Genomic DNA, 131,560 nt, shown 5'->3' with positions numbered 1-131,560 from the left:
TATGAAAACTTAAGAAACACCTATTACCACGTTTTCTCCACATACCTGCCCAAACAGCGAGTTCAAGCCAGTTCTCCCCCATCCACTTATTAAGTTTAATCAACTGAGCTCCCAGATTGTCTCCTTAAAGCACATTTCTGCCCATTTTAAATGGTTCTCAGGGCTCACTCATAACTCTCTTCAGATACCAGAACTAGAGCCAAGTTTAAATGTTTAACACTGCTGCTATCCCTACGAATACAACACTGCCTTTCTGGTCCATATCCCTCCCTCCCCTCACCAGCATCTTCTACCAGCTCACCATGTTAAATAGCATAAAACAGAGATAGATGCTGTCAAGACTCTACCAGAAACAAACCTTCTCAGAAGGATGATTATCATTCGGACACATATAATCAGTGTGATGAGCGCTCATTTGTTTGGGTATTATTTTTTTTTTTTTTCCATCATTCCAGGTTTTCTAGTCACCCAACTGATGTTATGGTGAATCTTAAAGGTGCCTAAATACGCGGCATTCATACTATTTGCCAAAGTTGTGATCTCACTAAAGATTTATAAGGCTTGTCAGACATGATCTGTTTTCCATAAAACCACCAAAATTCATAAAAAGCTCAAGCAGCATAATGGAACTACTAACCTATGCAGATCCTTCCACACTTTTACATATAGATTATTTGGCCTTGTTGATTTAAAATACCTAACTTGAATTTACTATGACATTTAGCAAGAGAATGCTAGATGTCTGCTTCCCTTGTAAGTAATGACAACAAAAAAAAAAGAACCACATTATTATTTCGTAATGAAAACTCCCCATATTTAGAACAAGTTATTTTGACATAAAACCAGCTTGTTAGTGCTGTCAAAGTACAGATGGCCAGAAATACAAATAGTAAGGGCGATCTTATCCATTAAAACATTTTTTTTCCATTGATTTCAACTTTGCTGGGACTCGAATGGTCATATCTCTATCAGAGATTCAATCACTATATTCATATTGGCCTTCACTTGATAAAATATTTATACATGCTTTCAAGCCTATTGACTTAATTCTCTTTTGAACATGGGCTACAAAAAGGAAACTTCTTTGACTAAATGGTACTGTACCCTTTCTAGTGTCAGGAAACTTCTGCACGCACAAAAAAACACAGTTGTAAAAGATCGGGAAGAGTGCTATGAATTAAATCGAATTGCACAGAGATGCCAGTTCCCATTGAAGAGGGAGTTTCTGAAGGTCTCCACTAGGAAGAATAGTCCCCAAGATTGAAGTCTTGGCCCATGGATCTTCATTACACTGCGCCAAGGGGAGCCAGGATTTTACCTTAAATGCTTATTCCATTTTCTTAATCACTCTTGAAAAAGAAATGTTGTGTATGGATGTGACTTCTATTTAGGTCATTTTTCTAGTACCGAGCAAGAAACAATTCTAATAATAAGCAGATCGTTAAGACAAAGTCACGTGTTTCTCTTTCTGAAACGCTGATTTACCCTAGTACAAGACAGAGCATGTTACTCATTGTGGAGGACAATTAAGTCGCAGAAACATTCACTGCTCCCTGGGAACAATTGGCACCATTATGTGATCAACAAATCTATGTCTTATGCGCATTCCCCACCACCAGCCTTTTTTTCCTTCAGTCATCTAATATAACCATGGGGAATGGGGGTGGGGGGGAAGCTTAGATTGTGAAGTTTGCCACTACCTCCTGTTTTTTCCTCAAATATTAGGATAAAGTACATATCCTAAAATCACAAGACTAATATAAGAACTATGAAATTCTAGAATAATACTTAGTTCTTTCTCATATGCCTTTTGATTTGTTTCTAACATCCAAGATTAGCATTTACAAGATTTTCTTCAGAAACATGAAGGGTAGAGATGTACTTCAAGAAGAAAAACAAAGCTGAGATATTCACAAGAACTCCCAAGCCCCGTATCTGGCATTCAAACGAAAGATAAAACCCTCCAAATACTAGAAGATTCTGAAACATCATCAGACAAGTTGACAAGGTAGATGTGTGGATTGGGGGTGGGGGGGTGTCTCCCACTGAACTGTTCCAAAAATTATGGAATTTTATATAAATTGCATTAAAAATTAAAAATACCCTCTAAGTTTAACTTGAGCACTCTGTTTTAACAAAAAGACATGGGTCAAGGTACCTAATTTTTTTTTTCCACTTTTTTTTTTCCATTTGGAGTGGGACAAAGACTGCAAAAACTGCATTCTAATAAAAGTTTTGGTTTTGAACAACCTCAAAGCTGAGAGTTACCTTGGGCTTACTATTTTGCGAGCCCATTTCCAAATATTTTCTTTAGAACAGCAACAAGACTGTATCTTGCTTATCTACGTTTGATTGCTTGACATAATCCTGATCAAATTGTTCTGAAAACACGAAAGAGTTAAAAATTATGCTTACTTTCTGTATCAAACAAAAGTAATCAGAATATATTCTTTTTTTCCTTCCCTTGCTTAGCAGAAAAATGCATGGTATTTAGAAGGAACAACACCTGAGTATCTATGCAAGCATGGATATATCTGTATTTTTTGGTTTGTTTTGGTTTTTTTGTTTGTTTGTTTGTTTGTTTTTTAAACTTCTGTTCACATCCTTTTTCTGTTTCTTTTTTCCCTATTCACAGCACAGGCTCAGCACCTTTGTTGCTGGCTTTGTGCACCTACAAAACTGAGCTATTGATCCCAGCAGTCTGACATGCTTTCTGGAAGCTGAGGTTCAAGCATGAATATACAGAGATCTCGGGAAGGTTAGAGCAGATTTTATAGCATATATGAAATTGGCAAAAGTCAAGTTTAATTTGAACCTAGTGAGCCGAGTACACCCGCCTTTCAGTCTTGGTGTTCAGGTTAATTACCATAATGCTTGCAATGTCTTTGTCACTCTTTCCCACTTCACCTTTCAACACAGGCATGAAATCATCTTCCCTGAAATTTCAATTGGAAAATGAATGCCATAGGTTTCCAAAAGTTAACTCACCTCGGGCCATTTTACTTTAATACAGACTAGTTAATTAACATGCTGTGACATACATTGGTTTACACACAGTCATCGTTCCACGTTTTGCTCTATTTTTCCACTCCTTCTTTCCCCAGTTTGAGAAATACACCCCAGGTCACGTCGTCGCCCTCAGACTCTTAGCAGGACAGGAGTCAGAGACGTGCAGTAGGTATTGGTGTAACAGGTGCCACTACTAATTGCATACATATAATTTTGTAGCAATTACAGTGATGGCAGGAGTGCCAAAACTGATTCCAGGGAGCTTTTTTCCTCATTTATAAGTAGTAAACATCCACTATTTTAATTAACACCATAAGCCAAATAAATTAATTGCTTCTTTAATATGTAGAACCATCAACTACTCTATACAACAGAGTGGCAAAATGGAATAACTTATCTGTAAGTAAAAAAAAAAAAGAAAACATTTTTTGTCTATTATAAAACATACTATAGTATAGGCATTTCTTTCGCGGGGGGGGGGGGGGGGGGGGGAAGCACCTTTAGATTATTTAAAACACTGCATTTTAAACCAGGAGAACAACTGCATTTAATTTTTTAAAAGATAACATGAAACTTAGTTCATATAAGCACATACTGATTTTCTTCCAGACTCAAAAGCGTTGAGTTGATTACATATAACTAGAAGTGGAAACACATCCCACAGCAAATATTTTATTTATAAAGAGGAAAGAAAGAGGCCCCCATTATAGACCCCAAAGGAGTACCTGCGAGACCAATCACAGAACACCGTCCCTTTATGTTAATCGCTGTAGAAACATAGGACAAAAAAAAACTCTGTCCAAACCCAAAGCATCAGTAGGAAGACCCCAGAAAGACCGCTTGAGCGAGGTAGTTATGCTGAAAAAATTTCACAGATCATGGAGCAAGCCTTAGCATGGTTTGGGAATTTACTAGCTTTACAAGTAAATTAAGCTTTAAATATTTTAACACTACTTTTACCTATTTGTAGCTTCACAGTCTAAAATTTGTAACTCGGGCTACAGCAAAAAGGCCTGTTTAGAAAAGACAAACCAAAGACAGCATTCCTCATAGAAAAGATGAAAAGCACTGAAGCCTGAATTTCCAATAACTAGAACTAGTGCGAATCAGACTAGCATCAGCAACTACAAAATTAAAAACATGGGCTACAACTCAGATTTAGCCCCTCCAGAGATGTAAAACAAAAAATACCCACCTGACACATTTCTTAAGCAACAGAAAGCAATTTGTATGCTATGTCTACGTGTGCAAGTCTCTATATTACCGTTAGACTACGGAAGGGCTCTGTCCTGAAGCCGTGGTTCTCCAGCACCAAACTGAAATTCATGCTGAGCGCCTGCCCATGGGACCAGGCTCTTCAACATCCCTTGGCTCCTGGTTGATGGCTGGGAATTAACACCACTGGAAACTAAAATTCAAAATTTCCTACAGGGATGTACTTTAAGCCTGGTTTTCAGCCTGGTTTGAACTTGATTTATATACGTATTTTAATATACATTTAATTCTTTGGCCAGTTTTAACCAAATCACGTTCTTATGTGTTTAATGAGTATCAGAAACTTCATGCTGCAGGGGAGGTGGGGGGAAAGGGGGTATATTGTCCCCAGCAAAGGAAAAACTGAAGCACCCACTCAGCAGTTACCTCAGCATTGCCTCAACTACAAACCAGTCAATGCTTTTTCCCTGATGGCAGTTTATAAACACAGGTGGGGGCAGGAAGTCCCCGCTCTGTGGGGTGGCTTAGGTGACAGCAGGAGGGACAAAACGTGGAGGTCAGAGAGGGGAGAGGGAGGAAGAGAAGCTGTGGTTATTACAGTGGGAACGAGACGTGGGGGCAGAGGGTACAGATCTGTGGGACATTTAACACACTGCTCCCACTATTCATATAGGTATAGACATACTTTTTTTTAAGGTTCCATCTGGAAAATCTGACACGGGATTTGCAAAGTTCCTGCCTTGCCTCCTGATCGAAAGGACAGCGTAGAAGCTCGAAGCCTGGAAATTCCTGTTAGACCTGTAAAACTCCAGAATCCAGTGATAAGTGAGCTAATCGGGAAGCAACACTTTTGCCATTTAGAAAACTCTTCATTTCTGAAAAGTTTTTGTCCCAGTTTGGGAAGCTTCCTAGATGCCTTAGATCCCCTCACTCCATGACAGCCTAATCAAGCAGTGTGCTGATAAGCAAAGGAATCGGGCAGGGGACAGATTGATACCTAAACCAAAGGTGCCACAGGCACAACACATCTTCCAATGAACCAGCGTTTTCCAACGACAATGCTAGAAAGCCTCTGACCAGCTGTACTGAAAACTCAGGAGCCACAGTTCCTGTCAAACAGTACCACAGTGCCCCTCCTCATCAATTAATTTCCTTAACAGGCAACGCACCAGGAGAACAAGGAGGCTGTTTGAAGGGCTCTTGGTGTGGACAAAGGAAGGCTTGTGAACTTACCCAGAAATGTCACACGGCCACGCCGGAAGATAAATGTGACAAGGATGTTCTGGTCAGAATAATGCTCAAAACAGTTTGCAGTCTGGTTTTATCTGGTCGTTGCTGAACGGAACAGGAGCTGAGCAGTTCAGTGGCATAAAAGAGTGTATACACTACTCACATCGTTTATCCTGACAAAGACTAAAAAGTGTGATAGCAGGCTGATCTGCCACAGACCAACACCTTATCGGGAGAAAACCACCACCCATCGGGACCTTGATGGTGACTTGGCTGCAGGAACCACCAAGGCCACGGCCAAGGATGCTGGTCAATATTGGGTCGCTATTTTTTGTGTTACTCCTGTCTACAGGCAACTTTTGTCTCATCTCTTACGTACAGCGTGAACTATTTGGAGTTGGCATCTTGTTACTGTTCTCAACTTGTACCATACTTAAAACGGGGACTGGGCCCACCACTTTGTGTTACAAATAGCATCAGCACCACACCAGAGAAAAAAAAAAAAAAAAAAAACAACACGAAAACACAAAAGTCAAAACTGAGCTCTACCACATGCACCGAATTCGTCAAGTTTAATCCCATGGAATGGAGGTAAGGTAAAGCCTTTCAAGTGATGAAAGACGCATTCATATTTAGGCTAGAGTCTACAGCCATCAAGGAGCTAATCACACAACTGACATAAATCCTAGTCTAGACAAAGCTTTGTACACTGAAAGGGGTAAAAATACAGTGCAATGGCATGGACGACAGCTTCATAGCCTTCTCTAATGAAGGTTGAGATCATTTCAGCTAAGGCTAGAGAAGATTTTAAGCGCTAGAGATTCATGCTGTCTTAACATTTTACTGTGCCTTTTAAGCACACAGTCTAAGTTCAAAGCCCCTCAGAGATGCATCTACCAAACCCACACCAGTTATTTACAAAGGTACTTTTCCATATTCGGGTCCCAAATGATGCCAGCATTTGTTAGCTACTGCACAACAGTGAGAACATGATGGTCCTCAACCCCGTTTTCTAGAAGTCCTTCACGACCTCACGCACCACGTCAGTCCTTTGATTGTTGCTCCCTCTGACCATTTTAACCAATCTGCACATCCTGTGATGCCTCACATGGAAAATAACAGAAGCAGTGTTAGACTACATGAGAAGAGGGAGAGTAAGAGATTAAGAGACAGGGAAAGAATGAGCATACAGCCAAGGCACTGCGTGCCCCACACAGTCACTGCCAGGAAGCCAGAGACTCTGAAATCTTCAGCCAGGGTTAAACGAGCATCCTGAAAAATTACTTTAAAAAACACACACATCTATACAAAATAGTAATTTTTTTAAAAGTCATCGTTCACTGAAAGGCAAGGATGTGCAGCAATAACTTGTTCTCAGTGCTAACCATGGTTAAAGAAATCTTCAGAAACTGGGGACTAACGAGGTAAGGCAGTATAAATGCAAACCGCCGAGAAGCGAGAAATGCAGAGTTAAAGACTGCTTTGTGAAGAGATGGATGCCTTAAATCCCTCCTGCTCGATGCGAAGCTGGAATAAATCTAAACTTCTATTGCTGTTGTTACACAGGCTGCCTAGCAATTATTTCTGGCCTGCGGAATAGACCATTTCTGCCACAATAAGAGGAGGACGGAGCAGGAGGCAGCACGGTGAGTCCAGCCCCAAGCTCCCCAGCTGCCTGGCAAGCTGGGTCCAGCTGTATCCACCAGCAGAGGGAATAACAAGAAGAGGATGGCGAGGGGGAACAAGGTGGGGTGTATCTTCCAAAAAGCAAACAGGATATGTTTTAGCGGGAAGTTATGCTCTGAGGGCTGGCTATCATGTGTCAGGTGCTGTGATTTTTTTCTCCCTGCCTCACAGCTTTCCTACTCCTCAGCATGTCTATTACCCTTCTGCAACTTCTGCTGCCACAGAACCAGTCTTGCTGTGGTAAGTATCTTGGCAGAACTTCACATGCAAGGAAAACATCCTTTCTGGCAGGCACAAGCCCCTGCAACATCATGAGATCAAGTACAGCAAGGGCCAGATCAAATCTGAGGTTTTCTAATACCGATTTTGGGCAAAGCCTCTACCCACTATACAAAACTAACTCTTCCAGCTCAGGATGTGTCAGGGTGGGGTTGCTCTGAAGCACAACTATATTCGCTATAATTCCAGATCAGATGCCGGTGTACTAAAATAAAAATGACTTTGAACTTTTAAATTAGCTTCTTCCACAGATTTATTTTTTGTATTGATTCAACACCGATACTAGTATCGCTGCAGTAAGAGAAGGCAGGTTACATTATTCTAACTGTGCAAATACAGTTCAAACTGTTTGTCTCTGGGAAATGTTTTCTGTGCACTTTTAAGTATGGAGAGTCAAAATGACAGGAACACACCTGGATTTGCATCCAGCGGGAAAGTACCAACTAGGCTGCTGCTATATGTGCTGAGGAGCCCTTGAAACGAAAACAAACCAACCGCAAATCACACTAATGGGAAGGCTGTCACTTCTGGATTCAACCATAGAAATGAAATATAATAGGGGAAAAGAAATATTGGCTTTATTCCCAGACACAAAAAGTAAATCATCTGCAGAGAGAATGACATTCCTCTCTTCCCCTTCGTCTCAAACCAGATATCAGATCTATGGAAGTGAGTTTATAGAAACTTTCCCACCTTTTGACAATCCAACTTAAAAAAAAAAAGATAGAAAAGGGGAAAAAAAAACCCCAACCAATCAACAACAAAACAAAATAGCTGTATATGCTTTGGAGATTATGCATATTTATTAAATACGTGATAAAATTATGTACAAAATTTCAAGGCTTCCTGAAGTTAAACAACAAAATATGTAATCTCAACAACACCAGGAACCTCAGTTCAGCTGTAAATTTCCACAGGTTCCTTGGTGAAACTGGGGAGGGGGTCCACATGGAAGGTATTTAAATATATATATAAAGGTCTAAGAACTGAAATATTCTCAGTTTTCTGACCTGGTATCTCAAGCTGGACACCTAGAAAATATTAAGTCTCATTACCCCTTAAGTCTCTCACCCTGGGCTCAGCGGCTCCTCGGGAAGCACAGTCCCCCCACGCTATCCCCCTGGCTGACCCAGGTTGCAGCAGCCAAGGCAAAGAGTTGCCCCCTCTCAGATTTTAAAGGACCAGAACATATTAAGTGGCAAAACCCTAGTAATAGTATACAGCACAAATATCACATAATTGGGTTTTTTTAAGCTTTGGTTTTTTATCATCTAATCCCAGGCTTGAGCCCATGTTCTGCGAAGCCTAGGAAGAATCGGGCACTTGAACAACACATATTTGCAAGTGTCCGTTCCTATTTAGACACCAAAACGAATGACCTCAAATTAGAAGCGGGGATGTTTTGAAATATGCGTTTCTAATCCAGGTCTGCTCAAATGGGATGTGGGACTTCCCTAAAAGCTTTGCTACCAAGTGGCAGCTGAGCAGTGGAAAACCCAGCTTTCACACATTCGCTACCTCTGTGGTCAGAAAAGAATAGCTGTGTACTCAGCACTCAACAGCCTTCTGAAGAATATATTCCAGTCCTCCAGAGCTCTGGTATCTGGCAAATTTTCAATATCGCATACTTGCTGACTATCCTAGTGTGCTCCAGGATAATGCCGAATTATGAACCCAGACCTCTGCACAAAGTGTTCCCGTATTCTTTTCAAAAGACTTCCCTCCTCCACCCAGAAAGTTAAAGAAGCGATTCAAGCCCCGCTGTGGAAATACCAAGTTTGCGTTTTAGCTAAGAGGAGTGCAAAGCAGGGAGAACAGAGGTTTTCAGAGAAAGAAGGAACGAGCAAGCAGCCCTGATGAGAAGTTAGAGCAGGGAGAGTGCTGAGGCCACGTGGAAAAAACCTGTGCCTCTCATCCTTCCCGTGTAAAGAATTGAGAGCAAAACGCACAGGAAACAACAGCGCTCAGGTCAGAGATGAGCAAGAGAAGCATGACTCTGGAGGAAGCAAAAGAACTCGAGGTAAGGAAGTATGTGACAACTAGGTTAAAAAAATAGATTAAGAAAAACAAAACAACCCAGATGGACATTTGATGCAGTGCTGCCTCTTACAGGCTGAGTGGTACTTGCTATGCCCTAAATTGCAATCTCAAGCCATTAATGGCTTGGGATGAACACAGCGGATATTTTTATATTTTTTTTTAATCACAAAATATACCTGGTAGCCACCAGCTAGCTGGGCTGGCCCATTCTTATCTGGCATCTCTGCACAAGAGATAATTTGAAGGATGCGGTGGGTGGTTAAGTCAAGACCGTGAGCAAGAAAAGGTTTTCCTAAGGAAATTATTACACTGAAAGGAAGAGGGGGGCAGCCCTCCACAAGCCCACCCACCCCCACCCCCAGCCCTTGCAGGCCAGATGGTGCAAGGAAGAGAGGCACCGCACAGAGCCAGCCTCAGGTGCCTGCGGCCAGCGTGTGACAGAGCCGTGTCTTGCACAGCATCAGGCCATTCACGCAGGACAAAAGGGTGCCATTCTGCAGGGTAAATATACAGGTGGTCTCTTCAGTTCAAGGTTGAGCCATGGTAATTCCGCTGTTACTGCTCACGCCGCACCTGATTACCGGAGAAACCAGTTTCCATTCCTGTCTGTCCAGCATCTTTTATGATTATTGTGAAGGCACAAAGGTAATCTTAAAGAAAAATCAAACACCCCTTTCTGCTTATCTTCTGTGACTTGCTTTGGAATAAAGATATTTGGCAAAATCTTCAAGCTTAGCAATTTAAGTTAAGCACTTAATTCCAAGTTTAGAGACTTAAATACAGATAACCACACACCTACCTCACTGCTGAGCATTTATAAAAGAGCTTTAATTTTAATGAAAACAAAGCCCTGGGAGTTGAAGACACTGAGAAGTACAGCTTAAGACAATAGTAGACTCCGAGGCTGAACAAAACCAACCCTCTCTTGCTTTATATATAGCTGACTGGTTAGCAATTCCAGCCAAACATTTTCTCAAGTTTCCATGATGAGTCATACCAAACATTGGTTAGCTTCATGGCAACAAGTTTGTATGCAAGTAATGGAAGGTAAAAATAAAATAATTTTAAAAATGCAAATCTGCAGATTTATGTAAGATCTGTATCTGCGCTTAATATTAACTAGACATGGCAGATTTTATGCCACATTAGAGAGCATACCTAAACAAGCAGAACTGAGGTTTATTTCATGTATAGTTGTGTTCAGGTTCAGATACACGATAGGTTATTAGCAATTTTTAGGAATAAGTTCACTTACTAGAAATCAAACCCTAATATCAATGCAGCTAACAAAGAACCAAAGCAAGCAAACATACAAGCAAGACTGTAGTATTCTATTAGGAATTTCTATTAGGGGACTGGAACACCTCTCTTATGAAGAAAGGCTGAGGGATTTGGGTCTCTTCAGTCTGGAAAAAAGATGGCTGAGGGGGGACCTTATCAACACTTATAAATACTTAAAGGGTGGGCGTCAGGAGGATGGGGCCAGACTCTTTTCAGTGGTGCCCAGCGACAGGACAAGAGGTAACGGGCACAAACTTGAGCATAGGAAGTTCCACCTCAACAAGAGGAGGAACTTCTTTACTTTGAGGGTGGCAGAGCACTGGCACAGGCTGCCCAGAGAGGTGGTGGAGTCTCTGTCTCTGGAGACATTCAAAACCCGCCTGGACGCGTTCCTGTGCAACCTGCTCTGGGTGACCCTGCTCTGGCAGGGGGGTTGGACTAGATGATCTCCAGAGGTCCCTTCCATCCCTATGATTCTATGAAAGCGATATATTGATTGGCATTTCTTGAAGTTCTGGGGCCATCAGTAGACTAGAGTCACATGTCTATTTAGAGACACACCTCACAGTCTACCTCTGCCTACTGGCATTTGAAGACTGGTTGTTAAACGCTCTACTCTGTTCCCTGAGATGCTCTAGGAGGTCCACTATTTGTATTTTGTTGTGGGCTTGGTTTTTTTTCTAGATATATATTATCCAGGTTTGAGCCTGCTTTACTTCAGTCCCCTATCCTCCATGTAGTCTGGAGAGACCACCCCTCCTTCCTACAGAAGCCTTCACAGGCTTTATTAAGTAACTATAATCTTTTGGGAAAATAAGAATACTTAGTCTAGTCCTGAGAAAGCATGCCTTCAGGTATCTCAAAAGATTTCTGAAGAGCGCATACTTTCCCCCTAGTTTAATTATGCTGATTATTAAACAGTTTTCCTCTTCAGTTTGGAGTCAAAATAAATTGCCTTTGAAAGAGACTTCCCCAGACTCAGGTCTTCCTTACATGCTTTGGCTGTAGAGCACTCATCTTGAGACTCCTTAAAAAGATTACAACTTTTTTTGGAAATATTCATTGCTTACGCTAAGAACTAGGCTCTCTTTCAGTGATTTGGAGAATAAACTTACTTGATCTTTCACACCTCCATACCACAAGATTCATTCTAAAGAACACCAACAGTGCTTTAAAGCCTGAAAGCCACAAGACTGCTTGATCAACTGCAAAACTGAAGTCACCCGTTATCCTGACATAAGGCCACGAGTTGCTCACACAGGAGAAAAATTGGTATTATTTATTATCTCAAAAGAGTCAACCAAAGCTATAGATCCAACACAGGTTTTGAGCAGTAACATCTGATATTATGGCTATGCACAGTACCAATATAATTTCAAATTTAGTAATGAGCTGAATAAGATAACATCTTAAATGAAAATCAAAGGATCTTAATTATGTCAGTGCAAAAATAATCAAAATAATACGATGATGCTTACTTAACACCTCTTTACCTTCTCAGGTGGAGATTCATTTCAGAAAGTATTACATAAACAAGACTTAAAATTTAGAGATTCTAACCCTGCCCCCTTGAGAAGTATGCAGAATATCAAAAAATGCACATATCAAGCCCCGTTTCTAAGGAGGCTTTCAGTTCTTATTTCATGACTTGGTAGGTACGGAAGAGATGCTTTTCAGTTATGCTCAATCTTGATCCTTGTTTTCATCCACCAGTTTCATCCGAGGTTTCATCAAAGGAGGTTGTGGCACTGGCTAAGAGAAGCTACAGTCGGTATCAGTCAGCAAAGTTAAGTTCACCTATGAGCTGATCAGGTAATCATAAGACCTGTGGTTTTGCTCCACTATAAGAAAGTTTCACAAGTTACATCTACATAAGCAGAGTAATAACTATACCTTTAAAGAAAGTTTTTCAGTTTAACATAACACAAGCTGAAGTCAAGATGGGAAGAAATACAACGCTGTGGCATTAAAAACATACCTTACTCTCTGAAAACCTAGCCTGCCTATGGAAACAGGCCTTCCAGAGTGACAACACAGGGCTTGTGCTGGCCCAGATTTCTTCAGGAGGGATTAATTAATCATGATTTAATTGATGATGATTTGAGGAGCAGCTGGAGAAACATGTGCCCATCATTTCAAGGCAGCGTGATTCATAGGAAGAAATGTGGGAGAATAGTTGTAAGATATAAAAAATAGCGCTGCTTTACCCGCCATGTATTGTCTTTGACGAGAGGACACTCCCCAGCCCATAACAGTATCATATGGAAAAGGGAAAGCGTGTTCAGCAAGCTGTTCATACTGAAAATCTTGCTTTGCTTTTGTATTTAATGTAAATATTAGCCCTGTTTGGGCACTCACTGAAAGACCAGGCAATGAGCTCAAATTCGGTGTGACCTCCATCTTCTAAATTGAATCGCAACATCCAGAGTTTCCCCATCATGGCTTTTGCCTCTCTTTTACCTGTTCTAAAGAGCAGGACCCAGTATACAAAGTATACCTTTCCCACGCTATTTCTTAAACGCTAATATTCATTTCAAGAAAGACGGAAGTTGTTTCCACTTTACAATGCTTGCGACGCGTGGGCAGATTGTAGCAGCCATATTTCTTACTCCTCTTGAAGATACAGATTGGTTTGTCTCAAGCAGGTCTTGATCATCTACGTTTCTCTGTTTCCATTGCTGAAATAAATAAATAAATGTCCAAGTAAGCACAGGCACCAAAATAATCCAAGCAGATAAATTTCAACTCCCAAGAACACATCTATCACCTGTACAAAGCAACAGCTTCCCAACTGGTTCACGTTTGACAACAGCAATTGAGAGCAGTCAAACACTCTGAACTGCTGAGGATGGCGAGGATATCCATCGTGTCATGCTTTTCCGTAGCAGCTGTAGCAAAATAAACTACGTAACATCTTGCATATGCCAGCTGGATGCCTGCCCACAATATGTTGCCTTCTGCTCTCACAAAATTTAATTTAAAAAAAAAAAAGAAAAAGGCAACACTGCATGACATTGGCATTATTTTCCAAAGCCTGAGAAGATGCTCGTGTACCTCCTGGTAATTTCAGAAACAAACGCTCATCTGCCCTTTGGGTCCACTTAGAAGCACATCTGCACATTTCAGGTTCTTGTCAGTTGATTTTCAAGTGCAACATAATGTAAACTAGGTGACATGGTTAGATGCCTTCCTTACGTAAAAAGATAAGCTGCAACGCAACACCACATTGGCCATTAAAGTCCTATTAAGAGTTTTCATATGAATAATAATAATAGGCCTCCTGTGATACCAGCCAGGATGACCTATACAGTGTGGTATAGAGCAGCAGTTCCCCCCTGAGGACCTGGAACATTGTTCTAGGTCTATAGGGAAGATCTTGTGAAGTCAAAAAAAAGAGATGCTGATGGAAAGGGGAAGTGATTTTTCACAGGCTTTCCAAGCTATGAAGCAACCTGCAGTGTGATCAGTAGGAAATGACAGGCCTCATGACGACACTAAGAGTCTGTAAACAGAAATATTTGAGAAACCCTATTCTTGCTCATTTGATCATCTTGCAGAAACTCTTACAGTCAATGACTTCACTCAAATGGAAAAAATAAACAGTTTATTTTGAAATACAGTTCCATAACTCTTTTTCTCGGAGTCCTCAAATGACTTCTTCAGAGCTGACTGGTTCAAAGGAGCAGTATTCACCGCTCCTGCAACTTCTCCTATTCATAGAATCATAGAATCATAGAATCATAGAATCATAGGGTTGGAAGGGACCTCTGGAGATCATCTAGTCCAACCCCCCTGCCAGAGCAGGGTCACCTAGAGCAGGTTGCACAGGAATGCATCCAGGCGAGTTTTGAATGTCTCCAGAGTTGGAGACTCCACCACCTCTCTGGGCAGCCTGTTCCAGTGCTCTGCCACCCTCAGGGTAAAGAAGTTCCTCCTCATGTTTAGGTGGAATTTCCTATGCTCAAGTTTGTGCCCATTGCCTCTTGTCCTGTCCCCGGGCACCACTGAAAAGAGCCTGGCCCCATCGTCCTGACACCCACCCTTTAAGTATTTATAAGCGTTGATAAGGTCACCCCTCAGACGTCTTTTTTCCAGACTGAAGAGACCCAAATCCCTCAGCCTTTCTTCATAAGAGAGGTGTTCCAGTCCCCTAATCATCTTTGTAGCCCTCCGCTGCACCCTTTCCAGCAGTTCCCCGTCCCTCTTGAACCGGGGAGCCCAGAACTGGACACAGTACTCCAGGTGCGGCCTCACCAAGGCAGAGTAGAGGGGGAGGATGACCTCCCTTGACCTGCTGGCCACGCTCTTCTTGATGCACCCCAGGATGCCATTGGCCTTCTTGGCCACAAGGGCACATTGCTGGCTCATGGTCATCCTGTTGTCCACCAGGACTCCCAGGTCTCTTTCCACAGAGCTGCTCTCCAGCAGGTCAGCCCCCAACCTGTACTGGTGCATGGGGTTGTTCCTCCCCAGGTGCAGCACCCTACACTTGCCCTTGTTGAACTTCATAAGGTTTCTCTCTGCCCAGATCTCCAACCTGTCCAGGTCTCTCTGTATGGCGGCACAGCCTTCCGGTGTGTCAGCCACCCCACCCAGCTTGGTGTCATCAGCAAACTTTCTGAGGGTGCACTCTATCCCCTCATCCAGGTCATTGATGAATATGTTGAACAGGACTGGACCCAGTACTGACCCCTGGGGAACACCACTCGTCACTGGTCTCCAACTAGACTCTGTGCCCCTAATCACAACCCTCTGAGCTCTATCTTTCAACCAGTTTTCTATCCACCCCACTGTCCATTCATCTAACCCACACTTCCTAAGCTTCCCTATGAGGATGCTGTGGGAGACCGTGTCAAACGCCTTGCTTAAGTCAAGGTAGACCACATCTACCGCCCTCCCCTCATCTATCCATCTAGTCATGCCATCGTAGAAGGCTATCAGGTTAGTCAGACATGATTTCCCCTTGGTGAATCCATGCTGAGTACTTCTGATAGCTTTCCTTTCCTCCACGTGCCTTGAGATGACACCCAGAACGAGCTGTTCCATCATCTTTCCAGGGATGGAGGTGAGGCTGACCGGCCTGTAGTTCCCCGGCTCCTCCTTCTTGCCTTTCTTGAAGACTGGAGTGACATTGGCTTTCCTCCAGTCCCCAGGCACCTCGCCTGTTCTCCAGGACTTTTCAAAGATGATGGAGAGCGGCCCAGCAATGACTTCTGCCAGCTCCCTCAGCACTCTCGGGTGCATCCCATCAGGGCCCATGGACTTGTGAATATCTAGATGATCTAATTGGTCCCTCACTCGCTCCTCCTCAACCCAAGGGAAGTCTTCTTCTTTCCCTGTTACTTTATTCAATGCCTGGGACTCCTGAGGGCTGGGCCGAGCAGAAAAGACCGAAGCAAAGAAGGCATTCAGTAACTCTGCCTTCTCCACATCCTCCGTCACCATTCAACACTCTTTCCTCCTGAGTTGTCAAAATAGAATTAGAACAAGCTCAAGGGAGAAAAGGAAAAGAACCAAGAAAATAGGAGAAGAATTTGAGAACTGAATTGGAGTGAGGAGGGTCAGATAAGAAATAAGAGAGAGAAAAGAAATTGATAGAATGAGTTGAATGAAACTCAATCCCAGAAACAGCTTTTTTTGATCCACACACTCAGAGCTACGCATACTTGCTTTAATTACCAAAGAGTGGTTTGCAAGCTTAAAATCAAATCCATGTGTTTACAAAATAAAAAAGTTGAGATCAGTTCTGGAAAACAGAGTCAGCCTTATCTAGTCCATCATTAATTAAACCTGTGCTGGAATATCTATTTAGATCGGCTCCCTCAGCTGAGTGCTATTTCAGAATTAAAAAAGATTTAACTTCACCTGCAAGTGCTGTGCAGTTACCCAGAAATAAAACCCTCTCTCTTTCAGACAAGAGTGCTTAGGTAGGAGGTTACTTTGCAATAGCTGATCTAGAATAGCCACTAGGAAATCATGCTAATTTTCAGTGAGGTGAGAGTTTATGGAGCTTTTTTGTGTACTGTAACAGTTCCTCATACTAAACCTCTACTGCTATAAATGAAAGTCATCTTCTGGTATTTTTTATTATTTTCATGTATGGGGTTTTTTGCTGTTCTGGGTAGAATTTTTTTGTTCTTGGCACTTACGTAAAGGAAGCTACTTTCCTTCAAGAAGGCAGTGGGAAGAATCTCCTGGAAGCTACTTTCCTTTGAGAAGGTAGTGGGAAAAATCTGGAACACTTCTGCATAAGTGAAAAATCAGGGGAAAAATATCCCCACTTTCTCTGCTGTTAAACATTACTTTTCCTGTTTTCTTAAATTGAATGAAAGTTTAAAACCCCAGTATTTTAAAGCTCTGTCACATAACTCCAGTATTCCTGGTCAGGTGTGACAAATATTTATACATACAAAAGCATTTATAAACATGGTTAACTGAGATTCTGCCAGAGTGCTCAGACTGCTTTGCATTAGAAATTTAAATTGTAATATTCTTAATGTAACCATGAATCTCAGATTAAAAATAATGCCTTGACAATTTCCCAGTCAGACACCTAGCAGCACCAGGCATCTCCCTAACCCATGCTGTGTGGCTCTCCATGAGTTGGATCACGTGTGAGAGGGACACTGGAACTGCCAGGGAAATTTGGGGAAAACACCTGGAAATCCACCTCTGGCTGCCCCAGCAGAGCATCTTGGCATCCCTCCCATGGAGCGGGTGTGGGGGAAACCCGAGCGAATTTGCACCACAGGGAGCGGGATGCCAACACCTAGGAAAGTGCAGGAAGGAAGAATGTAGAGAAAGGAAGAAGCAGAGGGAGCACGGGGACCAACGGACCTGACAACAACGTTGGGAGCCCTACATGACAAAAGGTGAACCAAACACCTTCTCAGCAGTGCCACCGCTGACTCTCAATCCAAATCCCCCTGTGCTTTCCGTCTTGACTCGGTTAAACAAATAGATGTAGCCAACATGTGCAGCTCAAGCCAAGCAGATGCAGTAAACATGTTGACTCCCATGAAGAGACCCATGAAAGATTATGGAGTTCCTCATGGGAACGGCATAAAGACCAGAAATATTTTCAGAATTGGGATTGTAGCTAGTAATCATGTTTAAGAGACATTTGGACAATGCCCTTAATGCCATGCTTTAACTTTTGCTCAGCCCTGAAGTGGTCAGGCAGTTGGAATAGATGATCATTGTAGGTCCCCTCCAACTGAACTATTCTGTTCTGGTTTATTCTTTCTACTCTGTTCTAATCACTTCATCTTGAAGGGGAGGAAAAAAAAAAGCCTCTGGAAAGACGATTACATATATTAAATACAGGCAACTGTTAGCTCTTGGTAAAGCACTAGTTTGAGTAACCATGTCACTGGGGCCGCTGCACAGCACTGAGTAAACCACTTTCTGATCCATTCTGCTAATAGTCAGTTTGAGATACACACTAGTAGTTGATACATAGAAGAGTGTTTCCATTTTAACTGAAATACTATTAAATGTGAGTGGGTAGTTCCTCGTCACCCCTGCAGTGTAAAAGTGCTAGAGAGTAGCCCTCGGAAGAAATCACGGATGTTTAAAAAGCTGCATGTATATGACTTATTTCTTCCACTGGACATACAGATGAAAACCAGGCACAGCTTAGCGTGAAGTACAGAGTAAAAATGCAAAAGAGTGGACATCACCAGTTTACACCAGCCACTCACACAAGGGGAAGCTTTTCTGTTCAGAGCAACAACTTATTTTTTTCTAAATGGGACCTTGTCAGACTTCCAGTCAAGCGGTATGGTTTAGAGTCAGTTGCCTTTGGTGGACATTGGCACCTGCCCACCAGAATAATGAAAAAACACACTGTGGCCTTTGTTGTCTTGGCTGAGACACAGACCTCGAGCCATTTCACTCTTTTCTGATGCTGCCTGTATTTCTCTCTCAGGCACTTGAAAAGCCAGATTTTTTTTCCAGTCCGTTCCACAAAAGTCTTAGATGACCCTTGGTGGCCTGATTTTTAATCTGACGTATAGAAAGGTTTGCCCTAGGTCACCACAGGCGCTACAGTGCTATATTACAGCAAGGGTGATGTGACACACCATGGGTCCCTGTGCTCAAGAACCCACCCAACTGCATGCACCTCGACAGCAGCTGCAGCCTGTGGCCCCACTTCTGTCCTCTGGTCTTAAAATAACCTCACCTATACCGAGAGATCTGACGCACAGAGACATCAAAATCACAGTTAGATGAATCATACTTAGAGCTGTATACGTGTTACAGTCATGACTTCCAAAAAGGCATTTTGCAACCCTTCATAGTCACAGCATTTGTCACTGCCAACAGCCTATTGTTTATTAAAGTTTTGGGCTCCCATCCTACAGACACGAGACTGCTCACACACTGAAAGCCAGATACAAGTACTGCTATCTGCAGCATGAGGGTCTTAAACAGTAACTTCACCTGAAAAGGAGTTAAACTGTAGGCTACACATTCAACGGTGTCAAACTGCTTCTATGAAAAATTAAGGGACATCATCAAGACTATTTTTTTTATTCCGTGACAATTAAAAAAGCAGGTGTGGGGTTTTTTCCCTCATTACACTATGCCATTTTCCACATCCTTCCTTCCTGAAATGACCTACTTTCATCATTGGCAGTAGGTAAGAGAGAGTCTGAATTATTTGGAACTGATGCTTATACTTTGACTAAAAGTTTAAACTTAAACAACCAAGAACAAAATATTTTTGCTTTTTATCCCACGCATTTTATCTCAGAGTTTGAAAATGATAACTGATTATGAAACAATTTTATAAGAGTTCCTAAGTTCACATTGAGATTTTCCAGTTGCTCTCCTGACATTATCACATGGTACTCAAAGGTCTTATGCCAAACACTTGCAAGGATGTGCCTAAATCTCTTCCAATCTTCTTCAAATCTCATTTGAAAGAGATGAATTAAAAACACAGAAAACGAAGAGGTCTAGCTTCAGGTCTTCACTTCCAGCCACGCTTCCAGTTATAGAGGAAGACCTAATTTCTAGTGAAATCCTATGGGGCTTTGTAGATTCTTCAAAGCCTTTCTCTTGTGGCAGAAAGCAGACAAATTTCCAGGATGCACAGATTTACTCACAGCACGCAGTCTTCCAGAATTTATCTGTTATGGATACCAAACACCAAACACTTTTCCTCCAGCACTGGAAAAAGGCCAGTGCCTTTGACATAGTGTTATCAGGATGACTGATGCCATGAGTCATTTTTGCAATGGAATGAAAATCTTGACTCCCCAGCTCCAAGACCAGCCTCTCTCCCTCGCAGCCCCAGATGCGACAGGAGCCACTTACATATATCACGACTCTCTCCTATATATCACAACATTCCAACTTATTGCTGCATTTAAGAGAACCAAAGTAAGCACCTGTAAAGTTTGCTTGAAAAGGTTAGGCCAGAAGAAGTAAGGCACTTAACCTGAAGTTTCACGGATGAACTCGGGATGGATTTTTGAGAGGTAAGAGGAAATAGGAAGCCACAGGCCCTACACCGATGTCATCTCAGCGGTGTGGTTGTAGAACCCCCTCCTTCACCTGACGGCCGCATCCAGCACCACATAGTGTACCAGAGTCACCACTTACCAAGCAAAAAAAAATCTCGCTGAAGCTAAAAAGCAAGCAAAACAACCATTTTTGTTTTCTCTTTTGTGGCTGGCTTGTACAGTCAGAGATGTTATTTCTCTACAGAGAAGAAAATTGTTATTATTTTTCTCCTCTAATCCGCACTTCTCAAGAAACTCTGTTAATCCCCATCCTTCACTGGGGAAAGCATTGTACTTTATCTCTCTGCGGTTCGAATCGTTTATGCCTGGCTGTTTAAGGGAGCTGAAAGAAACATTTTAAAAGACCTGAAATTGTTTATGCAAAGAAGGCTAAAGGCATCGAGCTGGCTGACACTAGTCTTTCCGCATATTCGTAAAGGTAGAGATATGGGGAAAACGGGTCAAGGAGGCTGTGAACCTCAGTACTTCTGCAGTACTTACCAGTGGTTCCCACTGCTCTTTAATACAGTTCAAAGCGAAACCCCCCTCTCTCATTTGCCTCGCTGTATTAATCAAAGGATCAAGGTCCTTTGGATAGTACAGTCTGAGGGGAAAACCCTTCCCAGTGAGAAACAAACACTTTTTACTCTTCACTGTTGGCCCAAACAAGACATTTAGTTACACATTAAACTAGGAGAAAATAATTCAGCTTATCTGCATATGAAAACTAAGTCAGTGTCATGTCTAGACAATTAGAAAGGTAATTTTAACAGGCTTCTGGTAAACTCAGATTTCTTCTTATCAGGAATATCCCGAGTTTGCTCTTCTCTGTTGCAGTAGGACAAAATAACACTTTAACTACCCAGTACAATTTTATGTGCAGATAATAAATACTTCATGCAAAACATTTTGGTATTTTGGCGTATTATCCCATGTAAATACAAGGTTTTAAAATAATAAATTATTCTGAGCTACTTCTACAAGGGTCATGAATTTCCATTAGTGATTTCTATTATGCAGAAACTCAGCTGATTACTATCTCATTCCAACAGTCAGAGTAGTTCAGTTATGTTCAGAGAGATGCCTCTACCAGATCATCAGGCTACTGAAGACTGATACGTGAATGTCCTCTCTGGAGCCTTCATATGGAATGAAGAAAAGCCACATAAGCACATATTCTAAGCATTTTCATTCCATATTCTTGAGAATACTAAAAATGCACAAATGGGTTTCACTTCACAAATCACTCACAAATTAATTTGCCAGCTGAATGGGGAGGGTTTAGTTTTAAGTAAATAAAAACTCACAGGAGGTTTTGATGCAACAGGTCCATTTGTTGCCTCTGATCAAAAGGCTGCCAGCCATGAATTTTAATGGCAGTTGCTTTAACACAGTATAAGCATGGAAAGCTTAATAATACAAGGGTGGGAGTGGGGATATCCAAAGTTTTTCTTTTATCTTTAGAAAGTTAAGGAAAGCCATATTACTGATATTAACTAACAAGCATAAATTCTTAATGGCACAGTTATTAAAAACACCCCAAAAGCCACACAGGAAATCAGTCCCAGCTCAAGAGCGAGACACAGGACTTTCACTCCACAGTTTACAGTTACCACAAGAGTTTAGTCACGTGCATTTACTAATTTCAACCTTGCTGGATCTACATTGTTGTGGCCAGGCCAGCCTCCATCCCTCCAGTTCCCTTTACTGACTTCTAGAACAAACTAAAATGCTTGAGGTAGAGTTTCCTTCCAGTTAAGTGCCGTTCGCCCTCCTCTCTGGAATCAAGCCCCTTGAGAGACCCCAAACCAAGAGCAGCAGAAAACTTTGGATGGCATCGTTTAACACGCCACGGCTTCCCACTCTTCTGCTTTCAGAGACCCAGACCCTCAGGCCACTTGGATGCTTGGCTACAGCCAGGCACAATTCACAATCACCAACGCAGCAGCCAGTCACCCCTCACAAATCCTCCTTTTCCATTTCTACCCGTGGTGCAGTGGCAGCAGAGGCCTCTCGGTTCGGCTATGCTTGTGCGCTCGCAATCGTCTTTGAATTTTTCCTAGCTCTTTATTTTCCTGCCTTGCTTTCTAATGGAAATCTATTAATGTTTTGCAACCTGCTCTGGGAACAGCTACCCAATACAACATCTCCTCCACCGTATTAGCTCTGGAATGTGCTCTATGTTATCATTTATTTTGGCAACAATAACCGCAACGTGGTTGTATTTGCATTTCAGTAGGTCTTTTCTGTTCTTCTGTTCTGCTTGGGGGTTTTTTGACTCTCGATAACTGCTGAATTTCTAGTCACACTGTATTAAAGATAAATTAAGGTACAAGCTCTCAGTTTCATTCCTGAGCTAACAGGCTCAGAAATTGAGTGTTGAACTTCCCATAAAAATCAAAGGGAAATTCTTCACTGAAATTTAACATGTTTTGTCTCACAACTGGGGTGACCCGAAGGCACGCGCTCAACCAGTTACCATGGATTTGTTGGCAGGCTGGGACTTATCCCACCTGATTTTTCTAAATCGCATAGCTTGTAGCTTCACACAGACATATTTGAAAGATTAAAGCGGTTAAACTATGCCGTGAGTTTACCTTGCATGGGAAAACACCCATTGAAGCCGTGCCGATGCATTTAAGTGAAACTAAACCCATGCAAGAGCAGGCAAAGCATTGGCCCGCACTTCGCCCCAATCTATATCCATTTTTTTATTATTATTTGGGGGGGGGGACGCATCACACGGTTCTACATTATTTCCCCCGGAGGAGGGCAGCGGGACGCAGCAGCCCCACACCGCGTTGCCCCAGTGCGGGGAGGCGTGGGTAGGCCCGTGGCTAGAAGAACCGCCCGCCCGCACGGAGCTGGTTCCCCCCCGCAGGCCGTGGCTAGAAGAACCTCCCGGTGCTGGCCCCCGCATCAGCGACAGGGTGGGGGGGGTGGGGGGGGGGGGAGGGCGGGGAGGGCGGCTCCCGGGGCGGGGCGGCGGCAGGTGCGGGGCGGCAGCGGGAGGCGGCCATTGGGCTGGCGGCCCGGGGGGCGGCCCGGGGGCGGGACGGCGGGGCAGGGAGCCCCGGGAGAGCCCCGTGGAGAGCTGGATTTAAGGAGTGGCGCCGGGCAGAGGTTCTCCTGGCCGCGACCGTCCCTGCCGCCGCCCGCCGCCGTCATGCCCGTCAAAGGAGGCACCAAGTGCATCAAGTACCTGCTCTTCGGCTTCAACTTCATCTTCTGGGTGAGGGACCCGGCGGAGACACCCCAACCCCCCTGCGGCGGGGCTTTGCCCCTTCGCTCGCCGCCTGCCCGGGAGGGACCCCAGGGGAAAAGGGAGGGCACAAGGACAAAGTGCCTGGAGCGGTGTTTGTGTTTTGGGGTTTTTTTTCTTACTTTTTCCCCCCTCCTCCCCCGGCCCGGGAGGAGAGGGGTGGGTGCCGGGCGCCTCTGCGGGGTTTTTCCCCCGCCGTTCCCGGGGCGGGGGGAGGCGGCCCCGGGCGGGCACCTCTTCCCGCTCCTCCCCGCCGGGCCCGGTGCGGCCCTGGCCCCAGCGGCGCCCCCGGTTACCTGTTGCGGCGCTAAATGTGCTGCGCGCCATAGGCTGGGCGGGAGGTGTCTAAATACGATCTATACCCGGCTCGCCACTTCATTTTTATTGATTTTTGGGGTAGGTTAGCGTAAGGCAGGCCGTGTGCCCTGTCTGGTAACGTGGGGGGGGGAGGAATGCTAGGTGTGAAGGCGGCTTTCCTCCATCCCCCCCACCACCCCCCCGCCCTCCTTCAGCAGCACACACAACACTTGCCCAGAAGCTCTCTTCGCGGCTTGCACCTCTGGGTAGAGGGCTGTCACCGGGTGAGCTAATTCCTCCCAAGTTAGTGCTTGTGGTCGCCGCCGCAGTGTTCGGGAACTCGTCTTGGTGGGAGCCCCGGGTGGAGCTGTGGCTCCTGCCCTCGGGTCTGCTGGGCGGCGCCTGGGAGAGCAAAATCCTGAAATAGGGTGATGTGTAGGAGCAGGCCAGCGCAAGTGGAAATCGCCTCTCCAGCCCAGCTTCTGGCACCCCTGTCTCTTGTTTGCCAGGCAGGGCCAGAAAGCGTGGCTTGACTGCGAGGTTACAGCTGCTCCTCAAGCACTCAGGGCACGGACATCGGAATTTAGCATTGTCTGCCTTACGGAAAAGTACAGGCAGTACAACTGCCTGTGTGCCCAATGTAGAGATGTAAAGTGTGAGGCTAGAAAAAAAAAATGAATTCTCTCTTGGCTGTCTGCTACAGTGGAGAAATGCGTGTGTGACTCCCTTTTCTCCCTCTGATGTGGAGAAATTAAGCCGGAGCTGCAGAAAGAAACTGCTTCTGGAGGCAGTTAAGGTATTGCGTCAGGGATGACTGGAAGACGCTGTGCTGACAGATAAAATAACTTGTGATCCTCCCAACTCAAAAATGGGTTTCAGCAAAGTAAGAAAATGGAACTGGGCTGCAATTGAGGCAACTTGCACGGAGGAACTTTACAAGGGTGCAGGAAAGCATGTATTGACACCTGAGACTTGTGAGGAGGGAGGGGTGGGTGGCGTCGAGTCATATTTGGAGGGTAAGAAGAAAACATTGAACTACTCACTGGCTGAAACCTCTGGGTCAGGGAGGTGCTGAACCCCTTGTTGAAACAGGAGGAAAATATTCATGGTGTGCTCTGTGGTATTTTCTTTTTTAAAGCTATAGCACAAGAATGCTTGTTCTAGCAGAGGCATTGCCTCAAAGACATTCTTAATGCGAGCACCGCCATTTTGCTGTCTAGGGCCCAGGGCTGAGAATAGGGAGTGTCAACTCATTTAGCTCAGGAGGCATCTGTTGCTTGGAGGTTCTGTGGTAATAAAGCTCAGAAGCTTTACGTGCACCTTTAGGTGCCCTGGAAGCATGGATGCAGGCTTGACCTGCTGACAGGGTGGAGGGGAGGAGTGGTGTTGGGGAAGGGGGCTGTACCACCGGTAGGGCTGCTGCCGCCCTGAGGGGCCATGAGGGTGCAGCTCTTCCAGTGGCCTTGCCATCCCCTGGCTGTGCTCACTCATACCTGGCTTGGATGTAGGGAGGAGAAGAGCAAGAGTGAGAGAGAAGAGTTAAAGGGAGATGAATGCTTCTTCCTCCTGGGGTGTCCTGACAAGTGGCTGGAAGCCCCAGGAGGCAGCAGATGTGAGCAGCTGGGGTTAGCCAGGGGTGAGTGTGTTTGTAGGCCAGCTGGAGTGGTCCTTCACTCTTGGGGCTCACTGTGGGTGTCCGTGCCCTACCAAAACTGTCAAAGGGGAGCTTCAAGTATGATGTTAGTGAACCTCATGTCCTCTATGGAGGAATAAAGTAGCAATCTCAGGCTATTTTAGGCTGTTAGGCCTCAATGAACAGTGTAAAGAGAAGGTGTCTTGGGGCAGGGAGCACTAGAGGATGGGAACAACCCTAACAAGAAAGAAGGATTTAATGTTTCTTATGGCATTGGAGATGTGAAAAATGCATTAAGTAATGGAAGTAAATTGAGCAAAAACATTGTGCCTGAGTGCAGTTCTGTGCCTAAATTTGAAGGTGCAATCAGTGACTGGCTCTTGGCCCCCAAGAGCAGGAGCAAACTTTTTCTGGCTTCTGAGTGGGTGTGGGGTCCTGTTGCCCAAGTGCTACTTGGGAACGGTGACAATGATGTAGTTTGATTTAGTGCATCTGCTGGAGCAAGAGAAGCTAAAAGGTCCTGTAAAGCTGTGATCAAGTTCACACAGTGCTGCCTTTTCTGAAATAAGTTGTGTCAGAAGGACAGGTGAGGAATTGAAATGGTCTGCGGCAAACCTGCAGTATTTGTAGATGGCGTGTTAGGTGGCATGTATTTGCCTCCATCAGAGACTTGAGTGAGGGCAAGAGGAAGCAGGAAGAGCGAAACAGCTGGGTATAGGAGGCTATTAAAACAAAAAATTGGGAAACTTTTAAGAAGTTGAAGCTGTGTTCAAAGGGAGAAGATAAAGGTTCATAAATGCTGGCAGGTCAAATACAAAAAAACCCCAGAAGTATATATAGTAAGGCTAGCCAAAAGGGAGTTTTTTAGATACAACATGCAAAAAGCAAACCCACTTAATGTATCCCTCTTCAGATACATTGGGACCAGGGAGCTTCCCAGGGAGTCCTTGCAGTCAGTAATGAGTCCAGGTGCCAAAGTGTTTGGAGTGATGTTCTGTGGGACTTTCCCTTACTGGATGTGCATGGGAAAGAACCAGGGGACATTCTCTGCTCTAACCTGTCTTTGACTCTGAATCCCTCACAGGCTTGAATCAACTTCTGAGTGAAAAGGTGGTGAAACACAACCACCAAATGCTGATTAACAACTTGCTAGGGCCATACAACAGTTAACTTCGTAACTACAAATGTGTTGTGATTAGGTAAAACCTCCTGCTCACTGCCTACCTCAGTGCCAGAGGGCTGGAATGCAGTGAATTTGAGGTGGGTTTTTTATTTTTATGTCATTCTAGGTTACGTAGAGAGTGGCACGTGTGGTGCCTCTGGAATAGGCAGAGGAGAATATTCTTTAAAATTAATAAGTTGGTGTAGACATGGAGATGTGACATTGGGGAAGAGAGAATGGCTACTATAAGGGAAGACAGACTTCATGGAGCTGTTAACTTTGAAGCCTTCAGAAGCCTGAATCTTGGAGAGAGAGAGTGTGCTGGTTAGCATTAGTTCACTTCAGTGTCTCCTGGAAATCTCAAGGCTCTTAGGGAAACTAAGCAGTCCTGAGTAAGATCCTGGCAGGGATGAAATCGCTGATGGAGCGGAGGCAGGGCTGAGATGAGGTGGAGCTCTCTTGTGGTGGAGAGAACCAGCAGAGCTGGCATGCTGGAGCAAACTGTGTGGTGGTCAATACATTCCAACCTAATCTGGAAAAGCATGTGAGGTAACACTTTGTTGCTTGAGTAGCATCCATTGCTCATATTCAAAGTGATGAAGATGAGTGCATGCTGACATAGCAGGCTATGTGACAAAGCAGAGCAAGACACTCATGAAAGGCAGGCATCGAGTAACATCTGAGAGACAGGAGCAGGAAGCAGCCTGGAGTTGTGAACTAGTTGGCTCAGGGGCATCTGCTGCCAGAGAGATGAAATCTTGGGAGAAAAGGGTCTATAGTAGCTTTATGAAAGCATGAGGTGGGTGCTCAGCAGCAGCAGATGAAGAAAACAATCTTCAGAAGTGAAGGACCTGGAGAAGTGGAAAGATGGTGCTACTGCATAAATCTATGGTGTCTTGCAATGCTGTGGGCTGCTCTGGTCTCCCATTTACCTTGAGAGGAACATAGCGGAGCTTGAAAATCTTTGGGAAAAGAGGAGGATGGTTTCTGCTAGCAGGAACTGTTGAGTGAATTGGGATTCTTCAGCCTGGAAGCAGATGAGGGGGTGAAACATGCTAAAGGTCTGTAGGATCACAACTGGCCAGGTAGTAGGTAGGGCTTGACTGTATTGAAAGAGTCAGTGAGCAAGAACTGAGGGGCATTAAGTCTGAGAAGAGGAAGTTTCAGAAAAGGTTGTGGCCGTATGTACAGTGGTGGTGCTTTCTCCCCAGAAGGTGTTGTAGAGTATGCAGTTCAAGGGGTACCTAATGAATGCCGTGGTTGGCAGCCCTTGGTTAACTTTGCTTTTGCAAAGGTACCATCTGTGTCTTTGCATAACCTGTAAGTGCTCAACATGTTAAGTGGGAGGTCAGTCCTGGAAAATGCCACTGTGTGCCCTGTTCTGATACCCTCTTGAGGAGACCTCTTGCAGGATGCTGTGCTAGATTATGAGAGTAACAGGTCCGATGGCTTTTCAGGCATCTATCTCACTAGCATGATGCCCTCCAAAACTTTAGGGACTCTAGAGCTTTGGTTAAAACATGCTTGTGGCCTGAATGGCAGGCATGAGGATTTGTGGATGGTTGCTAGTAATGCTAGTCATGCCTCAGAAGTCTGGTTTAAGCATTGCACACATCTGTCTAACTTGTAGGGAATGTTTTTTACTGTTGTGTTTAAGTAAATGAGTAGTTAGGTGATCCAGTCCCCTCTCAGAGGAGTGGCTGCATCTTGCCTTCAGTTCAATTATCACTGCAAACACCAGATTCCTTGCTGCTGTTGTGCTTCTTTAGGTAGGGCTGGTCCAGTACCTAAAGGGGGCCTACAGGAAAGATGGGGAGGGACTCTTTATCAGGGAGTGTAGTGATAGGGCAAGGTGTAATGGTTTCAAACTGAAAGAGGGGAGATTTAGATTGGATATTATGAAGAAATTCTTTACTGTGAGGGTGGTGAGGCACTGGAACAGGTTGCCCAGGGAAGCTGTGGATGCCCCATCCCTGGAAGTGTTCAAGGCCAGGCTGGATGGGGCTTTGAGCAGCCTGGTCTTGTGGGAGGTGTCCCTGCCCATGGCAGGGGGGTTGGAACTAGGTGATCTTTAAGGTCTCTTCTACCCCAGACCACTCTCTGATTCTACTCCCACCTAGTTTTGCCTACAGGCCTTCCGTCTCAGGGTTACTGATGCTGGCCCTGGCACCTTTGGCCAGGTCTGTAATGAAAGCTGTACCGGTTCAGGTCTTTGCAAGTTTGGGGTTTGATTTGGGGTTGGTGAGGGAGGTGTTGAGGCTGACACAGAACTCGTATAAAGCTTTTTCTTCCAGGCTGGCTCAAACTTAGCAAGAGGTCAATGGAAACATCACATTATGCGCCTTAACACCTAAGTGGTCTCACTGAGGCTGTTTTTGAATAACCTTGGTGTAAGCATGTGCTTGATTACCTTGAGTTGTGTAATGAGTGACTACCTCTAGCTGAGCTCTTGTAACTTGCAGGGTGTGCTCAGGCTTGTTGGCCCCGGTGACAAAGTCTTTTCTTAGTAAAACTGTTGGCTGCTTTGAAGAGCCTGGTGCAGGTCGGGAAGCACCTGGCAAAGCCCTGCATACGGAGTGTGTTCCTGCATGTTCTCCCACTGCCTTCCTGATGCTGAACTGAAGCAAGGGCTTGCATTGTTGAATGTAAATGCTGAGTTTTTTCCCTCCTGAATTTTGTGGAATACAAAGATGTCTGCTGCTAATATTTATAATTTAATCTATTATCGGCAAAGAAGTGCTGTAGCACACAGTCAGAGTTCATGTTGAGTCTTTGAACAATTATTTCCTTGCGCCTTCACACTACCAGGCAACCCTCTTGCCCATGCTCTCCACTCTTCAGAATGTTTTGTGTTCTATAAACAAATGGATTTGGGAGTGCCTGCTAAAGTAAGATTAGGCCTGCGGGGCTCTTTCTCTGTAACTTAAAGATGCCTGTGACTTTGTTCTGAGCTGTAATCTCATCTGCTCCTGCTGCCAGGAACAGCCAGTAGCAATTGGGTGCTCTGGCTTCTGCAGAGGCTCTTCCCTGCCCAAGCGGAGAAGAGGACTCGAAGGATGGGCAGAGGAATACGTGCGCGTGTGTGTGTTTGTATGTATATATTCGCACACATACAAAAGGAACATAAATGAGTTGATTTTCCTTTCTGTAATCAACTGATACAGTTGCTGACTGCAGCGTATGAATCAAAATGCTGCTTGGCTTCAGCTCAATGTATTTTAACTGTAGGAAGTGCTGTGAAATCGGGAGTGGAGTTGGAGGGTGTTGCCTTGAGAAACCTGATGTGAAGCCACTTGTACTTACAGTTCTAGCAGTCCTAGCTCCCATTTGCGATTTAAATTGCAAATATAGTAGACTGGCTTCTGAATAGGAACTTGTATGAAATGGGCACTAGTCTTGGCGGTGGTTCAGGAATTCTGTAATGCTGCTCCTACTGTACTGGAGCACCATTTTATTGCAATAAATGCTGTGACATTAACTTTGCCCGCAACATTCTTGAAACTAGCTTAAGCAGAAAGAAAACACTTCCTTTCCCATCTACTTTTTTTTTTCCAAAGGAGTTTGGAAATAGCTGCAGTTTCTTACATAACTGCTAGCACTCATTGCACATCTGTTAGGAAAGCATTTTTTCCAGAAGTTTGAAAACCTGTGCTGTTGTGGATAACACTAATCCTGTAATTAAGGGTTTAGAGTGATGTTGTGCCCCATCTGTACTTACTGTTTATGGGGTTTTATTTATAGAGTACCAGCAAGTAACAGGACAGAAACAGAGAGTTCATTACTGCTTGTAATGTTCTCTATTTCTTTGCCTATGTGCTTTGCAACATCATAGATCTGGTTCTGGCTTTGTTAATCCACTGTCTTGCATGGCAAGGAAAAACTTAGTTGTCTGTTTTACGCAGAGGAAAGTGTGAGTCATATTTTTAACTAAAAGTTCTTATCTGTTTGAGGTGAAGGGAATATAGTGGCTTTTTCAGTGTACTCTTGTCATGTCTGGGTAAAACCTACATAAGGAATGGTCATGTAGAGCCTGACATACCTTCTTACTTCAAAGAAAGAAAAAGTTATTGTTAGATGCAATGCTGAGCTGACAACTCAGCAGTATTTATTTTTGACTGACTCTATCATATTTCCACTTTACTTACCCTCTGCTACAGGTAATGCCACAAACTTGATAGTTGCCTATAAGCTTGGCCTGAATGTACTAAAATAGCAGAACCCTTAGTTTCCTGTACAAAAGCTTTTTGTACAGGCTTTGATCCATGTATTGGGAGTTCTTGCAGTGGCTCGCTTCTTCCCTATCCCTGCCTCCATGCTGTAGAAGTGGAGGAAGGGCTGGCAGTAACCTGGTGATGGTAGGGATGTCCCCCTACCAAAGCTTTACCTGCCAGCTTTAAGGACTTGATAACTGCTTGGACCTCGAACCCCTTGAGAGGTGGTTCTGTCCCTGGAAAAATAACTCTGCAGTAAGTGGGGTGCTTGACTGGGGATTGTCCTTTTTTGAGATGGTTCAAGCTGACAAGGTCAGAAGGGACTGAACAAAATGGTCCATGTGAAACAGTGGTTAAACCTAAAATAAACTTTTCCAGCTTCCTGAAGTACTGCCATGCATTGTTGTATCATGGCATGTGTTAACAGAAATTGCAATTCCTAGTTGGAAAAGCTCGAGCTTCTAATGTGTGTTTACACTAGTATCATTAGATTTAATGATTCCCTGTGCTAACCTTCTGCTAGGAGGCAGTATCTGTGAAACCTCGGGTGTTAAAAGGAAAAAAAAAAAAAGAAAGAGTTCATTGGAGGTTGCTTGATAGCATGCCTCAGCACTGAATGTTCCAAGTTCATGCTGAAGTTAGCCAGGTTTGGGAGGGGAGGAAGGCAGAGTGTTCTGTATGGATCTGCCTCCAGGATAGACAGGGTGGTTTCTCATCTCAAGTACGTAGCAACTGCCCTCTGCAGTGGTACAGATCCTTTGTCAGTTATCTCTTGTCACAAGGAAGGCTAAAAGAAAGCAGGCTGTGAAAGATAAATACCGGGACACACCCTTAGCAAAACTGCGTGGTTTGCAAGGAGGAGACTGGAGCAGTGGAAAGGGCTGACTTTGGAGAAGGTGCTTGTCAGAGTGTGGGGCTGGATGGGTGGGAGGGGAGAAGTCCTGCACAGGAGGCTCGCTAGAGAAGACGCAGGGCTGGGTGACAAAGGAAGACAGACCAAAAAGGCTTTCCCCCCCTCCCCCGTTGCAACAGCTGTTTGTTGCAACAGAAAGATGCATGCAGAAGCAGAGCCTTTGAGGCAACGGGTGTGTGTTTGCATGTGATGCAAAAAAAAAAAAAATAAAAAATGACAAGAAGCCTTCATAAGATTAGAGGAAGAGTAACCAGAGATTTTTTTATCCTTGCTTGGTGTGTGTCCACTGCAGCTATAGGATAGACGTAAGTCAAGCAGAAGTAAACTAGGAGCTGTAAGATGCTTAGTAGTACAGGGGAAAGAGAAGGAAGCCTAGCTAGCTTGGGCTGGGATGTTTGTAGCACACGTGTGCCAGGACATGCTGGTACTGGAAAATTGCTGCCACAAACTTTTCCAATGCAGTGAGTGAGTAGTGCCTCTTTAACTCTGCATTTTGGTCAGATTGGTAAAAAAAACAACCTGTCTTCTGACTTCCCTTTCTTATACTTGTTACTACAGAAACGTATTTCTTACATGTTTCATAAGCACACAAACCTGCTCTTCTCATAGTTCTGTAGGTTTTTTGCACATACAAAGTGACTAGTTTCAGGAAAACAGTTTTGTTCTTTTTTTTCTGTTAAATTTCTTTTTTGGCGCTGGTTAGATTTACTTAGAAATACCCTGTATTACTCAGCTCCTGTGACAAAACGAGTCTGTTGGTCTCTGCTACATTGGGAGAACATGTAGATTAAAAACCCAGCAACCAGCTCTTCAGGGCATCTGCTTCCACGCAGCCTGGGAGGCTGCGGGGGCTTGCACCCCTGTCCCCGGGAGGGAAAAACACAGCTACCAAAACCATCCCAACATGGCTGCCAAAACCTTCTGGCATTGAATCGGTGGGCGGGGAGGCGGCTGCGTACCAGCCAGATTGGTCTGAGATGCTGCCAGGTCGGTGGGTGCCCGTGGGGCTGCGCTTTGCTCTTCCCCCAGGGCTGGTGATGGTGCCCTGGTCTCTCACTGTCTCGATGAAAACTTGAAGTTTCAAATTAGTTTCTTGCCTCCTGCTTTCAAACTGCCTTTTTTTAGTTCAGTGGTCACTGTGGGTAGGGAGAGTGCAAACTGAGAACACAAGTTTGCTTTTGTTAAACTGAGACAAAAAGTCACTTTTTCTTGCAAGGAGGAGCTGCTTTTTTTTTTTCCTGGTGCACCATGGAAAGAATTAACACTTCAATTTTAAAAATTTTTTTAGTGCTATGGAGTAGTTCACTGACATCAGGCAGTATCACTATTGTGTGATCACAGAAGTCTCTTGTGTCTCTGTGATAATAACGTTTTTCACACGGATGACTGCTTTCCCAAGGTGAAAACATGATGCTTATCCCTCCACCCAGCCAGAGCTAAGTCTGTTTTTCGTTTGTTTTTTTTTTTTTAAAGGAGACAATGTTAACCAACTGGTTTTTCTCAGAGATCATTAACTGAGCCTTCTGCTTTGCTTTGCTTGAACTTGTAGGGTTATCTACAAGGCTGTAGGATGGCTCAGAGTTTGTTCACAATTTGAATAGTCTGGCCTTTAAGCTCTGCTGGGGGGATCAGCTCTGAGTTTTAGTTTTACAGCCCTCTGCTGTGCCCTGCTCTGTTTGCAGCGCTGCCCTGAGCTCTCTGCTCGAACGCTGGCGCTTGTCAAGCCACAAGCGTAGGTGGGTGCAGACAGCCGGGTGTGCTTAGTCTCAGGGCTTTGTAATTCCCGAGTTCTCGCAAAACAAGAAGAGGCTGTTGGTTTCTTCTCCTAATGCTCCAGATCTGGATGCCTATCAAAGCTGAAGACTGTTTGAGACTTACTTTCCTGGGTCAACAAACAGAGTGGTATTAAATACTGGGTGACTTAACTGTAGGCTAGAAGCAGCGCATGAAGCTGTTTTCCATTGCTAAGCCCTTCTCGTTTTTTGAACCGAGGAACTGAAGTGAGGTGAGACTGCAGAGGCTTGTTGAAGTGACGCTGTGGCAGTGAGCGCAGGTAGAGCAGCAGCCCTTCCCTCTGTCGGTCCCCCGCTTGCACCTCTCCCTCCCCCTGGGCTGCTGCTGTGGCACAATAAATTGAAATAATAACGCTGCTGTGACATACTGCGTACTACCAAGGTTCTTCGGCATAACTTAAAATTAGTTTGTCAGCGTAGCCCTAACAAGGAAAGTGGTAGGGATGGCGCAGGCTTTGTTCTTGCTGTGTGCTTTGTGAGTAAGGCTGTGCCTACGCACCAGCAAAGTGCCTTTTGCATAGGTCTGGAAACCTCCGTTTGGGTTTGGCTCTTTATGCATTATGTATCACTTCATCTTTTTCCCAGCTGAAACCCTGCAGCTCTTCTTTGAGTCGGGTGCCTGCTATACGAGAAATGCTGGTTTTTTTTCTGGCACGGCTGGCTTCCTGTGTGAAATGACCCTCTGGCTTTTCTTCACTCCTACCCGAGTCCTTTAGCTCTGCAGTTGGGGTGCTTTCTGCTGAGAAGCTACAAGGGGTGTACCTTCCCTTAAACCCTCCCCTAGCTCCATCCTCTTTGTCCTGTGTAAATCTTCAAAGCGTTCCGTATTTTTTTATTTTTTTTTAATAGAAGAGCACACCTAGGAGGTTAGGAGAGACAGCCATGGCCGGCAGAGCTGTGGCAGCCCGCAGTGAGCACAAGTGCTCCTGTAGCAGGGAGAAGGGGCTCTCGGGCTCCCTGTGGGGAGAGCAGTGGGCAGTCGGGCCTGGTGCAGAAGGAGCCCACCCACGGGTGTTGTCTGTGGAAATGCCTTCCATATTCCTCCTGAAAATTAACGTTTTAAAGTAAACACTTTCCAGTTTCTTGGAGGCCGGTCAAGAATGTTGTTTCCTTTTAGAAGGAACTTCTTATCAGAGAGAAGGCTTTGTTTTTCCTCTTCATGCATGCTTAGCCTAACCAAAGCTCCAGATGTTCTAAGGTTATTGCTCACTCTTTAGTTTAAATTTTTCATGTCTGCTGCAATGTGTGGTATTTCTGTCCTCATCTCACTTTCGTAGAGGTCTTTTTGATAGTTAAATTACCTTCAAAGGAGAGAAGGAAGAGCTGAGAAGCACACTTTTTGGTTTCTTTTTCTTTTTTTGTGTGCAAATGACACCAGTTTTCTTTCTAAAGGAGGGAGGATTCAGTGTGTACAAAGCAAACTGTTAGCACTTGCCTTACCAGAGTGCAGTTCCCTCCTTCTTGCAACACATCTTGATGCCTTCTGCCAGATGTTTCATCCAGAAGCTAATTTATACACACAACAACTGGCTGGAAACACAGGCACCAATGTTAAGAGGAACCTGGAGGCACACAGGCAGAGATGATAATAAAATAAAACTAAATTTGATTGCACTGTTCCAGGTCAGCACTCAGCAACGTTGCTATTTCAGCAGCCTGTATTTTCCTATTCGTGTGGTAACTTATTGGATTGGTTTTATCGTCTTTTGCAAGAAACAACACTCTTTCTAAACTCTATATTGCAGTACGCTGAACTCTTACCAGTCTGTTTAATACGCTAGAACTTTTGTCTGGCCTTACAAGGTGTTTTGTCTTGCAATATGCTTGTCCTTCAGTGTGAAGATCTAAGATCACTAAGCCATACAATGTCACTGCAGTCATCCAGAATAAAAAATTGAGTGGAAGGGGTCAGTGGAAATACTGACACTTGGCACTTTGGTAAACCTTGGGTATTTTCAGTAAGGAACAAGAATGTCATTGTTCTCATGTGGCATTGTAGTTTAATATGTAAACGTATCTGTCGACAAGATGCCTCATGTCAGGAACTCAGTTTGTTCTTATTTTGGTATCCCTGTCCTTTTATGCTGATTCTTTGTCACCACCTCTTTAAAGAACAGAGCTGTATCCTGTGTTTACTTCTGGTGTTGTTACTGATGCAGGGGTGAATGTATTAAATGGTATTATTTAACCAGGCTTGCTTGTTCTTACAGCTTGCAGGGACAGCAGTTCTTGCAATTGGACTATGGCTTCGGTTTGATTCACAGACCAAAAGCATCTTTGAACTGGAATCCAACAACACGACATTTTACACAGGTAAGCGAGGAGATGGCTTGGGGTGATAGATCAGGCTTCTGCGCCCTGATTTCCTGGCTGCTAGAAACCATCTTCCTCAAAGGTTAAAGACAAAAACAGCCCGAGACAGCCTCGATGGGGCAGAGAGCGGCTTCCCCTGGCAGGTTCAGCGGCCCAGCCCCTGCTGTGAGCAGGCAGCAGCAGTGTCACACCATCAGTTTCTTGGATCTTTATGCATTGCGCTTAATCTTTTTTTCCCAGCTTAGACCCTGCGGTTCCTCTTTGGGCACTGTTGGGTAAGTGTTTTGTAGTCCCAGGGACTCCTGGTAGACGTGGAGCACACCTCTTCCTGATGTTTCTCACAGTGATTCAGTGAAGTTTCACTCTAAACTAAATGAGTAGTCACAGATGACATCAATAACTGTTTCATTTTTTTTCCCCAATGTGACAAACCTAAGCTACCCAAAACCACAACTCTATTGCCTCATCTCTCATAAAGAGCGTATGTACTGTTGTCTAACTCTTACAGCCCTATGTATGCTCGTTTATACTGGACATTATGGCAAGGATGCACAAATATCTTGGTCTATATTAGCAACTATTACAGGCAACCTAGATCAATGTAGCCTTAGCTAGGCCAGGTGGAAGTTATTCATAAATATTCTCTGGTCTTCCAGGATTCTAGTCTGGGCTTCCCACAGGCAAAGCCTGGGACAGCTTGATTCTAATTAGGGGATAAACACACATGGTTTTGGTTTGCTATTATGATGTCTTAGAGTTCCTAATGAAATCAGATTTTATCCAAACTGTAAGATTTTGATCTCTGCAGTCACTTTTAGGCTTGGACAGAGGGAACACATGCTTCTTTGGTTGTCATCTGTAGGGGCTCAGACCCTTTTTGAAACCAAGTAGCTGAGTTTGAAGACCTCAAACAATTGGGAACAAAGCAAATTCAAATACGTACCTTTCTTAACATACGTGTCTGTCATCTTGGATTTGGATAATCCTTATACATACATGTTTCACATCCCTGCAGCACCTAGATCTGCCATGTCCTGTGTGGCATCGGTCGTTAGCCATCCACAGTGTGGTTAGGTTGGTCTTTCTCTTGCCGAGGAAAGTGGCTCTTCTGCTGAGCTACTTGATCTCTCACAGCATCTGAACTGGTGTCTCAAGGGTCAGTACAGACCATGTAAGGCATATGCTGGTAGGTGCAGCTGAAGTGGACACCTTGTAGTACCAGGGTAGCCTATGCCTACAGGGAGTACTACTAGGAATGATGAATTAGGCTCGTTAGAGACTGTAGCCGAGCATATTGAAATAGTTGTGCAACTTCATGAAAGAGGCCACAGGCATGGGGACAGCTTATCTGTGAGAAATCTTGTATGCCACCCTTGATGTGCTGGTGTGGTAGCAAACTGGGTGTATCTTGCTGCTGCCACAAAGATTTCTAGATGCTTTTAACTGGGCCTTGGAAAGGGAACAGAAGTCTAAACTTAGCCATTGAGCTGAATATTTAACAAGTCTTATTTTGGGTAGTCTAAAACAACTCTTTCACCTCCTAAAACATAAAACTTTTATGTTTTGATACTTAAGTTACTGGCTGAATGCAGCAAAACAGAGAAGCAAACCTACTTGAAATCTCTGTAGGTTAGTTTTAAAAAGTTTAATAGGAATTACTGGGTTGACATGCTTTTCTGGGAGTAGTTACTGACTACAGTTTCCAATAGGAAGTTGAAAGAATGTGTTAATTGGCACCTAGTAACAAAGCAGGTTACCTCAAAAGCTTTCTATGCTACTGAAAATAAACTACTGAACTAAGAGGTTCTGATGGACTCTCTTTCAAAATGCAAAAAGTTTAAGCTAGGGTGAAAAAAAGTGGTGCGGGAATTTCCTGCTGATAAGAAATGTCAGACTTAATCACTTACATATGCTTAATCAAGTAGATGTTTATTTGGGCAGCTAATCCAATTCATTAATTAAATTAATTAAAATCCTAAGGTTTGCATCTAGGAAATAGCATTTGTGAATGCTTATGTATGGCTTTCTTTGAGTAGTATTGATTGAGTCTCTGAAGGCCAGAACTCTATTTTTGTCTCTCTTGATAAAAATGTCATACTAATGCTACATGCTTTATGCTGTTTCTTTGTCTCATGTTTCACCACCTCAATAACACTTTCCTGCCATCCTCTGGGAGTAGTTTTCCTCACTACCTCTTGCTGCTCTCACCAGCTAGCAGCTGTAATGCTTAAGCTGGCAGTTTGCAAGTTTAAAAGAAGAGGTTTGGGCATAATGGTGCCTTTTAGCCCAGAAACATGCTGCCCTCTATGCTCCAACACACTTACTACCTGAATTCTGGGCAGAACGGTCTACAGGCTCAGCCACTTGGTATGGTTTGAAGGTTTGCAAAAGCAGAAAAGGCTGAGTTTCTTGTAGTTAGAGAGGCTCTCACGTTAGGCAGCTGAAGTGTAGACTTGTACCACCATGACTGATGGAATAATTTGGTGTTTCCTCATGGAAAAACATTTAAAGCCTTATGACAGATTGTTATGATGTCTTTTAAATACCCATTCTGTTAGAGCTAGCATGCTTCAAGGACTCTCAGGTTGTGATAAATCACTAGTTCCACTTGTCTCTAACTGCAGCACACTCTTCATCTGAAGTTAAGTTGATAACTCTGGCTCTGAGCCAGTTTTAAAGTGTGTCTTACAGTTTGACTTAGATGGCTTTATCTTACCCGTTTTCTAAAACTTGTGGAACTGCAGTAGTGGTACACATTAATTGTTGTAAGTTGAAGTTTTTATTTATCAATGCACTTCCCCACAAGTTTTGAGATGTGTTTAATTTGAAAATTAAGCACAACCCTTTTTTTTTTTTTTGCTTGGAACACCTCACTAAAGAAACTTAAATTTTGGCAAAAGCTACAAGTGCTATTTGTGGAGCCACTAATTTCATACCTTGCTGCTGAGGTCTCAACTAGCCTGTATTACATGTGTCTGTTCTCCTCCCTAGGAGTTTACATCCTTATTGGAGCTGGTGCACTTATGATGCTGGTTGGTTTCTTGGGATGCTGTGGTGCGTTGCAGGAATCTCAATGTATGCTTGGCCTGGTAAGTGTTCAGAGTAGTGTTTAAATTTTTAGCAGCAAGATGAAAAAGGAAGGGAAACATTACTGTGAAGTTAAAGGGCAGCAGATGCTGATCGTTTTGGCTCCACAATGTTTAAACTCAGGGTCACCTACATAGTGCTAAAATGTTAAATATAGTTTCTATTTCTGGCCCTAAATTCAAATGTCTGTGTTGTATTTAAATACAGGATGACTTCAGGAGTTAGTGACACAGTCAGACATTGACATATCAAGGCTGGGAGTATGTGTGTACACAGAACTAAAATGTTGATAGAAGTAATGCTATCTACTAAACAGTTTGTCCTGAACTCTGAAGGCTGTGCAGTCTTTAATCTTTGAGACCAGAACTGTGGTATTTGATCCTTGAAACAACAAGCCTCTACTGTTCATGATAGCAGGATGAGCTCTTCTAGTTGACAACTGCTCAACAAGCCAATTATTGGAGAGCAACCTCATTGTTTTCAGACTGGAGGGGCCAGTGGAGCTTACTGGTTTCATGCACATCTGTACACTTGTGGAACTACTCATCCAAATAACCAGAAGACTTAGTTAATAAAAGACTAGAGCGGGTGAAAGAACAAGTCCCCTTCTGTGTCATGAAAGAAGTTAATTTTGTATGTTTCTTGCAAAATGGTGCCTCAGGCCCTTTGTTGTACTTCTGAACATATCTCATTAAAGTGCCTTTAAATGGTAGTAGTGTTCTGGACCTGGTAGTCGATTAAACACAGATGACGCTTATTTTTATTTTATGGGATACATAACAAAGAAATGGCCATTAGGTCTCTGGGAGTTGGTGGCAAGCTAGGTATTAAGTAATGACTCCTAAAGCAATAGGGGTGACAAAACAGAGAAAAGAACTAGTGTCAACTGTTGTGATCTGGGTGACCTGGGCAACTTCAAAGTCTGAGTGAACAGATGATTGGTTTTAATTAACACTGATCAAAAGGGAGGACTTCTGCTTGGAAGACACTGCCAGGCTTTCTGACGCTCCTGGGAGGAAGTGCTGACCTAGTGCAGTGTGTCCTCTTTCCTAGTCTTACCAGTGTTTCAGACCTCCAACTGGAAAGTAGTTAAGTGACAGTTCTCACAAGGCTGAATGCTGGGGACTGGACAAACTTGCAATGTATAGCGTGATGTTGTTTTGTGGTGCTGTGGTCTTAATTAATGATGTGGTCTGTCTTTTTCTAGTTCTTCCTCTTCCTTTTTGTGATTTTTGCCCTTGAAATTGCTGCTGCGATCTGGGGATTTGCAAATAAAGAAAAGGTATGCTGCTCTTAAAAGTTGGCAGGGTGGTGGGATGCTGGAACAGGTTGCCTGGAGAAGCTGTGGATGCCCCATCATTGGAAGTGTTCAAATCCAGGTTGGACAGGGCTTTGAGCAATCTGCTGCTGTGAAAGATGTCCCTGCCCATGGCAGGGGGGTTGGACTAGGTGATTTTTTTTTAAAGGTCCCTTCCAACCCAGACCATTCTATGAGTGTGCCCTCAGAAGGTTATCAGTCTGCTGAAAACTACACTAGTACTCATCAAACCTTGATTACCCAGGGAATTTGGGGCAGAGGAAGAACATGCATTCTAGGGGGAAAAAAAATACAAGAAATGAAACTCTAATATTTAGCAACAAGACCATAGCAGAGAAGTTAGAATCCGAGATGCTGTGGCATGCTAGAAATGCCCTCCAGGCAGTACCTGTCTGACCTGTGTGGCAAAGTGGGCCATCAGTGGAGCTCTACCATTTCTAGATATGAGATAGGTCAGCTATAGGCTGAATGTTTCTCCTCTAAAATGTGACTGATCTGGGCTGTCTCTTCACAAGTAGTCAAGATTCTGTCTTGTTTCAAAATAAGGTGCTTGGTGGTCAGGGTTGCTTCTCTGCTTATGTTACACAACAGGGGAATATAGCAACTTTTGGGGTACAGAAACGAATAGGGAATACTTTTGTGTAACCAATGGGCAAAGACTCAGTTCTCTCACTCCACCTAGAATATGAAGTGTTCGGAAGGGAAACTCCAAATCTTATCTGTTCAGGTGTGGCTTTTAAGGTGAGTGTACCATTTAGGCTCACCTGTTCCGGATAAGAAATGCTGTCCACCCTCTGTTTCTACTTGTCAAAAAGATGGGTATTGCAGGCTGCAGAACTTTTAATGACTGACTTGAATCAAAAAAAGTTTTCCATAATTAATATTAAGGTAAGACAGTAATACACCACAACTCTTTGATCTTGTAGGTTATTGAAGAGTTAAAGGACTTCTACGTGGAAACCTATGAAAAGAGATCTCAAGCAGCTGCCAGAGAAACCCTGAAAGCATTTCAGTTAGCTGTAAGTACATGGTTATACTTAAACTAGATAGTAACGCGGCTTGTTCACACTGTTCTCCATGTCATCCAATCCCCTGTACAGCTCTAGTACCTTACTAACTAGAAGAAACCAAGGGAGTATTAGTAACAAATTGCAGAGAAGATATTTTTGTATAGTATTAGTGAATTGAGTATGCTTTGGTTTTTGTCCCTTTGAACCTCTGAAACGTGTAGAACTAGTTCTTGTTTTCCTAAAACTCAGAAGCAAGCTGGGAAATTCTAGATCTGTGGAATTGATCTAGAGGCACCATAGTATGCATACCTGCATGTCTATGAGGAGCTTACCTTTGTGTCTGTAAGGAGTACAGGCTGTCACCAAAATTAATGCGTGTATACCTAATGAGATCTAGCTCTTCCTTTCAGAATCTTGGCCTTTAATGTAATAAAGGCTTTTTAAAATTAAGTTTATAGCAATCACATTGGGAGGACTTCTAAGCAAATTTGCATAAGGACTGTAATAAAACATAATGTAATCTATTTCTTTTTTACCAAATACAGTGCAAAAATAAGGATTCTTTAACCTGGTTCTCCTTTCTTGTTTTCTTTTGTAGCTAGACTGCTGTGGTCTTAAAGGAGCTCTTGAGCAGCAGTTCATGGACACCTGTCCGAAGAAGACCATGATGGAATCACTTTCTGTACCGGTAAAGCATGACTTAATTCACCCTCAGCTCTGCCCCATGAGTAGAATGAGAAACATGTTTCTGAATAAACCCTTTCAGTCCATGGGAAATTCCCACATCACACTTAGCAACCTATCTCTATGACTATAATCAGCCCAGTTGTGGAAAATCAACATACTGTCACTGTGGAAAGAACAAGCAGGGTCAGCAGGAAATGTGAACTTGTGCAGGAAATGTGTAGTCTGCGTGTCACTAAACTCGCTGGCGTGATGGACAGCATAAGGCCAAAACTTCACCTAAAAACAAAAAAAAAGAGCTCTGTTCTCCTGGCTGCTCCTAACACCAAAGCACCTCCCCGGTGCTGCAGAGGAGCTGTTGGCTCCCCTTTTCCTTAGGGAGGGCATGGGGTGGGAGCAAGTTTTAGCAAGGAAAAGGAAAGGCGGGGGTAGGGGGGAGTGTAATGCATTGTTTAGGTGACTGTGTTGCTGCGAAGCCAATTCTCTGAATCGGGTTCCCATGTTGAAATATTGCTGCAAAGGTGCCTGTATGCCACAGATACAGGAGAGGCATCTTGTGTGGTTCTTAATTATGCCTTTTCCTGTTACTCTTACAACAGTCCTGTGCTCTTGCTTTATGCTCCAAGAGAGCCTGTGTAAGTCTTCCGTAGAAAACAAGGTTCTTACAATGCAGGAATTGAATTAGTGACTGGATTTTATTCACATTACTTGTCCTCACCCTTTCACTACAGATGGCTTTTTCTTTCAAATATCTGAACACATGAGACATTTCAGTCTGTATTTAGACTGCCTTTAGTCTGCCCATACAGTATGCAATGAGTTAGACTATATGGGAGTACTTGAGGCAGCATGCAGGTTTTATTGTTTGCTTTTGTTTTAAGTGCTTCAGCTGTTGACTTAATCCTGTGATGTGTTTATGGCCTAGTCCCAACTGTAGGGGGAAAAAATGCCAGTAGGTAGATTGCAAAATTAAAGGGACGTAATGGTGTGGCTGATCTGTGTGCCTCTGTGTAAGGAGCAGTACTGTATTGATACTCTGATTTAACTGATTAATTCTTGCCACTATGTCCCTGTAATTCTCAATTTGGTCTTTCCTTTGGATTGGTCAAAGAACAATTAAAGAAAAGTCGTTTTCAGCAGCTCACTGTGGTATCCTGCTGGAATAAGTAGGGCAGGAGTTGGGATGAGACCAGCCACCAGGCTTTTAAAGACTTTTACCTGTGTAAAAGTTCCTTTTTCTTGGATACGATGTGTCTTTGGGGAAAGGACTGTACTTAGATTTTTCTTTAGTTGCAATGGTAATTCATTATCCTGGGAGCTTCAGACTGGGACCTCCATGAATCTACTCGTAGCCTAGCATGTATGCATGCAGCTCAAGAAATCCTGAGGTGTCTGCAAAATTACAACAGGTAATATCAAGAGTGGCTTCAAACTTATTTGGAGAAGGGCTGAGTAGTACAGCAACCTAAATGCTGACAGCTCTTACTAACAAGCCAAGTCTGGTACAACTGCTGTTGGTCCTGATCTACCTGATCAGCTGCAGGTGTTGAGAAGGGAATCCTGCTGTAGCCAAGCCATGGTTAAGAGGTTTAAATACTTGAAGAGTAGATTTAAACTCCTCCAACAACTTTTGTGTTGGAACATCTCTGGCCCGCTTTAAAGCTGTGAAAATAAAGACCAGTTCAAAGCAGTTTTCAAAAGATGAGCCATCATCTCTAGTGGAAGCAGAAGTGGTCCAAGCAGAAACAAACCTTTCATATGTATGAACCGCTAATGAACAGTTTTTCTTTTCAGTCGTGCCCTGCTGCCATTGATAATGTCTTCAATTCGAAATTGAACGTGATTGGAGCAGTTGGCCTTGGCATTGCTGTAATAATGGTGAGTTTCTAGATTATTTGGAGGGTAACTGTATGGCCAAAGGCTATTTCTGGCAGAAGTCTGTTGAATGCTGCCTGGCATTCCCATTCCACTGCTGACAAGTACCGGCAGGATGAGGGTGTGCGCTGCGAGGGCCCCCAGGCAGCGCAGAGGGTGGGGTGTCTTGGACCTCCCTGCTTCTGCTTTGGATTAGGATCTGCCTCCTTGTAGTTTTAGCCGTGGTGAAGTTGTATTGGTAGTGTATGTCTATATAGGGCAAATATGTATTTGTCGTGTTGCTAGCCCACTTCTTGATCCCAGTATCTCTCAGGCATCCTTGTTTTTTGTTTCCTTTATAACAATTAAAGACTGCCAGAGAACTGAAATAACAGTGCTGCTAGTAAGAAAATTTGCACTTATTTGCTTGACTTCTGGAGAAAAGGCAAACAGTTTGATTTGCATCCACGGATGCAAATATACCGTAATGATCAAAGATTTCTTAGGAGATACATAGCAGTGGTTTATAGCTGATATATTTGGAAGTTATTGAGGGTGAAGGGATTTGAGAATGGACTGAAATTTGGGGGGGGGGAGGGGGGGCTGTCTCTGCAGGATAGAGTTAATATGGCCTCTGGGTCAGGAAGAGCAGCTACACTTGTCCCTATGTTGACAGAAGAATGTGCTTTGGTCCCCTGATTTCTAATGTTTGCTTTCTTTACAGATTTTCGGCATGATATTCAGTATGGTCCTCTGCTGTGCTATCCGCAAAAACAGAGAAATGGTCTAAGAGCTAAAAACCCAAGACTGCTGCACTATAAAAAAAATCTTTGTCGTTAACTTTAGCGTTCTGAAAGCATTTCTAAAAAGTTATATATTTGTTACCTTTTTAATGCTTTATTTGGTACTGATATAGGTTTGCTTTTTATGTTATGGGTTAAAATGAGAAAGGTATATCTGACTCAAGACAAATATTGTACATAAAATATCTGACTTTCTTGAAACTTATGTAATTTGGATGTAATTTATGTTGGAGACAATTTGATACTTAATAAAGAATAAGACATATTGTATGTTTGTGGGGGAGAAGAGACTTTACTATGCTTATTAATCATTGTTTGATGTGTAGCAGTGAGTTGAACTTGCATAACATCTAAGTGTTAAATTACTAGGGCTTTAGTATAAAGCAGGAAATAACTTCTATGCCAATGCCATATTTGAAGGGAATTCCAAGGAATGGAAAAGACTGTTAGAGCATGTTAGGGAAGACATCATCGTTCCTTGTTTCCTTGGGGTGTGTGAACAAATGCAGCTCTTAATTATATTCTTAAAATATTACTGCTGTAACACTTTTACTGTCATCTTCGTACCGGATGGCAAAGGATGACTGTCACACTGGTGATGTGCAGGTGGGCGTACTTTGATGCAAACAGGCTGGGCTCTACCCTGGAGCCAGCTGGGCTTTCTTGTATCTGCCTGTCTGCTGATGTAACTCTGTCCCCTGGCATCTGACATGGCCTTTGTCCCTTGACAAGGCGGATTCGCATAGTGTGTGCTCAGGATTTTTCTCAGTGGCTGGCTTTGTGTCTCCAAAGCCAGGGAAGTACACTCAAGGGCTTAAGGCACGTGTGCCAAATCTCAGGTTTTCAAGGGGGGGGGGGGGGGGGGGGGGGGGAGTTGCATTAGAAGTTACTGTGCAGCTCTGCAGTCACTGCTTGCAGCAGCAGCTAGAGCGGTGGCTATCCTTAAAAAAAGGATATGGGAGGGAGCAGAGGTATTGGTGTGGGAGCCATAGCCTAAGGAATAGACAACTTGTCCTGTACTTCTGCTCTAAATAGCTTTCTAAGTTTGTGATTTTTTTTTCTCTAAAACATCTGCTGGTGAGGGCTGCCTGTGGACTTGGATCCTCACCACAAGTTGATGCGCTGTAACTGTACCTGGTGTTCCCTTACTGTAGTATCTCAGCTGTGTTCCCAGGAGCTTCTGGTGTTTCTCCTGTAGGTATTACAAATGCCTTAGTAGTCCTTGCTTGTTCCCACCCTTCTCTTGTAAGGAGGCTGGTATTTATTATGAGAATTGTTGAAGGTCAGGCTCTGGCCGTAGCTCTGGACTAATGCACGAATGTATTGCCCACCTTTGTCTTACACATTGTCATTTGTCAAAGGGGTTATGCAAACCATACGGCTCTCCTCTGTAATGCGTTGCGCTATTCTGTGTTAATGGGGCCTTCTTAAAAAAAAAAAGTCTGATTTCAAAAAAAAGTCAAATGGTAATCATGCTTTTGTGTGACTTGAGAGACTGGAATGACTCCAGAAAGGAGTTGATCTAATTTTCCACCTTGGATATAGGAGAGAGCCTGGAGGGAAAAATCTAATCTCATCTCATATGGGAATTTGAGACCTACCGTGTCCCTGAGCTCTTGCAGAACTGAGAAGCAGCATTTTTGTCAGCTGTGCAATTCTTGGCATGAGACTGAAACCAGCACCTGAAAGAGCTGGGGTGAACTGCTGTCAGCCGTAATAGAAGTTTGCTGCTGACTTCAGCTGCCCTTGGTTTTATTGCTCTGTGTTGAGGCATGTGTTCGGGTCACCGACATCCAACATGGCTGTAGCCCAACGCTGGCAGTGTTTGCCAATGTCCAAGAAAATGCGTTGGGCTGTAACCAGGGTGATGAGAACTGAGCTGTAGGCTCAGCGAGTGAGATGGGTTTGGGGGACAGCTATGGAGGAAGCTCCTCTCAAACTGGCGTCCAGGTCAATTGCACAGCCAGAAGACTTAAGTTTATACCTTCTGCTGTTGCTGCCTTCTACAGAAGCTGGGTGAGAGCTTCCTGTCAGTTAGTCTTTACCTTGCAACACTGCTGCCTTAACCACAGTGTTTACTGCAATGCTTCATGCCTCTGATGCCTGCCCCCTTCCCCCCTTGTATTTTTTAAGTCCTACAGCCTGATCTTTAGCCCTTCCTTTTGAACATCCTGTGTGTGTAGGTTGGTGTTTTCTGAGTAACCAACAGATGGGTAAGTCTTCTTTTCTCAAAGAAGAGCGAGCTACTGTTTATTACTTAAATATTACCTTCCTTTCAGCAGGAACATGAATTACAGATGCAAAACCTGGTTGCAGTCGTCCTGAGATCTGCAAGCTAGTCTGGAATGAATACTTCTTAGTAATGAATACTGATGAGATGAACGATGAGAAGTTTTACTTTCCAAGTAGCAGTTGTGACCAAATTCCCTGAAGAACTTGGTCCTGAGCAATGACAGCCTTAAAAAAAAAAATCTGCGTTTGTAGCACTGACTGCCCAAGCAGGGAGCGAGTTCCCATCTCCAAGTAAGGTCAGGATTGTCTTGAGGAAGCTGGAGCAGGAAGTGATTTGAAGTAATATGTAGAGTCTCAGGTGAACAAAAGGGATAGTAGATTTTCTGCAAAGCAGGAAAGGGGGAATTACAGTCCTGCAGGAGAAACACTGCTTGGGACAATGTTGGAGTAAGATTATTTCTTTTATTTTATTTTTTTCTTCCATGAGTATGCTGTGGCAGAAGTGACTAACACTGGTGTAATGCTTGTGAAGGGAGGGAGGGCGAAGTGAGTCAGGATAAGACAAGGATCCCTGTTAGGAAGAGGTCTGACCCACCTCAGGAAGAGGCGGGGTCAGGAAAAGACTGATGCTTGGAAAAAATTAGGGAGTAGAAAAAAAAAATCATCCTAGAGGTGGGTTGTAATGCCTCTTGGAAGGAGTAGATAGGGCAAAGGAAAACATACAAGAGTAAAATAGAATCATAGGGTTGGAAGGGACCTCTGGAGATCATCTAGTCCAACCCCCCTGCCAGAGCAGGGTCACCCAGAGCAGGTTGCACAGGAATGCCTCCAGGTGGGTTTTGAATGTCTCCAGAGACAGAGACTCCACCACCTCTCTGGGCAGCCTGTTCCAGTGCTCTGCCACCCTCAAAGTAAAGAAGTTCCTCCTCATGTTGAGGTGGAACCTCCTATGCTCAAGTTTGTGCCCATTACTTCTTGTCCTGTCCCTGGGCACCACTGAAAAGAGCCTGGCCCCATCCTCCTGACACCCACCCTTTAAGTATTTATAAGTGTTGATAAGATCCCCCCTCAGCCGTCTTTTTTCCAGACTGAAGAGACCCAAATCCCTCAGCCTTTCTTCATAAGAGAGGTGTTCCAGTCCCCTCATCATCTTGGTAGCCCTTTGCTGTACCCTCTCCAGCAGTTCCCTGTCCCTCTTGAACCAGGGAGCCCGGAACTGTCTTTTCTATGCCATCCTAGCTTCCCCATTGGTAAACAGAAAGGTGTAACTATGTTAAGACCTTAAAGCCTGACTGGAATGTGAGAAACTACTCCAGAAAGGAAAAGAGCTTAAGCAGCTTTACTTCCAGACACAAGGAGATTTCTTTGCTACTGCTAATCCTTTGCACTAAACTTGCTTAACATAAATGTTTTGTGGCCAAATGTAACGCTATATATTTTACATCTATGGGAATTGCTCGTGGATAGCAAAGAGCTGGTGGGATCAGAGCAGCCCTGGTCTAGGTGCTTGCTTGGACTGGGACAGTAGAAGAGATGATAACTGGTAATGGGAGTAAGTCCTGTGTCTAACTAACTAAAGTTAACACCCTGCCTGTAATGCTGTAAAATGGATGACATTATCCAAAGTTTGCACGAGCCGTTGAAACGCGCGCGGCAAAGTGTCACGGCGTGGGATGCGGCTGGGTTTTGGCTTGTGTAGATGGGGAAGCAGTGGTGGGCTCTGCGCCGTATTGCTCCCAGACTGCTGTCAGCTCTGCCCCTCGTCTGCTGCTGTGAGGAAAACAAGGGAAGATAAAGCCAAACCGCTAAAGGATATGGCTATTTATATATTGTAAACTAGCCAAGGACAGTGGGGGGGATAGAGTGCATTCAGAATATGGGAATTTGCACCAGGAAACGGTATATCTGCCATTGCAAGATTAAGAAAATAAATGTTTGACTAAGGGGCGAGGACTCTACAAAGTCCTGGGGAAGGCTGGATTTGGTGATCTACAAGGTAATTATGCCAGAAGAGAGATTATTTTTCAGACTTACTTTGGAAAATCAGAGCCAGCCTGCCTTGGAAACAGAGAGAGGCTCAAGGGAGCTGCGTGGTAAGTCAGCAGCGTCGGAAGGAGGTGTACCAAGGCAGGGAGAGCCTGGTTTTCCACAAGGACAGGGTTTGTTGCTGGAAAATGGCTTATTCCTTTACAGTGGAGCTGGGAAGGTCTTCTGAGATATAGCATGGTGTTATTTTACAGGCATCCTAGCACATCAACCACCATAATTGAGTACAAGGGGGAAAAAAATGACAGCAGGTCCATGAAATGTGGAAATGGTGTGGGATGCGGGAAGAAGCTGGCAGTAAGGTGTGAGCCTACTACAGTTGGGGCGGGAATAAATCCTATTGCACACTTTAAAAAATTTAAATCCATCGTACCACATTCTGACTACGTTTCAGCAATTAATAGGGCTACTTGTAAAGGGCGTTAGAGAAGATCTGCGTGCAGAAGGGGAGCATGTAGTTACCTGCAGGGTGACTGTGAAAAGAGCTCCTACAGGAATTGCTCCACTAGACAGAACAGCCTGGGTTTATTTTGACAGGCTGCTCCCAGTCAGGGCTATACTTCCCCTGCTCCTCGCACACCCCTCGGGAGAAAAGAATATGAAGTGTTTGCAGGCGCTTTTTAGGAACCACCTGTACATCTCCACTAATCTTGTTTTTTCAGATGAATCTGTGAGTCCCAGCAAACTTTGTAGGAGATGGGCTCAGGGAAACTGCTTTGAGGAAAAAGAAAAAAAAAAAAAAAGTAGTGGGGACTAAAATCCCAGCGATGTGAGTGTGATGCTGTTTCCGTGAGGGATGTGCTGTGAAGATCAAGCTGAGCCCTGCCCTGTTTTCTTACGAGCTCCGAACGCAGGTTCTTGCAAGCTTTTGCAGAGACAGCTGCCTAAAAAGCCTCCTGCTGTAGGCACCGACACAAGCAACGCAGGGGCTTTTCCGAAGTCCTGCTGCACCTTTTTTTCATCCTGTTTTCTTTAATTTTTTCACTGCCAGGAGGCTGATAACACGGAGGCCCCCGGGGAGGACAAGGGTGTGCTGCGTAGCCCTGGGAGCTGTGGAGGGACCAGGTGCTCCGCAGCAGCAGGTAAACAAGTGCCTGCCCAGAAGGGACCCCCTGCGGGGCCCAGGGATGCTCTTCCCGGGGTGGCAGGGGGGAAGAGTTGCTGCTCCAGCTGAGGAACACACACACAAGCACTAACTTAGCGCAGACCGGGCTGGGTTTTGTCGGGTTTCTATGTTTAGAGGGCGGTTTATGCCTATGGCCACTGTGTAATTATGATGATAGCCACCTCTTCAGTTTCTGCCTGTTGGCTCTGAGGAAACGACCTAATTTGAACTGCCAGCACTGAGGACCTTGAACCCTATCAAAAGTCATTTTTAAATGAACCTAGAACATCTAGACAGTTGCCAGACTTTGCTGGCAATGATAAAAATAGGTTAGTGAGATTTTTCCACTGCTGGACACAGGCTTCCACATGCGTGGCTCCTACAGAATGAATCCACAAGGCAGCCATTCATGGCATGTTGAATGCTCCTCTTCTCTGCTAGCTGCCTGTTTTGTGTTCAATAGATATTCAGGCTGCGGCTGAGAAGTGACCTTTTATGCCTTGCTCTTAATGCTGGCATTTAGTCCCTAACTTGCCACGCACCCGACTTGCCACGGTACTTCTCCCGCTCTGTCCCACCAGTGAAATCGCTCCCTTCTTTGAAACGTTAACACGGCAGGTCCTGCTGGATAAAAGGAGTTCGCGTCTCAAGATGCTGGTCTGTGGCTCTGTACGGGGAAGGAATAGTGTGTGAGAGAGCGAGAGCCAGAAAACCTGCACCACAGGACAGGTTTTTCAGCTTTGCAGCGGCGCAGCCTGATGCAAACTGCACCTTCCATTTACGCGGGCACCGCCTTCGCTTCTGGAAAGACGGGGGAGTACTCCGCAGCCCTTTCCAAACCCACTGTCCCACCTCAGCTTGAGGTTTGTAATTAAAAGGATTAGCTTTAGATGTCCTTGACGCCCCTCCGTCGCTGGGATTTCTCGGTTCTCCTCCTTGCCTCGGTACCTGAGTGCATGGTTATCCTCGCAGCGGAGGTGTGGGGCAGAGCGAGTTCCCAGGAAGGAGGCGGATGTCTGAGTATTTCAGGTTACATCCCACCGTCAGCAATGCAACAGGGGCAGGGGCGAGATGGGGTCGGTTGTCAGCAAGTCATAATTCATGACTTGGTCTACCTGTAGGCTGTTCAGGGCACAGTGTAAATGCGAACAGATGTTAAAAGTGGCAGCGGGCGTTCAATGAAGTTACTGTTTTGCCTTCTCTTGTCGCTTCTAGCCACTCCTTGGTATTTCTCCACGGCTCTGTTTTGCGTGAGAGTGAGGACAGAAAAATATTGGTCAAGGATGCCAGTGGGGTCTGTCTCTTTTCAGGTGGAGTCTGGTGGTCCCATAAAGCCGCACAGCCCTGCTGTGCTGTGGGGCAGGGTGGTCGCGCCGCAGCGCTGCGGCTGCCTTTGCCAGGTGTACGAGGAGAGAAGGGGCAAAGTCCATGTCGGCCACGACTGTGTGCCTGCCTTTGGCTGGCTCTATTAGTATAGTGAACTTGCAAAAATTTTTCTGTCGTCACAAGGGTGAGCAGGGACCTACCTTGTGTGGCGTAAGTAGTTGGAAGAGGGAAGACTGAGTCAAGTCCCGCGCTCCTGACCATGCAAATCATGCTTCCATGGCACGCGTGTGAGGTGAACGAGTGAGGCCTTTCCCTGTAGAAGCAGAAAGGATGCCACGCTGCATGCTTTAATTTTTTACACCAGAGGCTGTAAAAATCTCCAGGATATGAGGACAGTAAAGCTTAAAGAGAACTAGGATCATAGGATCACAGAATTGTTCAGTTTGGAAGGCACCTCAGGAGGTCCAACCTCCTGTTCAAAGCGGGGTCAGCCATGAGGTCAGACTAAGTTACTCAGGGCTTCATCTAACCTGATCTCAAAAACTTCTAAGGGTGGAAATTGTGCTGTCTCTTAGGGCAACCTGGTCCACTGCTTGGCTGGTGTCCTGGCAAAAAGGCTTTTTCTTATGAGTTTGAACTTATCTTGTTTCAACCTATGCCTGTTGTCTCACCACGGTGTTCTTTTTGGTCATCTCACAGATACTGGAAGGCTGCCATTAGCTCCCTGCTGAAGCCTTCTCCAGGTTGAACAAGCACTCTAACCCCAGCATCTTTCTCACAGGGCATATGCTCCATCCAGCATGCTGACCATCTTGGTTGTCCTCCACGGAGCTTGCTCCAGTTTGTCAATGCCTTTCTGATATTGGGGGGGGACAACAAAACTGGACATGATGTTTTGGATGCCTTCTAATGGGTGCTGAGAAGCTGGAGGTACTCACTTCCCTTGATCCACTGATTATGCTCCCGTTAATGCAGCCCAGAATGCTGTTGACCTTGATCGTTGCCGCAGTACGCTCCCAGCCCATATTCAGCTTGCTGCCTACATAGCCCTCACCCAACTTTCCCCCTGGTGCTGGGGAACACCGACAGCAGAGCAAATGTGAGGAGACTGCACTCCGTCACCTCCATGAGATTATTGATAAAGACATTAAACAAGACAAGTCCCTGCAGTCCCCTGCAGTGCCCCACTTACTATCGGCCTCCTGTAAAATGAATGTCTCTTTTTGCACACCTGGAAACTTGTCCCGGTTGTGGGCTACCCAAAGGTCCATTTCTGACAGAAGCAAATACACTAAATGTAGGGAAAATACCTCACCACCGTTCTGGGAAAATCTTCAAGATTATCTTCCACGTAGGGCAGTTGTTACCTGAAAAAAGTCATCACAGGCATGGCTTTTGTTCTGCTGCTTTCTGGGAACACTCTGTGCCCTTTGGCTCTCCCTCGGGACACTCCATCCTGTTAGTAGCCAAGGTTAGAACTATACTGATGAAAAACAATAAGCAGTTTCTTTGCTACTTTATGGGTTTGTGAAGGATAGCGTGTCCATGCTCAAGGACTTTATTGTGGAAAAAGAAAAAAAAAACTGAAGGTGGAAACGGGGCAGAAAGCTGAGCAACCAGTAAACATGCCACTTGGCAAGTCGTTCCCGTCAAGGACTGCTGATCCCACATGCCAAGGTCCACTAGAAAGAGTAAGCTTCTCCTCTTTGTGAGGGCCAGCTTGGCTCCACCCTTGACTTGTCACCGCAATTAGTAAAAGATGGGTTTTGCTGCCATCAGTTCCCCTTCCTGAGCCTGTCAGCATATCTTGCGAGCTGCTTCCTCCGCTTTTCCAGCCATGTGGATGGAAGCAACCACATCCCTTCCCAGAACAGCGAGCCCCATGCTTACTGCTGATGTCATCTTGTCACACCATGAGAGGAGCTCTGCTCCCTCTGGCTTGCTGGCAAAGGTCCGGCGAGGATTTCTATTAAAAAGTTTAGTCTTCCTTTCTGTAAGCACCTTGTTTCACAATGCGTGCCACACTTATCTGTAAAATTAGCCCTGCAGCTGGTACTAGCTATTCCTCCATGCTTTTTGTGATCAGACCCTGTTATCAGCACCTTATCGTTGCCAGAGTTCAAGTGTCTGGGCTCAAACTTTCTGTGCCACCTGCCTCGAGTTGAATGGGGTTTTTGTATGTACTGAAGTATCAGCAAACGGAGTTCAGTTATTGCCAACGATGAGTTTAGAGGAAAAAAATGTTGTTTTGCCCATGTTTTTTAAAAAACAAATATCTAGCAACCATTTAACTGAAGTACAGCCTCCGTTTGGCAGGCAGTGCCTGAGAGTTGTGGACGGCTTTTGTTTTTTGTTAGAGATGTGCCTATGGCTTTTCAGAAGGAAAAGGAGCACCAAAGTGTAAGCTTCTGGGGGAGGCTTTCGTCTCCACAGTCCTGCTAGACCTGGAGGTGAAGCCACCAAAATACTTGGGCACCTAAGCGGGTCCCTGGGACTAACATTGCAAAGCTTAAAAGTTTTGCCTACACTTAGCCCCACACGCACCTAAAATCTGTGGATAGACATCAGGTTTTTCCTGGGAACAAGAGCTGTGCCGTAATGCAAATGAGATTTTCTCAGCCTGGTCAGAGCTGAGTTGGGTGGCTCTTGCCTTGGGCTGTCCCCAGGAGGAGATGGCCTCACCTATCTCCCCGGGAAAGTCTCTCCTGTGTGAGAAGGTCTTTCCTAGATGCTTACGGACCTCTATGGTGCACCTGGAGGAGGGGACATGGTGTTGATACTCCATAGACAAATTTTCCTCCAGGACATAGAAGGAGGAAGGGCCCTTTTGTACACTAGACTCCCCCCAGGAGCCCCTTCTCAGCCCAGGGAATGCAACCCACCATCCTCCACACCCATCTCTGTAGACGAGTGCCCAAATTACTTCACAGAACCACACAGAATCACAGAATGGTTTGGGGTAGAAGAGACCTTAAGGATCACCTAGTTCCAACCCCCCTGCCATGGGCAGGGACACCTCCCACTAGACCAGGCTGCTCAAAGCCCCATCCAGCCTGGCCTTGAACACTTCCAGGGATGGGGCATCCACAGCTTCCCTGGGCAACCTGTTCCAGTGTCTCACCACCCTCAGAGTAAAGAATTTCTTCATAATATCCAATCTAAATCTCCCCTCTTTCAGTTTGAAACCTTACTCCTCATCCTATCACTACACTCCCTGATAAAGAGTCCCTCCCCATCTTTCCTGTAGGCCCCCTTTAGGTACTGGAAGGCTGCTATAAGGTCTCCCCAGAGCCTTCTCTTCTCCAGGCTGATCAACCCCAACTCTCTCAGCCTGTCCTCATAGCAGAGGTGCTCCGTACTTCTCCATGTGTTATCGTTTGCAGGCTGGATGAAGGAGACCAGGCTTTCTCAGCCCTCTTGAGGCCCTGGTTCACCCCGGCCCATGGCACACTTCTGCCATCAGCTTTGTGCAGGGGTAATGCACGCTATTCTGGAGGGAAACCAGGGTGAGTTAAAACCTGAAAGCATCAGACCCGGCACAGCCCAATTCTAGACTGCCACGAAGCATCCAGGCTACTGAAACGTGTCCTGAGGTACCAGTCTTTCAGGCACACCTGCAAATATCCCTCTGCTCTAGTTTTCTGCCTCTGGCGGGACAACACCCTGCAAATTTGCTGGTTTCATTCAGATTCACCTAGCCTTTTCCCCTGCCACCCCCAGGCTTCCCAATGAAACACAAACAGAATCTCTCTAGCAAGACTTCAAGCAAGGCTGGTCCTTAGCAGGAGTGTGGGAACACCAGGTTGCTACTGAAGAAGACATAAAAGGCAATCCTGGTCGGTGGTTTACCTGCCTTAACCTCCCCCAGGGCTCCCAGCCCCTCCTGGCTGGGAGTCACCTGGTGGCCAGGCGTTGCCCTAACCCAGGGTGCCTTGCTCAGGGGGTTTTCAGAGCTGGGGCCATCAAGGGAGGCAGACTTTTTGGATCCTTACGGGATACACGGTATCCCAAGTGCCCAGCTATTCATCACAGGAGGTGTATCCGCTGCGTAAAACCTATTGGTCTGGTTTTGGGTGTCCTGGTAGGCAGCCTTGAAGTTTTATCTCTAGTCAGCCCTCCTGGTTAACTGGTTCATGTTCATTCTCCCAGCTTGATACTAAATACTCCCCGGCAGACTTCACAGGACCACGCCGTAACACTCGCTGTCTTGGGTGCGTTGCCAAGTTCCTGTAGAAGCAGCACATGACACAACAGCAAAAGGTGCCAGATGATGCAGAAACCTCTTGCTGCGCTGCAGCGACGAGAGCAGGTTTTCTCACGCCCACGCCTCCGTTGCCGTCCTGGTGCTGCAATATGCAGGACAGCTTGAAGCTCGGCGAGACGCGCGACTTTGTGCAGCTCAGTTGTGGCACTTCTCGGAGCTGGGAGAAGAGCAAGAGCAGTTCCAAGAGTATTCGTGCATTTTACACAATGACCTCTTTTATAAGGAAATACTTAGTGCGGCTGGGCCTCTGCATCCCCAGGATGGTACAGGGAGGCTCACCCTCCTCCCTTTAGGACCTTTTTTGATTTTCCTTGTTTTCTTTCAACAGAAAAATGAAAAAATCCCAGCATAGCCAGTGACCTCTTTCTTCGTGACAGTCCTCAAAGCTGCCAGGCAGCAACGGAGCTGGAGGCGCTTCTCCAAAATCCTGGGGGAGGGCCCTGGCCACTGTAATCCTGAGTGGATGAGCAGGGGCTGAGGGCACCACATTCTCCTTCCACCCCCACTCCCCTTTCTGGCATCCTTTTAAAATAATGCAATAAGCCATTCCCCGTGTTTGCTGGAAGCAGCGTGGAAACCTTCTCCCAGGTGTCCTGTGCTGTGACCTGGAGCAGGATGACGGCAGAAGAGAGAACAAGGTGAGAGCAGCATCGGGGGAAACGAAGCTGAAGAGAGGGACTGGGCAAGAAAGGGAAGGGAATAAAACTGGGGATGGAGGAAAGGGTCAGGGCTAGAAACGCAGTGGGGAAGGCAAATGCAGAGCCTTATGCAGAGGTATAAGGATAAAGATGAGCAAGAACAAGTTGTGGGGAATGACAGGAGCAGGTAATGTCTGGGAGAAAATGTAATGGCCCAGAAATAGAGAATGTCAGACTAAAAGATATAAAGGGCTCTTCTAGCTTGAACCACTGGCACTACAGAAAGGTCTGTCGGCTGGCTCTGTAGAAAAATTTGTCTATGGAGTATCATCATCAAATGATGACATCAAAGCCTCCAACCTTCTGATGATCGTTACGTGGCAGTTATGACCCCGCACCATGAACTGTAGCTTTTGACGTTTGGTTTTTTTTTTTTAAAAAAAAGAAAAGAACAACCAAGAATAGAGAATAAATGAAATTAAGACTGCAATCTCAGGTGATGCTAGTATGAAGAGCATGGAGGAAACCTCTAACGTGCACGTGAATTGTGACACGGATCTGCAAGATCCTCGCTTCCCTTTTGCCAGGAGCACGGAGGCTCTAATGAACAAAATCAAGGAGCTCAAGGGAAGAGGCAGGGTGGTCTTGCGATGAACATACACTGACGCTGTCCTCCTTCAGGCCCAAAGTGACGTGGGGCGAGTCACACAGTTGGGCTCTTTCTGTATCCCTCATTTTCTGAGTTTACTAAATAAAAAGTACTTTATGTGGGGTGCTGGGCCCACATGGCAGCAGCTGAAGTCTGTTAAGAGCCATGGGCTACAAAACACGGCACCTCCTGAAGAATTATGCCTCAGTTCTCTCAGGCCATTGTCAGCACCTGGTTTTGAACTTTTAACTTTTTTTGTGCCTGAGCTCCAAAGCTGTGAAGCGAGGCTGGAGGAGAGAGCTGTTAATAACACCCACCCTGTTCCCGCAGGGTGTTACGCGAGTGCTTTCACGTTTGTGGGACACCGACAAACAACGCCGATGAGCATCACCAAGATGCCACATGGAAATTATTAACCACTCAGTGAGGAATTCAGATTACATGGCCTCGGTCACACGCTGCCGGAGAAGACTGAAAAAATCCAAATTACTACCTACCTACTCATTGGCCGAGACAGAGGTTCTGAGCTAAAAATAGCCTTTAATTACAAGATCGCGTATGCATCGGCACAAAAGAGGCTGAATAAAAGTTGCACCCTCATAGCAGCATTTCCTAATTTTTGAATGCTCAGCTCTATTAACTAAAATAATTTTCTGCAATTTTTTTTTTTTTGAAGCGAAACTTTTACACTTTTTCAAGTGCTGCCGTACCCCCTGACAGTGACTGTGCAAGGCCCTGTTACTGCCACCTGTCACTGCCTGCACATCAGCTACGCTCTGCAGAAAGCCTCTTAAGTTGGGTTTTGTTTTCTGCCTGGAAGCTCTGTTTCAAGCGGGATATTTTCCCTTTTGTACATTTTGTACCATTGCCAGTAAAAAAGTCCCAGAGAATTCCGCACGTGCCTCTGCAACCCTCTCCAGATAGCAGATCCTTTTTATGTTAGTGAAACTATGTTGTGGCTAATTTTCTGCAAATACCTTTGAGGGCAAAAGGTGCTCCTGAACCAGGAACTTACTTCAGCTGCTGATGTGTGGGCTCAGAGCGCCTCGCTCATTTTCCCCTGGCAGATCCGGTAAATTTAACAGAAACAACTCTTATTTTAGCATTTTTTCCGTCAGCATCACATTTATGCGGTCACTTCTCAGAGCAGAACAGGGAGTTCCCTCTCCTCCTCCTCCTTTTATTTTTTTTTTTAATTTTATTTTTTTCCTGTGCTCACAGTCCCCCAGCCCGGGCAGGTCTCCACCGTGTCCAGCACACTTATTTACCAGGAGCTTTGCCGGCGGGAGGAGTCTTGCCCACCAGACTGGAACCTGCTCAGGCTCCAGAGCAAATGCCCCGAAAAACAGCTTTCACCAAAGCCATGCCCGCTGGCTGGGCCATCGCCAAGATCAGCAAAAGGATGCTTTAAATCCCTGTAGGACTTGGCGACCTTCCTTTGGGCTGGAGGGAAGCACTTCTCCTTGTTTTGGTGGATGCGATCGCCGCCTTCTCGAGATGCCAGTGATGCTGCTGGAGACGCTCTCTCCTGTGAAATAGCCGAGCATCCTCTAGCAGAGGAACGATGTTGCTGTATCTCCCGCGGCGTCTGCACCCACGCCTCCAGCCTGCGTGCCCCGTCCTCCCAACCGGGCTGGCTCTGGCTCGGGGCAGAAACTATTTCATTTCACAAGGAATTAAGTCAGAGAGGAATGAAGCCCCTTTCTCAGGGGGCTTCAAATTTCTAGCCACCTTGACCAGACAACTCCTGCGATATGCCCAGCAGCCTAACACAGCCCTGGGGCTTCCCACCAGCCTTCCCCCCTGCCCAGGCAGCTTCCTGCTGCCCGTTGGACCAGGCAGCGCTGCATCCCCTTTCCCGCTGCCCACCCCTGCCTCTTCCCACTTCACCCCCTCTTTTCCACCTTCATTCGGTGGCTTTGTAGCCACAGGAGAGAGGAGAGCTGCGTGTTCCTGCAAGCATTACTCACTCTCCCCCCCACGCAGAGGCTCTCCCGTGGGAGCAGCCCGGCACCACAGGACAAGCCTTCCCTATAGGGAGGCAGGGAGACGGGGATTCCCTTCCCGTTTCCTCCCTTTGTGTAGGCAAAGTTCAAAACAATGTTTTACATCAGTGGAATGACTGAGTCAGGCACCTCTGGCAGGGTGGGGCGCCTAGTTTGGGGGAAAAAAACGAAAAAAAAAACCAAAAAGAAGAATAAAAAAGAGGCAATGACTTCTGCTTTATGATACATCGGCTGCTAGTCACTCATCTGTACACAAAGGGCTTTTCTTTCTGAGCTGTTAACGAAATGAATCAGCAAAGAGCATGCCTCCAGACGCATCGGGCAGCCTTTCTCCGGAGTCACATCTCGCGGGGAGGGCACGTATTCCTCTGCCACTGCGAGGAACGTTGCACAAACAGGAAGGTGCTTTACAAAATTGGAAGGTTGCTGTAAAAATAAACCGTGACCCTTCCTCAGGGAACAGCAAACAGAAATTATGGGAAACATTATTATGGGCCAGCCTTTGTTGTTGCAAATGGAGGGAGTGTAAACAAGCCAGCCGGCCAGGCAGGCTGCCACCCGGTGTGGGATGGCGGGCAGCAGCCGCCTGCAGCGTCCCACAGGCCAGCCCACAGCCCTGCTGCCCCACAGCCGCCCCAGCTGCCGGCCTTCACAGGGTGGCCTTCACAGGGTATTTTTGCTGTTCTGAACTCCTCTCGTCGGCCCTGGCCGGTGGAGCTGGGGCACAGCCCCCTGTGCCAGCCTGGCAGCTCCCCAGAGATGCTCTCCAGCCACCCCACCACCCCCATGCCGGAGCACAGAGCTGGGACTCGGGGTGGGGACCCCCCTCAATAAGGGTCTCTGAGGAAACTTCTATTTTCATAGAATCGTGGAATCATCGAATAGTTTGGGTTGGAAGGGACCTTTAAATACCATCTAGTCCAACCCCCCCCTGCAATGAGCAGGGATATCTTCAACTAGATCAGGTCGCTCAGAGCCCCGTTCAGCCTGACCTTGAACGTTTTTGGGGATGGCACATCTACCACCTCTCTGGGCAGCCTGTGCCACTGTTTCACCACCCTCATGGTAAAAAAATTTCTTCCTTATATCTAGTCTCAATCTACCCCTCTTTTAGTTTAAAGCCATTACCCTTTGTCCTATCCCAACAGGCCCTGCTAAAAAGTTTGTCCCCAGCTTTCCTGTAGGCCCCCTTTAGGTACTGGAAGGCTGCTATAATGTCTCCCCGGAGCCTTCTCTTCCCCAGGCTGAACAACCCCAACTCTCTCAGCCTGTCCTCACAGCAGAGGTGCTCCAGCCCCCTGATCATTTTTGTGGCACTCCTTTGGAACTGCTCCAACAGGTCCGTGTCTTTCCTATATTTCAGTTCCTCCCCAACAGAGGCTCAAATTACGCAGGTGCCCAGAAGCTGTTGGCTTACAAGAAGGGCTCCCATGGCCTCAGTAGAATTTCAGGCAGACCGCAGCCTGAAATTCTCAGCAAAATGCGAAGGTAAGCTCAGAGGACGGGTGTGTAACACCTCAGCATGCCAATCCCAGCGTGAAAAACCAAAAGAGAGATTAAAAGAGGTGGCTGGCAACCTCTTGCCCTCACTCACCCTCCTGCCAGTGCAGGCTGCCATGGGGCTGCCAGGTAGCCTGAAGCCCACAGGTCATTCATGGGATGAAAGCTGCAGAGGCACAGCTGGATGAGATGGCAGGCAGCAGCGGCGCCAGCAGCAGGGATATGGAATGGACGCAAACACATTTATGAACTCCAAACAAGAGGCTCTCACCACCCCCCGATCACCACACATCACAGCGTTTTGATGTTATGACATCTTCTGGAGCCACACGAGGTGCAAGGAGGTGCCTGGGCAGCAATGGAGGGTGCCGAGCCCGCCGGCAGGCAGGCGTGACCCCAGGCGTGAAGACGCAGGGCTGCCCAGCCCGTGGTGGTGGGTCAGGGCACAACCTGCCACCGCTTCTCTGACCCGCTTCTTGCTGTGGCATGCCCTGAGGAAGGTGGGGGAAAAGAAAAAAATAAAAATAAAGTAAAATAAAAATTTAAAAAAAAAATAAAGAAAGAAAATAAAAAATTAAACCCCAGCTTCCCCAAGAGGCTGGGCTGAGGAGAAGCAGACATGTGATTTCCCTGTTCAGGTAAATAGATCTGCTGTGGTTTGGGCTGGGCTGGCCACTAAAAGGAATGACAGATGCTGTCTTTAACATCTCTCCCCTTCAGAGGAGAGGAAGGAAGATGAGAGAGAGACTTGTGAGTTGAAAAGAAACTAAATGATTTTAATGAAGTATTAATAATAGAATAATTAAAATAAAAGATAATATTAATAAGAAAATAATGAAATATATATACAATACATATACAATACATATACAAAACTGTATCGAGCTCCCAGGATGATGATCACATCAGTGGCCGGCACTGGGAAAGTCCCAGACTTTCTTGGACTGGATACTGGACTCAGCGATGGATGGGAACTGGATTCCAGATCTGGATTCAGGAACGCATGGGTCGGGATCACAGGCAGACAAATAGACAGGGTCCTCCTCGGACGCCGGCCATTGAGGGAAGAGAACTGAACCTTTGATCCCTCAGCTTTACACTGAGAGTGATGCAGATGGGATGGAATACCCAGTTGGTCAGTTTTGGGTCACCTGTCCTGTCCGCTTCTCCCTGCAGGTGGGACCCCTCTGCGCTTTTCCATTTCCGACCCTCCAAAGTTAGCTGACCTTCGCTGTTATAGCAATAAGTATAAGCAGGAGCCTCTCTGCGTACCATGCCTTGATAGTAACTATAAACACCAGCTGCTACCACTGCTTGAAGCAGACACTGTCTGAAAAACACACCCTTAATTTCAAAGGGTCACTGAGAAGAAAATTGGTTGTGTTTTACATCAAACCAGGACAGGAGGAAACCACCTTCCCATAGAAGAAACGGATACCGGTTGCCCTCCCCAAAAAACGACACGGAGGAGCGGGGGTCCCTCTCTCCCAGGACCAGAAGGCAAGGCAGACCCCAGAGGGGCACTTCGCAGGCAAAATGGGCTGCTGCTTTCTCTCTTCACATTTTGCTCGACATTCCTGAAAACAAACCAAAGGAGGAACTTCACCCCCTTGTTCTAGATGCTGTAAAAATACGTATAGTAAGCAGAGAGGGCACAAGAAGTGTCCCAAGAGGGTGGCATTTATGCCTGTATGTAACTGGAACCTTTAAGCTCCCTTGACGGAAAACCAAACACTTTTAATTTCTCCAGCAGCATTTCTCCATCCATTTCTCCAGCGACAGCCCTTAGTGGGCTGCTATCACAACCCTGGTCTCTGTGAAGCTTAATATTCAAGATTTACCAGCCCTTGCCTGATGGGCTCACGCAGGTGTGGGCACGTGGGACACAGAAGAAGAGTTGAGCAATGCGTCCCCGGGTCCCTCCCGGGGCTGGCTCTGGTGTGTCTTACGCTGTGCAGTCTCATCTGGCAGTTCTATCGTCAGTTCTGAAGGTATGATTATCATTAAGCTAATTGAGGTATCACAGGTGCTTCCACACTTGTCAGCATTTAGCTATGAAGATGCACGGCACTGTCAGATAATGGATTTGGGGCTTGGTTTTGTTTTGTAATGTATCATTCTTGTGCTTAGCACAGCAACACAAAGAAAAATCAATATTTACTGTTCAGCAATAGATTATTTTCTCATGCTATTTGTAGCAATCTTTATAATGAGCAATGCAAAAAAATACCTTGGGAATTTCAACTGCTAAACTGAATAAATGTTGATACTTTCTGATGTATGCCGCTTTACAGAAACTGAGAGGTCTGTAAGAAAAGATTTCTCTCTTTTTTTTTTTTTTTTTACTAAAACAGAAGAATGAGTTTATGAGGTTTTATGTGCTCTCACCACATAAAACAGGAGTTGTTTGTAGAACATAATGTCTTACTTGCTGGCTAAGGCACATAGGAAAAGGTTAATATGCCAAATTCATCTGTTTATCCACCAGCTATTTAGATGTAGCAGAAGATTAACAGTCTAATTACATTAAAACATGCAATATAGTAGATAGATACACCTATGTGAGACTCTGTGTGTGTGTGTGTGTGTGTGTGTGTGTACTGTTCAGCTGAAGGGCCACACTTTGGGTAACTGGACAAAACCTTCCTTCTGCGGCAACGTGCTTGTGACAATATCCTCGCTCTCATTTCCAGTCTTAACCACAATGGTACTGAATTAGACCAATACAAACATGCATATCCACAATTTGGCTTTCCACCTCATAAAACCTCTCAATTAATTAGGAAAAAAACAAAGTCAGTACTTGATATCACACACGGCTGTATCCATTTGCACCAAGTCTGACTTGCTTCACAATTCTGACTACTCAGCTTGGCACTTCCAGTTAAAATTACAATAAAGAGGCAAAACAATTCCTCACTTTGAAAAAGAAGATGCCGCAGCCAAAAAGCCATGGCGTTTTGAATTTTGATCCTGCCACCCTAAACAAATGAGCTTCTCGAGACCTAACATGCAAAAGAAATACCTAATAAGAGCACACAGGGGCCTAAACCCAAAGTGTCTGTGCAACGTGTGCGTGATCTGGACAGGCTGGATCGATGGGCCGAGGCCAATGTTATGACAACCAACGAGACGAAGCACCAGGTCCTGCACTTGGGTCACAACAACCCCATGCAGTGCTACAGGCCTGGGGAAGAGTGGCCGGAAAGCTGCCCGGCAGAAAAAGATCTGGGAGTGTTGGTCAACAGCCAGATGAATATGAGCTGGCAGTGTGCCCAGGTGGCCAAGAAGGCCAACAGCATCCTGGCCTGTATCAGGAATAGTGTGGCCAGCAGGACCGGGGCAGTGATCAGCCCCCTGTACTCAGCCCTGGTGAGGCCATGCCTCCAATACTGTGTTCGGTTTTGGGCCCCTCACTACAAGACAGGCATTGAGGTTCTGGAGCAACCAAAGAAGGGCAACGGAGCTGGTGAGGGGTCTGGAGCACAAGTCTTATAAGGAGCGGCTGAGGGAGCTGAGGTTATTTAGCCTGCAGAAAAGGAGCCTGAGGGGAGACCCTATCGCTCTCTACAACTACCTGAAAGGAGGATGTAGCGAGGTGGGGGTCGGTCTCTTTTCCCAAGTGGCCAAGTGATAGGAGAAGAGGAAATGGCCTCAAGTTGCGCCAGGGGAGGTTTAGATTGGATATTAGGAAAAAAATCTTCACCAAAAGGGTTATCAAGCCTTGCAACAGGCTGCCCGGGGAAGCAGATGAGTTGCAATCCCTGGAGGTATTTAAAAGCCGTGTAAACGTAGTGCTGAGGGACATGGTTTAGTGGTGGATTTGGCAGTGTTAATGGTTGGACCTGATGATCTTAAAAGTCTCTTCCAACCATAACGATTCTATGATTCTAATTTTACTAAAAGTAGGTTGCAGCAAGGAAAACAGCGCAATGGGATTCCAAGATATTGGTGCAGTGTGTACTGCAGGCATAATAGACTCTTCACCTTGGTGTGTGGCCTGGCACATGGTCAAGGGCTGTTGCTGCTTCTGCCAGTGGCAGCAGCCGGGAAAAAAAAACCACGTCTGTGTACCTGTGGAGTAGATTAACCTTGGTTTAGCTCCAGCAAAGTCACTGGAATCACAGAAGGGATGAATCTGGCCCTCCGTGTACTCCCAAGTACCCACCCTTTCCTCCAGCTGTTAACAGTGATATGAAGGAAATCTCGATTCAAAACTTCAAGCCCAATTGAACCTGGCAGATTTTAAAATTACAATCGTAGAAATGAATCAAATCATACCCAAAGAAGCCTACATTTTATCCAAAAGCTTGAATGCAAAAGATTTTCCATTTCAAAAATTTCACTGCATTCATTTAATCTCCCAAATTTTTGGGATTGTGTTGCATAGGACTTTGTGATACTGAGTGTCCAAATGACATTTTTATGGGAAATGTCATGAGCAGAATATGCAAGCTGGCTGCATATTTGTGCCACCAAACAACATCCAAAAGACGTATTTCCGAAAATAGAAGCTTCTCACAGAACACCCTAAATTCTTTTTTTTTTTCTTTTCTGTAAGAAAAGGGGAAGGTAGACATGGACAAGCTGGCACGCTGCTGTTGGTTTTGTCCTTTTTATCTCCTGGAAGGGTTGTTTTTGGATCCAGGGAAGACTCATAGCCAGCCCTAGCTATGAAGAATTCTGCCGTCACCACCACTAACAGTTTTCAGAGCGCACTTGTAATTGCAATGAAAACTCCCATTCACACCTCTTGGAAATATTGGTTTAGGCTGTTCAGCTGTGGCTGAGTGAAACAAGTGTGAACTAATGCACATTCCCCGCCAGTTCTCAGCCTGCTGCAGATGGCAATAAACTGTTGCACTAGGAAAGGAAAATTCCCGAATCTCTATGCAAATCTGCAGATTCGCGATATAAATCTGTGCCGGACTATACTGCTTAGTCTTCAGCAGTCTGCAGCCACTGCCAGACATAAAATAGTGTTTTATAAGACACTGGAGAAAGAAAAAGGAGAGGAGCAGCAGCGTTCAACTCCTGCCAGACACTCTTTGAAACAAACGACAGTGACAATGCTTAGCTTCACCAGGTACAAGAGGGCACCCAGACCACTGTAAATATCAAAATTATTCAGGCCTTGCCCAAAAGACAGTGCAAAGGCTCAGTGCTAACCACAGAAAGTACCAAAGAAAATGCACCTCCAGCTTCCTAAACCACCGGTCTTTCCTCACAAGGACAGGGCGAGAGCCTGACACGCGTTTTAACCACTCATATCACATATCCCACATATTCAGGTGGTTAAAGCTCATTTGGGAACCACGGTTCCTAGGGCCTGCAGCCATTTATTGTACCAGAATAAACAGTCTTCACTTGAGTCCTCTGCTACCACAGCTGACGACTGATTTCAGAGATGTATTTTATCTATTTCTCAGGCTGACAGTCCCAGGTAAAGCAGAAGCTGAGACTATCAAGCCAAGATCATTTGCTCTACACAACTACTCCTGCTAACGCTGAAGCGTGATATTCACATGCTAAGATTTGAGGAATGCAAGAGAAAAGACCCAGTTATGAAACATCCTGTCAGATTAAACTGCAATACATCCCGACAGGATGCAGACGTAAATGCAAGGCATACACACATAAACCGTCCACAGTTACTGTTAACTGAAAAAGACGGTTAACCTCTTTTGAAATAACTGAGCCACCTCAGCAATAAACTGTTGAGTCTGTCCCAGAGATGATGACCAAGTATCACAAGAAAGCGGTACCCACCAAATATTTATCAACTACTTTGTAAAAAATTTTGAACAATACAATCCTCAGGTATTCAAACCCATCTACAGTTCAAACAGGACGCTAAACCAATTGATATGTGACAGAGATCTGTTCACCCTGCTGGCATTTATAGTTACAGTTTTGCTGCCATTCATTGTTATAGTTTTATATTGATTTTTTTTTTTTAAAAAAAAGTAATTCAAGGCTAGCAAACACCAAACCAATGCTGGACTTCCCATGACACTTCTTGCACTATCTGGAGTCCCTAAAATTTGGTGTAGCTGCTGGGGTTCCTCCTCCTGTTTTGCTTACGTCTTATTCTTCCTGGGCCCCCTTCCCACATATTCCAGGATACCAGCCATACCTTCTGACTCTTTCATGATCTGGAATTTCTACCTACCTATGGGGCTCCGGTGCCTGTATCAGCTCTTTCCTGACTGTGAGCTCCTCAAGACTGGAATTCATTAAGAAGAATAAAGTCAGGAGATTTGCAAAAAACAAGAGACAAGAAGGTTTTATTGATTGTAATTTCCCTGCTTCTTTCCTCAGCAGGAAAATAATCATGGCAACAACAACAAAAAAAAAATACAAACCAAAGAACTAAAAAATGCTTCTGTTGCAAATATTACTTTTCTCATCTCTCTTTTTCTCTTCTTATTTTGCAGTTTTTAAAATGGTAATGTTTCCTCTTCCTTTGTGTTTTTTTTTTTCCTCAGAGTGCAGCATCAGTCATTAGTTTCTTCTTTAATATCTAAAGGAAAACCAAACAGATTCATGAGAAAATGTGATCTCACAAGACACAGAACAACTTGAATTTTTTCAAATGTTTTATATTTCAAAATCAGACACACATACACACAAACAATATTTAAGGCATATGACACCCTCAATGAATCTAGAATAAGGTAATTTGTTTCCAGAACGTAAAACTGAAAATGGAAATCCAAACACAAAGCTCTCCCTTCCCCTTCCTCTCTTCTTGCTCAAGAACTTGCTTCCTTGAAGAGAGGGGTATATGCCTTGGTAAATCTTAGAAATGATCAGCCCTGTGTAGCCATTCAGCTCACAACAGATGATGTCTGACAGAGGACAGAACTTTGCCATCTCTTTTACTGACCTATAAGTCTCCATTTCTAAAAACAGATGAATCTAAGAACTAGATATAGGATAACTGGACCTATCTTGGACAGCAACCCAGGAAAAAAAAAAAAAAAAAGTTCCATTCCCATTCATGCCACAGTTTTGATTCTGCATTCAGAGGAGCTACTGCTGTCTTGGAACTCTTGCCTTACCCCCCGCTTCTCCAAAAAAAATCAACTGTCCTTTCAGTTACCAACAATAGTCTCTCCTTTCTTGCTGCCACTTTCTACTTCCTCTCTCTCAGCAAGCGATGACAACTCTGGCTCTGTTTGGTGGTGGTGGTGTAAACTCTGGTCTGGTGGTGTCCCTCCCTTTTGCTTTCCAGTATGTGGCATGGATCCCAGCGTTGTTCCATTGGGCACTTGAAGGAAATATGGAGAAGAGGGCAGGCAAGGTGGCTGAGTGTAGGAAATCTGCTCCGTGAAGTACTGTCCTCCTGCTGTGCTGGAAAACGGCATTCGTGAGTGCAACTGATTCGAGAATGGAGCTCCCTGCGTGTAGAAATCATGCCAAGAGACAGCTTGATAGGCAGTAGCGCCTGCTGAGGAAAAAGCAAGAAAGAAAAGACAAAATTATGAAAATAAGGAAAGGAGGATTAAAAACATGTATATGTAAAAATGTGTATGTTGTGCTTAAGACAGCACGCTCAGTGCAAATACAGTATTGCAGTTATGCCTTAATGGTTACTGCAATAGAGCAGACGTCACACAGATATGAAGGTTAACTTTGTTGTTTACATTGCAGTGTATTAATCCAGAGCATCATTATTAGGAGGAAAAACTTCAGAAGTTCATAGCATTCTTATAATCTTAAAAAACGTGAAGGTAGTTCAGCACAGATGCTGAGTGGATGTAATGATATTAAAGATACACACCTCCCAATTTTTTTACTCCACTCCTATTTTCCAAGTTAACTCCGCAAAGCATAAACTGGATGCTTAATCTTCACTTTCCTTTATTAAAGGATGCAATCCAGGAAGCAGGAATGTTTTTTAATTAGTATCTGTAATTCAACTAAACTGCTCACTTGCTGAAGTAAGAATTACAGGTGTGTCTACACTGACAGATTGGTTCTCTCCCCACTGCACTTTCTGGAAGCCCAGGCCCTGGTTGTCCACACTGCATAACAGCCATAGGATCCCTTCCTTGAACACAAATATGGAATAAAAGACATCAACTCTGCCTCTGTTTCTTAACAGTCCTCCAACTTTATTAGTCCTAACAAGGCTTGCACATTCACACATCCCTTTTATGCTTGCACTCCATGCCCCAAGGCATGCAACACACACTTCTGGCTATATCATGCTATAAAAACATTAATTTGGTGCGCTGGGACACAGCCCTCTCATTACCTCTGGCACTTCAAACTGAAAAACCACAGAAAATAACAATTATGCCTTACAACCAGAGAGGAGAACCAGGCCAAGTGTGCTGATAGCATGGGTGCTGCCAACCTATTCTGGAGAATATTAACCATGAACAGTACGAACATGAACCAGCTTGCACCCATCAACCTGTGAGTCAGGCTTCTCTCCCTGACAAGGTCCACAAAAATGGTACAAAAACAGGAGCAGCATCTGTGGTCTGAGAACTCTATTCTCTTATGTGATAACAGCAGAGATGTATTTTTTTTAGGCTATGAGCTTAATTTAACGAACCTGACAGTCCAAAGAAATAAACTGCAATAATTTATCTTTTGGTTGTACTTGGGCTTGAACAACTTCAAAATATAAATCCCTGACACAAGACAAGGAGACTGACAATGCCATTTTTACTTAGTTACTTTTTAGAAAATTATGCTCAAGTGCTTTAATCTAAGTGGTATTGCAAATTCATGTCAGAAGAAGAAGAAGAAGAAGCTACATCCATGCTCTGTTGGCCTCTGACTCTATTCTTCTGCACTACCCTAGGATATATAATATTCTTTCAAAGTGGTGTCTGCAAAAGCCCAGCCGAGTTAGAAGCTTGTTTTTCTTGCTGTCTTCAACTATTCCATTTGCAGTGGTGCCTTTCTCACTTTGCACCCTTGACCCCCACCCACATATACCAAAGGCGTGTTAATTTGCACAACAGTACACTCCCCAAAGAGAAAAGTTTTCTGTCCATTACAGACAAAACCATTGCACTACCTGACATAATCACATGGTAACACTCTCTCTGACATGCACCCTATGTAGTAACTTTTGATTTAAATTAACGGCTCACATATTTGTGCATACATATGCACATTCCTTCTTTCTGTCACAGTTATCAGGATGAGCAGTAGTTTTACTGAATGTTTCAGGGTATTGTTCAGTTACTCCAGAGAGGCGGGATGCCAAAAGATTTCAGAAATTTACCCAAGTTTCCACTTGGCTGCTGTAACGAGAGCTGTCCCCCCATGTGGTTTTGTACGTAGTCTTGCGTGGCTCCTGCTGTCCCAAAGGTTGCAACTCCACTGTTACCAGGTAAGGCGAGGAAAGCCGTATGGGACTCAGTGGGTGCTGTAGGAGCGAGGCTGACACTGGAGAGCACATTGCTGACCAGGTGACCTGGCAGATGGTGGAACTGGGAGAGCTGGTGCTGCTGGGGATATTGGGACAGCTGGTAAATTCCACCCTGGTTGCTGTACTGACAGTATGCGGTCTCTAGGTTGCCTGCCAACTCCAGCTGCTCAGGGTAATTGCAGGAGACTGGTGAACTCAAACTGCAGAGAGCAAGGAGAGAAGCAATTCAGAGATTAAAGTATAGTCAACAGCTACAGCAACCTGTACAATAAACAACTGTTACATCTTCCCCTTGACAGCTTCTCCAACCCTGATCTGACTCCAGCCCTTCCTCCCAAATGCCAGGCACAGGACAAGGCCAACAGAAACCACTTGAGCCAAGTGCTTTCACAGCAGATTTCTTTAACAATGCGCACTAGTGGGGATTACCTTTCCTTCATTTCTTCCCACTCTCCAAATCACACCCCAAAGCACACCCCACCCTCTCTCAAGGATTCCTTTTCACTCTGCTTCTGAACCCCAATTTCACATGACAGGCATGCAACTCTGAAGGCACTCGGATTAAAGGTATCGCTTTTCTGATAGCGGATGCCCTGTCCTACTATTCACATTACACCCTTTTCCATACTCCATTTAAAGGACATTCTCACTCCCACATCTAACTTCTCATTTATGCTCCCACCTATTTCCTTGTCCCATGTCCCACCTTCAGCCTCCCAGGGTTCACATTTTTCATCTCCCTCAAGGACAATCACATCTATTCCTACCCTTGATTCTGGATGCTGTAAGTGAAGGCCGCCCTGGAGCCATTTTCCTGAGTGGACAAGCTGCATTCACTGTTGGGAGAGTCCAGCATCAAGGGAACAATATGATTCTGGGGGTTGAAGGACAGACTGAGAGGTAGGCTGGCCCTGCGGATGGGTGGAGGGCTGGGAAGACTAGGGAAGCGCTCCGTTCCGCTGGAACTAAGGTTGAGCTGTGGGAACGCCTTTGTCTGAACTGCTTCACAAGAGGCCACCATTCCTGCTGCTGAAGGGACTGTGAATAAAAAGAAGAGACTGTCATAGCATGCTCTCAGATTGAAAATTAAAAGGAGCAAGCAAAGGAAGTGACAGGAGTGGCAGAACAAAAAAGCAAGATGTCAGTGAAAGACTGGAGGTTAACTGATGGGAATAAAAGTAAACAAGTACCAGCATTGCTGCTGGGAAGCAAAAGGGAGTAGTAGCAAGCTCTCTGGAACAGAGGATGATGTTTATTGGTTAAATAAAATTACCTTCATGATTTCAGTCTCTGCATACTGGATTTATTCAGCTCTCAAGAAGGCAGCCAAATGAAGCAAAAGTACTTCCTGGAAAAAAGCCAGGAACAATCCCCCAGCCATCTTCTGTCTCTACTGTCCTCTGGGAAGAGTGTGCTGCACAGATTACCCTTTTGAAAAATATAACTGTGGTTTGAAAGAAACAAAAATGTGCCTTTAGAGATCTGCTGTCTAGGCCATTTTTCAACCAAATTTTCACTCCTGGTTTGGCCTCTGATGAGCCATGCCAAAAAACAAAATGCAGAGATGTCAGCTGAAGGGTCTTGTGAAAAAGAAGCTGGGAGATGGAAAAGGAAACCAACACCATTTGGTTGCTAGAATCTTGTTTGGTGACCTGTCTCCTCAGTCACTGCTGGAAAAGGAGAGAGGAACAGTTTCCTAAAGAACAGCCTCTGTGGAAAGAGGACAATATAGGAATGAAAAGGTCAGAATCATGTATCCTGGTGATCCAGAGTAGCAAGTATACACATTCAAGAACCTTGCACATAGTGCAACAGAACAAGATTGTCTTTTCTTATGCCAAATAGCAAATGTTTTCTCTCTTGAGAGGTGTAACCATCAGGTGTGCATGACACAATTTGAAATGATTTTTCAAGTCTAGTTAGGCTGAACCAGCACAAGGATGAGGCAGATATGAGACCCTATTACTGACTGCTCAGGTAAAGTTGGTATACTCCCACACATTGCAAAGCATTCAGGGAAAGCTAGTAGCATGGATATTTTACAGCTGTGCTTTGCTCTTGCAGGCATACAGAGTAACATCAAATGTACTCCACCAGGTGTGACTCAAGGGCCTTAAACATAAAATCTCAAAATAAAGCAGCCAGCAAGCATGAGCTACCTTTAGAGACTTCTGGTATGCATGCCCAGAGAGTTGATAAGGAGATTCCATTTCAACACCTTGCAGCACCATGTCTCAGATTTCCCAGTGTGCTGTGCAAATGTGCCTATCTTATTGCATCTGCCCACATTCAGTTTTTTTTCCACCTCTGCAACTTAGGAAAGAGGGATTCCTGACGTTTCAATGAAAACTTGAATAGCCCCGAATTGGAGCTCATTTACAGAACTAGAGCAAAATCTAGGATGGCATCTCTAAAGCATTCACATGCCCAGGCAATTTTCAGCAGTTTAATTTTTCTATTTGAACATACTACTTCTACATGTCAGGCAGCATCTATGGTGTATCTGTCACATTCCTGTTTTTTGACACAGCACAGATCTAGTCCCACACAACAACGCACTAGTCAAGACAGCATTTAGTTTCATTGCAAGTCAAAATGGCTTAGCCAGAAATGAAGCTGAAGATCTCTTCTGATTTTTTTAAAGCCTTAATTTGGACTGGTTCTCCTAACCATTCTGTCCCAGAATGTAGCAGTTCACACAATTATCATAAGGTAGCACAACTTACCTGAAAAACAGTCTATACCCTGATAAAGCTTTAGTTCAATAATGACAGTAGTACTAGATATTCTGCAGATGTCTTTAGTCTTGCTCAGGATGAATACATGCAGTTTTAACAACATGGTCCAGGAAATCACTTCTAAACCCACCTACTAAGAATTAAGTTCTGTTCTTTGAAATATATGCAACACTTAATGCAGATAATCTTTGCGGATCACGGCAATAGGACCCTCAGGCAATGAGACAGTGCAGACAGCACACTCAGCCTCCAAAGAGCTGGTTCAGCCTTTTCTAAAGTTTCCTCTCAGTCTTTTCTAAGAAAGCCACTGGATTTGTATCTTCTGAATAAAACCACAAATGCAGTAAGAATAAACAATTCCCAAAGAAGTAATTTCTGCTAACAGATATTACTGCTATTATCTGCTATTACAGAAGATTCCAGCATCTTCTTCAATGATGAATTCAGATCACTGGCTTGAGATGATACTTATATTTTGCAATTCTGTTGCTTTTCCTGACACTGATGTAGAGAGATATCCTCAGAAGGCTTGCCAGTAAACATGGGAATGTAGCAGTAGGATTTTTTGTTTATCACTTCCACTATTCCTGTTTTTTCAGTCCATGAGACAACCTTGGGAATTTCTGGAGAATAATTTAATAATTTGCAGCTTCAGATCTCTGAACCAGCCCTGGCGCTACACTTGTCTTGACTCAAAAATGGCTATTGTAATTCTTCAGCTACACAGCTGTCTTCCCCCTACTATAGCTGCTTCTTCAACCTCCTAATAGAGTTGAGAGACCCATTCTTTAATGCAAATAGCTTCCAATGAATGGGACAGAGTCTTAAAATAACAAAAATGGATCTGTATATTTCTGTTGCGATGACTGTGATTTCAATCTTTCACCAGTCTTGAAGGAGACTGACGCCTATTCTAGAGAGGTATCTATGAACTTACAGTAGGGCATGGTTTCAACTGTGGTTTCAGCTGTGGAAACGTGGTTTTCAAATGTTCTAGGAAGCTGCTTTCACCGTTGTCAACAGACCAGATCATGTGTTCAAGATTCATTGTCTGAGTGACATCTATGTGCATAGAAGCCCTTCCTCTTGACACCAGCCATACAAGACTTCCTTAGTCAAGCACTTATTACGTTGAAGCTAAAAGGCCTTGGCATGAGATGCCTGCAATGATTCACGCAGTTAACTATGTGGCTGCTTGCAGACTGTTTAGGATGCCATAGACCATGATTCTAACCGTTTAACAAGCCCAGTGTTGGGCACAATGCAGCTGATGTCATTTACAGGCTGAGCAACCAGTCTAATCTCAGATGGTCTACTTGCTAGGGCTGCTTTCTCAAGCATCAAATCAAGAGTTCAGCGAAAGGCTCTATTACTACGAGTCTCTACGTCATAGACTATCCAATCAAGTTTCTTTAAATGAAACATGCCTGTGTAATTGCAGCATTTACTGGAACATTAAAGGCCATCACAAAGTTTTTCATAGATACGTCCTCTTCTTGAAATTATGAGAAAACACATTTCTCTTGTAAATAACATCTTGAAAGTAGAGAAAATATTAATTAAACTTAGGAGCAATGGCATTCTTTATTTAATGGACTGAAAATCAGTAAACCACCGTCAGTCTCTAACTGCATTGCTTTGAGAAGTCTGTCAGTCAGATCTTCTTCTGTATTTTCAGGTGGCCAGAACCTACCACTTGTTTAAAAGGCATGACTCTTGCTTGCTGTGTCAGCTACACATCACCAGCTTCAAAATAAATTGTTCAAAAGCCAGTCCTATAAGTGAAATCATTAGAGCTTGTCATTTATTTACCATTCTTTGACAGATCACATCCAACTTCATCCAATTGCTCCCAACACTTCCATTTCAATCCCATCTCTGCCACTGAATAATCATCTTGCTATTTGCATAAGAGCTACCAGTACAGGCTGGGCTCCTGACATGTGTCCTTAGCAAGACAGCCACATAAAACAAAATCATTACCTGCAAGACCACCCATGGGGCAGAAAAATCTTCTCCCACAAACCAGAGGCATAGAAAGCAACTTTTCTTTCTAAAGGGTCAACTCTAAAGAAAACTTAAGCCAATGTTTTAAGTCAATGAATCACAGATATATATCTGTAAGAAATCTCAGAAAAACAAGAAAAACTTCAAATAACTACAAATGTCAAAAAAAGCCCTCCATTATTTTAAAGCAAGCTGTCTAGCAAAGGTATTAAAAAAACAATTCTAATATCAAAGCAAGCTCAAGATTGAATTTTTAAAGCACAAAAGGCTCTTATAGCAAGTAGTGTGGCTAATATCAAAATCAGAAGCCATAACTGCCAGCAAGGTAGAATATATCTCAAATACGACTTGCTGGCATTTTTAATCAGCTTGTTCGGAGAACTGTACAAAACAGTGTGACATAAAAAAAAAGAACCCACAAGCCAACACTCAGTCAGAACTACTGGCTAGAGCAAGGAAAAACAATGGAAAAGGCAGCACTGAACACTCTCCAAAGGTGTCAGGTAACAGGATCCTGCCATTCTCACGCACTTAAGTCATTTGCTTGTCCTGCTGAAAGTGGTTAAACACACTCCTACGAAGGAAAGCACCTGAATAGCTACTCCAGTAGGCCACAATCTCTGGGTACAACTGCACCACTACGCACAGGTCACAAATTATTTTGCTGAAACTTGTCATGAGCGGTTTTCACAAGGGCCACTTCTACTAAGCAATTGTTTTTGCCTTGTAAATTGATGACCTTTTTTGTAGGAATGTAATTTTTAAGACTTCCACCTTCCGTCAAATTTGATTAAACAAATTTGGAGGGCAGGGTAGGTTTCATAAACAAAGTGAGTGTGTGGCTCATTACACACACCATGTTCCTCCCTTCCCTCAGGAAACCAGGTTAAAGCAATCACCAAAGCTCACTGTTTGCGTGCATTAGCACAGCATGCCTCTTTTCTGAAAAGTGATTTAGAAAAGGTACTTTTTTTTCCAAACAGATCTGTATCTGGAAAGTATTTACCAGCTTTCAATGACACGAATAGATTTCGTTCCTTCTTGCCCAGCGTGATTTAAAGAGAACACGGGGAAGCTTGTTCCCACACATAGATGTAGCAAAATAAAGTACATTCTCATCTTCACCATCCGTAACACTGAGGATACAGGTGTTTCAGACAAGTAAAGAAGCATGTGTTTCATAAAAGCTAGATGCATACATGGTAAAGGCAATAGGTGGCAGTCAGCAGCAAGTTCAAAGGATTCAAGGAGTAAAAACCCAGCTATATTTATTGTTAATTTTCTCACGTACCTAGTCCACTCTCAGGGCCATTCACTTGCCCTCTTTCTTCCTTACACGTTGTACAAAGAATTCAGATGGGACATTTCTTTCCTATCAGAAAGATTGCTTGTGTTTTCCACATGGAGAACTGCATCGCAGTGTGCAAATTCCCCAGAAAGAAATTGCTCAATACAGAAAGATGACAAGATCACCTCCCTGAATGAAACTTTTTATCTCTAACAGACACAGTCTCTCTTGACTAAATAGCATGTCTGCGGATGTACTTTAGGAACCAGGAAAGTTCTGAATACAAGTGTAGAAATATGAGGCTATTTGGTTTATTTCCTTTAAATTAATTATTTTGCAAAATCTTGGTCTTCATCTAATTAAACACAAGGCTCAACAGACTGCAGAACTTCATCATTCTGGAAAGTGGTGAATTATTCAAACACTTGGACCATATTTACTGTGCTGCAAGAAGTGGAAAAACTGGAACTAACTGAATTACAGACATATTGGTTAAGCAGCTTATAGGCTTGACTGAAGTAGTCCTTGCCTTGAGACTATGAGAGGCAAATTTAAATGACAGAAGTGCTAAATTACGGCATCAAGAAAGTACCTCAATTAAATACTTTTAGCATACATATCTATTTATTAGTATTCTAAGCCTATTGACACAATCTTATAGTTGCTTTCTACAGCGCCAAAATACTTTTAAGGTATCAGTACTATTAAAAATACATTAAAGTCTGAGTCATTATTAGAAAATTACTTGCACAGAACTGCTGTTGATACTGATAACCCTGCATATTTAGAATACAATGAGGGGGCAGAAACGATGGCATGAAATTCAAAAGAATGAATGACACTGGGAAGCAGGAAAATACAAACAGTAACACATGTGAGCACACCTACTGCTTGGGATATCCGTCCCTAAGGAAGTGGTGAAGTAGGATAGGATAGGATAGGATAGGATAGGATAGGATAGGATAGGATAGGATAGGATAGGATAGGATAGGATAGGATAGGATAGGATAGGTTGGAAGGGACCTTTCAGATCACGGAGTTCAAACATTAACGTAACACTGCCAAAACCACCACTAAACCATGTCCCTCAGCACCACGTCTACCTGTCTTTTAAATACCTTCTGGGATGGTGACCCAACCACTTCCCTAAGCAGCCTGTTCCAATGCTTGATAACCCTTTTTCGGTGAAAAAACTGTTCCTAATATCCAATCTAAACCTCCCCTGGCACAACTTGAGGCCATTTCCTCTTGTCCTATCACCTGTTACTTGGGAGTCCTCATCACTTTGGAAATATTTTCAAGTTGTGCCAACTTGGAAATGTAAACAGATGTAGGAAATGCTTTAGGGAACATTCTTGACTCTAGGGAATGGTCTGATACTCCACACATGAATACACAATTGAACAAATCCTCTCTTTTTGGTTGCCATCTATCTTTAAAGTCTAAATGCAGTTCAGGTAGAAAACTGGTCAAACAGCACACCCCACTGACTTTCAACAACACTGCACCAGCAAATAAATTCAGCTGTACGCTTAATAACTCAACCAGTCTCACTCCCTCAAGGTCTTGCACAAAATGGAAAATTGCACTGGCTGGAGAAGTCAAGGAACTTCCTTTGGAGATTTAAAGATATGGGAGTACCTGAGGGAGGCTCTACAACCCAACAGTTTATACAATGCACCTTCCTCACACAGCTCACTTGACTACAGGTTGTAGCCAGAACGTTACAGCCTAAACCAGAATACGGGATGTGCATATCTGCCATGAAGAGCATAATAACCAGAATAACACTTTCATCCTCATTCAGAGAAGCAGTACCAGTGTCAAACAGCTATTATGAAAGAATGCCCCAAGCACATATCCTTATGAAGTCATATTCAGATTTCCTTGCTGGCTTGTGCTAGGGCATGAATAAGGACTGCAAACTTGGCTCTAGTGTTAGCACGGAGGTAGCACTGTGCTGGTACATAACTGGTAGATACTTGATTAGCAGAGAGCTGTTAAACCTGGTGTCACTTTCTGCACTGCTGGCGTAGGGCTCTCACATGACCTTCCCCAAAGGGTTTGGGAACCTACCAGCACCACCAGCTAATGCTGCAGCTATGCAAAATACTTGTGCTGATAGAGCGCTCACCTGAGGAGGCAGCAGGTGGTGCAGGATGTCCACTGAGCAGGCTGGAGTAGTTCCCAGCTGTAGTGTCTACATCCAGCATGGCAGGCTGGTCATGAGAAATGTCAGGCAATGGAGGCATGGGCAGAAGAGGTGTCCTGGAGGTATGCATAAAGGGTATGAGCATGGACCAGAGGACAAGACAAGACATTACGACAAAGTATACACTTTTCTAACTATCCTACAATGGGTAAATCCTAGATCACTAGCAGGTGGAAAGGGAAAGCACTGGATGACTTATGAGTGCAAGGAGAAACAGTGCAAGGGATGCGGTATCAACAGTATTGGGGGCAGCAGCCCCAGGTCACTAGTGTGGAAAGGACAGGCAGCAGGGGACAGTGCAATGAAATCAGTAAGGTGGTCTCCAATCTTTCACTTAATTTTTCTCTTTTCATTCTGTTTTCTTCACAGGAAGACTCTCGCTCCAGATTGCCATAAATGCCTCCCTGTGGAGACTAATTTCTTCCTTCACTTACTCCCTTCCCCTTGAAAGACCATCTATCCCCTCACAAACTCCCTTCCCCCACCCTCCAATATATGTCTCCTGCTTACCTATGAAAGTTGCTAGCTTGTATTTCTTCAAAGAAGCCCATGACTTTGTAAGACTGATCTAAGCAAGTAGTATTTCCATTGTCAAGTGAAAATCCAGGGAAATGGAAAGCAATGGTGGGAGAAGGACTGGGACAAAAGAATTCCCAACTGCACACAAAGTGCCTGGACAATGCATTCACAGAAACTAAAAATGAATAGGTGATTCCACAGACCTTTCTGTCTCATCCCTTGCTCTCTACATGACTTCAGCCAGAGCAACTTCAACAGTTTTATTTCAAAACAGTGCTACAGGTTAATCAAAAGCACTTTTAAAAGGATCCACTACAACTTGACAGAAATCCAACAGGCTGCTGAGGTCCAACTCAACAGGCAGCTCTCCATAGCTTAAATGTAAAGGGGAAATAGCAAAGGAATATATTGAATTTATTAGGTATCTATTATGGAGAAATGAGAAAACAGATTAAGTTCCTCACCCATAACCATCTGACTCAAAGGGGGCTGACAGCGCTGATGATGTTGGATGTTTTTTGTTGCTTTTCACACTCAACTTCTCGGATTTCCGCCACTTTGCCCTGCGATTCTGAAACCAGACCTGATAAATGGAAAGAAAGGATGCATTCGGAGAGGAAACCATCTACACATGGAGACACAGGCAACGACTCAGTAATGACTGCCTCCACAAATCACCAGGTGAGGTCAGAAACCTTTCTTCCAGAGAATCTGCAAGATTCATTGCAAACAGACAGAAGAATAATAGCAGAAAGATACCCCCAAACACCAGTTTCCTTAGTTGCCCGTGACCTTCAAGATAAAAGAGATTAACTGCAATCTCCTTAGCCTCTTTTACCTACCCATTGTGTATCTCATCTTAGGAAATGGGAAGAGATGGAATACGCAACCACAGACTCCACTGCCATTTTGGGTGAGGTAGTTGATTGTGCAGTGTCCACCCCTGTGAGCTCTCTTCCATCTCTTGTCATCAGTGGCAGGTGCAGCCTCTATCCCCTTACTCATGAGCTACTCTTTCCTTCCTACTCAAGCTCCTCCTCCTTCCCTTAGTCCCTCTCCGTTAATTTTCTGCAGAGAACCCAGTCAGCACTGTTAACTGCACAAGCGTTACCATGATACGCTGTGGCGTTACACCAACCACAGCTGCGATCTCCCTCCTCTTCTCATTGTCGGGGTAGTGGTCTTCCTGGAACATCTTCTCCAACTCTTCTAGCTGCTCTAGAAATGATGCATTGTTCAAAGAGAGAGAGATGGGGAGTATGTGATAAGAAAACAAAACAAAAAAAAACCCAAAAGAAACAGGACAGGGGAAAACCAAAACAGAATACTTTTTACTATAGAAATACATGAACAGCATAAAAGTTTTGGGTTGTTTTTTTTTTTAAGTAAACCACAAAAATAAATAAAAATCTTCTTCTACAGTAAAACAAAGAGCATTGCTAGTGATGCTTCAAACAAAAGGCACTCGGCAACTTTTATTTGAAGAAGACTTCACACATCTAATAGCATAGAATGCCCTGCAATACCAGTGAGGGCAGTTCAGCACCTCCATGCTGTGCCTTCAGCATGGTGAAAGAAACATCAACGCCATTGGCACTACAAGTGTCACTGTCTGCCAGTGGGTTCCCCGGTATCTACCTGCACTATAGAAGGTGCGTGACTTCTTCCTGACTGGTGGTAGAATTTCTGGATTCTCAAGTATCTCTTTTTTTCCCTTGGTTCCATCATGGCTCCTTCTGGATTCCGGAACTGAAGGCACTTTGTAGGATTGCTGAGCCGCAGCATTGGCTGAAGCACATTTGGATGATCGGTGAGTAGCAGGGCCATACACATCCTGCCTGCAGAGGTCTCCAGGGATTCCACTAGAGGCTTTCTCAGGGCACGTTCCACTTCTGATGTTACTTTTTTTCTTCTTTGCCTCCTTTTCAATCCCATCAGGGTAATAGCTCTCACACTGTTCATGTGACTCTGACTGACCTGTGGGCTCCTGTGCAAATTCAACCACAGAAAGTGAGGTCACAGCCTTCACGTCACTGAGGAAACTTGACAGCCGCCCACACACTGAGGCAAGGTCGAGCTGGCTGTCAGGAGCCACTGAGTCTTGGGAAGCTGACCCAGTTGCCTGCAGGGTGCAATATCTTCCATCTTCCTCCACCTTATTTACAGGGCTGATCCTATCTTCTGTTCCCAAGGTATCCTCAACTTCTTCATTTATAGCTGTGCTTTGGAATGCAGATAGTACACTGCTCCCCGTACCATGCCCACTGACAGCATCGGCACCTACCACAAAGTGCTCAGTATTCAGCAATGTCTTCTCCTTATTGTCCTTGGGCTCTACAAGGAAAAAATGAAAAACAACAACCCCCCACAGCACAGGCACATTGTTTAAGCCAGATGTGCCTGGATGGCATGAGGAAAAGGGTATGCCTGGAATGGAAGTTTCAGTTATGGGAGAAGGAAAACACTATACAACGAAACCCAACAGTGAAAAGAACTAGAGAGTTCAAAATAAAGACTGTCACCAGGAGAGTGCTGCTAGGAAAGCAGCAGCAAAGAATGAGATATGGTCAACACGGAGATATTCAAACATCTGAGCTGAGAAAAGCCTCATTTTGAGAATGAAGATGCCTGCAAAAACAACCAACTGTAAACTACAGGAAGAATTAATTCTAGACACAGAGAATAAAGGGAAGGTTGTGTTTTACAAATACAGTAGTGGGGAAACAGCACTGGGGATAACAAAGGTCTTTAGAATAAGGAACAGAACAAAAATCAACAACTTATCAAGACACTAAGTGTCAGCTTATTAAAATGAGCAAACGAAAAATACAAGCAAAATTCTCATCTCCTGTGTCAGCAGTGATTATCTGGCAAATGACATCACTATTTGATTTATAGAGGTTTCTGCTTCTATCACACTCAAGCTGATGAAGCAAAAACCCAATTAATTGTACAAACTTCTAATAACTGCCTTAAATTAGTTTTCTGCAGCTTCAGCCACAACACTTATGAATGACAGACTTTACAAGATAAGTAATGAAATAGCTGGCTGAGGACAAAAATAGAAGTCTGACCAAGTTTAACAAAAAGCACAAACTGCATTACAATAAGAGAAATTTAATAGTAGAAGACAGGTGAGAAAGAACACAGCAAGAGAAATAATTAAAATAGGCAACAGAAGCATTATACTTTCCCAGCTGGCATATACCTTTCCAAAAGAAGAAAAAAGAAAATCTGCTGATTGTCTCAGAACGTGAGTCTGTGTGATTGCTGCTACTTAAAAAAAAAAAAAAAAAAAAAAAAGTTACTGTTTCTCAAGAACAGAAATTAGAATAATAAAACCAAACCCACATATCTGCCTCTGTCTGGAAAGAGGAAAAGGAAAGTTTGAGCAGAACGTTGGCAGCATTTTAGTTGTATGTGCCTACAGAGAAACATGGTTGTTTAATTTTGGGGGGAAAGGATCTAAAATAATTTAATTTCGCTCTGTCTTACTTTTGATATATATTAGTGCAATGCCAAAATAAAGGACTTTTCTGCCTCACTGTTTCCTGCTTAAACAATTGCTAATCAAGAAGGAGCCCCATAACACCAGTCAGAGGGAGAATCTTCATAAAGTATGAGGGAACGCCAGGCTGCTTCCAAGACCTTCTAATTTAAGGATTAAGAGAACCAAAATTAGTTGCAGGGGAAAGAGACAGAAGCAGGAAACTATGCAACTATAATAATCTGATCTTGTTAAGCAACAACAGTTTCCACTGCTGTTAAATGAGACAAAATATCCTGATGAGGAGGGTCAAGAACTGAGCAAGGCAGAAGCTGGCTATGTTCTATATAACTCCTTTTTCCACCATCCTCCTCACTGCCTCTGAGCTTATGTTGCTCATTATGTGAAAAAGCGGGTATTTTCACATGTCATCCATTCTGTCACTCACCCTCTGCCTCAAATCAGGAATAGCATTTTCAGCTTAGTGCTTTGATTTGAGAAGGCTTTTTACATATTTTTATGCAACACCAGTATGTACTTACATCACAAAATGCATTTCAAAGTTGTGTATGTACCTGGTATCTGCAGCAGAAAAAGAGACTGACACCTGGGAGTTTTCTATCATCTACAGGAATATTCCTTCAAGAGAAAGTAAATTCCTGTCTCTATTTCTAAAACATATAGCAAAGGCCAGACATACAAGTGGAGACTGCCAAAGAAAAGACCTGAAATGAAAATCAAGTTCGGAGAGAAAGACAGGCCTTCACGGTAACAAATTGGGACATATCAAACCACTCTTTTCTCCCAATATTCATATGACAAGAGGCCAGACTGAACATCACCTTGTCCCACTTTTAGATTATCGTAACCCTAAGTAGAAGGGAATTTAACTGACTGCCAGCATCATACATATGTAGCATAGAATGCCTGAGCTGATGAAGGTGCACGAGCAGGAAGCAGAGTCCTCTTTTCCTTCTCACAACCGCTTCCTTAAACATATATTTGAACCAGGAAACCACTTGCACAGTGACAGCAAGATTTTTAAGGCTGTTTGTAGCATTTCGTACAAAGCAACCTGAACACATGCACAGGGAGAAACATCAGCTTCACCCATGCAAGCTCAGACTAGGAGGAGGAAAACTGAACGGTGGGTGAAGGTGTTAAGTGCCAGCAGCCTCGACACCCAGAGGCAGCGGGAACCCCTTAGTGTGACACGAAGGGAAGACCACCAGCTCACAACCCTCGCACCAGCTTGCCAGGGGCGTTTACAAGCCAGGTGACACGAAGGCCACACAGGCACCGGGGCGAGCAGCAGCCCATCGCCCAAAATACACCCCCCCTCCCCCCCGGGATTCCGGGCAAAATGACGGCTTTCCCTCAGGGACAGGGTAACGCGGGGCCGCCTGCCCAAGGCCGCGACGGGGAGACAGGGGCTAGGGGCTGCCGGCCCTCACCGTCACAGCCCACACGGCGGGCCCACCGCACAGATAACAGCCTGGAGGAGGCAACGGGATCGTTATCCTCCACCGGGGCTGCTCATTAGGCTCATTGCCGGGTGCCTCCCCCCTCCTTCGGTCATTAATGACAACTGGCGCCCCAGCCCCGCTGTCCGGCGCTTACCCAGCCCTTCGGCCGCCCGCTCCTCCTCCGCGCCCCCCCCGTCCATGCCGGCTCGGTGGCGGAGCCTCCGGCCCGGGCCGGTTAATGCCCCGCCCGACGGCGAGCCTCGCTCGAACGGCGGCCGCCGGCCGGCTCATCAAGACCACCTGGGCGGCCAGGAACCCTATGGGGCAGAGCGGGGCCGAGGCTACCCGACCAACTCACCTCAGCCGCCGGGAGCGGGCTCCCCCAGCAGCCGCAGGTAACGGGGCCGCAGCCCCGCCGCCGCGGCGGAGGGGGACCGGCGGCCGTTGTGGCGGTTGCGGGGAGCTCGCGTTGCCGGCCTGCCTTCTGCCCGCCTCAGGCGTCCCCGGCCGGGGGGAGCCATCTTCCGCGGGCCGCCGTGCGGCGAGGCGGCCTCTCCTCCCTCACGGTCTGGGGGGGACAGACAGCCGGGCTCCGAGCGGGGAAGAAACCTGGCCCCCGCACCGGGGGCGCAGAAGCGTTTCTGGCACGTCTGAGGGTCCCTGAGAGACCGTTCAGCTCCCGTGAGGAAAGGGCTTAAATATCGCTAATAGCATGCCTTGGAAACCCCGATGTTACAAAATTGGATGGCATAATATGAATGAGATGCAACTCATTATCTTTCCTTGTGAGCTGGCAGGAGGGCAGATTCTTTTTCTTTTTTTTTTTTTTTTTAATGTGCTCTTGCCACAGTTATTTAGCAGTGCTTCTGGTTCTCCATAAACTAGTGGTTGCAAGAAATAAATGGCACTTCTTGGCTTGTAGGCACTGTAGTTTTGTGTCCTTTCAATCCTTAAAACAATTCTTACAAAAACCCAGGCTCCTAACAGAGCAGTACCAGGCAGCTAGTGATCTCGCACTACTACAAGTGTTGTCATCTGCTCAGGTAACATTTAAAACAGCTTTGTGCCCTTGCAGGTGTCTATGCAAGATGGAGGGAAGGAGCCAACCAAGCCTGGCTTTTCTGACTTCCATCTTCTCACGTGCAGTTGTTCGAGAGACCTGCGCTGCACCTTAGGCCACGATGGTTCCAGAATCCTCTTGCCTCCTCTGTGTACAGCTTTGCCTACACCAAGTGAAGCGCAGCCGGCTGTAAACACAACTCGCGTGTCTATAAACAGCAAAGACAGTGTTTGCTTAAAGAATGAGATTTGCTTAATGGTGTTCTGCTGCACCAAGACAGAACATCCTTCATCCTCATCTTGGTTATTGGCTCAGTAGCTCAGTGCTGGCGTAGCACCATTCTCCTACTGTGCATTTCCCCACACACCCTGTCTTTGTTTCGAGGTTTGCTCTAGCATCGAAGGTCCTGCTTCTGCAGATGCTTTCACCTGAGAGTAGTTTCATTATGTTAAATGAGTGTAACCTGAAACATGTGTGCCAGCATTTTGGAGACAGTATAATTAGTCTAACAGTGCACCTGGTTCAGCCACCAAATGCAAGACATGCTGGCTGGAATGTTATTGTGGCTAAAATGGCATTTAATTTGTTATCAGCATTCAGCTGACAAAACACAGCTCTGATCTTAGAGGGGATGGGACCTCTTCAATATTAGATAAAAGCGCAAAAATAAAAATCACTAACTGCTTTAGAGGTTCCTGTTTCTGAGCAAGGTTGTGTTTATTTACTGAACTCTGGTCCTAATGTCAGCTTTTTCTAGTATTACGAAAGGGAATAAGAACTGTGGAGAATGCTTTAATTTATTTTCCTTTCGGAGGAACCAACATAGGTCTCCAGGGCTGTGAGCTTTTTTTTTTTTTTAGAGCCACATATATATCTTTATATATAACTTTTAGTATGAAAAAAATAACAGCAGTCATAACATTTGATTTTTGTAAACCACAAATTTCTCAGATTCTCAAAAAAACTTTTTAAATGTAGTTCATGTTTGTATTTCATTGCTGTTCTTACCACACACATGAGTGTAGCTGCCCTGTAAATGTTGTCTGTCTTTTTCAGTATAGAAATATAGATTTCTTTTCACCAGATACACTATGTATCAGTCTCCACAGGTTCCTGTGGAAGATTACGGTTTCTTTGTGCTTCAATTTACAGCCAGCTGTTTAAGATACACTGGCATTTCATACGGTGTTCCTATTCTGTGGACCTTCTTTGGGGATCTTCTAGAAAAGTATAGGGATTTGGCTGACAAACTACACTTCCATTTCTGTTTAATACTGATTTTCTGGGAAATTAGGTTATCCACATTAGATAATGTAGGGAGAGATCCTGACTTATAATTAAGACTGTAATAGGACACACCAGATAATCTGCCAACTTTATTCCTGTCTTGTGAATGTGCAGTTTTAAGTGATATTGTATGAGTTTGATTAAGTTTGTATAAACCAAGGAGATGTTAATCAGTTTCAAAAAGCATGAAGCAAATCAGTGCAGATTTGTTTATGGATTTTGGTGGCAGGATGGTGCTGGGGCTAAAAATGTAACTAAATAGTGAGAAGTTGAGGTTTATCTGAAATAGAAGAAATCCAAGTCAACCAGAGTATGAACACTTATTCTTAAAAGCATAAGCTGACCTTTAAATGTTCCTAAACATTAAAAAAACATAAATGACAACAGGAAATAAAGCCTGTACCTGTGAAAGGGAGAAGTTAACCTTTGATCCAACTAGTTAAACAGTATAGAAGTCCTGTCAGTCACAACAGCAGCAGCCTTAAAGTTTCCTATCTCAACAAGAATTTTAACAAGAACATACATAATTTAACATAGAAACCACCTTGGGAGACTCTAATGAACAATATCCCTGCTTGATTTTGAGAGTGGAAGTTGAAAGAGTAAAGAATTCTTGACTTTTAAAATGTTTAACAAGATTACTTCTGATTTAGAATGTGAATGTCTGGGGCCTGCCTCCTCATGATACAAGTAGCAAAGGTGAAGCTGGCATGGACATGGGGATGCCTCAGACTGCCAGTGGAAGATGACCTTACACGGGCACGTACTGCATTGATCCCATGGCAGTGTTGTGTATCTCAGTTGAGGTGCTCAGGTGATCCTGATGACTTACGTATTGCATAAATTCATGACAGCCTGCGACAAGCAAGTATTCTGGATCTCTGAACATTCATGGGTCTTGTTAAGGGTTATAACCCTTATGTCACTTATTTTAGTTTGAGGTAGGGCCTTGCTTTTGTTCTTAGCTAGGGATCAGCTTCAGTTCTTCTAGAGAAAAAAAAGCATCCAGATTGTAGTCGGGACCATAGATTAAAAGATAACCGAACAATACTGGTACAGTGACCTGGACTCCCATCTTCTGTAGGTCATCCCTTTAGCTTACCTTGATATACTGATGCCTAACACCATTACAGAACCTGCAGCAGCTGTCACTTCAGGGCTGGTGATAACACTCTGAAGAATCTTAAGGTATGTCTGGTAAAGCAAGCTTTCTTCACTGCCTCTGCTAAGTATTGCTATTTGTACTTAAGAGAGTTATAGTGGAGAAAACAATGAAAATACTGAATATGTGTTCAGTAAATACTGAATTACTTATATTTAAGATGAAAAGCTAGGTAACAAGGAAAGCAGAAGGTTGTTTATTTTAACTGGAGAAGTGCATGAGTTTATTAGGACTAAAAGCAACTTTTTTTTTTTAATCCAGCTAAAATTATTGATATAAATAGGCTGTAATACGCTATACTAGATACAACATAAATGGGAATTAAAGGCAGAATGTTACAGAGATAGAAAGCTGGAGATATGAAGATAACTAATTCTTCAAATATATCAAATGCAAGAAGGCTACACGTTGCTTTCTTTGGTGTATTGATTCTTATACTTGATCTTGCATTGACTGAACGCAAACACTTTAACACAGAAACATTATTTTACAGTTAAAGGCATGTCCTCAAATAGACAGGTTCTGCACAAAAGCAGGACTGCATGTAAACTGGACTTGAAACCAGAGTGTTCTAAAAAAGAACAAAGTCCCCGGTACGTATTTTGACTTTATCTACAGTGGCTAAATATCTCAGTGTTTTCTATAAGTGTGCAAAATGGTGCATGCAATACCACGTCAGCTATCAGATTAAGAGCAGCAGGAAAGTGCCACTTCATTGCATATGCCTAGTCATGGTTATTTTGTACAGGGCGTGTACCAACACCTAATAAAAATCTATGTTGAAAGTCACTGTTCTTCTTTGAATGGGAGGCAGAGTAAAAAAGGGTAATTTAAGGTGGCTTACTGGGACACTTGTTCAGAAGGGAGGTGACCGTTGCAAAATAGATTCTTCAGCTTGATACCTTTTAAGGTGGGGGAAATCATCACAGTGGCTTCTGAAAACTTCGCTTAACTCAAGTGGATTTTCTAATGCTGTCAAGGACTCGTAGCAATATGCTGAGACTGAGTAAAATTTAGATACAATGAAATATTTGCCTATCTAAAAAACAGTAGACTTGCACGATCAAATAGATAAATTGTTCTAAATGGAAATTACTCTATGGAGATCAATACCATCAAAATACCAGGAGGACATTCAAATGGAACACTCTCCTCAACTATATTGTGCTTTGCACTTAGCACCTTCCTTCTCAGGAACTCAAAGCTCTTAGTATGCTAATACTAATGAATTTAGCCTCACAACATCTGGTGAGGTAGGTGAGTTTACCCCCATTTCACAGATGGGAAAACTGAGGCAGAATTCCTAAGTGACTTGCCCCACATCCTGCAACTTGTCAGTGGCAAAACCAGGAATATATTTTCAGAAGTCCAGATCCCAGACCTCTGTCTGATTAAAGTCCCTCTCTACTACCACAAAGCAAGCAATACATGCAACTTTTGTTCCTCCTACTGCTGCCGTAGTCCTGGTGACACAGAGGAAGTGAATGATTTTTCCTGATTGAATTCCCGCTTTCTTTGGCAAAAAGCACCTGGTTCTGTCAAAGTGCTGTATTATGCTCTTTGCAGAGGTGTTTCTTCTGAGGCACAATAGAAAAAAAGATGGTTTCCCCATGGCAGGGAGACTGTACAGGTCCAAACAAAAGAGAGTCTTATTTCTTGCAGAAGACCTGCTGCTTGGCATTCTTCACACGTTGTTCCTCCTTCAGGTTTTTCTGACGCGCGTGTTTGCTGGAGATGAGTTCCACGTGTTCGGCAGGGAACCAGCCTCTCTCCCGGTCTGAAAGTTTTACTCCTTCCATCCATCCTGTGGTGTAGGGAAAAGCACAACATGAGGCAAAACACTTAAACATTTTTTTCATTTTTCCCAAAAAGCCCCTTCCAACAAGGCCATAAGATCAAAGAAAAAGATCCCCTTTCAGCTTCCAAATAAAGCGTCTCAATGGAGATGAAGAGCCTATTCATCAAGAGGTGCCTTCTGAAGCTTGATTGCATTGTTAAAGCTTTACGCTACTTTACATTACTAGAGTAACTTCCTACCCGTAATTTAAGATAGTTCATTCTGCTTACCATCATTGCTGTTCTGCATAACCATGATGATATCTGCTTTCTCCAAAGCCAGCTCATCATTTTCCCGAGCCTTGTAAGTCTTTATGCATTGAACCTGTGGTGCATCTAAAGGGGAGGAAAGATCATAATGGTATACCAGCAAGCAACAGTAAACCTGTGTGCAACAGCCCCAGAGGAGGTTGGGGATAAGGGACTGGCCCAAACACTAAAGAGCAGAGAAACGGAAGGGAGACTACAGCTCTTCTACCTGATATGAGGAATAAAAATAGGTAAAATAACTGGCAGAACCTGGCACTGAGCGAAAGGCCGAGAACATCTTCTTCATTTACAAAGTATTCTGCCTTGGAGTCATTTCTGGGATGTTCCCCCTTACAGTGACGCCAACTCCTTTGAGCCAGACCACCCCCATTGCTGTAGTAGCAAAGCAGTCTCACCAGGGCATTCCAGGAGGTCCAGTTCTCCTCGTGGAGGAGCCAAAGCAGAGATCCACCTGAGCTTCTCACTGCTGTAAAACATCACCAGATAGGTGTCAGGATTCAACGTGAGGGACAGCAGTCTGATGACAGGAATGGTGTGTGTGTGTGTGTGCGCGCGCGCACGTACAGGTTTGCTCACAGAAGGGGTCAGGGAGGGGGTACTTGGGGAAAGCAGAGAAAGTGGAAGTGAAGAAAGGGGATGGGAAAAGGCAAAACCTCCCATTTTTGGAGGCTGATGGTGTGACATTACATGGTATTACTGTATGAGCAGCTATGATGAGAAAGGAGCAAGGTAGTTAATTAGGGGCTTGTTATGACAAGAGGATGTTTTTCAAGTCCTTTGCTTAGCAGCTGCATTTGATATTTCAGCATCTGGGTAGCTGAGGGACAACCATCAGGCTCCTAGGAGGTGTCTGGCTACGGTTATGGGATATACTGAGGGTAACCTTGAGCTCTTACTGTGTCTCTGTACGAAACAAAAACTCCACTCTCTTTCCTTGGTTATTCTGAAGTAGAAAGAGACGGAAAACATTTTTGTTTGTTCCATGCAGTTTCATCTCGCACTTCTCCCCACGCACATCTGAGAAAGCGGCATGATCAAACACAACAAAACGTCCACCCCTGTGGGTAAAGAGGAGGAACAAAACGAGTTGTGATTTTTAAGGTGATGAGGGTTACAAAGTGAGTCCATGTCATTTTCTGGTGTCAGGAAAGCAAAGAGCTTTTAACGAGTCTTCATCTGCTTCAACCATCTTGAGCTTTGTTCTTGCTAGAAGTCTCAAAAGGCCAGAGAAGAGAGAGGGGACTTAATGAAAAGGGTAGAAATACTAAGCTCTGTCCTGTTCGAATTTTATTTGATAACTTACAGCTTAAAAACAAAAACACACACCTCTTTTTCAAAACCCCAACACACCCACAACTCTCTTACTTTCTTGACAAACCAGTGATTTGCACGTTCACTAATCTTCATGCTGTCCTTTAGGAACAAATTGTTTACCAAGTAAAACTAGAATAATTGTTATTAAAGTGAACAAAGAAATTGTTATTAAAGTGTTTCACATTATGAAGATGGAAAGGCAGAATAGAAGCATTGCACTAGGGACCAGCAGATAGCTTGTTATTTTATCATACGTTGTAATTAAGAGTTAGGACTATCAAATTCCACATACTTGCATGATACTCACATAATGTAGGGTTAGGAGAGTGACTTGACAAATGCTGCCACTTGCTGGCAGGCAGAGGGAAAGGACTCTTTCACCAAAGCACAGACCCAGAAAAGAGACAGGTATTTTAGAAGGGGCAGCAAGAATTGTGTTGAAGCACTCACTCCTTCGGCCGAGACAGGAGCAGACAGTCATTGAAAAGATGTAGGTAGATGGGACGGGTGGTGACTTTCCATTTTGGACTCGGGGTGTTGAAGTCCAGTGCTGTCAACTCACCACACTTCACAAGTCGCCTTGACTGTGAGATGAGTGGGAATATCTGCAAGACAGAAATGAACATTTATGTCAAGTGTGTACAAGGAAATCGTTATCCCTGAGTTTTGGATTTGCATTTTTGCCTTTCTCTGGAAGAAGTGTGCTTTCATCTCTCCAGGTGGACAGGAATAAGTCATAGTAGGTACCTTCAGCTGAAGGCTGACATGAACGATTGGGCAAGGGAAGCACTGATGAAGAGCTGACCTTTGTATGATATTCTGGTTCAACAGTTCTGTGTATATTGGAGAGGAAATCAAAAAGTAAGCGCAAGCAACTTCGTGAGGAAAGAGAGAAAATAGATCAGGCTAGAGCAAGGCCCACGGAATGGACGAGCTCACCTTGCACTCAAATTCAATCTTCTGGCTGAGGTAGATCAGCTCTTCAGTGCTCTTCATGCGCTGGACATTTTCATTGCAATCCTTGATGAGCTGCAGAGGAAAACAGATGATCAATGAGGTGGGAGCAAAACTGCCTGATGGGATCAGTACTAGTCCCAGGAGCCCTTCGAGAGTCAAAGTGACGATTCCTTAGGCATCCTCCTGCAAAAAAGTATTTTTCCAGGTGAGCACGCTAAACTTCTTCATACCTACAGTGATCATCCTTCTTTCTTAAGGAAGGTATTCTTCAGGTGAAGTCTCTGTGGCAAGTATCGTTTTACCTTTGGGATACTGGGAGTGGGGAGGGATACTAGAGACATCTCTCTCCTTTCAGGTGACAGAGGTTGAATTGCTGGTCATTTGGAAGTAGCTCTTATTAGATGCTCCACTGTAAACGCAGGAGGCTGATTAGACAGACATCAGCCCAAATTTTTCCACAACCCCAAGTTTGTTGCTAGTAACCGTGAGGACAGGACACAATGAAACAGAATTACTTCAGCCTGTAAGCGGCCTACATAGCTGCCTGAGGTGATGCAGGGCAGCTGGGTAACAGTGTCACAGAGATAATGCCGGCTTGAATACAGCTGGCATCTAAGGATTTCAGCGTGTGACATCTTGCCCACCCGTCTCAGACCGCAGTGTTTTGGGAGCTGTGCAGCAGGCAGGTGCAATCCTAAGAGTTTTAAGGAGGTACACATCATGTTGAACTGGTCTTTAGGTAGACAAGAGGGGAGAGATTCTAAGAGTGAGTGTGATGCTCCAAGAAAGTCAAATGATCAACATACGAGCTAGCTAGGAACAAGTATAGCTTATGCTGCTGTACGAATTCCAGATAACTATTTGTCTCAGAAGACTTTAAATCTTGCCTCTGTAATAAATAGGATAGAGGAAGGGATGCAATAGAGTAACGTCTTGCCAATATTTTCAGCAATATTTTCTTGTGGGGATTAGGGTAGTAGTCGATCAGTAATCAGAGACAAAGGTAAGGAACACAAAGGGGGAATGATGGTTAGGAGACTGGAAAGAGCAAGTCTTCAAAAAGTAGTTCAGTATCATTGGTGCAGGTTCAGTCACATCCCAGCTGGCTCCTGCTTAAGTGTTTTCTGCTCACAGCTACAACTAAACATGCAGGAGAGTCACATCAACACACAGATTTGTTACTGGTGAGGATCAATAAAAAGGACAGGGACACTTAGGTGCACTGGCAGCTGCGTGATGCAGCTTGGCTGTGGAGAATCACAGAATATCCTGAGTTGGAAAAGACCCACGAGGATCATTGAGTCCCAACTCCTGAGTCCACAAAGGGCAACCTAAAAATTAAACCGTATATCTAAGAGTGTTGTCTAAACACTTGTTGAACGCCATCAGGCCATGACCACTTTCCTGGGGAGCTCATTCCAGTGCTTGACCACCCTTCTCAGTGAAGAACTTTTTCCTAATATCCAACCTGAACTTCCTCTGACGCAGAGTTAAACCATTCCCTTGCATCCTACCACCGGACACCAGAGAGAAGAGCACCACCCTCTCCGCTTCCCCTCATGAGGGAGTTGTAGACAGCAATGAGGTCGCCCCTCTGAGATGAACAAACCTACAATAGTTAGCTGCCCCTCATAAATCACGCCCTCTAGTCCTTTTTGTTGACACCCTTTGGACATATTCTCATATTTTTACATCCTCCTCATACTGCAGAGCCCATAACTGCACACAGTACTCAAAGTGAGGCCACACCAACGCTGAGTATAGTGGGACAATCGCTTCTTTCAACCAGTTAGCTATGCTGCGCTTAACGCACCCCAGGATACAGTCATCTCCTTTGGCTGCCAGGGCACAATGGTTGCAGAATGTGTTGATGGCTTTACCTTTTCAAGTGCATCATAGGCCTGTGTTGCTTGCACTTCCTCCTCAGACCCTGGCCGAGTTCTTTTCAGGATATTCTGCATGAGAGAAGATGTTTTTCATAATGCAGATAGGGTAAGCTGCTCTGGGAGGGGTAGCAGAAATAAGGAGACACTAAGACGCCAGCCTCTATGCTAGAGCAGTAGTAGGTGATGAAATGCGGAGGTAACAAGGCCAGAAGTTTGAGATGCAGAATGTCACTGATAAGGTGCATTGAAAAGGGCATATCTGAAAATCTCATCGTATTAACTATCATATACAAGTTACATGGCACAGGAAGCAACCAATAATCCAAGCACAAACAGCCTTATGTACAGAATTGTTCTTTGCCTGATGCTCTTTCTCCTTTACCAAAAAAGCTCAAATAATCAAAAAGAATAATTTCATAGAAAGAACTCAAAATTAATTCATTAGGGGCTTGCTGGTTCCCTGTCTGGAAGGCTCCTATTGGTCAATGTTGCAAGCAAAGAGTGGAAACAGGTTGCCTTGCAGAGGGCAGCCAAGGGACCCTGACTTTGTTTTCCCAGCAAGAAGCCAAAACAGTTCAAAAAGATGTAAATCAACATGTTCTGATAAGACTCCATTTTTTTTTTATTGGAGTACAACTGAAGTAGTCTTGCAACTGTCCTAACCAGTATACAAACTGCACTGCCTCACAGAAGCTATCATAACCAATTCATGGTGCTGCTCTAATGCACAGCAGGCGTTTGCACAATCACAAATGGGTTTGTTTTTGCAAAGGGATATTCACAATATACACAACAGAGTGGCTTTAGAGCATGTTGCCAAACTTGTCACAGATGCAACACACAAAGGGCTGTGTGCAGTCTTTCCACCCACTGCTTGGAGCTAGCTCATACTTACATGACTTTCAGACTTAAAGAAGGGTCAGCTTGAGAGAAACTGTAGAAAAGCAGAGAATCAACAGTTACCTGTAGGAGGAGTTTGAGTCGAGTGATACGCTGGAAAGGGAGGATGAGGAAGGATTTAAGTGAGAGGCGCTGGCATACTGGATCACTTTCCAGTCTCTCCAGGACTTGCTGGAACCCTGCATTTCCATTTCTGTGGGAGTGGTAAAGAAAGAAGACATCCAGACATCAGAGCAAGTAAATAGTCTTCCTAATATCAGATTTCAGTGAGTGTTGGAGTACTCCCAACAGTCAGGTTTTGTCCCTCGGGCAAGAGATGTCAAGAAACTGCGCCACGGCTGAGGAAGAGCAAGTATAGGTTTCTAACAGATATAGAAGGACATACTTATATATATATGTATGTATATTTTTTATATATACACACACATACACATATATACATTTATATTTCCTCTTTCTGCCACAGCTCTCTGGAATAAAAGCCCAAAGTAAGATCTCTGTTTCAATTCCCCCCTATCAATAGGGCACCTTTCACAGAGAGAGTGGTGGTTTGTATTCTTTCCTTATGCTGCATGGTCCAGTTCCAAGGGCTGTGTCCAGGATCTGGAAACAGCTGCCTCCCCTCTCTTGCTACTCCTGAGAGCAACTGTGTTCCCCTGCTAATGTCTCTCTCACCCTCTTACACACATCCAACTGCCATCCAGTTTTCCATGTTGGCCAGTAGCAGATAAAGTTAATGGTATGAGAGTAGTACCAGCTGCCAGAATAGCCAATCCCACATCCTTGAAGAGATGGGGAAGAAGGTTGTAGGCCCAGTAGATGTTGCCCTAGACAATATTTTGGAGGTCCTTTCTGTGTGAAACTAAGCCTTCCCTAAGGGAATCAATTGCAAGGCTAGATCTATCCCAGTGAGCAGCACCCAGGCCTGAATAGCCTGTTGGAAAGAGTCGTATCACTGTAGCTTCACTGGAACTGGGTTGTTACAAAGGAAGCAGTGTAGAAATGGCAAGGAAACCTTGCTTAGGACTGGGCCCGTGCCTAAGCAATGCCTGGTTGTACCACGGGGTACAGAAAAGGAAGGCAAGAGATGTTCCACTCCACCTCCCAGAGAAAAACGAGACCAAGTGGTCTTTGGCCCCAGGATTTTCAATCCATTTTAAAGACTCCTGGATAGCCAGTTTAAGCTTACTGACAGCAGCCATATTTTTCTTAATTGCAGAATCACAGAATGATTGAGGACAGGTTTCACTTGAAATTATCACTTTCCAGTTCTTAGTAGTCTGAAAACCACAGACTGAAAACCACTATCTACGACAGTCCTTTTTGCTCTCTTCAGTAGAGAGCAGACAGAAAGAACAGGCTGCAACAGAATCAGATATTAATTATTCTTTCCTTTTCCAATGCTATGGGAGAGGAGCCTGCAGTAGCTCTGTCCTACTGTCCCAAATGCCACTGAATTGAAGAAGGTTCCTGCCTGTTCTTCTGGGGGTGGAGTGTGAGAGTTGGCCAAAAGCCTGTACCTGCTGCATGCCCCATCATTTGAAAGAGGCAATATTTGAGGTGCAGCAAGGAAGTAAGGGGGGAGAAGGGTGCAACAGATGGGAAAAAAAAAAACCAACAAACTTACAGTAACCGCTGGAAGGTTTGCTCCTGATATGTCTGGTTTGTTACATATGGTAGATACACCCTGCGGAACTCAGGGGCGTGTTTCAGAGCCACATCACACACGTGGAAGGTGAATATGTCCTCCTCAAATTTCTCCTCCAAGTCAAAGAGGAAACTGCAGCACATAAAAGGAGAGGTAAATACCAGTGTCATTTAGTAAAGCAGAAACATCCTCAGTCCTCTAAAATCCTGACATATATAGGATACACATAGCCCACATATAAACACAAGACAGCCCTTTACTTCTAAAGAGGGCATAATGCCCGCACAATGACAATTTAGGGCTAGATATCAGCAAGGAAGAAGCAGAGGCAAAAGACTTCTGTTCTTGAGAGGGCATACTTCTAAAGGCACAGTAAAGGAAACAACTGAAAACTAAGATCAAAATAATCTCACTAGTAGAAATGGAAAAGGTAGCAGAAAACCTTTCTAGCTTAGTGATATATTTAGCCAAGCCTTGCAGGAGAAAAGCAGAACAGAATCCTACAAGATACAGGATTCCTTGCATGTGGGGTCATGTCTACATTTTATGACTTATACTCAATTGATTCACATTAGGGTCTGTCAAGTAATGGCTGTAACTTACTTTTCCCGCCCGCCCCCCCCCCCCTTTTTTTTTTTTTTTCTTCTTTTTTTCCTGGTCAGGGCTTGTGCAGCTGCTTCTTGTCTTCTATTTGGCAGGAGCTGCAGTTGGTTTGGGCCGAGGTCTAGTTAGTCAAGTTTAGTTGTAGCTGAAGCCAATAAGGCATAGCTACAGTAGCATTTTGAATATTTTGATCTCCTGCAATGATGAGCTCTGTGCACAATTGCGCCATAATATCTGGGACTCACAACCAAGATTTACATTCCCCCGTCACCTAAAAAGATGAATGTTCCTTTCAGGGCAGTGTTGGTACGCAATCACAAAGTCCTATGTGTGTGTATCTACCTTGAAGGTCAGTGCACACGCAGAACAGGAGTGAGAGATGTTATTGATGGAAACGATGGGCTGTGTCTATGCTTCACGGAGGGTGTTAGTCCTGGAAATAAAGGGCCGTATCTCACCTGGCACTGACATCGCGTACATCATGAAGGCGGGAGAAAAGCCACTGACGCTCTTGATTGGTGAGCATTGCCTGGAGCTCTGCGGATCGCTGGAAGTGATCCACTGCCACATTTAAACTGCGCAGGTATGAAGCCTCAGATATTATCAACTCAAACTTGGCCTTGAGAGATGAAAGAAGGGAGCACAGCATCAGTACACTAGGCAAGTCTGTGAAGAGTCTTACAGGAGAAGAGACAGGGGCAAAGCACGAAAACCTCCCAGTACATGATGTAAGTAGCATGTAATTACAAAAGAGGGGCCCTTAGGAATCAAGGGCAAGCATGCCGTTATATATAGCCTGTGTTTCTTTAGACGTACTTGTGGTAGGACTTAAAAATAACCACCTGCTGTCATTTTATTTTATTCCCCCTCAACTCCACTTTCACCAGGTTCCCTGTTTTACATGCTTTCATAAATTTTCCACCATCTGCATCACCCATCTTTTTCTCCTTCATCATGTTTCCCATGCTGCTGTTTTCAGCTCTTTCTCTGGGTCCTCCCATCCATTTCTCAGTTCCTCTCATTTTCCTTACCCAGTTTCTCTATGTACCATTTTGCTGAACCCATACTTCTTCCTGTGTCCTCTCAGCCCTGCAGCTCACACAGGTGAGTTTGGTAAACTCACGCTCTACCACAGGAACGACAACTCACTGTGGTTTTATTAGGATCTCTCATAAGCTTATGTGTGGGAGAATACTAGAAAGTCTTCTACTTTAATATTCTCTTTTGCATTGAACCTGCTCAAAATTCCTTGTTTTATCTCGTCCCAGTTTCCCCATGTCTGTTTTCACAAAGTTACTGATACAGTCTAGAGTCTGTCTTTCAGTGCTCCTTTTCTCTCTATAGTTCAGCACTGTACTACTGCAGAAGCACTGGTACCACATCCCCATGCTGCTTACGTAGGTAGGGGTGACCGCTGTATTCAAGCACTTGCATTCCCACATCAGACATTTTTGCTCTGCACTTTAACCACCCTTTTGGGGGCTCTTTTCTCGACTACAGACCACCCATCTACCTTATTGCATCATTATTACCTCTTGCAGCTTCTGCTCATCACGGGACATATTGAGTAGTATTCTGCTGCCCCGTATCATCGGGATGTCCTGCCAGAGGGATGCATTAGATGAGACTGACAGACGTTGCAAATATGAGTCCTGAGGAGACAGCACTTTCCTCCGTAGCCTTGGGGAGCTTGGGAAACTCGACTCTATATCCTCTGCGAAAGAATCCACTCTCTTCTGGCTCTGAATGGCTTTGTTCAGAACCACATCACTGTACTCCTGATACAGCAATCTTGCTGTGAAAAGAAGCACATACATTTATACTTTCTACCGCAGCTACTCGCCCTCTACTTCAATCTGGAGAAAACTCTTAGTGTCTCAGATTAGAATAACTGAATACATTAGACCACATGCACTCGCTATAAGCAAAGCTCACCAGCTGCCTTGAGTGCACTGCAGGACTCTGGATTCACTGCCTCCATCGAACACTGCTCTCTAATGCCCCTTCCTCGCTACCATGTGGCAGGAGACCCTCTCCTTTGTGCTCACTGCAAGGGTGAGAGATGATGGAGGAGAGGGGTCTGCCACAGCACTTAAGGTAAAAAGTACTTACAGGAGTTCATCAGTTTGGAGTGCCGGCGTTTGAAGTTCTCCATTGCATCTGCGGGTTTCTTCTCTCTGTCAGGCAATAAGGATTTAGAAACAAAGAGCGAATGAAGAGCACAGTGCCAGACATGGCTTATCCAAATGGTAGTAACAGATCAGGCACAGCAAGGACCTCTCTTTCCAACAAGGTCAAGCTCCACATGCTTTACTTAACGAAGAACAAAGTTTGACTTGATGGAAACACTGTCCTAAAGGGACAGAAATACTTCTGTTGCAATGGTGCCCTCTCACAGAGGGCACAGACTGAAACACAGGCATGAGTCATTTTATTATAGTTTTCTACTCCTTATCATCATCTTTGGTCCCTCTATGAACAGTGGAGAGCATCATGTTCTGTTCAACAGGATGGGGGCAAATTCTAAGAGGCCTCTGAGAGACTTACCGCAATATAACTGTTTCTGAACTGACTGGTGGTTCCCTGTGTGCCTTGTGAGCTTCTTCCTCTGAAGGAACAGAAGGGATTTCTGCATGTAAGAATTAAAAAGTAAACACGTAAGTCAGACTTTAGAGCCGAGCTACAATCCTAATGATACACAAATACCACTTACCTATACTCCACTTAAGTGGTGTGGTGGTCTTGGGTTGGAGTACAGGTGCCCTCCTGACCTTTATTACTGGGTCAGAAACTTTCTGGTTTTAATAATCCTTGACATTACTTACATTTTACATGTGTAACTTAGTCACCTTGGCTTTTCATAGCAAGATTAAGGCCGACACTTTCATGATGTAAGTGATGATGTACTGATGACAGTAACTCTAAAGCTTTCATCTTCAGTTGCCCAAACAAAGACACTGCCTGGGGGCTCTATTTGGTGCTGCCTTTCCCCTTTCTGCAACGTGGGGCAGGCATCAGAGGATCAACGGACCCAAAGTCACTAGTCACTTCTGAAAGTCTTTTGTGGACCCTGAGCCTTGAAAACTCTCAGTGACTTCTGGGGCAGAAATGCTGGACATCTAACAAAGTCATTCCTGTGAAGACTCTTAGAAGCGATGTGGCCTGATACTAAATGCTGCGATCCAATTCTCACATTTACGTACTATGCGAGCATTCACAAACTGCTGTTTGAGTCAGCTTCTGTTACATAACATGGAGGAAGTGCAGATTTTTCTTTTGTTTTGTGAGGGGTTTAATTAAATAGGGTGTGAGTGGGTGGGTGTGTATATAGATACATGTATATATATATATACACATACATGATGCATATATAAAATTCTCTGGGAACAGGAGAAGGAAGAAAGCCCAAAGACTGAGCTGCAAGTATGGGTCAGGGGAAAGACAGTCCTGTTGCCCTGAATGTTTTAAAATCTGGAACCAAGAATTTACAGGTCAAATACATGAAAAAAATCTTGCTTCAAGTGCTGCCAAACCATTTACACCCTTCCACACACCCCTCCTTTTCCTCTGTGCCAAAAACCCAGCATGTTGTGGAGCTTGGAAAATAAACTAAATAAGAGCTGAGAAGAAGCAAGTATGTTTAAAGTTCATGCAAGATATAATAAAGAACAGACACGCATCTCGACAATAAGTACTGTCTGAATGAACTGCATTACAGAAGATGCATGTTTTCCATTTGTGACATCAGTGATTTGGCTTCTATGCAAGTTGGGACCTTGGACTCTACAAATTTGCATTCTTATCCGTAATCTCAAATCCTATGTTCTCAGGAAGATCATCTCTTTCAGAAGGTCAAATTGGAACCTAAAGGTGTCAGTTGCAAAATAAAGGGAGGTAGCAAATAAACAAGGAACTAAAACATGCTGTAACAGATATGGGCTACTAAGGGTGTGTGCATGCGCTTTCCTTACTGCTTGGAAATGGGCTGCCACAAGTGCTGCGAAATGCAACGGCCATGTGATGGCAGCAGAGATGATGAGCAGAAGCTCTGAACTGAGCCCCACCAAGAAACTCCTTCCTGCAGGTAGGCCAAAATAACCCATGTTACTGAGCAAGGGCAACAGATCATTAACCACAGAGAAAAGGACAAGAAGAGAAACTGGATGCGAAGCCGAGGAGTGAGGGATCCGTGAGGTGAGATAAGCTCTCTGCTGCAGATGTTAGTGTCAAATGAGGGGACCAAGCCCCAGAGTGCAGCCCTACTCAGAGAACAAGCAGGATGCACTGGTTACAAGGCAGCAGAGAGAAGCTAGGGGAGAGCTGGGAGGGGGAAGCTTGGGGCAGGATAGCAATGGGACTACAGGGCTGGAGTGAGGAGTATACCAGAAAAGCACGAGAGCAACACCGAACTCTCACAAGAGCAATCATGCCTCTCTATCACACTGTCTATTTAATTTAATCCTATGGTTTTGGTATCTGCAGTAAGTTTCCTGGGGAGAGTGAAAGAGAGAACTCACCGTGCAGGATATCTGGTGGTACTGATGTCCTCTTCAGGCCCTGCCGATGCCAGTCCTTGCTTTTTACTCGGCGCTTAATTGGGCTTTCTTGATTGGCTGTCGGCTCCTGTGCAACTACCCTGACCGTTTTTTTGTCTGGCCAACTTGATGATTTTTCCAAGGGTGGATGTCTGGGTATTTCCTCCTTTGGCTGAACTAGCCTTTGCTTGACCCTCCTTTCATCTTCTATTTTCTCCGTGGTTGCCAACGGAGCCTGGATGTTCTTTGTGTCCACCCCAAAGATGCCTGCGCGTTGCTCCCATTGCAGCTCCCCTGAGACCTCCTCGTCTTGGCAGGTGTTTCTGGTGGTTGGTGGTGATGGAGGGCTGAGCTGGAGAAAGTGGATTGGATTGGTGAATGCTAGCATCGGAAGTGGCTGTGCAGATTCTCTGCTCTTGGAGTCTGTGGATGCTATCAGGCCTTCCAGCGAGGGCCAAGAAGGGTGGTCAGGTGAGGACTTTCCCCACTGTATATCCACGTGCTGATCCGTTGTTTCAGGGCTGGTGTCAGAGCAGCTGGCCAATGCCTCATTTCCAACAGCAGAAAAGCTTTTGGCCAACAGACTGACCCCTGAATCATCAGAAGTCTCTGTATCATGGGTACCTGAGTCACCGAGATCCCACTCTCTACTTATGGGAACAAGGTCATCTTTCTCTGCTACATCTTCTCCATCAGAAGCAGAGGCCACATTGTTAGAATCAGACACAGAGGCGGCAGTCCGGAGAGGATGGCTTATAGGAGGGTGAGTGGCTAGTAAGTTATCATTGTCCATACCACAGTTGAGATGTGGCCTGGAGTGGGATACAGGAGCCAGTGGCCTATAACTTTCAAGGGCTGGAGGTTGGGCAAGGTGATTTGCGTTAAGTGCAGGGGCCTGAGCTTGACTGGGGCTTTGGACATGGGAAGGAGGATGAGGAAGCTGTTTGGCATCAGGCTCAGACACCAGAGGTAGGCTTGAGTGGGACACAGGGGACAGATGTTGTTCTTGCTCATTCACAGCAAGGACCATATCTTCTTCAGAGGGCCAAATCAGGGTGCTCAGGACACTGGAGATTCTGGATCCAGGCTCTTTTTGGTTTAAACTGCAGTCAGTCTGATCAAGTAAAGGCATTTGTTGTGCTTCATGATCCACATTTGCTCCCGTTTCTTTTCCTTGAATAATGGCGCTTTTTTCTGAGGGGTTTTGATTAATTGTCTCTGGGTGGTTCAGGGGAGTGGAAGTCCTGCCTGGTGTTTGGGGTGGTTCCAGAGGCTGTGCAATGATAGCCACAGTCCTCCTATCCTCAGGAAGGCTCCTCTCGTGAGGAAGACAGCTCGTGTATATTACGGAGAAAGAAGATGGGCCACTAAGTTCTTCATGAAAGCCTTCCTCAGAAGTAAGAAGTTCATGGGAAACATTGGCCTCCCCTGGATCAGTCCTTGCAACAGCAGTTTCCCCTGATGTTGGGTCCTGCACTTGCATAGAAGAGGCTTTGTTGGCTGGCTTCTCTACAGAGTCTAGCAGTTTGTTCAGGTTGGCGCCAGGACAGTCCTTAGAGGTCACAGAGGCTGTTACGCTAGCACCCTCTTGCTGCAGGCCAAACGTTGAAGGCACAGAGGTGAGCTCTGAGGGTAAAGTTGGAACGAAGTCCTGAAGATCAGCTTTCCCCAAATTTTCTGTAATGAGATGAGGATCTATATGATCAGGTGGCTCCAAGTTCTCGGTACCAGAGGAAGGAACAGAAGCTTCTGGGTTCTCTGCACTAGAAGGTGCTGCCACTTCTCCATGGAGTGGAGCACCTCTTTTATCAAACCTCTGGACAGCCTTTCCATGCCCATCAATGTTCTCATCCTCCCTGCCCAGTCTTGTCCTGTCATCCCAGTCAGCTTCTCCCACATCCTGACCACTGATGGAAAAGCGGCCAGAGTCTTCTAGGTCTTCTGCATGGTCAGAGATAAGGCAAGTCTGTGGAGGTGCCACTGGAGTTTCTCCCACTGGGTTCAGGTTATTTGAGGACAGAGGGCAGGCAGTGGGTGGCTGACATCCAGAACCTGTTTCTGTGACATGACCTTTCAGCAGTACATCCTCACCAGGATGCTGATGCACAGAGACAAGTTCCCCAGGAGGAAATGCTGAACCTGTTTGCTCAGCCAAAAAAACATTCTCCAAACCACGCAAATCCACATTATGCCTAGGAACAGAAGATATCTCTGACCTGAAAGCTGGTGACGGAGTCTCCAGTTCGAGCTCTTCCTCCAGTTTCAGCTCTTCCTTCTGCAGTTGATGTTCCTGCTCATTTCGTTCCTTGTTTTTCTGATCTTTGGGCTCCAAATATTTTCCTTCTCCTGTCAGATTCTGCTCTTTGCACTCTTTCTTCTTCTCTTCCTGCTGAAGTTCAGACACTGCCTCCTCCTGTGCTCGTTCCTTATGCCGTGAAGTATTCATTTCCTCAATTATTTTAGCAGTATCCTTTACTTGGAAGGCACGCTCTGCTGGAGAGGCAGGTCTGCCCTCTGTTTTTCTGTGATCATCTTCAAGATGAAGGCATTTGCAAGTGGATGAGTTTTCTTTAGGAACCATTACTGCTCCCTGGTCTTTGACCATGCTGCTATTCCTTGTTTCACCCGCTGAGATGTTTCCTTCTGCTTGTAGTGAACTTACTTGGCTGTCATCTGTTAAAGTGGAAGACAGCTGATGGGAAGAGGAAGACTCTCTATTCTCTTCCAAATCCTGGAATGCTCTTACGCTTTCCTTAGCATCTTCAGAAGCGTAAGGTTTAGCCATGTCCTCTACTGCTTTCTCTGAGGTAGGCTGCTCACCAGTTGCTGGTGCCACTTTGTCGCTGCTCTGCTGCTGCTCTGCACCAGCATCAACCTCCTGCAAAGAATCCATGGAGCTCTTACCCAGAAATGGTTCAGCTTTATAATGTCCCTCTGAAACAGTTTTACACACCAAGAAGCACTTAGGTGTCTCTCTCTGAGAGGAAATGGCATCAGCCAAAGGAGATTTTGGATGCTGGGCCTGAGGGTCTGAGCCATGAAAAGCCCGTTCTGCCTGGCACTGAGGAAACTCAGTGCTGAGGTCCACAGCCTGCAGGATGGCGTTGCCAGGGGCTGGCACATCCTGGACCGTGCTGAGAGAGGAAGAGTCCTGGTTGCTTTCCAGGTCAACCAGCTCTACTTGCTTAAGTTTCAGAGAACAATTCAGTCCACCCTCCTCTAAAAACATTTCTCCTTCCAATTCTGAGAGTCCCTTTTGAGGCTCTGCATCACCTTGCTCTCGTTCCAGTCCTGCTGGCACTCTTCGCACAGGGTTAGAGGGTCTGCCCAGCATCTCTGCTGTTTCCCCTGGAGCAGATAGGCAGTCCTTGGGAGTGCTGAGCTCTGCTTCCTTTGCAGAGTCAGATAGGCTGGTGCTCATTTTAGCTGATGTGTGAGGGGCATGATGCTCTCTTTCAATTGCTGCAGAATCCCAGGCTTCCCCAGTGGCACTGCTGGCTTCTGGGGGAGTGGTACCTCCCTCGCTGGTTTCTTCAGACTCCATCAGTGACACATTCTGTTAAAGAAAAATACATTTTTCTGTTACTACTACAGAATCATAGAATCTTCTAGGTTGGAAGGGACCTTTCAGATCACGGAGTTCAAACATTAACGTAACACTGCCAAAACCACCACTAAACCATGTCCCTCAGCACCACGTCTACTTGTCTTTTAAATACCTTCTGGGATGGTGACCCAACCACTTCCCTAAGCAGCCTGTTCCAATGCTTGATAACCCTTTTTCGGTGAAAAAACTGTTCCTAATATCCAATCTAAACCTCCCCTGGCACAACTTGAGGCCATTTCATCTTGTCCTATTGCCTGTTACTTGGGAGAAGAGACCGACCCCCACCTCACTACATCCTCCTTTCAGGTAGTTGTAGAGAGCGATAAGGTCTCCCCTCAGCCTCCTTTTCTCCAGGCTAAACAACCCCAGTTCCCTCAGCCGCTCCTTGTAAGACTTGTGCTCTAGACCTTTCACACAGGCATTTCCCACTGGGAGAAGCTGAGTCCCTTATTACATGGAATGATACAGTGGATCTAATTGGCTTAAGAGGCTTTTAAAAGCAGGTACTAATGCAGCTAAGAAAAAAAAAAAATATAAACTTAGTCAGTGATAAGAGTTGGGAAACCAAGACTGAGGATAGGCAAACATCTGATGTAAGCCTGCAGTACCGGAGTAATGCTAAAATAAAACTACTAGTATATTTTTAGTTTTACATGTAAATCCAGAAAGTGACTTGGGTCAAAGAGCAGAGATGCTGATCTCTCTGTAACAGCTGCAGTGCAACTTATGAAAAGTGTTGGGCATGGCTAGCCATCTCAAAAAGGGATACCAGAAGGCATTCAGAGAACAAGAAAATCATCAAAATCTCCGCTAATTTTTGTGGGGCATGGTGGACGAATACTCACGACCTCTTCTAGTGGCTAGCTGAGTCTTGGAGATCTCTTTGATTTCAACAGGAAAAGGCCTGTACTGTACTTCTGAGCTGATGGCTCTCTTTACAGATCTCTGTGTAAGGATATGCAACACAGGGCCTTATTGAAAATGATCACAAGTACTGATTAACAAGAAGTAGGAATGTAAGAATTTGATTAACAGAAAACTAGGACATGACACCAGACACAAGGTATTTGAAGCCTGTAAGCCACATGGGTTGAGAGGAGCACCTCTGGTATGTGTGGACGTATCTACAGACTAAAGAAAAACTGTATGATCATTTAGACTACCCTTTAGTTAAAAAAAGAGAAAAAAAAAAATCATCTAAAAATCATCTCAGGATTGTTGGACAGTTTCCCAAAGGATATAGTGGAATTTCCCATCCTTTATTGCAGCTGAAGTTCAGACATGACAAAGCACTAGGGAATGTACATTTGGGAAATGTCTGTGAAAACGATGGTAGAATCTGATTCACTGCTTTTGTATTTCTGGTTTCTACCTATCCCATGACACACAATGCCTACCTTAAAATACATGAGAGAGAGACAAACCTTAGCGGCTCCCCTCCCTTTTCTTCTGCTTTTGGGACACTTTCTCTAGTGTTCCAGCCTATCTGCTCTATTCCTTATCCCTTGCTTATCAGAAATGGCTTATAAACTGCTGCTTCAGGCTGCTTCACATACACTGGGTACCTTACAGTCATACCAGAGCTTGTAATTTAGCCCTGAAGGATCTGCTGAAACGTGGAGCCACAGTGAGACTTCCCCCTGAACAAAACTTCAGTGTTCTACTCCTCCATCCTATCTTACAGCTGTCAAAGTTTCCAGACACGAAGGCGTAGTCCCGCATCTTTTGGTCAGGGAAACCATTCCACATTTCTTCGGGTAAAAAGCCCACTAGCCATCCAGTGGCACAAAAGCCTCAAGGCTTTACAACTCTGGAGAGTTCACAGCGCTTGTGCAAAAAGAAATTATTTTTCTTGCTCTAAACAGACAACCAGATCTATACAGTTTTTCTTTCTCTGGCATTCCTAACTTCCCTACAATTTTAAGGATAGCATTTTTTCCAGCGTTTTTGGGAGGGGTGTGCATGTGTGACAATTTCAATTAAGGAGGCTCACTAACAGAGAAAGGAAAGCCTCTCCATGGAAGGAGAAATCTTTAAAATCAACGGCGATTTCCTTGTGCTGGAGTGGCTCTATAGTCACAAGTCATTTTTTCGGAGCCCACAGACAGTAAAAACAATAAGGACGTGACTACATCTGGACTAATTGTCTCAGTTAACTCCACGGCCAGGGCATGCCTGACCTGACGGCTGGTTTAGCTTGTATTTTTCCCGTACACCAAGTGAAACAGAACACCTGCTCTGAAAGCAATGAGCCCATGCTCTGGAGTTAGAGCTGAAGTGTTATATACACCTTAATCACGGGCATTTTCATCATCTTATAGCTTTTAAAAAAAAATGGGGAAAGATTGAATTAACTAATTGAGATAACTCATCAGTTAACTTTGTTCTGAAAGTTTTTTTTTTTCCCCTCATGGAATCTTTAATTCTTTTTTGTATTGAAGAGATAATCTTTCTTACAAAACCAGGATGACTCAGCAATTTGGACATTTTTCCCCAAAGTAGCAAGTAGTTGTAAATAGATACAATTTGAACAAACAGTATGTTTCAAAGAGGTATGTCCATTCAGAAAGTTCCCATAGGGCCTCTGCCACATCTTGCTCTTGTCAGTTAATAGGCAACTACTTTGGTGCTATTAAACCATCTTTTGAAGCTGTTGCACATGGGAAGGTACAGGACTGTCACGAACAAGATGCAGCACAGAAACAACAGGGCTTGGCAGAACACAGAAAGTAGCAGGGTCATAAACCTGAAAGCAGCAACTCTGTCCAAAACAGCATCAACTTTACCTGCGTTGTCCCCGATAGGTACGTCTACCCCTCTTTTAACAAAGGTTCCACAATCACATCAGATCGCCCTTGTGCTACACTGCTCTTAGCTCTTCCTGCTACCTAACTTGAGTCTCCCCTGCTACATGACGGGAAAAGTACTGCTTATCACACCTAATACAGTTAGTTTTCAAAAACGGGCTCCCTAGGAGCAAGAGGCTGTTTAGGGAGATGGGTGGTCTTGGACACAAGCTTACTTGACAAGTAATTTTTACTAGGCAAAGGAAGGTTTACTACTAATAAAGACAGGGTGGCCTATAAAGGTCTGAATAGCAAGATCCTCAAACTCAAGCCCCACACTCTGTGTGGGGAAGAACTCTTGCTCACTGTGCTGTTGCAGACATACACAACACTGAATTTCCTCTTATTAAGCTCAAAGACCCAGTTTCCACTTCCCTGGCTCTGTTGCAAGGGATTTGTACAGGTGAAAGGACAAGTTTAAAGCTGCATTTGGAGCAGTTCCACGGTGATACCGGGAGACAGGGTATAGGGAGGTGCACAACAGATCAACACGGGAAGCTGCCAAGTGAGATCTGTCTCATCATATTACTGCCAGGTGTTTTGCACACCTCAGGGAGAGCAAGCGAGAAGCTTTGAGAAGTGATGCAGGGGAAGGGACAGACAAACTTTCTGGAGAGACAGTGGGGGAGGATGTACGCATCTGGTCAGGGAAAAAGTTAAGCACCTGCTTGAAGTCTGGTTCACTGTAGTGAAAGATGCAGATGTCTCTGCAATAAGGATTTAATGGAGATAGGAGAGAAAATAATAGAACAAGACTGACTACACCTGTAGCCTTCACATACGGGGGAGCTACATACAAAACCCAGTAGTTACTGGAAGAGATTGCCCGTGGGGCACTGCTGTGTTATGCTCACGCTGCAGGTCAGCTTGGCTCTCCACCAGAGGAGGACCCAGGAGACCCTCAGGAGCTGGGCAAGCCAAAGCAAGCTCTCAATTAACATTTGCAAGTCAGGACAGTAACATGATAGACAAGCATAGAGGAGCCTATCTGGCAACTGCCAGCTTCTAGCAGGCTACACAAACTCTCCCAGAAACCTCACTGTTACTGCTGTTGGGGCTTGCTGGTCTTTCACGTCTCTCTGGGTCAGATGTAGAGTGTGCCATCTCTCCCTCTGCTCTAATAGTACTTCTCAAGTGAGACAGGCTGATGGCCCCTGTTTAGATAAAGCTAGCCATACTCTTTTCCCAAAAGGGCCTGGAAATCCAGGACTTTAGCTCACACACACAGAGCAATGCAAAGCAGCTATTGCCTAACTCAAAGGTAATTCTGGGTGCACAAACTCCCTGCAAAATGGAACCGTGAGAGGGTGCAGCTGGCCGCATGCCAGCATGAAAACGAAGGGGCAATGCTTGGTCGTACCACAGTAGGGAGCACAAAATCTGAGAGAGGAAGGGTGAGGAAGGTGGCCAGCTAAGCAAAACGGGACGGCAGTGAACGCACTAGTGGACAAAGCGATTCCTGCGATGATGCACGCATCCATCCACAGCTTTTCCAAATCACAAAAGGCAATGCGAATGTCGTACTTCCTTCCAGTGTGGGTTAATTCACCTGGATGGAGATGACACATACTTCTGGTTTTAAATAGAAAGTACCTCACCTTCCCTTCCCCCCCTCCTCCAACAAACAAGAAAAGAAAAAACAAGTACTATCAAGCACAGACAAGCCCTTCAGCTAGCCAGGAAACAAGGCAACACAGAATTAAGTGGAGTCCTGAGATCCTCCTCCTCCAAAACCAGGGAGAAACCTAGCTTTTTGGTGCATCCCCTTCACCCTCCCCAGGCGGTGCCAGCCTCAGCCCCCATGGTGGGTCAGGGTGTGCTCCCCGTCCCGCTCGCCCTGCCACGGGTGTCGGGGTGGCCACGTGCCCAGGCTGCTGCAAACACGCTCCTGGCAGAGAAAGCCCTGCCCTGCAACCACACGCTGGGCCCAGCCGCCCTAGAGCTGCACCAGCAGCCATCAATGCTCCACAGCCCACCGCACATGGGGCTCCTCTCCCCGGCTCTCCTCCTTTTCTCCGACGGAGCAGCCAGAGCTTCCGGCCGTGAGAAGAGAAAGCCATTCTCAACAACCTTTGAGCAGCATGGACAAGGACACCAACTTTCTTATTAAAACAAACGCTTTCCCAAGCAATCCATCGCACAGGCATATCCTTGGTGTAGAAATGCCAGAGCCAGCACTAAGTGCTGCAGCTCAGGCAGGAATGAGCTCTGTGTAGGCTGTAACACCCACCTGAGGGGCAAGAAAGCTGCCCCAAACCCCTTCCTGCTATTTCAGCTCAGCTTAATCATCTCCATCACGCAGTTCAGATACACTTTAAAAGGAGTTGGTTCGGTGGGGGCTAGCTGAGAGCCTGCCCTTCTCCATACAAAATCCACAGCTCACTATGCAGAGTCACCATCTCTCCTGGGAGGCCATGCTTTCTTTCAGTTCAGTGAGACATTCAGGAAAGGGGCCAGTGCAACGGCTCTAACACAAAGCCTGCCCTACCGCAAGTCTCAATTTTTGTTGTGATACAGCTACTCATGACATGCTTAGGCCTGCTTTCTCAGCTGGATGCCCCCTCCACAAAAGAGATGCCCACTGCATGTATTCCTCGGCAAAGAAATGGTTACCGATCTTCATGCACCACCCTGGGCTGCTCTATCACTGTACAGCCCATTGAGAGCGGTGAAGGAGGGAGGTCAAAACTCTTGAGCTTAGGAAGAGATTACACAGGGCACTAGAGATAAGAATGAAGGAGGGAAATAACATTACATGGAGACAGCTTTGAGGGTATGGAGCTTGCTGAATAAAAGAACGTATAGAATAAGAAAAGCAATTTAAAAAGGTATGTGCCAAAATAATGTAGTCTACCACTGTGCTGAACGGTCTACGTGCCGTTAGTATTCTGGGAACTAGAAATTGCCTCAAGTATTTTGGGCAAGGGAAAAAAAATCCCAAACCTGTCAATAGCACCTGATCTCCTGGAAATTGCATCTGAGCTGCTGCTGAAGCTTGGGAAAAATGAATGAAACCGCCCGGTCATGCTGGTGCAGACAGTTTGCCTGAATTTTAACACTCCAAGTAGCATCTCACTAGGTTTCAGTCATGGTAGGCACACTCAATACCAAACCTATTAATTATCTAACAATTCATTAATTGACAGAAAAAAATACAGATACCTTTCCTACGTTTGTTTCCATTTAAGTGGATTATAATACTTAATGCTAACTTAAAAAAAAAAAAAAATATTCTGTGTAGAACAAAATTTCATCTTGGAGATGCTACTGAACATTTGCCAAACAGCAGGTGTCGACCATGGCTTGGACTGCACTTGGCACTTCCCAGAGATGCTATAAAAATCATTCAGTCTTAAGATAAAATGCGGCCACCTGTATGTCAAAAAAAAATGGCTCACTTAAAGCAGAGCTTAAGTTTTATGTTCATAAAAGCACTGGATAAGCCTTGACGTTCTGCAGTCTTCTAGTACGGGAAATAAAACAGAATGGTGTGTAGTTCTCATTGCTGTAGCTTAGTAGAAATACTGTCGATGCTACTGGGTGGACAGAGGAAGAATTCCCACAGTAAAAGCAATGTACAGAGTCACTGCAAGTTGCTCTATGCAGGTCTCTCTACAAACTCTGGGGATGGAGAGATGACTAACAGAAACATCTGGGGCGCAAAAGGAGGTAAAGATTTCCAAGATGTAAGCTACGATGTGCAGTCTTGGCTGCTAGCAGCATGCTATATACATTTCTAGACAGCAGGTTTGCTATAAACCAGAGGAGTTCTCAGTTCCTCTTTTGAACAGGGTGATTCAGGACCCAGATGGGAGACATTCTCCAGTTAGCAGCAGAAATTTTGTAGTCTCTTGCTATGCTACAGAAGCATGAGCCAGAATCCCACGCTGCTGTTTTTGAGTCTCAGATTAAAGAATGCTAATGTTTGCACCAAACCATTCTGACAGATGCAAATGCCATTAAAACATCAAAGGGCTTGGAAACACACTTGAAAGCTTGGCCTTGCCCAGACAGCACAGTGGAACCCTTGCTGAGCACAGTTGTTGTCACATTACCTGTACCAGTCTTAAGTACAGTTAAGCTATGGACAGATAAGGACGAACAATATTCAGCAAACTGAACGGGGACAAACTGTCCTCCCCTGCAGAAAGGCCCTCCAAAGTCATCCTTTCTGATGTTCTTGGCAAACACGTAATATAACCTCTTTCACAGCTGGATCAAGTTCCACTTTGAAAACTGTAAGACTTCTTGCCATTACCGATAGCTGTCAGAGCCCTACAGAACAGAAGATACAAAGTTGGAACATTTTAGCACTATGGGACAACTGATAAGCTATACAGCAAAATAAACACAGCCATGAATATACTGCCAAAACACCACTTTTGTATCTATAGGTAAAGCATATCTTATGCCACTAAAGCACTTCCTAAAATACCAACAAAACTGCATTTTTATGTCATACCACGCTCCCAACTTCTACCAGCACAATTTCACCAGCCATAACAGCTACACCTACAGCTGAAACCTGTACCTTGTATCTGGCTTCAACAGTTTGTACCATCAACTGGAGATGAGAAGAAAAAAAAATGTGTTGGTATCAAAATAACATGAGATAGCAACAATAACAAAAACATAAAAATCTTGAGCTCATTTGTCCTCATTTTGTACTTTTAGAATGCATGTTTTCAGCCTTAGCTCCCCATAGCATTTTAATTACCTTATGAGGCCAGTAACGAGATTTATAAAAAATGTGAAATAAAGATTGAGAAGTGTATCAGAAATACTTGGCAATACGGTAACCGAGGTGCAGCTTTAGACTGAAAACTGCAGCTAAAGGGAAAAAAAAAAAAAAAAGTCCATCCAAAAGGGATGTGTGCGGGGAAAACAGGTTTTGGTACAACCCTCCCCTAACCCAGCTTTTCAGGGAATGAACCGTTCTTTCTTGGAAATTTAATTGGTGTACTTAGATTGAAGAAGCTAACAAGCCCAATGAGACGCTTGCTATTGGGAGCAAAAAGTATTAGATATAAATAAAATGTTATAAGAAATGTAAATGTGGGAAAGCACCAGCAAGGACCCCTTCCCTCTCCCCGTGGAAAAATAGCTTCACACACCCAAAGCCACAGGAATTGTGTGGGTGCTGAATAGGAAGGTACTAATGCAAACACATGGAAAACTTGTTGTTACTCACAGTGTAACGCCTGTATGGCCAACTGGCATAGGTTTATTGTGCGCATCACAATATTTTCTGTTTTTCATATAGTCCCACTTCCTAGAATCATGTGGTTACATGAGAATTTTGGCTTACAATTAAGAAAAATGCATGTCTGGCCTTTAAGGCATGTAGAAAAGGCCTGAAAAACAAAGTATAGCTCAAAAATTAGATCTTGCTGTCTGGGTTTATCTTGATTTTTTTAAGCCAAAACGTTAAGCCTTAACTTGTGACTAACGAGAGCAAGGGCAACTCCCCTCCACCTGATCACTGTTTTTTAGCAGCTGGGACTGATGACACTGAATTTACTTGCAGAGTGTTCAGACCTAATCCAGTGAGCCACACAAGCTGCCACAAACTAAAAGACTGACAGACAAATATAGAATCATAGAATCATAGAATTGTTGAGGTTGGAAGGGACCTTTAAGATCATCGAGTCCAACCTTTTGCCTACCCTGACAAAAACCACTTCTAAACCATGTCCCTCAGTGCCCCATCTACCCTTTTTTTAAACACCTCCAGAGATGGTGAATCCACCACCTCCCTGGGCAGTCTATTCCAATGTTTAATAACCCTTTCAGTGTAAAAATGTCTCCTAATATCTAATCTAAACCTCCCCTGACGTAACTTGAACCCGTTTCCCCTCGTCCTATCACTTGTCACCAGGGAGAAGAGGTCAGCCCCCATCTCTCTACAACCTCCTTTCAGGTAGTTGTAGAGGGTGATAAGGTCTCCCCTCAGCCTCCTCTTCTCCAGGCTAAACAACCCCAGCTCCCTCAGTCGTTCCTCATAAGGTTTGTCCTCCAGACCCCTCACCAGCTTTGTAGCCCTGCTACAAATATGCTGCAGTATAACTGGGTTAACAAAGATGAATAATCAAATTAGGCCCAATCTAGGTACTTGCAAATATTCTGCAAAATTCATCTGTTTATGGTCCAGCCTAAAAAGATGTAGAGCTCCTTCAATTCCTTCTGCCGCTGCTGACTGCATAGACCACCCAACACCACCTGCAATCAGGTCCTAATAAATTTTGATTAGGACTTGACGTGGCGCCCTGAAATCCAGAACAGATTAAGGTAATACACATCCAGATTGCTGACATCTTCTCCCACGTGCCAGTGCGCACGTGACAGTACGTGAGCCAGCTCAGGGAGTTGTCTAGCAAAAAAAACAATGCAGAAGCAGAATGATGGCAGCAACCGTAGAGGTGTGACACAGAAGAAAATAAATAAATAAAAGTAAAAATTACAGCTCCCTGCAGTAGTTGTACGTGCAGATGTACAAGCCATAGCAGCAACTGCAAGGAGCGGACAGGAACAAGGGGCTGGGTGACAGGCCGGCAAACGGGAAAGCAGAAACCTGGACTTAGGTCTAAGTTACAGCAAAACCACACCCAGGATCCCGAAGCAAGTCCCTGACGCTCCAGCGTAGGTGTCTTGCCCGTGTGTCACTGCCAAACGCTTCCAACGCAGAAACAGGTGCACCCTCACCAGCCCACGCGGGACAGACGCAGCAGCAGAGCAGGGAAATTTTACATTTTCAGTACTGGCCCTCTGCTAGTAACCTATTTCCTACCATTTCAGGGTAGAAGGTAGGTGCTATGGGAAGCAGGATATTCTAATCAGATTTACAACCATTTCCAAAGGAGGCATTAATTCAGAGTTTAACACTTCCTTGTCGCTTTATTGCCACTGATTATACTGGTCCTGTGAACCCAAATGCAGCTTCCTCTCCTCAGCAAAGGACTGGGTATAAAAGGACATTGCATGGCAGCCAGATCAACTCAAAGGAGCCAGCCCCCTGTGTCAGCAACTCTCAAAACAAGTAACAACAAGAAGGAGATGCTAGGGAAAGCCCTGGAAACCTCCTCAAACCCTCTGCAAAGTTTAGCATGGAAATACTCCAAATGGAACCAGAGGGCAAGGCATTTTTGCGACCTTGTCTTTCAGAACAAGAGGTTAAAAGTTGCATAATTCAGAGTTTTAAATGGTGTAACTGATACACATCAATTTTATTAAATGCTTTTTATAACTAGCTTCACCAATTACCCTTACCTTATTTCAAAGTTTATAGTAGTAATTACAACTCATAGATGTTGTAGTTAAGATTTAGCATTAGTTCCTAATACTGTAATTAACAGAGCATATTATAAAAATTAAAAAAAAAAAAGTAGAGCCCCACAGGTACAACCTTAAAAAAAAAAACACACAGTAAGAAACAGCACGGACAGATCAACAATACCGATATTCCCTATTTCAGCAGTATTTCCCCTTAGTTGTCAATGGGCAAGAATTATGCCCACATACTTTCACATGCAGTACAGCCCTTTTATTACTTTAAAGCATAGATTTTATACCAGCTCAGAAGTATCACTAGCATTTCCGTAATGTACTAATTACAATGTTTTTCCCATTTTAATAATTAAATGAGTTTCAATGAATAAGGAACAATTACAGATATTTGAATCCTTCCTCCCTCCATTTTAATTTTTCTGCATACGAATGAGGGGGCAGAGTCTGCTTCCCATCACCGCCCTTCACAATTTCCTAAAATAGTACTCTTCGATGGCTCCATGGCTCTTCAGACATTAGCTGAGCAATTAAAATGCTGAGATTGCCCTTTGGCAGTCATTGAAGACATAGACTCTGACTCTTGACTGGCCTATGGCTTCTTTTTTCTCAACTCTATGGTATGTAAAACTACCTCCCTCTCTCCCCTCCCAGGTCCCACCCTATCAGATGGCGATGCAGAGGAGTAAAAAGAGGTCTGCGCGCCTTATATTCACCCCAAGCTCATGACTTCAGTGTGCTTGTGAGAAATTAAAACATGAGGCAATTTAACTCCTAACACTCACCATGACTAATAGTGTAATACGGACCCAATACAATTTCATTTACCTCTTTTATGACACAATTACAAAATAATGCCAGCTCCAGCTCAGGAATGCAACGTCCTTGGTACACTCGCATCCACCAGCCTATGCACGCCTGCATGCTATATTCTAATTTAAGTTGTGCATACTTTAGCATGAATGAGAAGCGTCCCCTGGGAAGCTATAGGCACCAGTTAAATGAAATCTAAGACTCAGCTCGCTGTCTTTCCCATTACCTGCAACACGCTTTGATCAGTGGGGCATAAATAAACACATAAACATCCCATCTCTCCCAAGTTCAATGAGATACAGCAGAGTTCCTCCAGTTCAGCCTCACAGGCGGCTCTCAGTCATAACTTATGACACTGCCCATCAAACTCACCTAAACAAGTTTATCGGACTTGGCACAGGGCAAAGTGTTTCGCTGTGCTTAAAAGAAAAAAAAAAATCAGTACAGGCAACAGGAAAGAGTACAATTCAGTGTGATCGCTGTAGCTTGAGAAAGCTAAGAGCAACAGAGGTGCTTGAAGGCGAAAGGATTCGGAGGGTACCAGGAAAGGGGGTGGGGGCATCGGTGGACCATGCCCAAGGAGGAGAGAAGAGTCAGAGCTCTCCTTCTTAGAGTCCTCTTCCCAAAGGCCCTCCCAAAGCAGGAGGGTTTAACAATGCAAATCAGCTACTGTTTCATGAGCAATGGCTCTGCCTCCTCAGTGGCAGTTCCTGCAGCGCTGACAGCTGTATCTGGCTTCAACTCACTGCCACGAGGAAGTGAAGAACAGCAACACACGTCTTGTTGTGACAAATCTACTCTGTCACCCTTGGCAGTGCTTTTACACAGGAGGTATGACACAGATCACGGCAGACTGGCTCCCAAGTAGCAATCACATTAGAGAAGATGCAATTGCAGCTATTCGCACAGCAGGAGATATCAGCATTGCTGCTTTTGTCGCACACATGGGTAACACCCTGTACTCCAAACCTTCGGCTATTCCTGCTCTACCAGCATTTACCCTAACAGAAAGCGATAAAGATGCACCCCTAGGACTGCTGTTTCAAGTCTCGCCTCTACTAATAGCTACAGCTTATGAAGAGTCACATGCAGTTGTGGTCACCTAGAAATTTCAGGCCAGTGGGTCCATAAAGGACAACTATGATCATCAGTAATATAACACAGGCTGAAACGGGAACATGCACATTAGGGTAGTAGCTTTCCCTCCTTCAGTTCCCCACTACAGTCACTCATTAAAGGAAGGATCTACAAAAAGCTTAGATTATAAGTAGGTTTTTTTTTTCCCCAAGGCAACCAAGAACTGTGCCTTCATCCCCAAACCTCATCCATCAGAACTGTTCGTTCCTAATTCTGTCATTTTCCAGCACTTTCTGAGGGTCACCTGTGCAACTGAAGTAATACTGACCCCTCCTACCTCACAGGCCTACTCTGAGGATTAGCCAGGGAGTGGCTGCTCAGTGGAATGAATATGCAAAGCCCTGTTATAAACTCTGTATCTGATTGCAACCGTAAGCAAAGTCTTATTTAAGCAATCCCTTCACCAGCAAAAATATATTGATTGCCCATTTTGTTCCTTCCTTCTGTGTCTTTTCCCTCCAAGCTCTTCAAGATACAAAACACGTTACTAAGATTTTTCCTGTTGTGCTGCAGAGATGCTTAGTACAAACAATAGGCACATTTTTTTACATAAAGTAGTGTCCATAATTAGTTGTTTCAGCTTATTTTGGATCAGTATTAGTTTGGTATCATACTTGTTGTACTGTAGGGATCTCACTGCCCAGTTAATGAAAGCCCCCGTCCCATAACCTCACATATGTCAGATATTAACAGTCGCCTGTTTCTAACTGTGTCCACATTCAGGTGAGATCCCTTCTGCAATTCCATCAATTTTATGAGCTTAGGACATAACAGCATTGGGTATTTCTTGCTTCCTCTAAGCACAAAACTACCTCTCTACCAAAGCCTTCTTTAAAACCAAGTTAGTGTTTTTGCACATGCTTACCTCAAAACATCTGTGTTTGGCTCCTGCATCTGTTAGCGCATGTTTGTTTTTTTTTTTTTTTCTTTAAATGCACTTTGTTCATTCTTTTCCATTGTCAAAACCAAATTTTGTACAACACCATCTTTTAAATTAACTTATCAAAAGAAACATGCTAGTAAAACATAATAAGGTTCAGGGAGATTTACTTTCATATTGCCTTGCTGAACTTGAGATTTCCAGTCGTGCCAGTTTCCATTGCACATGCAATCCAGCAGATCCCCCCTTTTCTTGTTCTGTTCTTTTTTAAAGTCATTTTGCTACGACTATGAGAGTCAAGAGTTAATCCATTTTTCCCTTTTTACACTCAGATTCCTATTTTCATTCCTTTGATATCACTATTATGACATACTCAGCAGCTGAATAGGTAAAAATGATGCTGCGTACAGAACGATGGAAAAATGGCTTTGATACGTCTGATAACACCCACTGGGCAACTCAGCTGTCATGATTCTTCTACACACGCAGACACAATTTTATACTGCTTTTTATGGCCCTGACCCTCCCTTGTGACTGGCCAGAGCACACAGTACAATGACATAACTGGCATGCCTGGCCTTGCTCTTCCAGGATAAGGCGCATTTCATTGCTCCAGCGTATGTCCAAATTGCTCATCTTCCTTTCTCTGCATCTCTCTGAAATGAAACAGCTCATTTTGCTCATTGTGCAGGGGCAGAAAGATAAGGTGGACTGAACAAGCAATGTCAGAGGAAGACTGCCTTCCCAGATGGCACAGGACCGAGACCGAAATGAACAGCATTGACCCTGTGCCTGCAGCAACACCTTATAGCTTCCCTTTCAATCCCCGCCATGTGCACTAAGAGAACATCCCCTCTTTCCAGTGGTGCCCAGGGATGAGGAAGAGACCGACAGTGGAAGAGACCACAGTAAAGCATTTCCCATCCTTCAACACAGCACCAGCTGGTGTTAAGAAGTTATTGGGTGACTTGAGGGGTAAACCCATCTCTCTCGCTCACTCGCATGTTTAGGAAAACATGCCATGACCCATAATTTGCTATAAAAATAGGGGTACTCCTGCTTCTCTTTGCCTCTCTACGCACAGCATCCTCTCTCTGCCCCAAGGTTTGTCACAGTGTAGAATCTTGACAAGGTTGTGTGCTGTATTGGACCCTTCTCAGTGCTACCCCCACCGTCCATCCTCTTCTTGCCTATACCTGAAACATGCCTTTCCAGGAGAAAACACCTTCCCTGGGGAGGGGCAGAGACAGAAGAGAGAAGTGTATCATTTTAAAAACACCCATAAGATCCATCAGCTATATTGCACTTAGACTCGAGCCTCAAATATCTCCATGCACAAAGTGAGTTACAGAAAAAGAGAGATGCAGAGAAGCAACAAACAATGGAAAGAGTTATTTGAGCCATTTGCAATACCAACAATCAGGACCGAATCCTCGCCATTTTAAATATTGCACAGTGAGACACCATCCCTGCTCTGCAGAGCTGGGGGCATAGTGAGAATATCTCTTATATAAATCCAGCGACAGAGGGGAAATAGATACACGCCGCACCTTCTCAACTTCACTGCTATGCAACCTGACAGCCCTCACCTGTAAAAACAGATAGTGTTCTCAAGTACTTCAGAAAGGAGATTGACTCAAACGTTGCAGCTAGATTACATTTCATAGGTCTAGAGTTACCCTTGGATGCCTGCATTATGGAATACCTACAGCAAAATTTCTGTGTCTCAACAGAAGCTCAGGCTTAATCCATAGCAAAAAAGTTTTGCTTAGAGACCAGACCCACGGAAGACACACCTACAGCATCAGGACTTTTCTAGGCACCAGTATGGCTATGGCATCCTTCCTTCTCCTATGAAATGAAGTATACCAGCAATGCTATACTCTTACTGGTGTACTCTTACAAAGTTTCCACTAGAACCCCCTCACAGGACGGGAATCTAATAAAAGTCTAAGGCCCCCATTAAGATTTACCGTATTCAAAGAATACTTGCAGGCACTTTTGATTGTTACACCTGCAAATTTTTGCAAGTATAAAGCGTACATACCATAAAGCTTATGTATGCTTACTTTCTGTAGCTGCCCAGCAACACTGTGGGCAAAGCACCTTCTTGCCACTCCTCCTCTCACTAGTGATGTATATGCCAGTTTAACACTGATTTGGGCACTTATTTCTCTTATTATATGAATATGCAAGTGCAGCCATTGCAGCCACCTTGTGGCAGCCATGAACAACGACCACGTCCAACAGGTTACAGGTCTTATAATACAGACTCGGGCCTTGCATCACATGTCCCCTGATTATCTCGGGGCTTCTGCGATCTGAACAAATCGTGCCCTGACGTGACCAGGATCCTAATCCTGTCCCCTCTAGAGGAATGTATTTTGGATCCTCAAACTCTACTGTTGGATTTGTCAACGAAGTGGCAGCTGTTCCTCACCTCTCTTCCTCCATTCACACCCTGTGCAAGGCTGGGTCTGCTCACCATGGGTGGCAAATGCAGCGGACCACCAAGCTTGTCGATCCCACTGGTCACCACCTCAACCTGACCCAGGTAAGGATTTGGTAAGTTTTGTGTATGATGAGCGGCAGGAACTCCAGTGCCAAATGTACTCAGAGCACCAGCAAGGCCAGGGGCAGTGGACCTCACACACTGAGCACCTGCATGCAGACAGACTGCAAGTTGAGACTACAAAGAGGTAGTTTGACACCTGAATGTCACACGCTTCTACGTGACTTACTGCAAATAGGATACATTCACAGGAAGCTAATTTATGGCTAGCTCTGCTTTAATGCAGTATTCTCTGAGCAGCAGGTTCACGCGCTTCCTCCCACTTCGGTTCACTTCTCGTGTACTAACCAATTACAGTTTCTATAGCCACTCCTCCACAACCTCTTCTAGCATCAGAACACCCTCTATTTTGTATACGTTTACATATGTGTGTCTATTTACATACATACATTTGTACACATGTCATGGTAATCACCTTCCCCCCTTCTGAATTTTTCCCACTATCAAAACCAACAGCCCTCCCCCTGACCTAGCACTGAACTTGTACTAAAGTCATGGGAATTTCTTCTTTGACTTCATCCAGCCGTAACCCAGCTCCCAGACCGTCAACTCAAAACTAGTCTCCACCACAGGCTCAGTTCGACATCTCCTGCAGTGTTCAGCATTGCACTTGAAGGAATGGCATTTAAAACAATAGATGGGGAATGAATGGGTTTTGTGCCAGCAAACTAATTCCACTAGAAGAGCAAGAAAACTGGCATCCCTTGTTAACGGAGGAGACAAGATTAACAAAGCTCTCCCAAAAGGGTACCCCAGTTGGCTCAGGTGCTGAAAACCACCAAGAGCCTCACATCAAGAACCCACAAATACGTTAGCCTGCAACTTTTCTGCACTGATGAACCTTTCACAGGTATCAGTAGGTCACAGCCAAGGCACAGACCTTCTTCTTTGTGCAATAAACGCTCTTTCTCATGCAAAGTCTAACTCCAACACACATTTCTTCACCAAAGACATAAATGCAGCTGACCTAAACCCAGCCTTGGCTAAACCCAGTTCTCCCAAGTCACATAGCAGAGTTAACCTGGGTTACTGAGCAAATCAGGGCAGCTATTCGCACGCATCTGCTGCAAAGGAAAGGTGAAAGCTTCCATTAAGATTTAAGGTAAGGTGTGCTTGTGACAATTCCTGTATCTCAAGCCTCAGTTTCATAAGCTCTTCAGCTTGCCAAAAGGAATCCCCATCCTCTGCCCTCCTTATTCCCAACTCCCACACTGCCCTTTCTCTTATGGCAGTACAGGCACGTGTGTGGTCTCACAACGAACCAGAGCAGGGAACCAACATGGATGACAACAGGTAGGCACGACGGCTTCTTTCAACACCAGTGCCAGCTGAGAGGATTTGTGCAACCATAGCCTGTTTATCCGAGTACGCAAATGTAGGAACTAAATGTACGATTCCCTCTCGCACCTAATCTGGCACAGGCATGGGGCGGCTATTGAAAGAGGTAGTCCTTCTCCACGTTTCTCATGCCCAGTGGCATTCTGCCCTTCTGCATCAGACCTAGCACCATCTGGCCACAGAGCAGGCTGATCCAACTTCCAGATCCAAAAGTCTTTTTTTTGGGTTGTTTTTTTTTTTTTGTTTAGGGAAGGGGGTTAATTTTCAGTTGGAGCAGTGATTGAACTGACTTGAGGCCACATGGTCACTCTTTCTGATCCAAGGGAAAGCAACAGGAGCTTGCAGTCAGGACCGGATGAGAACTGGACCGTTCCTTCAGCAGCAGCCTGTAGTTACACTGGATTAACCACCGCGTGAAGCCATACTCCAAGCAACACAAGTTATTCAATGACATTTCTCTGAAAGCCCTGCCTGGGCACAGACACCGCAGCCAGGTGCACTTCGCCACAGCTCTAAATCATACCAGTCACCCTATGACAACAGCTTCACGATAAACCTCTTCCCAGAAGCAAGAGGTTAGCACGGGCAATGGCTGTAAGCTTGGGGTACAACAGGCCATCTTTTTGCTGGAATGTGCCATCCTGGCAGCAACAAGCTCTGTAATCTGGCACGAAAATTTGCAGCAAGACTTTGTGGTTAGGAACCAGGCTGGACAGACTCAGATAAGAAATTAGCGAGGGTAATCAGCTGTTGGAATAATTCACCTGGGGAACCAGTGCAGTCTATCACTTGATATCTTGAAATCAAGACTGGGTGCTTTTCTAATAGAATTTTGGATTTGATGCAGTGATAACCAGCTGGGAACATAAATACCTGCTGGGGGTCAGAATAAGGCATCTGTCCCCAAATGGCTGATACAATGAACATCAACTGTGTGATCACCTCACAGAAGAGGGAAACAATTTCACTCTGTACGGCACAAGTGCCAAAACGATAGAGCACAACTACACTTGCACTGAAGACACTTCTAAGTACTTCATTAAAAGATACAACAGGAGTTCGGTGAGGAGCTGCAAAGCTGACAGGAACTACAAAACTTACCAGGCATGACTACTGAAATAAGCTAGCTATGTATAATTTAGCTAAACAGTAACTAATCAGCCAACATCAAACTGGAAAGATACCAGATGACAGAAAACGCAGTAATTCTTAGAATCTTCTTAGATTATTAGAATATTCTTGGGAAAAAAAAATGTGATTCCAATTATGTATTTGAAATCCCTTGCAGGCTGTTTCTTAAATTTTGCTGGGAATAACCAGGGAGACTGAACATAATTTACATGAATACAGACTAATTAAATAAAACAGCCCACTTTAAAACAGACTCCAAAGTAGAGTACGTTTTAAAAAAAAAAAAAAAACAACTATAGCAAAATTTATCTCTTTACCTCTAGAAAGCACTTGAAACAAGTGAACTGTATGAAAGGACAAGACTCAATAGAACAAGAGCAAGAACATCTATGTAAAGTCCCAGGGAACAGACTCTTACTGGCCAAATCTATCAGGATGCACAAGAGGTTCCCAGAGGAAGTGCTGATGTCCTACGATTTCAGACAGACGGAACAGGGGGCTTCAGCACGAGCACCAGCCTCGAGCCTAGTCACCTGTTGTCACTAGGAATTACATCGTATAACCCCACTCACAGGTTATCGAGATCGCCAGGCTACTGCACAGGCAGCACAGTACAAATGCTACCCTCAGTCACGAGCTGGCAAAATGAGGTTCTACACGGAAGACAGCTGAGGTATTCCAAATATCAACAATAACTGAGAATTAAGAAGAATTCAGACCCGGTACAACTTCAAGTCTGATTTACGGATGCCTCCTCCTCACCCAATTCAGTTCTGAAATCTGGGTCACCCATACATTATTCCTCCAAACCAAGTCACCTCCCTCCTGTGCAACCCTTCAAAAGGACTCTGCCCTTATCCAAGCCATCTCCAACAAGCCATTTGGGTTACGAGAAACTCCAAAACAGTAGAGAATCAGGTCACAAAATCTCCAATAGCACGTTAGAGACGTGGCTTGGTCAGAGAGGAACAGGCACACAGCTCAAAGAGAAGCCAACACCATCCACATCCAGCAGCTCCTTGGCAAAGTCTGCTACAAGTCAACAGAGAATTGAGCTCAGACGTTCTTCCTTGCCCCCTCTATTCCCTACTAGCTTTGATCCAGGTCTTAACCAACCTCTAGGAATAAACGAAGCACCAAGCCCAAGGATAATATGGGTGCTGGGGGGAAGATGGGTCAGGCCAGAGCCATGGCAGCTCAAAACCCCTCCAGCAAGTTGTCTGGGGCACCGAGGTTGCCACCAGAGCTGCTGGAACAGTGGCCGGGGCTCGGAAGCAGCCAGGAGAAGGAGACGGGAAGGGAGCAGCAGACAGGCAGGTATCTCGCCTTTCGTTCCTCTGCCTTCCCTCTGTGACAGGCCATAAAAGTCACGAGGCGCCAGCCAGCAGAGCAAGGAAGAAAACAACACGGTGTCCAGAGTTCAAGCGCAGCCCCGAGACTCCCGGGCCCCGGCCCACGGACGGCCCGGCTGGAACTGAAACCCCAGCGAACGCCGTGGGATCTCGCTTCTGCGTGGGAGGCACCATTTCTGCGGGAAGAGGCTCCGGCTGCTGGCAGCTGAGCCTGGGACCGGGCCTGTGCTGCGGGCCCTACCTGCTGCCGGCGGCAGGAGGAGGAGCGCGGCGGAGGAGGGGGGGAACGGGCGCTGCCGGCGAGGCGCGGAGCCTCACCGTCCCGCACAGGCCGCCGCGAAAGCTGAGGCACCCCGGGGCCTTGCCCCGAGGAGGCGCCCCCCGCTCCTTCGCCGCCCCCTCTGGAGGCAGCGGGGCTCACACCACGCCGCGCCCCCCCCCGGGCGGCAGCGGCTCGGCGGGGCTGCGGGCCCCGACGGCGGCCCTCCCCGCTCACCCACACCTGCGCGCCGCGGGCCCGGCAGGCCCCGCCGTCCCGCCTCGGGAGGGGCGAGCGCTCCCTCCTCCCAGTCCCCCTCGGGTCCTAAAATGGTGGAGCCCTCCCTCCCCTCCTTCTCCTTCCTCTCCCCACCGCCGCTTCACTCCCCCAGCCTGCCCGCCGCCCCAGCCCCCCGGGGAGGAGGGGGGAAGCAGCCGCCCCTCCGGCCCGGCCCAGGCTCCGCGGGGATCCGGCGCCAGGCCCGCGCCTCACCCGGGAACACGGTACCGCCGCTCCCGCCGGGCCGCCCCCGCCGGCCGCCCCTTACCTGCTCACATCGCCGGGCCGGGGCCAGCGCTGCTCCCCCCGGCGCCGCCGCGGCCCCCCGCCCTGGGCAGCCGGCCGCCGTCTCCCCGCCGCCCGCGGGGCCGCAGGTATGTCATGAGTGCCGGGGCTCCCAGGTGAGCCGGGCACACCTACAGGAAGGCAGGCGGGACGCCCTGATTGGCGTGCGGGGCGCAGCCCGGCCGGCGGCGGCGGCCGCGCTCCGACGGCGCGGCGCAGGGCAAGGGCGCAGCCGCCACAGCGGCGGCACCGGACCCCGGCCCCGGTCCTCCGTCCAGGGCTCCGGTCCCCGGCCGGGGGCAGCCCTCCGCGCCCCGTCTGCCCTTCCGAGCGTAAGGTATTTTGCTTTTTTTTTTTTTTAAAATAATAATTGCAACGGGGGAAATAACTGCGTCTGCCCTGGGTTTGGGGTAATGGCGGGGCCGGGGGGGGGGGGGGGGGGGTGGGAAGGTGCTTAGCTGCTTTACCACCAGGGCAAAAGCAGAGCGGGTACACCTGACCCGCTGCTCCCAGGTCCCCGGGCTGGCTCAAGAAACAAGAGAGGCTTTTTATGTAGTCATTTATTAATTTATTTATTTATTTATTTTAACTTTTCTTCGTTACCCGCGCCTCTCGTTTTCCCGCTGCCTAAGGTCACTCCTTCACTCTGCACGCGTGAACGCTCCTGCTCTGTATTTCCTTCCCTCCCCCCCCCACCCGCCAACAGGCACCGGGGTGTTAAGGAAAAGCGGCGGGTGTCGGGACAGGCGTCCTCGCAACACGTGGCAGGGCTTTGCCTCAGCCGCAGCCGACCTCAGAGATCCCAGGATTATGTCCTACGTCGTCAAATAAACGTAAATGAATTGAACACCTGGGTTCAGAAGAAACGGAGCGGGATGCAGGTCGGAAAACGCTGTAGGGTGCATTAAAAGTCTGAATCCACAGCTGCCGTTCTCAGGCATCCTGTCTCTCCTAGGTATGCAGGTAAATATCCCCAGGAGCCCTACTTGCATCAGAGCTTTCTCTGGTTGCTGCGTTCAGCTGTGGACTGAAAGGGGACAGCATATCCATTGCCAATAAAGGAAATTCTGTCCCTGACTGCCAGCTTGACTGTAGTGATAGGGGCACGCAGTCTGTAGGGAGAGTTCCCCCACACAGGAGAGCGGAACGGAGTTTGGTAGAGAAAAGGCGTGAGTAAAGGGAAAAGAAAAGGGGAGGACATGTAAATACGAGGCAACGTGTGTTTGGGAGTAGCAGAGCAAAGGGAAACCCTGACACAGCTGATTATTGTGATCATAAGAGAAGGGGAAAATTCAGAAATTTTGGGGGGTTCATTCAATGGCAAAATAAACCGACTAGCTTGCATGGTTCTCCGTTGCCCCAATATTACTTGGAGCACGGGTGCTTGTATTTGCTTAAAGAAGTACAGGATTTATGTGAGAATGCATTTTACCACATTTTACCACATTCTTTGCTTGCAAAGAATAGGAGGTGAGCAAAGAATTATGCTAGCAAGGTGAGTGAGGAAGGAGTTACCTATGTTATATTTTCTGTCTCTTCAAATTGATATCCAGTGCCGTCTCTTTGCGGTCTTTTTTTCCTAATCATTTCATGAGGCTTGCAGGTGTGTCTTCTCCAGGACATGCTCTGAAGAGTTCAGCAAAAGAGAAGGGGGAACTTGTACCATCCACCAGAGAAATCCTGTTCCTCGGAACCATCGCTTCCCTGCATGACACATGTGGGGTCTCCCAGGCAGGAAAACTCCCACCGGAAGCGGTACACTGAAAGCTTTACCCAGCCAGTGACAAAATTGTGTTCATGCTTGCTGGTGCTTTCTGACTCAATTAATGCTTTCATTCGTTTGTGTGGATGAATTATTTCATCACAGTGGATCAGCTTCTGCAGTTGAGATTCCTGAGTCAATGGAGAGAAAAGGGATGCTTCAAATTCCCACGAGTCAAGAGACTGGGGAAATCAACTCTGGATCGTGTCTCTCTTGGGTTGGTGCTCAAACCTTCGGGACGTTACATAAATAGGCGATGCCACTTCCTACTGCATTTTATAAGTTCCTAGCAGCTGGCAGCATGCTGGAGTTGGACGTCCTGACTGGAAAACGGCAGCTCTGTTGTCCAGAAAAGGATAACTTATTGTCTAAGAAGGGCTTAACCTTTACCCCTCTCCTTGGCACCTCCAGCAACTGCGGAGGCAGTTTTCTATTTGCTTTTGTGAATCATATCCTGAGGTACCTTGCTTTCCCTGCCCATTGCACAGAGAGTTTGAATGCTTAACTTTTCTTCATGCATTACATAGGGTGAAGAAGTGCCTGAAGTCATAACGTGCAGCTCTCAGTATCACAATATCTATATCCTTCTGTGGGCCAAGTTCTCCTTCCCTAACTTGGTGGGAACGGGACTGCTAGCTTCTCTGTGGAGCCATGCAAAATTACTGCGGTGCCGTTAAGGTACTTCTGCCAGTGGCATGGAAGAAAGGCCGATGAAGAATAGGTGTGCTATAGAATCGCTGAGGCTGGCCGGCACTTCTGGACATCATCACCCCCTAGTTCAGAGCAGGGTCAGCTGGAGCAGGCTGCCCAGGACTGTCTCCAGTTGGATTTTTAATATCTCTATAGATAGAGACTCCACAATCTGGGCTACCTGGTCCAGTTTAACCACCCTCATGGTAAAAGTAAGGGTTTTCTTGTGTTTAGAACACATGCACTAATGGAGAACTGCACAGTGTGAGCAGAAGAGATCCTGTCCCATGCTGGGAGTACTTCCACTTCTCCTTTAGGAAGGTGGGCTACAGTGGGTCAATGTTCTTTCACCAGTAGATCCCACAGCATGTGAGTCCTCTCCCAGCAGGTTGAAAGTTGAGAGCCAGCATTAGTGGAAAGCAGGCAGAGAGCAGTGCAGAGGTGTCCCAGGTGGATTGGGCTGCAGTGCCAAGAGCCAGGTCCTCCTGTATCCTGATGTGCTCCTGCTTCCTGCAGCACCCTGTACTATCTGAGCACACTGTGACCTCGGTGGGCAGAGAGGCAGTTTGGACACTAGCTTGCCACTTACACTTTATTTTCCTGTGTAGGCATCCTCCTCGAGAACCTCCCATCCAGCTAGAGTCCTCTCTTGTCCTCACCACTCCATAGCAGATGTTATTCTGAGTTTAACTTCTAGTATATGCAAAGCACATGGTTGTAAACATAAAAAGCCAGGTAGACAGCAGGACAGAACCTGGCAGTTCTAGTAACTCTTAGGTACACTACTGACATATCAGAAGTACCATGGGGGGTGTGGGGTGTGTGTGTCTAAGTATCGTCTTAAGTTTAGCTAAATCATCTGCTGAGCCCTCATTCCTTCAAAAACCAAATAGTTTCCCTGGCTGTGTTTAGCAGCTATACCTTCCTCCAAGCAGATGCAAACCTGTGTATATTACAAGAAAAACCATTGTAAGAATGCAAAGAAACAGAACACTGTGCTTGGAAACTGAACCAAAATAAGTTTATACAAGCAGCAAGTGAAACACCCATCCCCAGTGAGTCAGGTCCTGGCTGTTTCCTTCATTTCCTCCAAGGCTTGGTGGGAACATCCAGCAGTAACAGTCCTTCTGAAATTCAGTCGTCTCTTTTCCTGACCGTTATTTGTAGCTTGCTATCAGCAGTTAGCAGAGTCCCAGCATCATTGTGGATGAAAAGCTGGACATGAGCCAGCAGTGTGTGCTCGCAGCCCAGGAAGCCAACCATATCCTGGGCTGCATCAAAAGAAGCATGGCCAGCAGGTCGAGGGAGGTGATTGTCCCCTTCTACTCAGCTCTGGTGAGACCCCCACCTGGAGTACTGCTTCCAGCTCTGGGGCCCTCAGTACAGAAAAGACACGGACCTGTTGGAGCAGGTCTGGAGGAGGGCCACAAAAATGATTAGAGGGATGGAACACCTCTCCTATGAGGACAGGCTGAGAGAGCTGGGGTTGTTCAGCCTGGAGAAGAGAAGGCTCCGGGGAGACCTTATAGTAGCCTTCCAGTACTTAAAGGGAGACTGTAAGAAAGATGGGGACAGATTTTTTAGCAGGGATTGGACAAGGGGTAATGGCTTTAAACTAAAAGAGGGTAGATTCAGACTAGATAAAAAGAAGAAATTTTTTATGGTGAAGGTGGTTGGTAACGCTGGAACAGGTTGCATAGAGAGGAGGTAGATAGCCCATCCCCGGAAACCCCATTCAAGGTCAGGTTGGATGGGGCTCTGAACAACCTGATCTAGTTGAAGATGTCCCTGATCATTGCAGGAGAGGGTTGGACTAGATGACCTTTAAAGTTCCTTCCAACCCAAACCATTCTATGTTTCTGTGATTCAGCACTGCATTTCCACAGGCCCCTCTCCAGCACACCGAGAGAAGTGCAGACTCTTCAAGACCTCAGCTCAGCTTTGGTACCACAGGTGCCATGCTCTTGTTGGATTTGTAGGTGCTAGAACCTTGTTGAGCTACAGCAGATGCTGGAGTAAAAGAGGAAAAAATGACAGATTTGCACAATTCACTCACATTGTTTGTTTTTATCTAGAATACAGCCTTATTATTGACAGGGGTTTGGCCCTGTCTTCCTCAGAATCTGCTTCAGTGACAGTCGTGGATGCAGTTATAATGCTGAACTCCTGCTGTTCTCTGGCAGAGCCGTCACTTATCCCAGGAGTTCAAGAGACTATGGTCTTCACATAGACATGTACTGATTTCTGGGATCTTTCCCGAAACTTGCTCCAGCATATGTCCAGGAATAGGTGTCTGTGCCAGAAAGGATTAGGAAAATGCAGAACTGGGAAAGTCCTTCAAGTGATACGGCTAGAGATGCTTTCCTATGCAAAAATAGTTATAAAACTGCATTGCTGACATGATCTGAGTTAATAACAAAAGCCCTGAGACAATAACCCGTATTGTCAAAGAGCACGTCCGTCCTGAGAAGAGCAGCCACAGGCTGAAATGGGCTTCCCCCATTTTGTTCTCAGGTGCTTTCTTTCCTGGGAATCCCAACCAGCCTGCAGTCAACAAGTGACATAGACACAACACTGTGTTTGCTCTCACAGAATAAAACCAGGAGCAAAATAATCCACTTTATTTAAATATGTTTATAATCCTTATTCAACCTCATCCATTTTTTTTTTCATCCAAAAAGCAGTAAGGACTCTTTGTCCAAGTGTATACCTATATATCTGCCATGGATTGATGGTTTTATGTCATGAGGAACTATGTACCAGTTACTATTGGATTAAGAATGAATGGCCCATTTAGTGCGTTGTATAAATTTCTTCCAAAATAATAGCAGTGGTCTTGCCTGATGTGCAGATGGGGCTATTCTCCTAAGTGGGTTGCTTGCTAAACCCCACTTTCTTACAGGTGCTGCCAAGAAAATTTAAACAAGTGGACAAGACTTCAGACTGGCAGAGACAAAGGCTGCTGTTAGAGGCACGAGGGTAAGGGCTTGTCTGGAGAGTCCCTGCCTGTCAGCGGCATAAGATGGCAAAAGCGTATTTTTATTTGCATGCATCCATTTAGCCTGACATTCACTTGATTATAAGCTACTGCCTGCTTTAAAGGGCAAGAAGGTGGTTCTTTCTTTACGGAGGTGGACCTGGCGGAGGCTGATGGGCTTTCCCAGTTACAGTCACACCTGCAGTTCTTTCACTGCAATCCGGACGGGTGTTAAGGAAGATGACTGATCATGCCAGGGCTTCAGAAAGGTGTGGGCGTCAGGCGTGTGAATGCTGGTTTCCTTGATCTTTCCTGATTTTGTTTGAAATGGAACTAAGAATCACCAGTGTCCAATAGCAAAATCAGACAAAATAGCCTCAGGTGGTATTTTTTTTTTTGCTGAGGGTGCAAATATTGTCAACTGAGCTGAAGGCAAGACAAACTTCTGTGAACGACTCATAGCATTAAGTACAAACCAAAGAAAGAAAAGGAAAAAAATCCCCACAGCATATCTCCTACACAGGATTTCATATGATTAGCTACAGCAAAACACAACCCAAAACTTCACATCTGTTTCCCTCTATGCTGTTTTAAAAGACAGAAGGGAATAGCTTAAAGCTTAGTCTAATTCAATTGAACATCCTTTTATTCAAGATTAATAAAATATGGACTACTTGCACAAGCAAGAAGCCCCTTTGAATAAATATTGGGGGGAAAAAGGGGCTATAACTAAATGAGATATATTCTCTGAAGCAGTTACCCAACCTTTAACAATACATACTGTGTCAAAGCAACCTGTTTTCAGCTCGCCAATAGTATTTGGCAACTCGGTGAGTGCATTTTCAGTGAAATAGTAGTAAGCTTTTACATTTTTAGGAAGATTTTCCTCAGCCAAAATTGCAAAAATTACATTTTATATACCTGATGCAATATGACATCACACTCCTTCCTGTTGAATATACAGCTTTTCAAGCCCTGTTCCCACCAGATTAATATACGGAGATCTAGATGGAAGTGTCCCTGCAGCTAAAAAGCATGAGCTTCAGATACACTTTTTTTTCCAAAATGTAAAGCTTGAACTACTGCAGGGAGAAGATGGTTTATGACCAAGAACAGTAATGAGAGCATTCCTTGGTACTTTATACTGAATGTCAGTATAGGCGCCTTTCTCTGAGTAAGACCGTTGCAGTAATTTCTGGCCTGTTGTCCACACACATCAGAAGGTCCGTGGGCTCCCTGAAGAGGATCCACAAAAGGTAACTAAGAAATACAAGGCAATATCTGTAAACAAGGATCCTAAAACCAAAAACAGGTTAAAAAATGGTGCTACATATTATTAAGATGCCTCCAAAAGGACAAAAGCGCGTTATGGATAAAAAACATTTGTACTGGCAAACAAGCAGTCAGAAAAGGAGAAAGAT

At 44.9% G+C, this 131,560-nt stretch overlaps 3 protein-coding genes and 1 long non-coding RNA gene across 5 annotated transcripts; 2 read left to right on the top strand and 2 right to left on the bottom strand.

Annotated features, from left to right (window-relative positions):
- The first annotated feature begins 23,315 nt into the window (after positions 1–23,315).
- Positions 23,316–44,880, top strand: CD9 (CD9 molecule). The gene is made up of 8 exons (XM_063355764.1): positions 23,316–23,484; positions 35,734–35,836; positions 38,828–38,925; positions 40,131–40,205; positions 41,168–41,260; positions 41,850–41,939; positions 43,730–43,813; positions 44,514–44,880. Exons 1-8 carry the CDS (start codon positions 23,419–23,421, stop codon positions 44,577–44,579), a joined length of 675 nt encoding a protein of 224 aa, XP_063211834.1. The 5' UTR covers positions 23,316–23,418; the 3' UTR covers positions 44,580–44,880.
- Positions 44,881–48,798: 3,918 nt separating this feature from the next.
- On the top strand, positions 48,799–56,055 carry LOC134509996 (uncharacterized). The gene is made up of 3 exons (XR_010069457.1): positions 48,799–48,917; positions 49,862–49,952; positions 55,894–56,055. It is a non-coding gene; the product is annotated as an uncharacterized LOC134509996 (long non-coding RNA).
- Positions 56,056–66,745: 10,690 nt separating this feature from the next.
- Positions 66,746–81,872, bottom strand: NOBOX (NOBOX oogenesis homeobox). The gene is made up of 10 exons (XM_063322547.1): positions 81,867–81,872; positions 80,158–80,983; positions 79,631–79,737; positions 78,984–79,102; positions 77,923–78,056; positions 71,029–71,465; positions 70,523–70,793; positions 69,609–69,955; positions 67,464–67,811; positions 66,746–66,881 (listed from the first exon to the last, which is right to left on the bottom strand). The coding sequence occupies exons 1-6, from the start codon at positions 81,870–81,872 to the stop codon at positions 71,452–71,454; spliced, it is 1,206 nt and encodes a 401-aa protein (XP_063178617.1). The 3' UTR covers positions 66,746–66,881; positions 67,464–67,811; positions 69,609–69,955; positions 70,523–70,793; positions 71,029–71,451.
- Positions 81,873–87,159: 5,287 nt separating this feature from the next.
- Positions 87,160–124,986, bottom strand: ARHGEF5 (Rho guanine nucleotide exchange factor 5). Of its 2 annotated transcripts, XM_063355747.1 has the most exons (15): positions 124,694–124,984; positions 100,913–104,486; positions 98,943–99,024; positions 98,508–98,572; positions 97,928–98,190; positions 96,854–97,014; positions 95,772–95,924; positions 94,208–94,337; positions 93,239–93,313; positions 91,341–91,430; positions 90,852–91,006; positions 89,984–90,145; positions 89,483–89,553; positions 89,049–89,153; positions 87,160–88,785 (listed from the first exon to the last, which is right to left on the bottom strand). In XM_063355747.1, the coding sequence occupies exons 2-15, from the start codon at positions 104,472–104,474 to the stop codon at positions 88,631–88,633; spliced, it is 5,229 nt and encodes a 1,742-aa protein (XP_063211817.1). In that variant the 5' UTR covers positions 104,475–104,486; positions 124,694–124,984; the 3' UTR covers positions 87,160–88,630. The 2 variants fall into 2 exon arrangements, 1 of the variants encoding a protein (XP_063211817.1); XR_010073715.1 differs by lacking the exons at positions 87,160–88,785; positions 89,049–89,153; positions 89,483–89,553 and having other exon boundaries at positions 90,028–90,145; positions 90,709–91,006; positions 124,694–124,986.
- Between the last annotated feature and the right edge of the window lie 6,574 nt (positions 124,987–131,560).

This window comes from Chroicocephalus ridibundus, chromosome 1 (genome assembly GCF_963924245.1).
Source record: "Chroicocephalus ridibundus chromosome 1, bChrRid1.1, whole genome shotgun sequence".
In the NCBI taxonomy this organism is placed as follows: Eukaryota; Metazoa; Chordata; class Aves; order Charadriiformes; family Laridae; genus Chroicocephalus; species Chroicocephalus ridibundus.
This window is presented reverse-complemented; position numbering and strand designations above follow the sequence as displayed.

Excerpts from the sequence above, each read along its gene's own strand:
- CD9 (XM_063355764.1), top strand. The coding sequence starts at position 23,419 with ATGCCCGTCAAAGGAGGCACCAAGTGCATCAAGTACCTGCTCTTCGGC. Across the intron at positions 23,485-35,733 it reads GCTTCAACTTCATCTTCTGG|CTTGCAGGGACAGCAGTTCT; the intron begins GTGAGGGACCCG and ends TTGTTCTTACAG. Across the intron at positions 41,940-43,729 it reads TGGAATCACTTTCTGTACCG|TCGTGCCCTGCTGCCATTGA; the intron begins GTAAAGCATGAC and ends TTTTCTTTTCAG.
- NOBOX (XM_063322547.1), bottom strand. Across the intron at positions 79,738-80,157 it reads ACGCACCTTCTATAGTGCAG|AGCAGCTAGAAGAGTTGGAG; the intron begins GTAGATACCGGG and ends CATCATTTCTAG. Across the intron at positions 79,103-79,630 it reads TAACGCCACAGCGTATCATG|GTCTGGTTTCAGAATCGCAG; the intron begins GTAACGCTTGTG and ends TCCATTTATCAG.
- ARHGEF5 (XM_063355747.1), bottom strand. The coding sequence starts at position 104,474 with ATGGAGTCTGAAGAAACCAGCGAGGGAGGTACCACTCCCCCAGAAGCC. Across the intron at positions 91,007-91,340 it reads AGATTGAATTTGAGTGCAAG|ATATTCCCACTCATCTCACA; the intron begins GTGAGCTCGTCC and ends TCTGTCTTGCAG. Across the intron at positions 90,146-90,851 it reads CTCCTGTCTCGGCCGAAGGA|GGGTGGACGTTTTGTTGTGT; the intron begins GTGAGTGCTTCA and ends CTTTACCCACAG.